Source organism: Schistocerca nitens, chromosome 2 (genome assembly GCF_023898315.1).
Source record: "Schistocerca nitens isolate TAMUIC-IGC-003100 chromosome 2, iqSchNite1.1, whole genome shotgun sequence".
NCBI lineage: Eukaryota > Metazoa > Arthropoda > Insecta > Orthoptera > Acrididae > Schistocerca > Schistocerca nitens.
The window spans coordinates 284654814-284798992 of record NC_064615.1 but is presented as its reverse complement, the minus strand read 5'-3'; the positions used below and the strand labels follow the sequence as shown (position 1 = coordinate 284798992).

Below are 144179 nucleotides of genomic sequence, written 5' to 3'. Positions count from 1 at the left end.
AGTTGTGCCATAAATTTCTCTTCTCCCCAATTCTGTCCAATACCTCAGCATTAGTTATGTGATCTACCCATCTAATCTTCACCATTCTTCTGTAGCACCACATTTCGAAAGCTTCTATTCTCTTCTTGACTAAACTTTTTATCGTCAATGTTTCACTTCCATACATGGCTACACTTCATACAAATACTTTCAGAAACGACTTCCTGACAAATCTTTACCCGATGTTAACAAATTTCTCTTCTTCAGAAACACTGTCCTTCCCATTGCCAGTCTACATTTTATATCCTCTCTACTTCGACCATCATCAGTTATTTTGCTCCCCAAATAGCAAAACTCCTTTACTACTTTAAGTGTCTCTATTCCTAATCTAATTCCCTCACCATCACCCGACTTAATTCGACTACATTCCATTACCCTCGTTTTGCTTTTGTTGATGTTCATCTTATACCCTCCTTTCAAGACACTGTCCATTCCGTTCAGCTGCTCTTCCAGGTCCTTTGCTGTCTCTGACAGAATTACAATGTCATCAGCGAACCTCAAAGTTTTTATTTCTTCTCCATGAATTTTAATTCCTACTCCGAATTTTTCTTTTGTTTCCTTTACTGCTTGCTCAATATACGGATTGAATAACATCGGGGATAGGCTTCAACCCTGTCTCACTTCCTTCCTAACCACTGCTTCCCTTTCATGTCCCTCGACTATTATAACTGCCATTTGGTTTCCGTACAAATTGTAAATAGCCTTTCGCTCCCTGTATTTTACTCCTGCCACCTTCAGAATTTGAAAGAGAGTATTCCAATCAACATTGTCAAAAGCTTTCTCTAAGTCTACAAATGCTAGAAACGTAGGTTTGCCTTTCCTTAATCTATTTTCTAAGAGACATCATAGGGTCAGTATTGGCTCACGTGTTCCAACATTTCTACAGAATCCAAACTGATCTTCCCCAAGGTCGGCTTCTACCAGTTTTTCCATTTGTCTGTAAATAATTCGTGTTAGTATTTTGCAGCTGTGGTTTATTAAACTGATAGTTCGGTAATTTTCACATCTGTCAACACCTGCTTTCTTTGGGATTGGAATTATTATATTCTTCTCCAAGTCTGAGGGTATTTAGCCTGTCTCGTACATCTTGCTCACTAGATGGTAGAGTTTTGTTAGGCCTGGTTCTCCGAAGGCCATCAGTAGTTCTAATGGAATGTTGTCTACTCCCGGGGGCCTTGTTTCGATTTAGGTCTTTCAGTGCTTTGTCAAACTCTTCTCGCATCATCATATCTCCCATTTCATCTTCATCTACATTCTCTTCCATTTCCATAAAATTGTCCTCAAGAACATCGCCCTTGTATAGACCCTCTATATACTCCATCCACCATTCTGCTTTCCCTTCTTTGCGTAGAACTGGGTATCCACCTGAACTCTTGATATTCGTGGAAGTGGTTCTCTTTTCTCCAAACGTCTCTTTAATTGTCTTGTAGGCAGTATCTTACCCTAGTGATATGCGCCTCTACATCCTTACATTTGTCCTCTAGCCATCCGTGCTTAGCCATTTTACACTTTCTGTCGATCTCATTTTTGAGGCGTTTGTATTCCTTTTTGCCTGCTTCCATTTACTGCAGTTTTGTATTTTCTCCTTAGCATCAATTAAATTCAGTATCTCTTCTGTTACCCAAGGATTTCTATTAGCCCTCGTCTTTTTACCTGCTTGATCCTCTGCTACCTTCACAATTTCATCCCTCAAAGCTACCCATTCTTCTTCTACTGTATTTCTTTCCCCCATTCCTGTTAATTGTTCCCTAATGCTCTCTCTGAAACTTCCTACAGCCTCTAGTTCTTTCAGTTCATCCAGGTCCCATTTCCTCAAATTCCCATCTTTTTGCAGTTTCTTCAGTTTTAATCTACAGTTCATAACCAATAAATTGTGGTCAGAGTCCACATCTACCCCTGGAAACGTTTTACAGTTTAAAACCTGATTCCTGAATCTCTTTCTTACCATTATATGATCTATGTGAGACCTTCCAGTATCTCCAGTCTTCTTCCATGTAAACAACCTTCTTTCATGATTCTTGAACCAAGTGTTAGCTATGATTAAGTTATGCTCTATGCAAAATTCTACCAGGCAGCTTCCTCTTTCATTCCTTACTACCATTCCATATTCACCTACTACGTTTCCTTCTTTTCCTTTTCCTACTAACGAGTTCCAGTCACCCATGACTATTAAATTTTCGTCTCCCTTCACTGAGTAATTTCTTTTACCTCACCATACATTTCATCAATCTCTTCATCATCTGCAGAGCTAGTCGGCATATAAACTTGTACTACTGTGGTAGGTGTGGGCTTCACATCTACCTTGACCACAATAATGCGTTCACTATGCTGTATGTAGTAGCTTACCCGCATTCCTATTTTCCTATTCATTATTAAACCTACTCCTGCATTACCCCAATCTGATTTTGTATTTATAACCCTGTATTCACCTGACCAGAAGTCTTGTTCCTCCTGCCACTGAACTGCACTAATTCCCACAATATCTAACTTTAATCTATCCATTTCCCTTTTTAAATTTTCTATCCTACCTGCCCGATTAAGTGATCTTACATTGCAGGCTCCGATCCGTAGAACGTCAGTTTTCTTTTTCCTGGTAAGAACGTCCTCCTGAGTAGTCCCCGCCTGGAGATCCAAATGGGGGACTATTTTACCTGTGGAATATTTTACCCAAGAGGACGCCATCGTCATTTAACCATACAGTGAAGCGGCATTCCCTCGGGAAAAATTATGGCTGTAGTTTTCCCTTGCTTTCAGCCGTTTGCAGTACCAGCACAGCAAGGCCGTTTTGGTTAGTGTTACAAAGCCAGATCAGTCAATCATCCAGACTGTTGCCCCTGAAACTACTGAAAAGGCTGCTGCCCCTCTTCAGGAACCATACATTTGTCTGGCCTCTCAACAGATACCCCTCCGTTGTGGTAACACCTACGGTACGGCTATCTGTATCGCTGAGGCACGCAAGCCTCCCCACCATAGGTCCATGGTTGATGGCGGGTGGATGCAAAAGTAATCGTAGCTATTTTGAAGCCAATATTTTCACTGAAGTCGAGCAAAATATTTGTTCAAAAGGTTTTGTGAAACCCAAGTTTTATCTTAATTTGCTGTAAGCCTATTATTCTCAGCGCGCAATATGTGCATGGTACACAAAACCTCGTTCTTGCTACTGCAACGTCCCTGTTGTGTGTTACAGATTTCGTCCATCATTACAGTTTCTTAACTAAAAACCAGTCAAGATGGTGGCGAGTGTAAAAGTAAATCGTGCTTCTCCACGGAAAAAAGTAAATTTCGGTGGAAAAAGAAGACGTGCGTAAATTGTAAGGACGACATTTCAAGGCTTAATGGACGTATTTCCAGTTTACAATTTATAATCGGTGCTTTAAAACCGGACATGAAGAAACTTCTATGCCGAATATGTGAGACGCTGATAAACAAAGAGGGTTCGTCATTAGGAAACAAGTGGAAAACAGAAGAAAACTGTTCCCAGGAAGTGCAATCTTCACACTGAAACTTCCATGTGTAAAAACAGTGAAACCTTAATGCTTAAAAACAGTCTATCACAAGTGCATAAAAACCTTACTGTGTACACTACAGAAGATTCATTGAACACGTCAGTCGGAGCCGAAAAGTTTGGAAATGAATCGCATAAAGTAAACGGACCTTTGCTAATTGATCCCCTGGGTGCGAAAATTGGAAAACGCGAGATTAGGATAGTCACACCCGGGGAATTTCCGCAGTGTTAACGGAAAAATACAACTTCAGGGCATCTGGATTCGCGAAGACTGGGGCCCCATTACGAGAAGTAACAAACCTAACAAATTCTAATAACTAGCTTGACTAAGGAGGATTTTGTTGTTTTGGTCGGAGGAGCTAATGAAGTTTATAGAAATGAATCACACAAGGTTATCACACAACTGAGAAATTGTGTAAATAATTTAACTCATACAAATGTTCTCTTTGTGAATGTCCCCACAGCGTCATGACTTACCGTGTTGGTCATGTGTAAACCGTGAAATTTAGTGTTGCTAACAAGAGTTTCGCGGAGATATGTACTCATTTCCAGTATGTTGATGTTATACACACAAACATTTTAGAGCGAAGTTTCTATAGAGCTCACGGTCTTCATTTAAACGCATCAGGAAAAAGAGGTTCTTGCAGATAAAATATTTACTATTATCTCGCCTGACAATAAAGAAACCAGGACAAGTAGCAATCTATTGGTTTCAACCCAGTGGGCCAGAAACGGACAATAAAATCGTAAAACAGCCTCAAATTACGAAATGGTTCAAGCCTAGAAGTACGACGACGACGACGACCACCACCACCACCACCACCACCACCACCGACATCATCAACAAAAACAATGACAACAACAGAAGAAAGAGCAATAACAACTAAACCTAAACCAACAGCAGAAGAACCATCAGTAGCTGAGGGAAAACCAACACCAGTTACAGCAGCAGCCCCACCTCCAGCAGAAACAGTGTGAGTAAAAAAAGCAAACACAGTCACTATAAGAGAAAGCATGTCACCGACATCACCAACAGCAGCGGCCACTGAATTTCCAACAACAGTAGCAGCTGATCAACACTGCCTGAGGAGGAGCCAAAGGCTAGGTACAGCTGCTTCACTTAGTGATGATCTTTTATGGCACCAAACGAAGAAAAGGAAGAGATTGTGACATATCCGCCTGAAAAATTGCAGGTAAGTGGCAAAAATCAGCAACAAAGCAGCACTTCATCAGGTATTGACAAAATAACAAATACTTGCCAAACTTCCAAGATAATGAGTCAAAACATTCAGTGTCTCAAGAATAAAGTGTTAGAATTAGAAGTCGCTATAAACAACTTTGTAGATATATCTTGTATTTGTCTATCAAAACATTGGTGCAGGGTCAGTAAATTAAGTCTTATTAATATAAGCAATTTTGAGTTGACATCTCATTATTGCCTCAGTGTTTGTAAAAATGGTGGAGTATGCATAAATACTAGGGCTGGACTGCAGCATAAAGTAAGATCTGAAACATACCATCTAAATATCGAGAAAGATTTTGAATTATGTGCCATAGAGCTAAAATCTGAGAGAAGCGTAAAAATCTAATTGTCATATCAATATACAGGTCACCACTAGATGACAAAAACATATTTTTTAAAAATTTGGAAGCAATGCTAAACATTTTGTATAACAATGAAGTGAACTTATTATTATGTGGGGATTTTAACATCAACCTGGGATTAGAAAATGAAGAAAAAAAGACAGCTTTTGAGTATCCTATACAGCTTTCACATGAAACCACTCTTTACAGACCCCACAGAATAACATAGTCATCTTCGTCCCTATTAGATAATATCTTTACAAATAACGAAAATGATGTTAGTGAGGCACAAAACGTAAACTCAGTTCTTTCAGACCACAACACACTACTAACATGCATAAATTCTTCTGTAGCTGAGGTGGTTAAATACAAGTGGGAATATAAAAGGCACTTCTAGCCAGTAAAGGTTAATGTTTTTACCCAATCTTTATAGCAAAAGAAACCTGGGAAGATGTGTACTCAAAATCATCAACTGATGAATCATTCAATGCATTTTATAACACTTTTAACTCCATATATGAGATACGTTTTCCAAAACACTGACAAGAATTAATGTCATGCCAAGAAACAGCAGCCAGTGGATAACACCTGCTGTCAGAGTATCCAGTTAAAAGATAAAACTTCTCAATCAACTGAGAAAAGACAACCAAGAAGATCACTTTGCAGAATATGTTAAGACATATAAGAAAATTTATAAGAAATTAATTAAAACAGCCAAGACAATACACAATGGCAAATTAATCGCAGGGACAGCAAACAAGTCGAAAGCAATATGGAATATAGTAAAAAAGGAAACAAAAAAAAGTGTTAAAATGCAAGATGACATTGTATTAAAAGACGATCGTGGTGTGTTACTCAGAAATGGTACTCTAGCAAATTACATAAATGACTATTTCAGAAACACTCCAGTCAATCTGAGTAACAATTTTGCTAGTAATAGTAGTTCCACAGTTCAAAGAGAGCAAAGTGATAATTCAATATTGCTATGTCCCACAAATAAATTAGAAGTTCTTAAGATAATAAAAACAATGAGGAATAAAATGTCCTCTGGAATTGACGAGGCACCAGGTAAAGTCATAATTAAATGAGCTAGTGTCATAGCAGAACCACTCACACAGATCATAAACATATTATTAACAGAAGTAGCATTCCCACAAAGATTAAAAATTTCAAAAATAAAACCATTGTATAAAAAGGGTAATATATATGAAGTAGGAAACTATAGACCTATAGCTTTGTTATCTGTATTTTAAAAAATAGTAGAGACTGTCATGAAAAATATAATTACAAACTACCTCAAAAAATTCAATCTCTTGTCTGTAAACTAACATGATGTTCGCAAGGGCATGAGCACAGAAACAGCAATTACCCAATTCATCGAAAACATTGTAATAGGACTTGACAGAAATAACAGTACAGTAGGAATAAACTTGGACTTATCAACGGCATTCGCTACTGTTGACAATGTTATCTTGCTAGACAAACCAGAAGCTATAGGTATAGGAGGAGTTGCAGTAAAATGGTTTCAGTCATATCTCCACAACAGAAAACAGGTAGTGGAAATTAGCTCAGCAAACAATAAAAACCAAGGCACTGTGTACAGATCAGACATGCAGACTGAACCAATTGGAGTACCTCAGGGCAGCGTCCTAGGACCTCTCTTATCTCTTTTATATATATATATATATATATATATATATATATATATATATATATATATATATAATGATATCAAGATCTCAATCAGTGGTATGCACATAACTTTGTTTGCTGATAACACAAATATTGTTGTAACAGACATAAATATGGTATTGCCAACATCTGCAACCAGGGTTTTGGAATACATACAGAACTGGTTTGAGCAGAACAGGCTAACCTTAAATATTTCAAAAACTAAAAAACTAATTATATATATTACAGGAAAACAAAGTCTCATCATGATGTGAACCTCAAAATCCAAAATAAACAAATTGAATGGGTAGCTTCCACATAATTCTTACATGTGCAAATTGATGAAAATTTAGACTGGAAAGCTCACATTCTCTACCTCATAACAAGTTAAGCTGTGCTTGCTCTGCATTACACATGATTAGTACTGTGTGTAGTAGAGACTCTAGCATAACTGTCTACTTTGGTTACATCCATTCTGCTATCACCTATGGCCTAACCCTCTGGGGTCATAATAAGGCAAACATGAAAACCATCTTCAGCTTCCAAAAACGAGCTGATAGAATAATTTCAAACAGTGAAAGGCTAACACCTTCCAAACAGTTATTTCAACACCTAAATATTCGACCCTTACCATGCCTCTATATAAAGAAAATGTTAATATACAAATGCACATTGACAATTACAAAACCAATTTAGATCTTCCTCAATGTTAATTTTTCTGAACAAAAGTGTTAAAACAATTATTTACGTGTAATGTATTTCATGTAAAAGATCCTTCTCATACTTTTATATTATTACAGTAAACAAAGCTGTATTGCCCAAAAATATTGTGATGGATACAATGAACTGTTGTATTATGTAGGAAATTGTACACCCTTATCTTATTTTTGTTATACTATGTTCTTTGACAAAATCCATACAATGTACAATGTCGCTGGATGAATAAACAACAACAACAACTACTACTACTACTACTACTACTACTACTACTAAAGGGCATTGAAGTGATTGTCCACAATAATCTCAGATATTACCCTGTATTTCTCTAGCCATCATATACTATCCTCTGTCATACTAAAGTAATACAATTCTACGTTTTAGCTGTTTGTAAAAGTCGTCAAATATCATAGGTTTCTATGCTCTTCTCGGAGAATCAGAACAGGTGCTTGGACTGTTTTGATGTTACTGCACTGTTTATATATACAGTGGATACAGAATCACCACAACGTTTTGTGATTTTATGAACTGCATTACCCTTACTACGAAACAGCCAGTAAATCCTCCTATGAAAAAAAGAGTTAAATTTCGAATGTACAAGTAAACAGAATGCAGTAAGATTATATCCGAATGTAAGACATTCGATGCAGTTTTTTTGGAAAAACTGTTGTTAATTAATATAATCTTATTTTAATTGACAGTTACTGTCGAGTAATCTAATCGCCACCACTTGCGGTAAATTTATCAGACGTCTACTGTAAGGGAAAAACATTCGCAGTATGTCCTCTATAACTGAAATGACTAGACAAACATTTAAAACACGTCAGCTTTTGACATAGACGGCACTTACCTAAACTAAAGGATCTTCTGGCTCTGTGTCTTCAGATTCACAGTCGCTTGTTTCAGCCAGGTGTATAACAGTTTCTACTTTATTATTTCTTAAACCCTGATTCAAGAAATCAATTTCTTGCAATGCTTCTGCGTGTTTTATGCGCCTCTTTCAATCCTGTTGAGTAACATTGTCAAGAGATTTGTGTGTTAGCTTCTCGACATCAACAAGTTTGAAAGGAGTATTTCTTTTCGCTACTTCTCGCTTTACTTGGGCCCATATCAATTCAATGGGATTATACTGGCAGTGATACGGTGGTAGACGTACCACTTTGTGTCCCATTTCGTTTGCCAGTTGCTCCAATTTGTAAGTCTTTTTGGCACCTACGATTTCTTCCTTAGACAGGAGTTCAGCCTTCGTTTCATCGACTGAAAATGAAACATTCTTTCTCTTTAACAATTCCATAATATCTGCCTTGCGCAAATTTGAACGTGACAGCTTTTCTATCTGAATGGAGTGGTAGCTGGCGTTATCCGTCACGATAATTGATCCTTCTTTCAGCGCAGACAACAGTCGAATAAACCAATTCTTAAAAACTTCTCCATTCATTTCTGAATAGTAATCGGATTGGCAAGAACTTTTCCCACCACGAAAAACAAGTTTGGCCTCTGGTATGAAGCCTGTGGTTGATGAACCAGAGTGGGCGATGATTAATCGGCCACCTCTACCAGTAGATACTTTCAAACCGTTGTTTCCTTTGCACTCGTGCCATATATACTTATTGGCATGGTTCTGTGAAACCAAGTTTCATCGAAGTACACTACAGGCCTGGTGTCTTCAGCAAGCAAGTAGTGCATTGTACGCAAAAACTTCGCTCTTGCTGCTGCAGTGTCTCTGCGTTCAATTAAGAATCTCTGTCTGTCATTGCACTTCTTGAATCGGAAACCAAGGGAGCGGAGAAGACGAAGAACGGAGGTCTCTGAGCCCGAGTAATTTTTTTTTTTTTTCACGGAGGTCAGCCTGTAGTTTTTTAGCTGTTGGATACTCTCCTCTGTCATAATATCCAAATACAGTTCTATGCACAAGCTCTTTGCTAAAATAATCAAAGTTGGTTGATTTCCGCTCACGTTCGTACCCCTTTCTTGGAGAATCGAAACACTCATTCATGTCTGGAGATTCTGCCAATGACACAGATTTGCTAATATGGCCTACAGTTGGCTTGGAGACACCACTCGCTTTAGCAGTAAATTTAAGTTATTCCTCGGTTTTTCATTGTCGGCCAGATCAGCAAAAACTTTAGTACATTCGACATAATAATTTTCGATTGTTTACAAATGTCTTTCCACTTTTTACGCACACCGACTGGAGGAGTACTACAAGTAGGCCGTTGCTCTTGCATTGTTGTTCACCACCAAACACACGTCAAAGACCCTTCTAGACAGTAAGACACGGAGATCAGACGTGAACACTCGATATAGCATGGTAACACTGAGCTTTCAGCTGCTCTGACCTACCGCACCGCTAACAATACCTACATAGCAACAAAGCCGATAGGTGGGTGAATCACAGCCTGCAGCCCCTGCTGGAAGCAGGCAGCGGCCGTGACCTTGAGGACTCTACTTCCGTCCCGGCCACTATAGCAGGGGGAGAGGTCTACTGCACTGGCGACTGCAACATCACCTAAGAGGCAGAACAACTGACAGCCAAGCCAAATACGACAAATCAATCGTGGTTGTAAAGACAGACAGAGGATACAGTGATGCATACAAGAGCAGGTTGACAAGTATGACGTAAGTTCATGCACATTCCTGGAGCTCCACTCTACACCGGGAAGGAGTAGGGCTGAGTGGGAGATGCCAGTTAAGGATACAGGGTACTTTTCCAGCTCAATATTATGTAAAAATCAACAACAATTTCTTTCAGGCACTGTTTATAATGTATATGTTTTACAGATGATTTTGTTGATATCAGGTAATGCAGCATACTTTCTTACCAAATTAGAAGTATTTTGAATGTTTCTGAACCTGCTTAGGGTTATTAAATAATTACAAAGAAATTGGTGCAGATTTTTTTCCAAAATTCCTCAAATTGACGTACTATTTAATCCAATGTTATACATTTGAAGGAGACCAAATTTTTAGCAGATATGCATGACATGATGGCTAGATCTATTTAATTCTAATTATTGTGTATATTACAAGGATAAAAAATATCACATCTTACATTTTAATTTTTATAATTTTTTTCCTAATAAAATGTTATTTTTCTATAATTTTGTTGATTGTGCAATAAAGCTTAGGTCTACTGCATAAGTATAGACTATTGCAAACTACAGAAAAAATAGAGTAATGCTTTATAAACTTTAGGAAATATTTGTACCTGAATTCTGAAAGATACAACTTGCTGGAAATTGCGAATGAAGATATGAGTCCGATTAAACTGTGCATCAGAACAGTCCTGAAGCATAGTCTTCATTCTGCAGCTTTTCTTCATCTCCAAGCTTCCTCTTGGCATTCCTTTTAGCACTTCTTGCTTCTTTGCTAACTTGAAGAGCGAATGTTTCAGCTTCATGCACCCATTGTCTGTCACATGCAAGCGCTGATCTTTCATATTAGAACCACAGTTTATGCCTAAATTTCTTAGGACTTCCAACCTCCCTATCACTCCATCACTGAAACATATCACTGCATCTAGTACACCAACTTTTAATGTATTTAGTCCTACAAAGACGTTCTTGGGTAATCTTTCCCATATGCAATGGTTGAAACTTTCATTTGTATCCTGTGTGCCCCCATGAAGACATTTACTAAGCAAGACAGGGTTACTCAGGTCTCTAAAATTGGTTTTATTTCACTCATAACGGGCTCAGGAAGAGAATGCTTATGATGGTATATTTGACCACTTCCTTTTGCTTTTTGGTAACCACACCAAGAATCTGCTCCTTTAGGGCAAAGTCTGAACAGGGTGGCCATCTGTGGACAACTGATGAAAGCTGGTGCCCCATACAGCTTTTCTCATTGTTGTAACATCATTCAGAGTTGCAGTTCGTCTAATGGCCAGTCCGTAATAACTCTGAAGAAGGTCTACTTCAGTTTCTGTCAATCTGCCTCAGCCAGACAGAGATTTTCCATCAGGTAGCAACTTTCCTTTCATTTCTCTTCGTAGCTTTCTCAATCTAGCATCCGTCCTCTTTTGCACATGTCCCCAACACACTAATTTTGTTACCAAGGTATCACCATAAATATTGAACTCATTAACTTTATTGATAGATTTGAAGTCCCCATCGCCTAGGTACTTCGTATATGCAACGTTATAAATGGGCACCGACCTCTGAAATATTTGTAGAGCTCCATCATACTTCATACCTCCACTGCAACCATTATAATTCTTAGAACACTGATGTTCAATATGTCCTTCAGTGTAACCATGGCAGGTGTGGCAGTAATTAGATAAGAACACAACATCAACAACTTTTCCATTCTCCAGAGAAGTAGCACTTACAACACCACTCAAGGAATGATGTCCTCAAAGTTCCCATATCCCATCAAGTGCAACAGTAATGTTCTTGGTTCCACTAATATTTACAGTTTCTTCTACTGTAGGTTTCATAGATGCTTTAGACACAACCATCAAGGCACCTAAAAGTATTTTTATTTACTTGCTGAAACTACTGGGAGGAGTAGGAAGGCCCATCAAACCACGCACTGCATACAATAACTTCAAATTCACGTCATATGAATGTCCGAAGTCATTTTCGAGGTAGATTTATTGCAGGATCTATTGTACACATAACTAATTTTGACGCTAAACCCTTCCCGCTACTTTGTTGTTCAGTTATTTCCAGACAGCCTACACCATCACATTGTTTGCATTTCGCCACTTCCTTCATCAAAGAAGATAAGATGCCCATATCAACAACGACAAATCCACTACAAACAGCGTCATTGTTGACGCAAAAATTTGAATCACCAGGAGGTGTGTCATGTGGGAGTTTCTTCCCTGAACAGCTGTAGGTTACTTTCAATAGTGTGGCTTGCTTGCTTTGTGAACTGGTTACCATGGAATTTCCTTTTAATGAATTTCTTGATGTGTGGCATAGTTCATATTTTTTGCAGACTAAAGGATATGTACACTACTGGCCATTAAAATTGCTACACCAGGAAGAAATGCACATGATAAATGGGTATTCATTGGACAAGTATATTATACTAGAACTGACATATGATTACATTTTCATGTAATTTGGGTGCATAGATCCTGAGACATCAGTACGTAGAACAACCACCCCTGGCCGTAATAACGGACTAGATACGCCTGGGCATTGAGTCAAACAGAGCTTGGATGGCGTGTACAGGTACAGCTGCCCAAGCAGCTTCAACACGATACCACAGTTCATCAAGAGTAGTGACTGGCTTGTCGCGACGAGCCAGTTACTCGACCACCGTTGACCAGACGTTTTCAATTGGTGAGAAATCTGGAGAATGTGCTAGCCAGGGCAGCAGTCGAACATTTTCTGTATCCAGAAAGGCCCGTATAGGGCCTACAACATGCGGTCGTTCATTATCCTGCTGAAATGTAGGGTTTCGCAGGGATCGATGAAGGGTAGAGCCACGCGTCGTAAAACATCCGAAATGTTACGTCCACTGTTCAAAGTGTTGTCAATGCGAACAAGAGGTGACCGAGACATGTAACCAATGGCACCCCATACCATCACGCCGGGTGATACACCAGTATGGCGATGACGAATACACGCTTCACCACGATGTCGCCAAACATGGATGCGACCATCATGATGCTGTTAACAGAACTTGGATTCATCCAAAAAATGACGTTTTGCCATTCGTGCACCCACGTTCGTCGTTGAGTACACCATTGCAGGCGCTCCTGTCTGTGATGCAGCGTCAAGGGTAACCGCTGCCATGGTCTCCGAGTTGATAGTTCATGCTGCTGCAAACGTCGTCGAACTGTTCGTGCAGATGGTTGTTGTCTTGCAAACGTCCCCATCTGTTGACTCAGGGATCGAGACGTGGCTGCACGATCCGTTACAGCCATGCGGATAAGAAGCCTGTCGTCTCGACTGCTAGTGATACGAGGCCTTTGGGATCCAGCACGGCGTTCCGTATTACCCTCCTGAACATGTTGTTGTTGTTGTTGTTGTTGTTGTTGTTGTGGTCTTCAGTCCTGAGACTGGTTTGATGCATCTCTCCATGCTACTCTATCCTGTGCAAGCTTCTTCATCTCAAAGTACCTACTGCAACCAACATCCTTCTGAATCTGTTTAGTGTATTCATCTCTTGGTCTCCCTTTTACCCTCCACGCTGCCCTCCAATACTAAATTGGTGATCCCTTGATGCCTCAGAATATGCCCTACCAACTGACCCCTTCTTCTTATCAAGTTGTGCCATAAATTTCTCTTCTCCCCAATTCTGTCCAATACCTCAGCATTAGTTATGTGATCTACCCATCTAATCTTCACCATTCTTCTGTAGCACCACATTTCGAAAGCTTCTATTCTCTTCTTGACTAAACTTTTTATCGTCAATGTTTCACTTCCATACATGGCTACACTTCATACAAATATTTTCAGAAACGACTTCCTGACACTTAAATCTTTACCCGATGTAAACAAATTTCTCTTCTTCAGAAACGCTTTCCTTTCAATTGCCAGTCTACATTTTATATCCTCTCTACTTCGACCATCATCAGTTATTTTACTCCCCAAATAGCAAAACGAACCTACCGATTCCATATTCTGCTAACAGTCATTGGATCTCGACCAACGCGAGCAGCAATGTCGCGATACGATAAACCGCAATCGCGATAGGCTACAATCCGACCCTTATCAACGTCGGATACGTGATGTTACGCATTTCTTCTCCTCACACGAGGCATCACAACAACGTTTCACCAGGCAACGCCGGTCAACTGCTGTTTGTGTATGAGAAATCGGTTGGAAACTTTCCTGATGTCAGCACGTTGTAGGTGTCGCCACAGGCGCCAACCTTGTGTGAATGCTCTGAAAAACTAATAATTTGCATATCACAGCATCTTCTTTCTGCCGGTTAAATTTCACGTCTGTAGCACATCATCAGCGTGGTGTAGCAATTTTAATGTCCAGTAGTGTACTTCCACAAATGTATGTTGAGCAACAAACATTCAGTAACACGCGAACAAACTGCTTCAGCGAAACAAAAGTAAATACTAGTAAAGCTAATCATTTACAGACACTATAAACCTGCACTGTTATCAACATATACAATGTACCATATGTATAATCGCTGGAAACAGAAAGTTCACAGTTCTTTTCGAAATACTGGTTTCTGTAACAGAATTAAAGGGGGTGTGGTGGCATACATGACCGCAACTTTAAACTTTGGTGTATACAGGTCATTTTTCATTAGAAACCCTGTATTCAATGTAATGATGAAAGATGATGGAATTTAATAAAATAATTAAAAAATCTATTTTTCCACCATTTATAAGTGCCCTATATCCCTAAGGACAGAAAATGAAATGTTGATTATTCTTTGGCCAAAAGGCTGAGATGTTTGCACTTATTCTTTGACAATAATGTCCTACACAGAGGTATTTATCGGTTGTCAGGTAGAATTTGGCTTGTGAGCAAATGTAATAAAGGTAGTTACCATTTGGCATTGGATAGCGTTTCGATTCATAGGCTTTGTTATGAGTAACACTTATAAATCTAATACACAAAAGTCAGCGACCTTAATCGAGAAACAGCAGTACGCAATGAAAACAAGATTAATTAGTAAGCAAACAAGCTGTAAGAAATATTACTTCAATAATAACTCAGTCTTTTGCATATTAACTCTTAATACTGTAGTTACTAAGCCATTGCATTATCAGAAATGCATCACACTGAATCTAACGAGCGAATGGTCCAATCTGGCATGTCAAAACCTAACCTGAAATGTTTCTCACAGGATCAATACACAGAGTTATCTCATCAAGTTTTAGCTGCTAAGGTGAACTGTAGGTACCTTTCAGAAATTGGCGAAGCCACTTTCTTTTCCATAAAAAGAAGTTCTTGTGCTAGTGGTTTGTTCAGCCCTTCCTGTCTAGCAAGTCATCTGATGAATAAGCAGATTTAGCCAGGATGAGGATGTAGTGCTGCACATGCACACACAAGTGCATTTTAAGCACTTAAACCAAGCATGGGCTGGGCTACCTTGGGTGACATGCGAGCCTGATTCACATTCTTTTTTAAGCTTGTGGGTCATCTCTTCATTTGAAGTGACAGCAGCATTCCTACTGCCAGAAGCCAATGCTATAATATCAGTGACATTAACATTTGTGGGGTAAAGCTGGTCTCATATGGAGCATTGTTAGCTGGTAGATGGCACACTAGACTGTCAGCTAGTAGGGAGGGGTGATGGCTACTTCAAATGCTGAAACACTGTCACTGTGTGTGAGATTTCACATGGAAGCCAGCAGGCTCGCTTGATTGAGAGAAGAAGAAAGCGGACAAGCCAGTCGATCTGCATGTATCCTCAAACGATTGTAAAGAAACTGTTTGGTGAAAAAACTGGGTCTCGCATGTCTCATGGCTTAATTTGTCAGCTTCATGATGTACTTCCTATCATTTCGTTAATGGTTGTAGTAGTTGTGATATTTCGAGAGTTAGTAAACTATTGCAAGAATTTTGGAAAGTTTGTGCTCTTCCTGCCCAAGAGCCCACCAACCACCCTGCACTCAATGAGACTGCGATGGGCTGCAGCCCCTCGTGCTGCTCTACACCTCCTCCATACCTGTTGCTCTACCCTGCAGCATTTTCTTTTGCGAGTTGCAGCCCCAGCCGCATCACACCTTACCCAGCACGCTCTCAGATGTGCCATCTAGTGTAACGTCCTGCCAATCATCTGTTGCATGTTCTAGACAGCTGCCATGCATGCTGCTGTCGCCTTTGCACCACCCTGGCTGCCAGAAGCAGTGACTTGCTGTTTTCCCCTACCACACTCTGCAGCGCCACCCCTCCCTCCTCTCTCTGCTTCAACATGCTGGCTGTCACATGGCGGCCACTGCCAATGATGCTCACCTACATTAGCATTTGGAACCCCAGAACTGCATTTGTCATTGTTACCCAATGTCCACCTTAAATTTTAAAATTCTGCAATGTGCTCAGCCTGCCCTAGTCGATGACTCCCCCGTCGCAGATGCACCTTGTTGCTGTCCAAGCACTCACGCCATAGTGGACACCTACTAACCGGAATGTCTTTCCCCCACTACTGCAATCTGCCTGTGTGTTTCCACCTGGAATTCCCATCCTCGTGCAGGGCAGTCATTCTTTCTCATCGTTTCCCGCCTTCACCTTCTTTTCCCCTTAATTTCACTACCCCAACAGCTGTGACGTACACTGTGCAGTGAATATTTTCGGTGCAGCCAGCATTACAACAGCACCATGAGCAGGCTTCCGAACTATCTTTTTTAGGTAGTTGTCTGAGAAGACATTTAGTAACTGTATCAACCTTCTGTTGTTAGCGGCCACTGCCAAACTACAGTTTGTAAACTTCCCAGCCTACTGGAGAGGCAAAATGAACACAGCGTTGATATTTAAATTAACGACCTGCTCAGTCCCAACAGTGGGAAGCACTGACTTCATAACTACTTGCAGGGGATTCCTGATTAATTAGGAGACAAGAGTGAGGCGGAAACGGGTTACAATTCGAATTTAAAAACAGGTTAAAAATTAGCAGTGAGGTATATTCTGTTGATTCACAAATTTTAGTCAAGAGCAGACTTCACCTACGTTTTAGCAATACAGGGAGGCACAGTGTACTTTGACAGAGACGTTAACCAGATAGTATTACTAGTACTGTGCTTGGGAGATAATTCATGAATAGATCATTTTGTGCTAGAGAAAGAGTATGGAAGCTATGAGATCACGAACGAGGTGACAAAGAGGGTGGTTCAGGTGACATCTTACCAGGTGGCTGGTGCTTTTTAGGTATTCGACTGAAGTGCCGAGTAAGAACATTGACGTTCGTATGTGAGCGAAACTACGATATACTGATCGAAATCATGCACAGGTAATCTGGCTAGCTGCATGTCAGCACATGCCAGGAGCAAAGTACGTTCGCGATAGTATCATCTTGTAGCAGCTGTTAGCTCAAATGCAAGCAAACAGCATGGGGCTGGGGCTGGCTCAGCTCAAGGGTTTTTGAGCTTGATGTCACTGCACTTAAGTAAGCTTCTGTTCCTAAAAGAATATAGGACGATCGCTAGTTATGGGGAAGAGCAGAGGACAATGGCAATGACTACCTGCTGTAATAGTACAGGGATAACAGAGGCTTTACTTTCTGCCTCAGTTTCAACGGTCAAAAAACAGCCCTCAACGTATCCCCCTGTGCCCCCACGAGAAAGAAGAAGCTATTTGAATCTTTATGTCATTTTTTAGAGTTTCTTGTCATTTTTGAGGAAGTTAACAATCCTCCTCAGAAAGACCACAATGGAAATCCGATTCAAGATTCCATTTCCTCAGTTCTTCAGGAGTCCGTTGTGGTCTCTTTTTGTTTGGAATTTTTATTAAGGGGTTAATTCACAACTGAAATTTAAGCAATCTCAATATAAAATTGACAGCCACGAAATGAATTCGCCCTCTGGTTTGATCATTAAGAAAAGGTCCACGTTTTGTAGCTAGATGGATGGGCTATTAATTATTAAGTGTGTCTCTCTCTTTGTTAAAAGCCTTCCATAGCAGCAAGCGTGATGAAGTTGGGAAGAGTTATTGTTACTACATAATGTTTCGCAGGATGTCGTATCGCGCTCATAATTTACAAAACTTTAATTTTCCTGATCAATTGTGGGATGGTTAAAGTCTGTGGATCATAAGTAGCAATGAACTAAGGTTTTCTCTAAAGTTTTCAGTTAGATATGGGAGTGAGTGTGATCGTCGATAAATAGCATCAGTTGTATGTTTATGCTGACTCTTGTTACTGAGACTTGCCCAAACAACCTTGCTTGAAGTTTCAATTTCTATATTGGCAGATATGAATTTATGGTCTGCTGCAACATATACACCACCTCCATTTCCAATTAGGGTGCCCTTTCGATATACACTATCTCATCAGAAGTACCCAGGCACCCATATGTAAGACAGAATTTACCACTGGATGTCACAAGAGGGGACCTGCCAGTATAAAAGGAGACAGGGAGCATTGTGCTGTCAGTGAGAAACAATCACAGCAGAATGGATCCGTCAAAAGAGCTCAGTGACTTTCATTGTGGACTAGTCACTGGATGTCACCTGACAAGGGAAACTTCCCATCCCCTCACATTTAGTGGTAAGTTGGCCCATTCAATAACCCTTCAAAAACTGAAGGCAGATCAAACATGAAAACAGGAAGAAGGTATACTGAACTGTAGAAAAAAGAAACAAAATAGAAACAGTGAACGGTCCACATTTAATGTCGAACTACGTTTATGGCAGTCGCGCCGTGGTTGTGTGGTTACGGTGTTAGACTGCAAAGGAGATATCCAGGTTCAAGTCTCCATCATGCTCCATTTTTTTTTCCAGAATTACGAACTGTCCGTCTGGTCATTGGCGTATCTGTTCGCTGTATTCAAATTTGTGTATGTGTCGTGGCGTAATGTCCGTTTGCAACAGCAGCATGTAATGAAGGGACCTCCAGACGTACATACTTCCTATTTGTTCTACACAGGTGCCATAAGTTATGCTTCTTGTGTTCCGTTTTGGAAGTTTTGACTCTTGAATTCCTTCATTGTAACACTGTTCCACACATTTATTTGCTGTTTTAATTTCTGTGAGAGGTCTATGTGGCATCTCGCCTACTCTCACCTTTCATCACAGAATATGAGTCTTGTGGTAGGAATATATTACCATTTCAAGTAAATGTGATGGCCAGCGAGAGCATACGAGACGCTGCACAGGCCTCTCACGGAAATGAAAACAACGAATAAACGGTTGTCAACTAAGTTACAACCAGGCCCCCACAACCGCACGAGTGGTCGACTGTGAAGAGCGGACAAATTGAATAGCTGGCCGGCGGCCATTAGAGTGGTAAACTGACGCGCCAAGTTCGAATGTTTACACATCGCCTTTGGTTATAAAATGCCTTCCCTTGAGTTAGGTCACAAACATAATGCCTCATTTAAATACGTTACTACAATATACTTTTTAATTTATGAACAAACAGCAACTAGTCACTGTTTATGAATTTATCTTACGTACTACATGGAATCTGCCGTAGCTAAAAGTTACGTACTGGACCCCTAGCATTTTTCGTAGTTCATTTACGATAGATGTACGCAAAATGCATCAAAATACTCGAAGATTTGCCCACTATATTAATAGATATTTTCTGACTCTACCTTGCTTTAGATTTTTCGACGAGAAGTGCGTTATATATGGCATAGTGCTTTGGCAACTCACGACCAAATTATCAAGTTTCAACCTAACCTAGACCATGAAAACACTACAGATCAGCCAACTTTCTTCAAAATGATCAGAACATATAAAATGGTGTTCTGTCGGTCGGAAATGTTGCCTCCTGACAGCGTGTAACCATTTTTGTAACAGCTGTGGTTGTGAGAAAGGAAACCTGCAAATAGATGCACGGACATTATGCTAATACCGTGTTACAAAAACACTTTTCAAGCAAGTGCACTGACATACAAAACAACTTAAAATATCCACATACCCGTGAAATGTAATATTCGTTCCTTTCTCGAATTTATTTGTACAATTAATCGCTGCACGACTCTTCACCATTGCACTTCTTTTGATTGGAACGTACAGACAGTAGAATTACGAGTAACAAATACTGTATGTACGTCCCAACAAATATACAACGTTGAATCAGGGTCTTCATAAACAACAGTACTACACAACACATCAGATTACAACCACTATAATGGCGTCCAGCCGAAGGTTCAAATTATCCCGCGACTGCAGCGCCATCAGTGAGTCTAGTTATTTTTTACAAGGTCTTTGGTTACAACAAAGAAAGTCAAGAGTCGAAACTTCCAAAACGGAACGCAACAAGCATAACATGTGGTACCTGTGTAGAGCAAATAGGAGGTACGTACGTCAGGAAGCCCCTCCGTTACACGTCGCTGTTGCAAGCAGACATTACATCACGACACGTACACAAATTTGATTACAATGAACAGACATATCAATGACCAGACGGACAGTCGATAACTTGTGAAAAAAAAAGGTAGTCGAGGGAGATTTGAACCTGGGTCTCCCCTGTCGCAGTCTAACACCGTATGTAACGCCAGAAATGCATATCCTCCTATTTCTATCTATTGTATTATAAATTTTTTTCCTTATTTTGTTACCTGAAGAGATGACATTTCTGTGCCTTTATATATTGTGTGTGTATATATATATATATATATATATATATATATATATATATATATATATATATATATATATATATGTCGATGTATAATTGGTTTGTTTTGTAAATACTATTTGTATTTTTATGCTGGGTCTTGCCTAGGGAAAACTATGCTGTCGAACGATTACATCGATAGGTCGTGTGGAGAACTAAAGTGTTTAGGATCTTTGGTAGTGTTAACTCTGCTGCGTGGAGCGTGGGCAGAGCAGAGTCTGGCTGGAGTAGGGCGATGGAGCAGGTGTGTGTTGTGACGCTCCCGCGAGCTACCGCGCTTTCGGGGTTTGGCAGCATGTAACTGCGCTCGACTTGCTATGGTAGTTCCTGACACGGTGTAGCGGACGGGAAGCATTAGCTGGCGCACATCAAGAGCCCGTTTCGCCTGGTGACCATGTCGAGAAGAAGGCGCGCCAACATCCAGCTTGTGCAACAGCGATGGCCGTCAATGAGTGACTGTCGCCACCTCCTCGATCGACGACTTCAAACCTTCAATCAGCTAACAAGGAAGACTAAAAGCACGTAAAGTTTTAGAACTGTACGGCAGACCTCAGCTTTTCAAACTGTTGCACCACAAAAACACAGCAACTTAGCATGAACCTTTGTTGCTCATTGTCCCAATTGCATTACCAAGCAGGGTCCCTTCCTTTTCTGGAACGAACCCGAGTGTCGTTGAAATTCATACGCCAGCATTAAAGTAATATCATTCGATTTCACTGCTTTAATTTCAAAATTCAGTTAAAGTATTCATAGCTGGCTACAATATTTAGATTACACAAGCACAAATTAAGAGTGCGAGTTTTGCTACCGCATTTTAGCTTACCTGTGACTGCAGCTCAGCTTGGTACGTACTAAATTTTACTATTGTTAATTGTTCAGAATCATTTAATTCAAGTTCAAAGTTAAATCTCTTATTTCTAAATTGCGTAGATTCAAGTAGCTTTTGAAATGATTGTTGAGGTAGCCCAAGACTAACCTTATTTTATTGAATTTTGTAGTGCTTCAGAAACAAAGTTCACTACTAATTTCAGTCACTAAATTAACTTTTCAATTTTCCGGTTTTATTAATTCTTTTGCTAAAGTAAGTCAGAGTGTAGCGAAATTTATTACTTCTGACAAGCATTCAGTTTTCAAACAATACATGTCAACCTTCAGTTGCCACACTTTTAGTGCTAATTATATGTGCATTAATCTTTCATTTTCAGTTATTATAGTAGTTGTCCATAGGACTGGTGACCGTAATTTCCCCCAAATCTCAAATATCTAATTAATGCCAGTTAATTGTTAATGTAACGACTACACATTTACTTTCTTTATTAATTTTACCCTTTTCTCAAAATTAATTTCGACCAATTTCATTTCCATTTTTCCTTTCATTTAGATATAGCCCTTTCCTCCCTCTTTACCGACAAATTAACTTCGGTGACGATTGCTTCTCCCAAATTTCCATTAGGTGCACGCGGTTTAATTTTTCACTGTCATTAAGGTCGATAAGCGAGGGGGAGGTTACACGTATACACACAATGACGACACAACCACAGCCTAACACAACAGTCGAGACACTCATTGCTGTAATAGGTGTTACTGTTTGACAGCTGGAGCGACACTAGTGCTTCAAGCTGCGAGAAAGGAGAACTTCAGATGCGTCGTAAGTATAATGTTTGTTTTGCATTATTTACCTACGTGATTTACGAAATATTTAAATTAATTTTTTTGCCTCCAAGAGTTTGTGTGATATCAGAAGATAATAGATATTTCTAAAAACGAATCTAAAATACGCGCAAGTAGGGATAAAAATCATGAATCCAGTGGCAAGTTAAAACACACTCGTGAAGAAACACTTGTGACATTGGACAGAACTGCAGATTACCACACTGATACCAACAGAATATAACCACATAAATTCACGTATAAGAAGCACAGACATGTACCTCCACATGCAAAAGTGATCGACGCCCCATTTGTCGTTCCGTAGGCCTATTGTGTTTTAGTCATTGTCGCCTGTTGCCACTACGACCTTCATCTTTATATTATTCTAAGTGATACAAGCAACTGCCAAATAGTGGGAGAAATTTACAACGAGTGTAAACCTCAAGCCCTCAAAGCCAATAAGACTGTCAGAAGTTGCCATTATGTTAAATTTGCCATTAGAGACCTTTCATCCAATGACATATGTATTAGAACATCAGTATCAGAGAAATACTGAACCTTCTGCTTTAAAAGGTGGAGCTTATTATCACGTATCCCACATTTTATTTGTATGCCTTCCACATACAGTACCCCTAATGTACGCACTGATGGAGACATAAAACTTTCTAACAAAACCTGGATGCCAAAGTGCTGTAATACAATAAATATAGAGCAAACCGCTTATTTTTGTCTTTCCATCTTGCAGATGGCATGCTAATCTGGCTTAAGAAGAAGTCGAGGGCATCTTTATTTAACTTTTGACATGCTAATCTGGCTTAACAACAAGTCGAGGGCATCTTTATTTAATTTTCGACATCCTATAGTCTTCAAAATTTGTTTGCCCTTCTTCACTTGATCCTTCTTATACAGCTTCTGTTACTGTCTATACTTAAAATAATGGGCACTTTCCTTGTCCCATAACACTTTTGCACGAAGTCTAGCGATCTGCACATTCTGACAATCCACAAGCTTTTTCTAGACCCAAATAGCTGCACTTAATTTTACCACTTCATCGTCAAACCAGATCGGTGTTGACGATTCAGATGAATCTGGCACTGATGTATGGAGAGTTGAATTGGCAGCTTCTGTGCCATAGGAGTGTTTTACGGCTATAGACGGATTGTAGAACCTTTGTGGCAGTTTCCTCTTCATCGTCAGTTGAGGCGGCTTATTTGGAATGTCAAACAATGTGGTTAACTGCGTTCCAAAGGAGTTTATTATTGTCTGCATTCATGAACTGGTTTTGTTTGACGTGTAGTGGACAAAACTTAACATTATTATAAAGGTAAAAAGTGTCTTTTTCGTAAGATTTTCTCAACTGCTATTCATCAATTATTTTCTGCTCCTAAAACGAAACATTAATAATGAATATACTTATAGTTTGCAAGCGAACCCTGACGATACAGTTTAGTAACATGATGGTATATACCTCACAGGTTCCTTAGGAAACCTAAAAAAAGAAAGATGCGGTATCTTCTTCTTCTTGTTGCTGCTATCTACTGCGCTATACTACGCTCCCATTTTTAAAAGCCGTTGTACAAACCAAAATAAACAACTACTATTCGCTTTCGTTTTCACGATCGCATCGATCTCAACAGTTTAACTTACTGTCCGCTTGGCGCGCTGCTGGCGCAGTAGGCAACAAAATCGAGGCGAAGTGTCGTGACTGTTATGGTAGACTGTGACAACTGTCTTAAACGACTGTCGATACTGCACATATTAAATTTGGGCCGTTCACTGTTTCTATTTTGCTTCTTTTTTCTACGGCCCAGTATACCTTCTTCTTGTTTTCACGTTTGATCTGTGTTCAGTTTTTGACAGGCTATCCAATGGGCCAACTTACCACTAAATCTGAGGGGTGGGGGCGACGGGGAGTTTCCCTTGTGAGTAACAAATCCGTTACGGCCATTTAAACCCTTCTCAAGCTGCCCAGCTCGACTGTTGGTGATGGAAATATGAAATGGAAACATGAAAGAACAGCCACAGCTAAAACAAGACCATGCGACCCTTATGTACTGACAGACAGCGACTGTCGAGCATTGTGCAGGGCAGTCGTAAAAATATCTCATGAAGTCAATAGAAGGAATGACTCATGAATTCCAAAGTGCTACCAGCAGGCCAACTAGCACAATGACTGTGCACAGAGAGCTAAAAACAATGGGGTGCAATAGTTGGCTGGTTGATTGATTGGGGTTTAAGGGATCAAACAGCAAGGTCATCAGTCACTTGTGTCAGAGGTGGTCCATTCAGACCGATAAAAGGTAAAAGGCTAAAAAATGTAAACGCACAGTCGTGTTATCAATGGTGAAAACAAAAGGAGGGAAGTCAGCAAGTGGGCAACCCCAAGGCTATGCTACAGGCAGGACATATCCCACTTCTGATGCAGTACAGGCAAGACCACCTGCTATTCAAAAGTGCTCAACCGCTAGAATGCAAAAGTGCGTATTGTAAAAGGAGACTAACCAAATCTAAAAAGCGATAAAAACAGAGTAAAAGGGAGAGACAAGAGGATCTTGGCCATGGAGGGGAGTCAGGAATCTCCAAACACAGCTCACAGTGCGAGACACCCTAACCCTCACCGCCCTGCCACTACTCCAGAGGGAGATTAAAAAACTTAGAACTGAAAATAAAAACCACTTTCACGGAGGAAACTGAAAACCAGTTCAACAATCTGGGAATCGTCTGCAAAATGTAAAGTGCGGGGAAGTCTGTACTTAGTACGCAGAGCCAAAAGAAGGGGGCATTCCACCTAAATGTGGGTTACTGACTGAAATGCTCCACAACCACAAAGTGGGGGTGGCTCATTACACAAGAGAAAACCATAGGTCAGCCTGGTATGGCCGATGCGGAGACGACACTGAGTGGTCGAGTCCTTTCAGGAGAGGTGGAAGGAAGAAAGCCAGGGGACAGGTGTCACCTTAATCGCACGAAGACAGGGAGGTAGCCTCCCAAGAGTTGGTCCATGATTGTGCGAAGTGGGATTTGATATGAAGCCGTAAATCCGCCGCAGGAGGGGTTACAGAGAAGGGGGTAAGTGATTGCTCTCCCAGCCAAACGATCACCAAACTCATTACCTGGGATACCCACATGGCCAGGGACCCAAAAGAAGTCAACGGACCAAGCAGCATGGTGAAAATCAGTGAGACGGTCATGGATGGCTGAGACCAAGGGATGGCGGGAAAAATATTGGTCAATAGCCTGAAGGCCACTCATTGAGTCCGTACATAACAAAATGTGTCTAATAAAGGTAAGGGCCTGGGAAATTTCCATCTATTCCACAGTAAACACCCCACATGCAGTTGGCAGGAGATGATTTTCCACGCCAACAGAGGACGAGAAGGCATATCCCACACAATCAGCAGATTTAGAGCCATTGGTGTAAAACACAACAGCAACACGAAACTCCCATAAAATTCGGCGGAAGAAACAATGGAACACCATTGGGGGAATGGAATCTTTCAGATTTCGGCGGAGATCCATCCGAAATTGGGACCAAGGAACTAACCAAGGGCAGGGGTGTTGGGGAGGGAACATGGGAGACAGGATAAAGGAGGAAGCTGAAAATCACAGTAAAGATATGCAAGGTGGAGCCGAGGGGGGGGTATCAGGTGGGGCACGTCCTTGGTTTGGGAACAGCATAGAATAGGAAGGATGAGTGGGAGAGGAACAGACAGCGATTGCATAAGACGCCAGAAGCTGGGACCGCCAAACAGAAAGGGGTCGGGGATCCCAGCTTCAACCAGGAGACTATCAACAGGGCTAGTAGGGAAGGCACCAGTGGCCAAACGGATACCACGATGGTGGACCGGATCCAGGAGATACAGTGTGGAAGGAGCAGCTGAACCATAATCTTGACAACCATAGTACAAGCAAGACAGCACTAAAGCCCAATAAAGGCGAGGAAGAGCGGAACGATCGGCACCCCAAGAGGTATGGGCGAGGAAGCGAAGGACATTGAGTTTATGGAAACATCCTTTCTTCAGAAGTCTGATATGAGGCAGCCAAGTGAGCTTGTTGTCGAAAAGAAGACCCAGGAAACGAAACTGTGGGACCACAGGTAATTGTTCATCGAGGTAGAATCTGGATCGGGGTGGACTGTAGTAAGGCGACAGAAGTGGACCGTCAGCGATTTTAAAGGAGAGAATTGAAACCCGTGTGGGGGGGTCCATGGAGAGGCACGCCGTATAGGACCCTGGAGCTGCCGCTCTGTAGAGGACGTAGAAGAGGAACTAACCCAAAAGCAGAAGTCATCCACATACAGAGCAGGGGTGACCAAAGGACCGACGAAGGCCGCAAGTCCATCGATGGCAATGAGGAAAAGAAGTACACTCAATACGGAACCCTGTGGGCTGCCATTCTCTTGGGTCCATGGAGAACTAACAACAGTACCAACCAAAATCCTGAACGACCAGTGGAACAGGAACTGGCGGATAAAAATCGGGAGTGGGCCCCGAAGACCCCCCTTACGAAGTGTAAGTAAGATATGATGGCGCCAAGCTGTATCACAGACCTTGCGAATGTTGCAAAATACTGCAACCAAATGGCGGCGCTGGGAAAAAGCCTGCTTAACTTACTTCCAATCGAAGTAAATGATCGATCGGAGACTGTCACTCTCGGAAGCCACACTTTTAAGGGGACAATAGATCCCGAGATTCGAGGACCCAAGTGAGCCGACAGGCTACCATCCATTCAAGTAACTTGCAAACAATGTTTGTCAGACTAATTGGCCGATAGCTTTCGACAAACAGGGTTTTTTTACCAGGCTTAAGGACGGGAACCATGATGCTATCCCTCCATTGAGAAGGGAAGTCACCCTGGAGCCAAATATGGTTAAGCACCCAGAGAAGATGTCGTCATTGTGGAGCACGGAGAGATTGAAGCAGTTGGTTATGAACGGAGTCTGGGCCAGGGGCCGTATCATGAGAAGAAGATAGTGTGGAAAGAAGTTCCCATTCAGTAAAAGGTTTGTTGTAATATTCTGACTGACAAGAGGTAAAACACAACGCGGAAGCTTTGGCCCGCTGTTTCTGACGAAGGAAAGCAGCTGGATAGGAGGTTGATGCTGATGCAAAATGGGTCGCAAGATGTTCCGCGAGAATCAACAGGTCTGTGCAAAGGCTACCTGGGAGGGTAAGGCCTGGGAGGGTAGACTGCCGATGGCAACCTTGGAGACAGCAAAGTGTAGCCCATAACCGTGAAATAGAGACAGTAGAACCGAAGGAAGAAACAAAGCGTTCCCAACACACCCGTTTGCTCCGTTTGAATAAGTAACAGGCTTTAGCACGAAGGTGTTTAAAGGTAATAAAATTGGCAGCTGATGGGTGCCTCAAAAGGTGTTGCAAAGCTCAACGGCAATAACGGATGGCAATGGCAATGGCCTTACTCCACCATGGGACTTGCCGGCGGCGAAATGGTCCAGATGAGCTTGGGATAGCAAGGCTAGCAGCGCGGACAATCACATCAGACACGTCACGTAGGACGTCATCAATGCAACCCGACAAAGAGGGAGAAAAAACGACCTGTGCAGTATATAGAGACCAATCAGCTCGTTGTAAAGACCAAAGAGGTAACCTGTCCATCAGGGAGTGGGAAGGGAGTGATAGAATCAACGGGAAGTGGTAACTATCGCAAAGGTCGTCGTGTGGCGACCAGTGTAATGAAAGGAGGAGGGAGGGAGGGAGAAGAAAGCGAAAGATAAATAGCAGAAAAGGTACCATGAGCGCCACTGAAATGGGTAGGGGAGCCATCATTAAGAAGTCACAAGTCGGGGACTGCAAGAAACTGGTAATTGAGAAAACCCCGACTAGATGGAAATGCACTGCCCCACAAAGGATGATGAGCATCAAAATCCCTGAGGAGGAGGAAGGGAGGAGGAGGTTGCTGAAGAAGGGCACTTAAGGCAACTGGTGTAAGAGTTTTGTCAGGAGGGAGATAAAGATTGCAAACTGTGACCCCAGAGTCCAGGAGGACCCTAACAGCAACTGCCTCCAATGTAGTTTGAAGAGGAATCCACGTGCTAGCAACGTCCGTACGGACCAACGTAAAAACGCCGCCAGAGGCTCACTGGGAGCCGACTCAATTTCGACGGAAAGCACGGAACCCATGGAGGGTTAGTGAGTGATCATCAGTAAAATGAGATACCTGTAGAATCACACAAGGGTAAACCGAAATAAGGGATTTCAACTCCGTTAGGTGATGGTAATGAACAGCAGGTCAGAGTCAGGTTGCGAGGGTGGGGATGGGACCCCTGGTGACACCAGAGGCTCCTTGTCCCAGGACTTATGTTTCTTCTTCTTTTCTGTTTGAGATCGAGGGGGGCTGTGCTGCAAAAAGGAGCCACCTGCAGTAAGATCTGGAACAGAAATAGAGTGGGCGACCTCGGGCCCAAAGACCATGGTTCTCATTGTCGCCATGTTTGCATCATATCTGTGGCCTGGTAGGTGCTGGGAAGGGGATTCCTGGGAGGGGAGCCCTTGACCAGCAGACGCTGAAGAAGTGGGACACTTCTGCGGCTAGGGAGGGGGAGTGGGTCTCAGAGGGGAGGGTGTGGGAACCGCAGGGGAGTGGGAGAGGAGAGGGTTTCGGGACTGTGGTAAGGAAGGGGGAGGAAGGGGTGAAGATATAACTAAAGCATAGCTAGACGTCATTGACACAGGCTGAAGACTTGCATACTTCTTAAGAGGATCAAGGGACTTATACTTCTGTATCTTCTTTTCCTTCTTATAAGCTGGGCAATCCGGTGAAAGTGGAGAATGATTGCCATGACAATTAATACACACAGGAGGGGAACTCAGGAACTCCCCTCATGGAGTGGACGTCCACAGTCACCACAAAAAGGGATCTGTGAACAGTGGGAAGATGTGTCCAAAAAACACAAGCACTTAAAACATCTCATAGGTAGTGGGATGTATGGCTTTATGTCACACCGATAAACCATAATCTTGATCTTCTCAGGGAGGGTATCCCCTTCAAAAGCCAGGATAAAGGCACCAGTATCTACGCAATTGTCCTTTGGGCCCTTCTGAATATGCCGAACAAAGTGAACACCCTGCCATCCTAGATTGTCCTTAAGTTCCTCATCAGTTTGAAGGATGTGGTCCCTGTGAAAAATTACAATTTGAACCATATTCAAAGACTAGCGGGGGGTAATGGACATAAGAATTGTGCCAAGATGGTCACAGGCATGAAGGGGCGTAGGCTGGGCAGCTGAAGCAATTTTGATCAACAACGAACCTGACTGCATCTTGCTCAGTCCACTTTGTCAAACTTGTCTTCAATGTGTTCCACAAAAAATAACGGTTTGGTATTGGTGAAAGTATCCCATCAGTCCTGGTGCAAACCAGATAGCAAGGGAAAGGTTTCGCCCCTAGTTGACAAGCCTGACCCTCCTCCCAGAGGGTAGCCATGGAAGGGAAGGCAGAAGGGGCAGAAGAAGCAGCACTAAAAGAATCATTTCCATTCAGAGAGACAGCCACAGAAGAACAGCCAGAGTTCTGGGCCCATATGCGTTTCATTTGCATAGCGTCCGCCCTGATATCAAGCACTCTGATTAGGGGCTCTCCCCATGGGCACCAACCAGCCACAGCAAGAATCGTCTGGGACGGCGCCCATTGCCGGGAGTTCCAATGCTCCAAGATGACAAGCAACAACTCCTAGGATTACATGAGGTGGTCACAGCTCAGCTACCAGAATTGTGATCCCTGTGTTTTCAGGGGAATCAACCAAAAGGGTACATAGCTACCCCACCATACGGGCTGGCTATCGTGCTGGCTATGTACCCTCGCATCAGACAACGCCATGAAGGAAAAGAGGGAGGGAACTAGGAGGCACACGCTGGAGACACTAGTTAAGGTACTTTTCCCCAAATGGATCACACTACGGAATAGAAATTTAGTAATGGAGGTCAAACCCCAGATGGCGAACAGAGAATGCCAAAAGGATGAGGTAATTACTCAACAAAACCAAATCACAAAACCAACATATCCAGGAGGACAGTGCAACCAACATAAACAAGGACACCAAGAGAGGGAGAGGAGAGGGCGGAGGGGAAGGAGCAAGGACAGGAAAGGAGGGGAAGGGAAAGGAAATACAACCTGGGAAAGAAGGAAGGCTGCAATAGTTCGGGGCCCTATGCTCGCCACACATGTACTCATGAAAGGACCTTGAGCCCCATGGGGCGCCGGGGGGAGCCAGTAGGCCACATGACCCAGGACCCAACCCAACCTCTGACACACCATACGTTCGAGGAGCTTACAAAGAAGGTTGGTGAGGCTGATGGGCTGATAGCTATTCACATCAAGTGGGTTTTTACAAGGTTTGAGCACTGGAATGATGATGCTCTCCCGCCATTGCGATGGAAAGACGCCATCGTACCAGATCCAATTGAAAATGATGGGGAGATGTTGCTTGTAGTCAGATGAGAGATGTTTAATCATATGACTGTGGATCCGATCTAGTCCAGGAGCTGTGTCAGGGCAATGTGCAAGGGCACTGAAGAGCTCCCACTCTGTAAATGGGGCGTTATAGGATTCATTGTGGCGTGTAGTAAACGAGAGGAATTTCCCTTCCAGCCACTGTTTGAGAGTGCGAAAGGCTGGGGGGGGGGGGGGGGAGGGGGTAATTCTCGATGCAGAGGCTCGAGCATGGTGCTCAGCAAACTGCTCGGCAATCACGTTTGCGTCGGAAGATAACACGCCATTTATGTTAACACCGGCAACACCTGTTGCGTTCTGGTACCCGAAAAGACGTTTGATCTTTGCCCAGATTTGAGAAGGTGATGTATGGCACCCAATGGTCGCGACATATCTCTCCCCACACTCCTGCTTCCATCATGTGATAAGTTGGCAAACGCGAGCACGAAGCCATTAAGACTGTCAGGTGCTCCAGGGAAGGGTGCCGCTTATGCCGCTGTACAGCTCGCTGATGCTCCTTAATTGCTTCAGCGACTTCCGGCGACCACCAATGGACTGTCTTTCGCCGGGGCTCCCTAAAGAATCAGGGATTGTGTTTTCTGCCACGAAACGATTGTTGTAGTCACCTGCTCAACCATCACATCAATGTTACCATGCGGAGGAGATTCAGCAGTGACAGCAGAGGTGAAAGTTTCCTAGTCCGCCTTGTTTAATACCCATCTGGGCAGGCGTCAGTGGGCTTGATGCTGGGGGAGCGACAAGAAGATGGTGAAGTGGTCACTACCACACAGGTCGTCATGTGCTCTCCAGTGGATAGATAGGAGAAAATCAATTGTCGAATAACTACCTCGAGCCACACTGAAATGTGTGGCGACCGCAATGTTTAAGAGGCAGAGGTCGAACTGAGACAGTAAAGTTTCTACATCTCTCCCTCTGCCAGTAAGCACGGTGCCACTGCACATGGGATTATGGGCGTTAAAATCTCCCAAGAGTAGGAAAGGTTTAGGAAGCTGATCAATCAGTGCAGTGAATACATTCAGGGATACTAGACCATCTGGAGGAAGATATACATTGCAGACAGTTATTTACTGCGTCGTTCTTATTCTGACAGCCACAGCTTGATAAGGGGTTTGAAGGGCCACATGTTCACTACAGACTGAGTTTAGGGCATAAACGCAAACTCCAGCTGACACTCGATTACAGTCGCTACGGTTCTTGTAGTATCCCTTGTAGCTGCGGAGGGCAGGGGTCTGCATTGCTGGGAACCAGGCTTCCTGGAGGGCAATGCAGAAAGCAGGTGTAATGCTTAACAGTTGCCATAGCTCAGCCAGGCGGTGGAAAAAACCGCCGCAATTCCACTGGAGGATGGCGTCATCGTGAGATGATGAAGATTATTATTAGTGTTTTAGGGCGCACAACAGCGAGGTTATCAGCGCCCGGTCATCGTGAGACTGGGAAGGCATGGAGTATTCAATGAGGCAGTTTACGCCTCAGAGTCACCTGCTGCCACCAACGATTTGCCTGAGTAGTCTATATCCATTGTTTCTGAGGGTCTGGGGAGATCTAGGTCCTCAGCAGACGCCAGAATCTCCACCTTACCCTCAGACACAGAGCTTGTAGGTAGGGGTGTTGTGGGTGCCACCGCTATACCCTTGGTCTTGGGGATCTTCTTTTTGGGTTTCTCTCGCTATTCCTTGGATTTCCCTGGCTGGGAGGACTTCACTGATTCAGTTCTCGGGACTGAGGATGAGCGTAAAGCCCTGCGACCAGCTGTTTTTGGGCTCTTCAGCCACTGGTGGGCGTCATCTTTCCCACTAGAAGAAACCTGGGAAGTAAGTCTATATCTACATTTATACTCCGCAAGCCACCCAACGGTGTGTCGCGTAGGGTACTTTACGTGGCACTGTCATTACTTCCCTTTCCTGTTCCAGTCGCGTATGGTTCGCGGGAATACCGACTGCCGGAAAGCGTCTGTGCACGCTCGAATCACTCTAATTTTACAATGGTGATCTCCTCGGGAGGTATAAGTAGGGGGAAGCAATATATTCGATAACTCATCCAGAAACGCACCCTCTCGAAACCTGGACAGCAAGCTACACCGCGATGCAGAGCACCGCTCTTGCAGAGTCTGCCACTTGAGTTTGCTAAACATCTCCGTAATGCTATCACGCTTACCAAATAACGCTGTGACGAAACGCGCCGCTCTTCTTTGGATTTTCTCTCTCTTCTGTCAACCCTACCTGGTACGGATCCCACACTGATGAGCAATACTCAAGTATAGGTCGAACGAGCGTTTTGTAAGCCACGTCCTTTGTTGATGGACTACATTTTCTAAGGACTCTCCCAATGAATCTCAACCTGGCACCCGCCTTACCAACAATTAATTTTATATGATCATTCCACTTCAAATCGTTCCGTACGCACACTCCCAGATATTTTACAGAAGTAACTGCTACCAGTGTTTGTTCCGCTATCATATAATCATACAATAAAGGATCCTTCGTTCTATGTATTCGCAACACATTACATTTGTCTGTGTTAAGGGTCAGTTGCCACTCCATGCACCAAGTGCCCATCCGCTGCAGAACTTCCTGCATTTCGCTGCAATTTTCTAATGCTGTAACTTCTCTGTATACTACAGCATCATCCGCAAAAAGCCGCATGGAACTTCCGACTCTATCTACTAGGTCATTTATACAGGGTGTTACAAAAAGGTACGGCCAAACTTTCAGGAAACATTCCTCACACACAAATAAAGAAAATATGTTATGTGGACATGTGTCCGGAAACGCTTACTTTCCATGTTAGAGCTCATTTTAGTTTCGTCAGTATGTACTGTAGTTCCTCAATTGTACAATGTTTACAAATACGGAGTTGGCAGATGCCCATTTGATGTATGGATTAGCACGGGGCAATAGCCATGGCGCGGTACGTTTGTATCGTGACAGATTTCCAGAACGAAGGTGTCCCGACAGGACGACGTTCGAAGCAATTGATCGGCGTCTTAGGGAGCACGGAACATTCCAGCCTATGACTCGTGACTGTGGAAGACCTACAACGACGAGGACACCTGCAATGGACGAGGCGATTCTTCGTGCAGTTGACGATAACCCTAATGTCAGCGTCAGAGAAGTTGCTGCTGTACAAGGTAACGTTGGCCACGTCACTGTATGGAGAGTGCTACGGGAGAACCAGCTGTTTCCGTACCATGTACAGCGTGTGCAGGCACTATTAGCAGCTCATTGGCCTCCACGGGTACACTTCTGCGAATGGTTCATCCAACAATGTGTCAATCCTCATTTCAGTGCAAATGTTCTCTTTATGGATGAGGCTTCATTCCAACGTGGTCAAATTGTAAATTTTCACAATCAACATGTATGGGCTGACGAGAATCCGCACGCAATTGTGCAATCACGTCATCAACACAGATTTTCTGTGAACGTTTGGGCAGGCATTGTTGGTGATGTCTTGATTGGGCCCCATGTTCTTCCACCTACGTTCAATGGAGCACGTTATCATGATTTCATACGGGATACTCTACCTATGCTACAGAACATGTGCCTTTACAAGTACGACACAACATGTGGTTCATGCACGATGGAGCTCCTGCACATTTCAGTCAAAGTGTTCGTACGCTTCTCAACAACAGATTCGGAGACCGATGGATTGGTAGAGGCGGACCAATTCCATGGCCTCCACGCTCTCCTGACTTCAACCCTCTTGACTTTCATTTATAGCGGCATTTGAAAGCTCTTGTCCACGCAACCCCGGTACCAAATGTAGAGACTCTTCGTGCTCGTATTGTGGACGGCTGTGATACAATACGCCATTATCCAGGGCTGCATCAGCGTATCAGGGATTCCATGCGACGGAGGGTGGATGCATGTATCCTCGCTAACGGAGGACATTTTGAACATTTCTTGTAACAAAGTGTTTGAAGTCACGCTGGTACGTTCTGTTGCTGTGTGTTTCCATTCCATGATTAATGTGATTTGAAGAGAAGTAATAAAATGAGCTCTAACATGAAAAGTAAGCGTTTCCGGACACATGTCCACATATATTTTCTTTCTTTGTGTGTGAGGAATGTTTCCTGAAAGTTTGGCCGTACCTTTTTGTAACACCCTGTGTATATTGTGAAAAGCAATGGTCCCATAACAGTCCCCTGTGGCACGCCAGAGGTTACTTTAACGTCTGTAGACGTCTCTCCATTGAGAACAACATTCTGTGTTCTGTTTGCTAAAAACGTTTCAGTCCAGCCACACAGCTGGTCTGGTATTCCGTATGCTCTTACTTTGTTTATCAGGCGACAGTGCGGAACTGTATCGAACGCCTTCCGGAAATCAAGGAAAATGGCATCTACCTGGGAGCTTGTATCTAATACTTTGTGGGTCTCATGAACAAATAGAGAGAGTTGGGTCTCACACGATCGCTGTTTCCGGAATCCATGTCGATTCCTACAGAGTTGATTCTGGGTTTCCAGAAATGACATGATGCGCTAGTGAAAAACATGTTCTAAAATTCTACAACAAATCGATGTCAGAGATATAGGCCTATAGTTTTGCGCATCTGCTCGATGACCCTTCTTGAAAACTGGGACTACCTGTGCTCTTTTCCAATCATTTGGAACCTTCCGATCCTCTAGAGACTTGCAGTACAGGGCTGTTAGAAGGGGGGCAAGTTCTTTCGCGTACTCTGTGTAGAATCGAATTGGTATCCCGTCAGGTCCAGTGGACTTTCCTCTGTTGAGTGATTTCAGTTGCTTTTCTAATCCTTGGACACTTATTTCGATGTCAGCCATTTTTTTCGATCGTGCGAGGATTTAGAGAAGGAACTGCAGTGCGGTCTTCCTCTGTGAAACAGCTTTGGAAAAAAGTGTTTAGTATTTCAGCTTTACGGGTGTCATCATCTGTTTCAATGCCATTATCATCTCAGAGTGTCTGGATATGCTGTTTCGATCCACTTACTGATTTAACCTAAGCCCAGCACTTCCTAGGATTTTCTGTCAAGTCGGTACATAGAATTTTACTTTCGAATTCATTGAACGCTTCAAGCATAGCCCTCCTTACGCTAACTTTGACATCGTTTAGCTTCTGTTTGTCTGAGAGGTTTTGGCTGTGTTTAAATTTGCAGTGAATCTCTCTCTGCTTTCGCAGTAGTTTCCTAGCTTTGTTGTAGAACCAGGGTGGGTTTTTACCGTCCCTCGCAGTTTTACTCGGCACGTACCTGTCTAAAACGCATTTTACAATTGCCTTGAACTTTTTCCACAAACACTCAACATTGTCAGTGTCGGAACAGAAATTTTCGTTTTGATCTGTTAGGTAGTCTGAAATCTGCCTCCTATTACTCTTGAAGAATTCTGGTCGTATGTAAAGTACACAAGCGACAAGACGCAGTCAATACCTTCGCTGCGCAGTGCCGATGGTACTGTTACGACGTCTGTGTTGCTAAAGCGGAGTTATTGAACGCAGTTTTCCGACATTCCTTCACCAGGGAAGACGAATGGAATATTCCAGAATTTGGAACACGAACAGCTGCTAGTATGAGTTTCTTAGAAGTAGATACCTTAGGGGTTGTGAAGCAACTCAAATCGCTTGATACTGGCAAGTCTTCAGGTCCAGATTGTATACCGATTAGGTTCCTTTCAGATTACGCTGATACAATAGCTCCCTACTTAGCAATCATATACAACCGCTCGCTCACCGATAGATCTGTACCTACAGATTGGAAAATTGCGCAGGTCGCACCAGTGTTTAAGAAGGGTAGTAGGAGTAATCCATCGAACTACAGACCTATATCATTGACGTCGGTTTGCAGTAGGGTTTTGGAGCATATACTGTATTCAAACATTATGAATCACCTCGAAGGGAACGATCTATTGATACGTAATCAGCATGGTTTCAGAAAACATCGTTCTTGTGCAACGCAGCTAGCTCTTTATTCGCACGAAGTAATGGCCGCTATCGACAGGGGATCTCAGGTTGATTCCGTATTTCTAGATTTCCGGAAAGCTTTTGACACCGTTCCTCACAAGCGACTTCTAATCAAGCTGCGGGCCTATGGGGTATCGTCTCAGTTGTGCGACTGGATTCGTGATTTTCTGTCAGGAAGGTCGCAGTTCGTAGTAATAGACGGCAAATCATCGAGTAAAACTGAAGTGATATCAGGTGCTCCCCAGGGAAGCGTCCTGGGACCTCTGCTGTTCCTGATCTATATAAATGACCTGGGTGACAATCTGAGCAGTTCTCTTAGGTTGTTCGCAGATGATGCTGTAATTTACAGTCTAGTAAGGTCATCCGAAGACCAGTATCAGTTCGAAGCGATTTAAAAAAGATTGCTGTATGGTGTGGCAGCTGGCAGTTGACGCTAAATAACGAAAAGTGTGAGGTGATCCACATGAGTTCCAAAAGAAATCCGTTGGAATTCGATTACTCGATAAATAGTACAATTCTCAAAGCTGTCAATTCAATTAAGTACCTGGGTGCAAAAATCACGAACAACTTCAGTTGGAAAGACCACATAGACAATATTGTGGGGAAGGCGAGCCAAAGGTTGCGTTTCATTGGCAGGACACTTAGAGGATGCAACAAGTCCACTAAAGAGACAGCTTACACTACACTCGTTCGTCCTCTGTTAGAATATTGCTGCGCGGTGTGGGATCCTTACCAGGTGGGTTGACGGAGGACATCGAAAGGGTGCAAAAAAGGGCAGCTCGTTTTCTATTATCACGTAATAGGGGAGAGAGTGTGACAGATATGATACGGGAGTTGGGATGAAAGTCATTAAAGCAAAGACGTTTTTCGTCGCGGCGAGATCTATTTACGAAATTTCAGTCACCAACTTTCTCTTCCGAATGCGAAAATATTTTGTTGAGCCCAACCTACATAGGTAGGAATGATCATCAAAATAAAATAAGAGAAATCAGAGCTCGAACAGAAAGGTTTAGGTGTTCGTTTTTCCTGCGCGCTGTTCGGTAGTGGAATGCTAGAGAGATAGTATGATTGTGGTTCGATGAACCCTCTGCCAAGTACTTAAATGTGAATTGCAGAGTAATCATGTAGATGTAGATGCTAAACGGAAACCTACCTCCTTTTTTTTTATATTCCTGTTTACTTCCATATTCAGGGATGCTACAATGGCCTTATGATCACTGATTCCCTGTTCTGCGCTTACAGAGTCGAAAAGTTCGGGTCTGTTTGTTATCAGTAGATCCAAGATGTTATCTCCATGAGTCAGTTCTCTGTTTAATTGCTCGAGGTAATTTTCGGATAGTGCACTCAGTATAATGTCACTCGATGCTCTGTCCCTACCACCTGTCCTAAACAACTGAGTGTCCCAGTCTATATCTGGTAAATTGAAATCTCCACCCAAGACTATAACATGCTTAGGAAATTTACGTGAAATTTATTCCAGATTTTGTCTCAGTTGTTCTGCCACTAATGCTGTTGAGTCGGGAGGTCGGTAAAAGGAGCCAATTATTAACTTAGCTCGGTTGTTGAGTATAACCTCCACCCATAATAATTCACAGGAAGTATCCACTTATATTTCTCTACAGGATAAACTACTACTAACAGCGACAAACACGCCACCACCGGTTGCATGCAACCTAGGACCCCATCCTAGCTAGAGTATCCGGAGAAGATGTACGCTTCTCCAGCTTAGAAGTGGGGACAGACGTCCCTGATGGTTTGGGGTGTTCTCCTGAAGTTGGTAGTTGCGGAACCAACAGGGAGGGAAGTGCCCCCCACCATCAAGGGAGCAGGTGTAGTCTTCTGGCTCTGAGATGTGACTGGGGTTGGCAGAGCTGATGGGGATAGAGCTGTTGTAGCAGTGGCATAAGACGATGTCATGCGTGCAGAATGGCATTCAAATTTCCTCTTAGCCTCAGTGTAGATCAGTCGGTCCAGGGTCTTGTACTCCATGATTTTACTTTCTTTCTGGAGAATACTGCAATCTGGTGAGCAAAGCGAATGCTGCTCTCCATAGTTGACACAGATGGGAGGCGAGGTGCGTGGAGTATTGTGATGTGATGGGCGTCCACAATCTCGACATGTGATGCTGGAAGTACAGCAGGAAGACATATGACCGAACTTCCAACATTTAAAGCACTGCATAGGGGGGGGGGGGGGGGGGGGAGGGGGGGGGAGATATAGGGTTTTACATCACAGCAGTAGACCATCACCTTCACCTTCTTGGGTAATGTATCACCCTCGAAGCTCAAGATGAAGGCTCTGATGGCAACCTGATTATCAGTCGGACCCTGGTGGATATGCTGGACGATATGTACAACTCGCCGTTCTAAATTGGCGCGCAGCTCACCAATTGACTGCAAAAGAAGGTCCCTGTGAAATATGATACCCTGGACCATATTTAAGCTCTTATGGGGCGTGATGGTTACAGAAACTTCCCCCAGCTTGTCACAAGCGAGTAACGCCCACGGCTGGGCAGAGGATGCTGTTTTGATGAAGCCTGACCCAGATCTCATTTTGGACAAGCCCTCCACCTCCCCAAATTTTTCCTCTAAATGCTTGACAAAAAACTTTGGCTTCATTGTCACGAAAGATTTCCCATCAGCTCTTGAACATACAAGGTACTGGGGCGAATAGCTTAACCTGACGTTCCTCCCATGGTGTGGCCAGGGAGGTAAACGACTTTGGGTCATACTTCTGTGCATTGAATTGAGCCCATGAACGCTTAGAGACTGCTGGGGTATGACCACCAGCAAGAGATGTGCTATGCTTCATGGCTTGTCATCCACCCTGATGCCACCCACTCTTACCAGGGGCCCTCCCCACGGGCGCCACTTAGCCGCAGCAAAGGCCACAAAGGCCACCTGGCAGGATGTCCATTGCTGGGATTCCTGATACTTCAGGGTGATGGACATCTACTCCTTGGCATACGTGGGTAGTTAACGGCGCAGACATCAGCAGAATGATCTCTGTGTGGTCAGGGGGCTACAACCAACAGGCACATGGCAGCCCCACCACAACGGACTGGCTACTGTGCTGGATATCACGTGCAAGCAAGGAAACAAGTCCATTATTATCATCGGCATAGAAAACGATACTGCACAGATGATGGAAAAATAAGCACCCAGGAGGGTGACCTCGCCCAACAGTTGGAGAATGAGCGGAAGTGCAGATCCACGTCGACGAAAGATGCCTTCCCCAATTGGCTCGTTCTTTGGGAAAATTTTGAAAAATCGAGGTCAAACCCTGCAGGGGACCATCACAAAGGCTGAAACGTGTGAGACTCCTTTTAGTCGCCTCTTACGACAGGCAGGAATACCTTGGGCCTATTCTAACCTCCAGACCCACAGGGGGAGAACATAGTGACAAACATGTTCAGTCAAAAAATGAGGGGCACAAGATTGTGCCTTGTGCCAGTTCCTGCCGTACATCAGCAACAAATAAATAAAAGGCACTTATTTAAAAAAAAAACATCGTGACCACCCTTAAAACACATACCACGTCCCGCCACTGGTAAGCACCCACAGAAATTTTGGGAAGTCGGCGCCCACATCTACATCTACAGCCATACTCTGCAAACCGCCGCGAAGTGCATGGCAGTGGGTACGTCCCATTGTGCCAGCTTTTAGTGTTTCTTCCTGGTCCATTCACGTATAGAGCGCGGAAAGGAAGATTGTGTGAATGCCTCTGTGGGTGCAAAAGTTATTCTAATCTTATCCTCACGATCCCCATGTGAGCGAAACACCACTGACACTAATACCTGTTTCATTCATCTTTTCAGTGGTACGAGGGTTAAATTGGGCTCCTTCTCCTGCGTTTTCCTTTGTAAAGGAACGTTTCAAAATGGAGTTATTCATTTCTACTTTTGTTTTTCTTTCCTCAGTTTCAGCTCCTATCTCATTGACTAGGGACTGGAAATTGGAAAATTGTGGTAAGTTCCCATGGGACGAAACTCTTGAGGTCATCAGTTCCTAAGGGGAACCATCATTCGCCGTGCGTTTGAACTGCCGACGATTAATAGACCACTAACCTTTTGCGTTTGCTTCCTGAACACCAGACAAAACAGGCTTCCCCAAAACAGGTGAAGCGAGTCCCACTGGCTCAGTTTCAGTTTCAGGCAAAGACAGCACCTCAAACTTGTTGGTGAGGGGGTATCAGTGCAACACTCCAGTCCTTCCTGGTGCCTCTCCACCCTGTACAGGACATCTGGATCTACCACTGACATGCCACTCACAGTGAAGTGCATGAATAATGGCAGATACTGTACTTTCTGCGGAGGAGACATGATCCACTGGAAGGGCTAGTACTTGCGGTACCTCTGGTACAGCTATCACACGTACACGACTTTCGGAGCTCTTCCAGCACGATTCGCCACAGCTGCCAATAGTTTGACAGCAGTCAGGGCGATTTTCAGCTGCTTATGTACGTCAACGAACTCATTCCCTGTTTGAGAACAGCATTCAAAGCTGGCCTGCATTTTGGCTGGTGCAGTGTAGTACAGGACAGGACAGGACAGAGAAAAATAATTTTAAAGTAAGCCCGCTGATTATCTTTTAATCCGTTAAGCTAAAAGTTGCTGTTCCGTATTTGAACTGAAGCAAATGCACAAAACGCGATTTCTGTTAAGGGAACATAAGAACCTTCGTTAAAAATTACTGGTTTCCTAAATCGTTTTGGGGTTAATTATAGATATTAGCAAACTCGAAAACAGGGTCAATTTACGATAAATGTAGATAGTATATAGGGTTACTCCTCTTTAAGGGAAAACTAGATTTAACACAATATGTTAGATTATGTGCTAAAGTAACGAAACAATGAACGCCGATTTACTACAAATTATTCAGAGTATGCAAAGGACAATGGTAGCTTCCCAGAATTCTCAAAAAAAGGACGTTTGTTTGCGTTGATATACAATGAACTTCAGGGTTGATATATTCTTTGGCAGGAACTGTAAACCACAAACGTTGATTTGCTACGAAAGAGGTTACATATTCAAGATTTTTTAAGCGTCCAAAAATTCTCAAAAATAACCTATTTCTCGCGTAATTATATAAAGAAATCAAAGAACGATTGTGTTTAACGACGAAAGCCATACTGCTCTCCAAAATTTTAAAAGTGCACAATTAAGTTTAAGCCTACAATTGACGCTAACAGCAAGACTTCATTGCAACCCTCCCAAATTTTCGAATTTTCACAATTCATCACAATACATACAGGTACTGATACAATCAATGACACATTACGCAGAAGTGACGCGAACAATAAAATATGCGAATCTAGAACTTCAAACATAAATACATTTGGTATTGCACAAAGGAAGATTGCGAAATCGGCTTGTATGTAAAACTAAATGGGCCTATTGCCCGTATTTTTCACTGTCTGTGCACGCATCTACACTGGCGTGCCGGAGACGAACACAGCAACGTGAGTTTATCTCCATCAAAGTAGCTAAAATGTGCAGCACCAACAAAGTACGTCTTCTGCTTGTTGCATCTAACAATGGATCCATGTTTATGAATTATATGGCATCCGTCCAGCCTCGAAGGATGACGGTGGAGCATAGATGGTTCAGACTCTCCAACATCTGCTGTGGCTGAGAAGTCCCAGAGTGGTAGTCTCTACTGCAGTTTGGGCACTTCAAATGCGAAGGCCTTCAGGTCGGCTCTCCATCCTCTTGCACCCTTCCTGATGTCTTATTGCATGCGTTCGTTCTCTGCAAGCTCAACCCCACTGCGCACAGCTTGTCGCCACTTGACACGCTCACCAGCTGTATTTTCCCACTGACTTGGACTGACCAAGGCCACTTTGTGAATAGTCATTTACTTAATAGTGAACTTTGTGTCCGGATCAAAATGCCGTGGGAATGGAAGCACGCATATGACTATAAAAAGTGATCCTCAAGATCCATTCAATGCGTTATACAATATCTGTAAGAACTATTCATATTCTGAAACTTAATTAAAGAAATTTGAAGAAAATTAACGAACGATGAGAAATATTCGCCACGAAAAAAATACTTCCGACAAACGACAATGTATGTTTAAAAAGCAAAGTCGTCAAACAAAAAATGAACTTAACGCCTTCCGATGGCGTTGTGTCTGCATTTACCGAAAGAGAGTTACTGGTGAGAGGTGCAAACCAGCGGGAAGAGAAAGACAGAGCTACTATAAATTTAAATAAAAAAGTAATTGTTCATTTATTTGAACAGTAACTTGGCGCCCGCTGCTTCGTTCGCGCAGACTGCATGGTCTGCCCTCTGCAGGGATTTTTTTTTTGTTTTTCTTTAATCGAATTTTTATGTTGTTCACAAATTTCAACTCCTAAAGTATTCATGCTAACTGAGGACATGGAAGCATGGTCCGAACGCACTTCTGAGCAAAACACAAGTCAAGTTTTTAGTTACTCATGCTTTTCCGTTCTTGCGGTGATATTTCCGCAGAAACTTTCATCCCCTAACACATATTTCTTTGCATCTAACCGAGAAGTGAAATACCAATTTTCATATATTTAGATTTAAAACTTTTTTAATATAACGAAATGTTTTCTTAAAAGTTTTAATCCCCTATTTCACCCCTTACGGGTTGAATTTCCTATAACAGTGAAATCCATATTCTTTTATTTCTAACCGAGAAGTCAAATACCAATTTTCTTAGACGTACCATTAAAAATGCTTCAGTAGTTCTTCAATAATGATTTATTTTCAAAATAACTTTCACCCGCTATTTTACTTCCTTAGTGGTATTTCTTTATTTTTGACTTGGAAACCAAATTCTCGTAAGTTTCAGAACTGCCTCAATAGCGACATATTTTTCAAAAAACTTTCATTCCCTATTTCACTCCGTTTGGGTGGAATATCGGAAAATCCCTTCTTAAACGAGACCTACAGTATAATATCAACACCCTCTGCAAATTTCAAGTTCCTTTTCTTAGTGGTTTGGGCAGGGCGATGATGGATCAGCGACTGAGTCAGTCAGTCGGGATATTGCGTTTTATGTATAGAGCTAAATTTACGATGTAGCACTACTTATTAACTTTTTAAAACCAACGATAAATCCATTTTAAATGCCGGAAGTACGAAAAATTCGTATTTAAATAACTAAACATGTAATTTTTGAAAATATTCATTATTTGGAAATACACTTTTCATTCATATCTCCTTGAAATAAGACACCTTACTCGTCTCTAAAAAGTTGGCAACTCTAGTCATGGTTCACGTGTAACGAAGAAGGCTGGAAAAGTACAAGTGAAATCATTCAAACCCGGAGACTGGGTGAAAACATTCATATTCGTAACGTAACCGCCACACACTTGTGTCAGTCGTTTGCCTCACTTTAAGTGAAATCACGCAAACCTGGAGACTGAATGAAAAACATTCATATAGCCGACGTGGTCATAGAGACGAGCGCATTTGATTGTTTCATTCGACTGAAAAAACAGAACGAAAAAAAATCGACTGGCCAATTGGTTGCTAAAACTAGTTGGTTATCCCATCACTAGTACGAGAAGTAACCTCCGTCACACACCGTCAGATGGCATGTCTATGCAGATGTAGACCATTGTATTAGACGATCGAAGAAGAGTTAATGTTGAAACGGCTTATAAAGTTTTGTTTGCCGCAAGTCATAAATGAATTCAGGCAAAACAACCGAAAATTTATATTATTCATCCTGAGAATGTCAACTGTTCCACAAAAAGTCAAACGGTTCATTATTTGACAGACAAGGAATTAACTTTCCATTTCCCGTATTCACTTTATGCGTCACATAATGACGACTTCCTGTGGTCCCTTAAAAAAGATAAAGCTTTCAATAACTCGAAGGTTGGTTTGAACATCAGAGTGCTTTATGAGGCATGAGATGCGTTGCTTTCCACCGACCGTTGAACTGACTTACAGTTTAACTCCGAAGCACGATGTAATTCGGCAGTTTTCACACTCACAAACATTGCCAGAGGTGAAAGAAGTGAAAGTGACAGATGAAACCCGCGAGACAGCATGGGGATCGAAACCGGCTCAGTTAGCTCTGAGGCTTGGCACTGTACAGCTGAGCCACATTCCCCTTATTTCAAGAAAAATTAATAAAAAAAGTTTGGGCAGCGCTTTCCATCATCTCAAGAGGCTGTTGCATGCTTTAAAAACCGAGTTATTGGAGGCACCAATATCAGGTAATGTTTCTAGAACTTTTTCAAACGCCTGCAGAAAAGTTTACAGATTTTAAAGGTGAATATTTTGAGAAATAATAAAACGATTTTTATAATAAAATGCTTTTCTTTCACTGTTTTTATAAAAACTTCAAAGGTGGCCCAGACTTAAAAAGAAAAAGCTTGCAACGTGCCGTCTTCCTTGGACCACTCGCTTCATTTGAATACCCTCGCATATGGGAGCATCCACCGACGAAGTCACTGATGATCTAGAAAAGGTGGCAGTTTCAGGAAGAATCAACATAAATCAAGGGCTTTAGTTTTAGGCGCAGGTAAAGATAAAAGCGGTAGGTACTCCTAGAAGCAAAAACTAACTCTACAAACGCTTCAACAGCAGACATTACGCCCTCATCCTCCCATATGCCAAACCAGCCTTCAACGAAGCAGAAGTTTCATCACAATTATTAAACGTGTGATTCAAATACAACAATCATTCCTTCCTTTCAACTGCACGAAATAGAGGACACCTCTTACTGCGCGAGTGATAACTTTCCTTTTGCGGATACGTCACATGTTTGCGTACAGGGAATAGAAAGTCTCATCAGTTTTTCGTTTCATTCCCTACTTCGATAGCAATTCTGATGGACTTCCTAACGAGAAACGATATTCCATGTAACGACCTTAACACTTGTTTCTGTGATATTATTAGTGGTGGATCCAGAAGGCGCTAGGAGTTTTAGTAGCAACAAAAGGGTTCTTTTTTGTGTGTTTTGCTCCTGTTGAGGGCTATATCATGATTCATCCCCCCCCCCCCCTCCCTCTCGCTTGTTCTCTATCAGACTCGTCTGAGGTGCAGTCCGAGGTCTAGGTTAGGTTGTTAATACTGTCGTATGGCTTAACAGCCTTGTGCAAGTCTTTCAACTGGACGCCGCTTCGGTCGACGCGTGTATAGGTTGAAATAGGAAACTTTGGTTGTGAGTTGGCTAAATCAACGGGTGTGAATGCGAAATAAAGATTGTCGTAACGGACTGATCAGTAAAGTAGCCCATTGTCTACGTTCGCGCCATATTTAAGGCACTTGTTAGTGAATTTAGGAAAGAGCTAATACATAACAGCCATGACACCGATTATTTTATTGTGTTACATATGGTGATTCCATTCTAATGTTACAAACTTTCAGGGATGATGGAGAAGCGAAAATGTATCAATTTGAATTAAGGGACCCTGGTCCGAAAACCACCGACTCGAAAGTTATAAGGGAACATTGTTGCATCTCTGACAGTGGAATACATGTACCGGTACCGTTGTTGCCAAGACTGCAGGGTGGGCAACTTTTGGAGGTGGTAGTATGGACCAAGACAAGAAAAAATTTCTAGTAAACATTGGCTCTAAAATGCATGCCTTAAGAGCTGTGAGCATTTATTCATGTTCGATACTGTGTAGCAAATCTCTTCTACTGCAAGCTCTTTGGTTTCTACATCTTTGCAGGAGATAGTATGGACCAAATAAGTTTAAAAAAGGTGCATTAGATGTGGTTTCTAAAATGCATACCTTAACAGCTATGGGCATTTGTTCAGTAGAAAAGCTGTGTTTCGCAGTAGAGAAAATGAAAATGTGCTTATAGCTCTTAGGGCATGCATTTTGGAGCTCATATTTACTACACTTTTTTTCTTATTTTGGTACATACTACCTTCTCCAAAATTGCCTGCCCTACAGTAGTAGCAACAACAGTACCGGTACGTGTATTCCACTGTCAGAGGTATCAGAACGATTTTCGCTTTTAAATTTCGACTCTGTCGTTCCCCATTCAGGATCCCTTACCTCTAAGTGATACATTTACCCTTCTCTGTCATCCCTGAAAGTTTGTAATATCATCGTTGAATCCTCCTGTGTAACACTTCAACTATGGAAAACTGTCACTCCTGCAATGATATTCTATGTTGTTGCAACAACCCCAAACATTTTTACACTATTCTAATGAAACTATAGGCCTACCTGCGAGTATGGCAGCATTATCGGAAGAGTTTCGTTTACGCAGTCCGCAAGGGCTATCAACATATGACAAGTGTACCTTTGCTGGTGTTTTCCTTGCGTTGGCTGCTTCGGCGCAGCGTGAAGGCATTGGAGGTGTGTCAGGCATTAGAGCTAATCACGAAGCGCATCTGCTGAGACAACAGAAGAAGAGTCTGCCAGTGTTTTCCGATTGGCCGCCCTCCTATGTTGACACACAGTATGTACGGTGCGTTACGTTAAGCGCGCTCTACAGCTGACAACAGCATAGTGTCCCAGCTCCGTCGACGGATTCACTCGACAGCTAGAGATCTGGCATTGTCTGTCAGCTCCCACTATGTCTCAGCCGACCGACGCTACCGCCCCTGAGTTCGACTTGTTGAGCTGCTTGCCTCTGGACATCGCCATTAACATCCTGAGGTCAGTACTCATTCGAAATCATAGCTAGACGCAAGAATGTTAATCTGTTAATTATCGAAATTAACTTTTCGAATAAGGGATTAACTTTCAATCTTAAAACGTCAACGGACTCTTAAACTTTCGCTAACCTCGAGCCCGTTTGCCGTTAGTTAGGTACCTACTATTTATGACAAATGACGCCGCGCCGCTCGCGAAAATCATGTTCTGCCAAGGCGCACGCGACTGACGTAAACAATCGAGTGGGAGCGGAAATAGCTACGTTTTGACTGTTTATTGTTGTTTAGAGTGTCTTTTATTGGCTTGACTGTGCAAAGTAAATCATGAAATTTGACTCTAGGTCCACAACTGATGAAAATCTGTTCCCGCCTTTAAATGATTACTTAAATTTCGTATGCAGATCAGGAGAACAAATACTTTCACATTGTAAAATATGCTTGCATAGCAGTTAAATTACGGTTCACACTTCGAGCCTAACTGTATGAAAACGACACATACGGAGAGCGTATGAATCACGGTATGTATAGTTTGAAGAAACAGTGAAGGGACGGTCCCGTCGAGGAATTCCAAAAAGTAAAATCAGTCTTGAGCATTCAGGTATCGACAACGTAGCAGGTAGCAGTAAGCGGTTAAAAGAAAATCAGAAGCATTGGAGAGTCCATTGGCATTGCAGCATTGGGAGCGGTTTCTCTATCTGGTTTGGACCAAGGCTTAGTAATCTTTGTTGCAAACATGGTACCTTTACGTGTCGTCGAATTGAAGTAGTCTGAGAAGCTGGTAAAGACTTTAAGCTCCAGCAAATGTTCAATTTAGAGAAGAGCATTGCTCAGACGCCTCGTTGACGGGAGTATTGGATTAAAGGAATATCTTACAAAGGGAAATTCGCACCGAGAATCAGACGCTACCGCATTCTCCTGTATTTTAATCCTCCCGTGATTAAACGTTCATTACTAAATAACTGCCTGTATATTTCAACTAGTTCTTAAACTTGTTTTAGAGTACACAATTTAGTATCATTGTTTAAATTGCAATCTCTGCTCTCTGTCCAACCATGGCTGGTGAATAACACACAACTAGTAAGTTATGGTAATTATGAAATTAACGGATTAAATGATAAAACTGTTTAAGTATCTTCGATGCCCTACCTAAACTCCCCGTAGCAAAACAATTTTATTCAAGCAACTAAATGCATTTGATTCATTCGCTCATTTCACTACATCCACAAGGTAAAGTTTCCGATTAACTTTAACTTCCAATAAATATCCTGTAAAGTAACGCTTTAACGTTTAATGAAGTTCACTATTTTGGCAACTGTTTAACGATTAATGAAGTGAACTAACTGATTAACGTCTCCCAGGAAACCATACTTATTCTAACAAGTAGGGCTGTTGGTTTTGTAAGGCTAGTGCATTAATCCATTGTTAGTTTTTGGAGCCACACATGAAAACGCCTTGAAATACTGTCTTGTAGTAGGACCCACGGAGGTTATTGGAAGGGAAAACCGTCGATAATCAGAAATGAATAGCAAAGAAATCCTTACTTCAGAATGGATTGGCGAAGATGTTCCACTACAGATGCACCCGAATACGCTCGTATGGCAAACAGCTGGAGGCGTCATAGTGACGATTTTTTTCGCCCTGGCTCCGTTCTGCGTATCAAATGGGTTTATTGAAGTTCACGATGCGGATCTAGTGAGTGGTGCGAGCCATTCGTGTATTCTTTCCAGTACGTTTCTTGTAACGTAGCTGGCATGTTTGTGTATTTCAGTTTTAGTATCGTTAGTTTAACAAAATGTTTAATTAGTGAGAGAGGTAGCTTAGTCTTGTAAATAGTACTTACTTGGGTCCAGTGGAGGTGGCGAGTGTATTGAAGACTGCGCTTTTTAATGGCTTGAAAGAGGTGTTAAGCTTTATAGTTATTTTGTTTTATTCGTCGCTTTAAGGATTTCATAAATTCAATTTATTTAGTGATTTTTTTAAGAGTCATAAAGTTTCTCGTCTGTCTGGGAGTTTTTCATGTTCCATGGATCATTTGCACGATAAATAGTAATGTCTTGTAAAAAGTCATTCTACATTCATTCGTAAATATGGCTACATGCTGAACACTTACAAGTTTATTTTTAAAATATACAGATGTGACTGATTTCTACCAACCACTTTTTACAATTCACAATAATAAATTCTTCTACAGAGTAGGAGATGTCAAAAACTTTTTCAGTTTGTTTTCAAATTTTACTCTGAAGTATGTGAACCATTTTATATCACTGGGTAAGTTATCAAAAATTTTAGTTGCAGCATTGTGCAATGCCTTTTTGTGCTAAAGACAACATTAACGTTCAGTAATGAATATCATTCGTACTGTGGGTCTCGTTGTAGGTTCATTTTAGAAGAGCCACGGGGATTGTCAGTTAACTTCGGAGGTAGACTCAAGAGGTGTTGTGCATTACAGTGTGGTTTACTATTAAAATTCTGTGAGCTTACGTTCTTAGAAGAGACAACTAAAATGCCACTGTCGCCTACGCATATCTCGGGAAAAGACCGTGAAGACAAGATAGTTGTAGGCACTGAAAGCTGCCAGAGATAAGCTCAGCGGAAATTTTTGCGAAGAACCTTACGGTGTTCCGAAAGGATAGGCTAAACACGGTTGGCAGTGGCGTGTTTGTTGCTGTTAGTAGTTTTACCGAGCTAGGTGCCGCAGTGGTTAGCACACTGGAGTCGCATGCGGGAGGACGACGGTTCAAACCCGCGTCCGGCCATCCTGATTTAAGTTTTCCGTGATTTCCCTAAGTCACTTCAGGCAAATGCCGAGATGGTTCCTTTGAAAGGGCACGGCCGACTTCCTTCCCCATTCTTTCCTAATCCGATGAGACCGATGACCTGGCGGTTTGGCCCACTCCCCCAAATTAACCAACCAAGTAGTTTCTCTTGTCGCGAAATTGAAGTAGATGATTCCTGTGAGTTAGTATGAGCAGGGGTCATTGTTGGCAACCAGAATAAAATAATAATTGGAGCCTTTTACCGACCTCCCAATTCAGATGATACAATTGCTGAAAGGTTTAAAGAAAACTTCAGTTTGATTTCAAACACGTACCCTACTCATACAATTATAGCTGGTGCCGAAATTAATTTATCCTTGATATGTTGGCGAAAATACGTGTTTAATTCCGGCGTTACACATAAATCATCCAGAATTGTGCTAATCGCATTCTCTGAAAATTATTTCTAGCGGTTGTGAAAACACACTTGACCCCTTAGCAACAAATAATCGTGAGTTAATAACAAGCATCAACACGGATACAGGGATTAGTCATCAAAGGCAGTCGTTGGGAGATTGAATACTGAATCATCCAAAAATAAACGAAAAATTTATCTATTCAAATAGCAGATAAAAATTCACTTGACGCCTTCCTGAGAGACAAGCTCCACTCCTTCCAAATTGACAATATAAGTATAGATCAGATGCCGCTTGAATTCAAAGAAATAGTATCGGCAGCAGTTGAGAGATTTATACTAAATAAACAAACGACGGAGCTGGTCCTCGGTGCATAAAACGGGTCAGAACACTGCAGAAACAATGAAACAAACACGCCAAATTTAAACAGACGCAAAATCCCCAAGATGAGCTGTCTTTTACAAAAGCTCGAAATTAAGCGCGGACTTGAATGCAAGATGCTTATAATAGTTTCCACAACGAAACTTTGTCTCGAAACATGGCAGATAATACAGAGAGATTCTGGTCGTATTTGAAGTATGCTAGCGACAAGACACAATCAATGCCTTCTCTGCGCGATAGCAATGGTGAAACCATACAGGGTGGTCCATTGATAGTGACCGGGCCAAATGTCTCACGAAATAAGCATCAAACGAAAAAACTACAAAGAACGAAACTCGTCTAGCTTGAAGGGGGAAACTAGATGGCGCTATGGTTGGCCCACTAGGCTATAGGTCAAACGGATATCAACTGCGTTTTTTAAAATAGGAACCCCATTTTTTATTACATATTCGTGTAGTACGTAAAGAAATATGAATGTTTTAGTTGGACACTTTTTTCGCTTTGTGGTAGATGGCCTTGTAATAGTCGCAAACGTATAAGTACGTAGTATCACCTAACATTCCGCCAGTGCGGACGGTATTTGCTTCGTGATACATTACCCCTGTTAAAATGGACCGTTTACCAACTGTGGAAAAGGTCGATATCGTGTTGATGTATGGCTATTGTGATCAAAATACCCAACGGGCGTGTGCTGTGTATGCTGCTAGGTATCCTGGACGACGACATCAAAGTGTCCGGACCGTTCGCCGGATAGTTACGTTATTTAAGGAAACAGGAAGTGTTCAGCCACAGGTGAAACGTCAACCACGACCTGCAACAAATGATGCCCAAGCAGGTGTTTTAGCTGCTGTCGCGGCTGATCCGCACATCAGTAGCAGACAAATTGCGCGAGAATCGGGAATCTCAAAAACGTCGGTGTTGAGAATGCTACATCAACATGGATTGCACCAGGAATTGCATGGCGACGACTTTGAACGTCGTGTACAGTTCTGCCACTGGGCACGAGAAATTATAGGGACGATGACGGATTTTTTGCACGCGTTCTATTTAGCGACGAAGCGTCATTTACCAACAGCGGTAACGTAAACCGGCATAATATGCACTATTGGGCAACGGAAAATCCACGATGGCTGCAACAAGTAGAACATCAGCGACCTTGGCGGGTTAATGTATGGTACGGCATTATGGGAGGAAGGATAATTGGCCCCCATTTTATCGATGGCAATCTAAGTGGTGCAATGTATGCTAATTTCCTACGTAATGTTCTACCGATGTTACAAAAAGATGTTTCACTGCATGACAGAATGGCGATGCACTTCCAACATGATGGATGTCCGGCACATAGCTCGCGTGCGGTTGAAGCGGTATTGAACAGCATATTTCATGACAGGTGGATTGGTCGTCGAAGCACCTTACCATGGTCCGCACGTTCACCGGATCTGACGTCCTCGGACTTCTTTCTGTGGGGAAAGTTAAAGGATATTTGCTATCGTGATCCACCGACAACGCCTGACAACATGCGTCAGCGCATTGTCAATGCATATGCGAACATTACGGAAGGCGAACTACTCACCGTTGAAAGGAATAGCGCTACACGTATTGCCAAATGCATTGTGGTTGACGGACATCATTTTGAGCATTTATTGCATTAGTGTGGTATTTATAGGTAATCACGCTGTAACTGCATGCCTTCTCAGAAACGATAAGTTCAGAGAGGTAAATGTATCACAATGGAATAACCGAAATAAAATGTTCAAACGTACCTACTTTCTGTATTTTAATTTACAAAAACGTACCTGTTACCAACTGTTCTTCTAAAATTGTGAGCTATGTGTTCGTGAATATAGCAGCGCCATCTATCACAGAGAGAAAAAAGTGGTCCAACTAAAACATTCATATTTCTCTACGTACTACACGAATATGTAATAAAAAATGGGGTTTCCTATTGAAAAAAAGCGCAGTTGATATCCGTTTGACCTATGGCAGCGCCATCTGGCGGGCCAACCATAGCGCCATCTGGTTTCCCACTTCAAGCTAGCAAAGTTTCGTTCTATGTAGGTTTTTCGTTTGACGCTTATTTCGTGAGATATTTGGCCTGGTCACGATCATCAATGGACCACCCTGTATAAGGCAGTGCTGCTAGAACAGAGTTGCTAAACACAGCCTTCCGACCCCCCCCCCCCCCCCCCGGGGTGCACAACTCTTTTGTGGATACGTGCGTAGCGAGCACAGGACCCCGAGCTAATGTGGCCCTCCTTCCTTTCCGGGCTGCATACCTTCCCTTTCTGCAGCCTTCCCCATCCCCCATCTTCGCCCCCCCCACCTCCGCCTCTTTCCTTCCCTTTCTCCCCCTCTGGGAGTATGGTTTGTGCCTATGTCAGGAGACGGACGCTCGAAAATATAACACATTCTTTGCTTTCTCTGCTTGCAAGTCTTCGTCCTTCCTTTGTCCTCTTTTCCTTACCTCTTCTCTTTGCCCTTTTCTCCGCTGCGGCGTTTGAGACCTCTCTTCTTTCCTTTCCCTTTGTTTTTCCCTTTCTCTTTTTTCCTCCCCGTGCGTGTCTGAAGGCCGACGCACGCATTTCCATGCGTAGCCGGTGATGGGGTAAAGCGTAATTCCCCACCCTGGGTAGACAGGTAGGACACGTACGTACCCCCTGGTAACGGCCAGGCCCAGGGAGGGGTGATTACCCGAGCTGATACCTTCCGAAAGTGCCGATTGGTCCCTCCGTCCGTTTGTCGGGAGGTGTGACCTAAGGTGTGAACAATCACCTAAGGCGGGAGTTCCTTCAGAGAGGGCCCCCACAAGGAAGGAGCGCGCCATCGGAGACGCCGGTGATCATGGGGGATACTTTAGCAAAGGTTTCCTCATCTTTTACTATGTCTGCTCACAAGCGTAAGTTCAATGAGTCTCTGCCACAGACAGTCCTTCCATCGTTGCCACAGTTCCTTGTTGTTCCTCGGTCTGACGAAGGTCACGACTTCTCCACGGTCAACCCTTTCATTATTCAGAAAGGTGTCGACGCAATTGCAGGTCCTGTAAAGTCTTGTTCCCGATTACGGAATGGCACCTTGGTGTTAGAAAGTCAGTGCCCTCCAGGCACAAAAATTACTGCGTACTTCACTGCTACACACCTTCCCTGTCTGGGTAGAATTGCACCGCACCTTAAATTCCTCACATGGGGTCGTTTATACATGCTCCCTCATTGGATTGTCCGACAAAGAAATTCAGCACTACCTGTCTCACCAGGGCATAACGGCTGTTCATAGAGTTATGAAAAGGGTTGACATGAACATCATTCCAACGCGTACTGTCTTCTTGACATTTGACAAAGTTCAACTCCCATCGAACATAAAAGTGGGCTATGAGAATTTTCGTTCGCCCTTACATCCCAAACCCTACGCGTTGCTATCGGTGTCAGCAGTTCAATCACACCAGCCAGTCCTGTTACAATCTGGCCAAATGTGTTACGTGTGGGAAGGGTGCCCACGAGGGTGCTTGTCCACCTCCATCCCCTTGTTGCATCAACTGTATGGGTGACTACCCTGCTTCCTCTAGAGATTGCCCCACTTTTAAAGACGAAAAGCTCATTCAGGAAATCGGTGAATGAAAAGGCGTCGACCTTTGCTGCTCGAAAATGATTCGCCAGTCGAAAGCCCACTGTGCCTCAGACAGGAAAATACAGCACTGTCCTTGCCTCTCATCGGCCAACAAAGGGGGCGGCCACGCAGACTTGTGATCTCACCTTTAGTGCCACGGTCGTCAGATCGGCCAGCGCAAAGATCGCCTGTTCGACCTCACCACTTTCGCCTGCTCAATCTATGGCTCACCCTTCATTGGGTTCTGCTAAATCTCAAACCCAAAAGTCAGACACCAAGACCTCCAAAAAAGACCATACTAGTGAAGACTTTTTATGTACCCCAACTTCACAACCATCGGTTCCTCCTTCATATGAACAACCTGTTTCCAAGAAGGCTAATAAGAAACCCAGTTCATCTCCTTCTCTGCCAAGGCGTGTCTCATCTACAGCGCCACCTGGCGGAAATCGCCCTCGGCTGTCTTCTGTGTTGCTGGCGGCCGATCGACTGGCCGATCGCTGGTGGCAGGAGCTGCTCCTGAACAACCTATGGATCAGGATCTTCTGCCTTCAGCTGAATGCCACTCCATGCTGTCGGTCGCAAGCTCTGAGCAGTCTTTGAGTTGACGGCAACCTTGATCACATTCCTCCATTTTCTGTCCACCCTATGTCCATTGTCCACTGGAATATCCACGGCATTCGAGCCAATCGGGATGAATTGTCGATCCTCTTACGATCCTACTCGCTAGTCATCTTCTGTCTTCAGGAAACAAAGCTGTGTCCCCATGACCGCATTTGTTCTCCCCCTTTTCAGTCCATCCAATTTGATCTTCCCTCTGTTGAAGGCACTCCAGCCCATGGAAGACTCATGATTCTTTTCCATGATACTCTCCATTATCACCCAATCCCCTTAAACACTTCCTTCCAAGCTGTCGCTGTCCATTTGTTCCTTTCTGGATATACCTTTTCTCTTTGTACTGTATACATTCCATCGTCCACACCAATGGCACGAGCTGATCTCCAACTTCTTGGTCAGCTTCCACCCCCCTATTTGCTGGTTGGGGACTTCAATGCCCACCACCCACTTTGGGGATCTCTACATCCTTGTCCGCGTGGCTCACTATTGATAGATGTCTTCCACCAAGTGGATCTTGTTTGCCTCAACACTGGGGACCCTGCATTTTTGTCTGCCTCCACGACAAATTTCTCTCATTTGGACCTTTCGGTCGGTACTGGTTCGCCCTTGATACACACTCTAGTGACCACTTTCCATGTGTCCTTAGACGGCAGCCTCAACTGCCATATATGCGCCCGTGACGCTGGAAGTTTCCCCCAGCCGATTGGACACTTTTTTCGTCTCTAGCGACATTCGATGACCGTCACTTCCCTAGCGTCGACGATGAGGTCACACATATTAGACGTTATTCTTACAGCTGTGGAACGTTCAATACCACGCACCTCCGAATTGCCCCGGCGCCCCCCCCCCCCCCCCCCCCCCAGTTCCCCTTGGTGGAACGAGGCATGCCGTGACGCAATACGTGAGTGGCGACGTGCTCTTCGCGTTTTCCGCCACCATCCTACTTTGGCCAACTGTATCCGCTATAAGCAGTTCCGTGCGCGATGCCGTCGCGTCATCCGCGATAGCAAGAAGGCAAGCTGGAAATTCTTTATAAGCTCATTTAACACCTTCACTCCCTCCTTGGAAGTTTGGAGTCAGCTTCGACGGTTATCAGGCGCGCCTAGTTTCTCCCCGGTCTATGGGCTCACTGTCGCACATGATACATTAGTGGACCCCGTCGCAATTTCTAACTCATTGGGTCAGCACTTTGCTGGGATTTCGAACTCTTCAAATTACCCGCCAGCGTTTCTCCCGAAGAAACATGCAGCGGAAGTGCGACATCTTGCTTTCTCCTCTGAAAATCGCGAAAGCTACCATACTGTTTTCTCCATGTGGGAACTCCAACATGCACTCTTCTCCTCGCTCCTCCGCCCCAGTACCGGATGGTATCCACATCCAAATGTTGCTGCATTTATCACCCCATAGTTTGCATTACCTCCTTCGCCTTTATAATCGAATTTTGGACCGACAGTATTTTTCCCAGACGATGGCGGGAAGCTATCGTCGTTCCTGTTCCGAAACCTGGAAAGGACAAACATCTCCCCTCTAGCTATCGCCCCATTTCTCTCACGAGTAGTGTATGTAAGGTTTTGGAGCGTATGGTGAATTGCCGTTTAGCTTGGAGGCTGGAGTCCCGCAGTCTTTTAACACCTGCCCATTGCGGATTCCGAAATCATCGTTCTGCAGTTGACCATCTTGTTGCTCTCTCCACTTATATCATGAACAATTTTCTCCGGAAACGCCAAACGGTAGCAATATTTTTTGATCTGGAGAGAGCATACGATACCTGTTGGAGGACATGCATCCTCCACACACTGTTCTCTTGGGGCTTTCGAGGTCGGCTGCCCCTTTTTCTTCGCGAATTCATGGCAGAGCGCACATTTAGAGTGTGGGTGAACACTACTCTCTCCCGTACTTTCTCCCAAGAAAACGGGGTACCCCAGGGCTCCGTGCTAAGTGTTGTACTGTTTGCCATTGCCATAAATCCAATTATGGATTGTCTCCTTCCTGATGTCTCGGGCTCCCTCTTTGTGGACGATTTTGCGATCTACTACAGCTCTCAACGGACCAGCCTTCTTGAACGACGTCTTAAAGGATGCCTCGATCGCCTCCACTCTTGGAACATCGAAACCGGCTTCCGTTTTTCTTCCAGTAAGACCGTTTGTGTTAATTTTTGGCGATGTAAGGAGTTTCTTCCACCCTCCTTACATCTAGGACCTGTCAACCTTCCGTTTTCGGACGTCGCTAAATTCTTGGGTCTTATGTTTGACAGAAAACTGTGCTGGTCCTCCCACGTTTCCTATCTTTCGGCTCGCTGTCTGCGATCCCTCAATACCCTCCGTGTCCTGAATGGTACCTCCTGGGGAGCGGACAGTGGTCCTTCTCCGCCTCTATCGCGCCTTAGTGCGCTCGAAATTGGACTATAGAAGCATAGTCTACTCCTCTGCTCGTCCGTCTATTCTTCGGCGTCTCTACTCTATCCACCACCGTGGATTACGTTCAGTGTCTGGAGCTTTTTACACCAGTCCTGTGGAAACCTTTATGCTGAGACTGCTGAACCTCCGCTGCCCAATGGGCGCGCAGTCCTTCTGAGTCGTTATGCTAGCCATCTGTCTTCCATGCCTGCTAATCCAGCCCATAACATTTTTTTCGACGCCTCTTTGGATTTAGGGTATGCAGGCCGCCCTTCCTGCCTACTACCACTGGGAGTCCGCTTCCTTCAACTGCTCCATTCTCTTTCCTTCCGCTTTCCTAAAACCTTCTTGACAACTTGGGGTACAGCACCGCCTTGGCTCCGTCCCCGGATCTGCCTGCTCTGTGACCTTTGTCAATTTCCCAAGGATGGTACCCCTTCACTTGTTTATCGTCGGGCATTTGCTGCTCTATGTGCACAAATGAAGGAAGCCACATTTATTTACACTGATGGCTCGAAAAAATCGTTAGGTGTAGAGAGTGCCTATTTTGTTGGCGACACCCCAAATCGATTTCGGCTTCCTGACCAGTGTTCAGTTTATACTGCGGAGCTTTACGCTGTTCTCCAGGCTGTCCACTACATCTGCCGCCATCAGTGGAAACAGTATGTTATCTGTTCAGACTCTCTCAGCTCTCTCCTCAGTCTCCAAGCTCTGTACCCTGTCCACCCTCTGGTCCACCGGATTCAGGACTGCCTGCGCTTGCTCCACCTGGGGAGTGTCGCGGTGGTGTTCCTCTGGCTCCTAGGACACGTTGGTATCTGTGGAAATGAGGCGGCCGATATAGCGGCCAAGGCTGCAGTCTCTCTTCTTCGGCCAGCTATTCAATCGATTCCCTTCGCCGATCTACGGAGCGTTTTATGTCGTCGTGTTACTCTTTTATGGCACTCACAATGGTCGACACTTCCCAATAATAAATTGCGGGACGTGAAAGCTCTTCCCTGTGCTTGGACCTCTTCCTCCCGAACGCGTCGTCGGGAGGAGGTAATTTTAACTAGACTCCAGATAGGGCACTGTCTTTTTAGCCATCGACATCTTTTAAGCGGCGATCCTCCCCCACTCTGTCCCCACTGCTCTCAGCTGTGGACGGTAAGACACCTTTTAATGAGTGCTCTTATTTTACTCCGTTACGAGCCCGTCACAACTGTCGCCTGATATATCGTCCATTTTAGCAGATGACACGCGCTCGGCCGATCGCGTTCTCGAGTTTATTAGTGCTAGTGAAATGACGTCAGTCATTTGAAGCTTCTTTTGGGGACAACCAACCTCTTTCTGTTGTTGATTTTTAAGCCTTACTTCTGCTTTTAGTTTCTCCAATTTTTTGAGTTTCGTTCCCATTGCTGCTGGTTTCCATTTTCGTTTCTTACTGTTTCCTAAGTCACGGACCGGGTGCTAATGACCATAGCAGTGTTGCGCCCTAAAACCAAACCAAAAAAAAGCACATGCTGTACGAGGTGCATTCAAGTTCTAAGGCCTCAGATTTTTTTTCCTAACTACTCACCCGAAATCGATGAAACTGGCATTACTTCTCGACGTAATCGCCCTGCAGACGTACACATTTTTCACAACGCTGACGCCATGATTCCATAGCAGCGGCGAAGGCTTCTTTAAGAGTCTGTTTTGGCCACTGGAAAATCGCTGAGGCAATAGCAGCAAGGCTGGTGAATGTGCGGCCACAGAGAGTGTCTTTCATTGTTGGAAAAAGCCAAGTCACTAGGAGCCAGGTCAGGTGAGTAGGGAGCATGAGGAATCACTTCAAAGTTATCACGAAGAAACTGTTGCGTAACGTTAGCTCGATGTGCGGGTGCGTTTTCTTGGTGAAACAGCACACGCGCAGCCCTTCCCGGACGTTTTTGTTGCAGTGCAGGAAGGAATTTGTTCTTCAAAACATTTTCGTAGGATGCACCTGTTACCGTAGTGCCCTTTGGAACGCAATGGGTAAGGATTACGCTCTCGCTGTCCCAGAACATGAACACCATCATTTTTCCAGCACTGGCGGTTACCCGAAATTTTTTTGGTGGCGGTGAATCTGTGTGCTTCCATTGAGCTGACTGGCGCTTTGTTTCTGGATTGAAAAATGGCATCCACGTCTCATCCATTGTCACAACCGACGAATAGAAAGTCCCATTCATGCTGTCGTTGCGCGTCAACATTGCTTGGCAACATGCCACACCGGCAGCCATGTGGTCATCCGTCAGCATTCGTGGCACCCACCTGGATGACACTTTTCGCATTTTCAGGTAGTCATGCAGGATTGTGTGTGCAGAACCCACAGAAATGCCAACTCTGGAGGCGATCTGTTCAGTTATTTGGCGATCCCCCAAAACAATTCTTTCCACTTTCTTGATCATGTCGTCAGACCAGCTTGTGCGAGCCCGAGGTTGTTTCGGTTTGTTGTCACACGATGTTCTGCCTTCATTAAACTATCGCACCCACGAACACACTTTAGACACATCCATAACTCCATCACCACATGTCTCCTTCAACTTTCGATGAATTTCAGTTGGTTTCACACCACGCAAATTCAGAAAACGAATGATTGCACGCTGTTCAAGTAAGGAAAACGTCGCCATTTTAAGTATTTAAAACAGTTCTCATTGTAGCCGCTGGCGGTAAAATTCCATCTGCCGTATGGTGCTGCCATCTCTGGGACGTATTTACAATGAACGCGGCCTCATTTTAAAACAATGCACATGTTTCTCTCTCTTTCCAGTCCGGAGAAAAAAAATCGGAGGCCTTAGTACTTGAATGCACCTCGTACTGTAGAGGTGGGGCGGAGAGCGCGTCTGATCTGCCATTCGGAGTACCCGTTTTTCCGGAATACAGTTTTGAGGTGTTCGAGCTCTTGGGGCAGACTCTCTGCGTCAGAGATGGTGCGCACACTGTGCACCAGTGTTTTTAGCACCCCATTCCTCTGCGCAGGGTGGTGGCAGCTATCCGCTTGCAAATACAGGTTGGTGTGCGTTTTCTTCCTGTATACCCCGTGGCTCAGGGTGCCATCCGCTCTTCTTTTGACCATGACGTCCAAGAATAGTAATCTTCCTTCTGCTTCGGTCTTCATACTGAATTTGATGTTGGGGATGTATGGAGTTCAGGTGTGTAAGGAAGTCGAGGAGCTTGTCCCTTCCATGGGGCCAGATCACGAGCGTGTCATCCACATAACGTAGAAAACAAGTAGGTTTCCATTTCGACGACGCCAAAGCTTCCTCCTCGAAGTACTCCATATAGAAATTCGCGACCACAGTAGAGAGTGGGCTCCCCTGTTTGTTCATAGTATTCTCCATTAAAGAGAGAATAAATGGAGGTCAAAGTGCTTGAAAAGGTCGGTCGTCTTCTCGTCAAATTTCTGTGCAATAAACTCAACTGGCTCTCGAAAAGGCACCCTGATGAATAATGAAACGTCATAACTCACAAAGATATCAGATTATTTCAGCTTGAAGTTGTCGAGACGTCTCATGAAATTCACAGAATTACGAACGTGATGAGGGAATTGACCCACATAAGGGCTTAGTAATTCTGCCAGGTGTTTGGCCAGCAAATATGTAGGTGTCCTAATGTTGCTGACAATTGGGCATAACGGCACCCCTTCTTCAGCAGGGCATGGGAACCAGCAGTGAGTCCAATTAAAATGACGCTCAACAAAGGAAACGAACGGGCGACTAGGGAGGTCGAGGCAATTACTCCGACGGCACCATAGACGCCGACGCCAGCGTCTCACCGTCCGCTGACGCGCGGGCGCTGACAACGGAGAGAATGCCTCGCGAGGGGAGGGGATTTAAGACGGCTGGCCGCCCCCAGGAGCTCAGTTCGTCTGTGCACCTGACGATGGCGACATGTCTGATTGCCGAAATTTTGTGCTCGTTGGACACTATGGACCAGCAGTACACCCGTGGACTGTTCGAGCAAGAAATACGTCGGGAAAAACTGAAGAATCATATTTGGTTTGTATTTTTTTTTACCTCAAAAAAGCATGACAATACTTGTAGGTATAACATCCTTCACCAACTTCATCAATGGGGACAATGTGGACGCCTGCCGCTTCTGATCCAATCCTTTTTTGAGGACTGGCGTTTTCGTTATAAAATTGGCGATGCAAAGGTGGCAGGGGTAAAATACAGGGAGCGAAAGGCTATTTACAATTTGTACAGAAAACAGATAGCAGTTATAAGAGTCGAGGGGCACGAAAGGGAAGCAGTGGTTGGGAAGGGAGTGAGACAGGGTTGTAGCCTATCCCTGATGTTATTCAATCCGTATATTGAGCAAGCAGTAAAGGAAACAAAAGAAAAATTCGGAGTAGGTATTAAAATACATGGAGAAGAAATAAAAACTTTGAGGTTCACCGATGACATTGTAATTCTGTAAGAGACAGCAAAGGACTTGGAAGAGCAGTTGAACGGAATGGACAGTGTCTTGAAAGGAGGGTATAAGATGAACATAAACAAAAGCAGAACGAGGATAATGGAATGTAGTCGAATTAAATTGGGTGATGCTGAGGGAATTAGATTAGGAAATGAGACACTTAAAGTAGTAAAGGAGTTTTGCTATTTGGGGAGCAAAATAACAGATGATGGTCGAAGTAGAGAGGATATAAAATGTAGACTGGCAATGGCAAGGAAAGCGTTTCTGAAGAAAAATTTAACATAGAGTATAGATTTAAATGTCAGGAAGTCGTTTCTGAAAGTATTTGTATGGAGTGTAGCCATGTATGGAAGTGAAACATGAATGATAATTAGTTTGGACAAGAAGAGAATAGAAGCTTTCGAAATGTGGTGCTACAGAAGAATGCTGAAGATTGATGGGTAGATCACATAACTAATTAGGAGGTATTGGATAGAATTGGGGAGAAGAGAAGTTTGTGGCCCAACTTGACCAGAAGAAGGGATCGGTTGGTAGGACATGTTCTGAGGCATCAAGGGATCACCAATTTAGTATTGGAGTGCAGCGTGGAGGGTAAAAATCGTAGAGGGAGACCAAGAGATGAATACACTAAGCAAATTCAGAAGGATGTAGGTTGCAGTAGGTACTGGGAGATGAAGAAGCTTGCACAGGATAGAGTAGCATGGAGAGGTGCATCAAACCAGTCTCAGGACTGAAGACCACAACACGAGTTACAGAAACATCCCCCAAACTGTCATGAGCGAATAACGCCCGTGACTGAGCAGAGGATACTGTCTTGATCAAGACTGATCCAGATCTCATTTTGGACAAGGCCTCCACCTCCCCAAACTTGTCCTCCAAATGCTAAACAAAAAACTGAGTCTTCTTTTCCGTGAAAGATTACCTATCGGCTCTCTAACATACAAGGTACTGGGGCGAATAAGAGCCACTGACATACTTAGCCTGACGTTCTTCCCATGGTGTGGCCACGGAGGGAAACGATTTGGAGTCATATTTCTGTGCGTTGAATTGAGCCTGTGAACGCTCACTGCTCGTGTTTGACCACCAGCAAGAGATGATGTACTGTGCTTTATGGTGTGTCATCCACTGTGATGCCACCCACTCCAACCAGGGGCCCTCTGTATGGGCGCCACCTAGCCACAGCAAAGGGCACGTGGCAGGATGGACGTTTCTGGGAGTCCAAATGCCTCAGGGTGATTGGCATCTGCCCCTTGGCGTACATGGGAGTTAACTGTCCAGGCATCAGCAGAGTGATCCCTATGTGGTCAGGGGGCTACAAACAACAGGGTACATGGCGGCTCCACCACAATGGACAGGCTACTGTGCTGGATATCAGGCGTAAAGGAGCTAAGAAGTCCGTTATGGTCTACAGTGCAGAAAGTGATACTGCACAATGGATGGAGGAAAACGCATAAAGGCCGAAACTTGTGTGACTCCTTTTAGTCGCCTTTTATGACAGGGAGGAATACCTCAGGCCTATCCTAACTCCCAGACCCACGGGGAGGAGGGGGGGAGGGGGGGGTGTGAGCTGCTTCAAATCACGTTGAGAATAGCTCACAAGCCGTAATCAACCATGCAATTAATTGGATATCATATCCATTACAATCGTCTAACGAAAACGTCATTTAATCGTAGTAGCTCAAAAAATACTATCAGGGAAAACAGCAGAACAACAGAGCATTCTCCTGCTGGGATCCATTTGTATAAATAATGCTATAACTGTGGTACGTCCTTAAAATAGACGAAAAGAGTTGTAAAAAAAAACTGGAGTAAAAATTTCTTGTACTGTGTGAAGCTTAAAATCACTTTGGGCCTCTGAAGATGCCAAGGCGGTAGTGCGTTCCATCCCTGTGTGTTTTTTGATGCTTGAGAGATACAGATCCTTGAGACAGTCTGTAGCACATATACCAAATGGCTTGGTCGTTTGGGACCGATTCCTGAACAGTCGTTCACAGGTGGGTTAGACCACTGAACTAAATGATAATGACTGCGGTGACAGATTTTCAGCGCCTGTCGAGCCAAAAGGATACCTCGTCGAATCCAGAGCGGTGGTTCACCAGTCTCTGCACACACTCTGAACTGAGCTGGTCCAAAAGGCTCCTGTCGATATGTGAATGACCTTATGGTGGACAGCATTTAAGATCCTGAGGTTGGAAAGACAGGCTGATCTGTAGACCACACTGCCATAATATAAGCGTGATCGACCAGATGCCCTATAAAACTGCAGGAGGCGATATCTGTCAGCTCCCCTTGTTTTTCCAGTAAGGCATTTCAAAATATTCCACGACTAAGTCCTTTGTCGCAGGTCTTTCAGGTGTGGGAGGCTAATTTCGAGTCAAATAATAAAACCAAAAAGCGCACAGTGTCTTACAAATGTAAAATATTGTCCCACCCCCTCCCCATTGAGAGCACTGCTTGGTTAAAACTCTGACGAGCACAAATGCCGTCTTTTCTGGTTGTCTGTTTTGTTTTAGAGCAAACAAACAACTGGGGTCATACGAGCCCAATTCAAAACTGTAGAACACAGAGACGAGGGAAACGACTAGGTGTCAGTAGCAATGGACAGAATAGGAGACAGCTAAAGAAAGCATGTGGAAAAAGGGCTAAAAAACACCATACAAAAATTGAGGCCCAAAACTAAAAATTAAATGGCCTTCGCCATATTGCTGTGGCGAATAAAATGTAAAACGCTGTCGGCAGCCGGTGTGTCATTCGCTAAAACGGCTGATAAATCAGATGGCAAACCCAAGCTGGAACGTAAAAAAAAGGCATTCCAGCAGGAAGAGGCAGACAGTTAAAATTTGTGAGCAATGCGTACAAAGTGGTGGGGCAGCGCCACTGAGCAAATGACGATGGATGAAAAGGCAGTGCCCAAAACGCAGCTGAGTTAAAATAATCTTCTCCCAGCGGGAGGCCCGAGAGGAGGTTGTCAAAGGCGCCAGGAGAGGCTTAATAAGCCGAAGCTTATTCCCGTGAAGGACCATTGGCGATGCCAAAGGGACACTACCTCCTGACATAGGTACTCGTGGGTTGAGGTACGAGTACTGCAGCCTTGGCAATGGCGTCAGCAGCCTCATTTCCTGTTAGAACGACATGACGAGGGACCCCACAGAAACATCACACTGGCTCGACCAAGAGTGAGCAAGTTAAAAGTTTTCCAGGACCCACTGCACTAAGGGATGGGCACTGTACAGCGCACAGGGACTTTGGAGGGCGCTAAGCGAGTCGGAGCAGAGGACACAATTGGGAAGGCTTTGTCACCGGCTGTACTCTGTGGCCTGATACAAGGCTAAAAGCCCAGCTGTAAATATTGAGGAGTGTGCTGGAAGCCGATATCAAAACATACGGGTGTCAATGATGAAGGCACACCCAACCCCACAGTCAGTCCGAGAACCATCAGTGTATACAAAGGTACTATCGCTACGTTCCATGCAAAGGTCGTGAAACTGAAGGCGACAGACCGAGGCTGGAGTAGTGTCCTTGGGAACCGAATGAAGGCCAAAGTTAACATGGGCCACTTCACGAAGCCAAGGTGGTGAAGGGTTCACATCCACTGGAAAAGTTGCAGGTAGAGTGAAGTTAAGCTGCTGTAGCAAGTGGCGAAAGCGGACTCCAGTAGGTAACAGAAGAGACAGGCTCCATACTGACGATCTAAGGAATCATCGATGAAGGAGGCATAGGAGGGGTGGCCATCCATGGCAGATAAAGGGCATGCATACCTGCTGTCGAGAAAGTCACGGTGGTACGACAGTTCAGCAGCTTCAGCATACAGACTCAACTGAGCTGGTGCAAAAGGCGCCTGTGGCCAAACAGATGCTATGATGATGAGACAGCGTAAAAGGGATGGGCATGCAGATACATAAACAAAGCACCCACAGTCGAGTTTTGAACGGACAAGGGACAAGTACAAACGAAGGAGGGTTGTTCGATCGGCGTCCCAAGAAGTAAGATTGAGGATACGTAGGACATTGAGGGACTACATACAGCGGGCTGGCAGCTAAGAGACATGGGAGGACCAAGAGTGTTTCCGATCGACCATGATCCCCAGTAATTTCATAATGTCAACCAACGGAAGGGCAACGAGATGTAAAGATGGTGGGAGAAACGATTTGCGCCCCTAGAAATTCACACTGCCTGTTTAGTCAGTGGAAAAGCGAAATCCATTGGCGATGCTCCAGGAGTGAAGATGATCAAGACAGCGCTGAAGACGCCGCTCAGTGAGACAGGTCCGTGAAGAACTGAAACAGATGGCAAAATCATCGATAAAAACGGAGCCAGAGATGTCTGGCAGGAGACTGGTCATTATAGGGTTAATGGCGATAGCAAAGAGGACGACGCTCAGGGCAGAACCCTGGGGCACACCATTTTTCTGAATAAAGGTGGCTGACAAGACAGTACCCACACGCACCTTGAAAAGTCGGTCTTGTAAAAATACCCTAAGAAAAGAGGACAGGCGCCCTCGGAAACCCCATGTGTAAAGAGTGGGAAGGATACCAGTTCCGCAGCATGTGTTGTAGGGCTTCTACAAATTGAAAAAGGCCACAGCCTGGGATTTCCGCAGAAAACCATTCATGACATACGTATACAAAGTAACGAGATGGTCAACTGCAGAACGCCGTGCTCTAAATCCAAACTGTGATTCGTGAGGAAATGGCGAGGCTAGAGTCACCACACCAGACGGGCATGAATCATATGTTCCATCACTTTGCAAACGCAGCTGGTAAGAGAGAGAGGGCGGTGGCTAGAATGAAGGCTTTTGTCCTTACTGGGCTTAAGTATCAGTATGATGGTGGCTTCACCCCAGCATCCGGGAAATGTGCCCTCTGCACTGATGGGGTTGTACGTGTTTAGCAGAAAGTGCTTGCCCGCAAGAGAGAGGTGGTGCAACATCCGAATGTGGATAGCGTCTGGCCCCGGGGCGGAGGGCTGGGATGAACTGAGAGCAAGATCTAGCTCCCTCAGAGTGAAGGCGGCATTGTACTCGTAGCACTCACGATTCAGAGAAGAGAAGGGTGTCACCCTAGCCTCTTCCACTCGTTTCCGATGGAGGAAGGCAGGGTGACAATGGGAGGGGCTCGAAACTTCCTCAAAATGGTGGCCCAAGGTGTTGGAGATAGCAATAGGGTCCACGATAACATTGTCTCCTATTGTGAGGCCGGAAATGTGGGAATGGATCTTGGTCCCAGAGAGTCGTCGGAAGTTGGCCTACACGACTGAGGAAGGGGTGGAACTGTTAAAAGAACTAATGAATGAAATCCAGCTAGATCTTTTGCTACCCCAAAGAACGCGACGACATTTTTCACACAACTATTTATAATGAATGCAGTTTGCCTTCATAGGATGATGGTTAAAAACGCGGAGAGCATGTGTCCATGCACAAATTTCGTCACGGCATGCCTCAGTCCACCAAGGGACTGGGACACTACGTGGTAAAAAGGAAGTGTTAGGAATGGAACGTTCTGCAGCAGAAAGGATAACGTTGGTAAGATAAGTCCACTTGGTCATCACAACTGGGGAAATATTGTTCTTTGAAGGTCGCCAGGGAGGAGTAAAGCTGCCAGTCAGCCTTAGTAAGCTGGCATTTGGGTGTGCACACTGATGTGAGGGAAGTCAGCAAACAAATAGCACATGGGAAATGTTCGCTAAAGTGGGTGTCAGGAAGAACGGACCACTCGAGACGATGGGCAAGCTGGGCAGTGCAGAATGATAGGTCCAAATGGGAATAGGTGTGCTAGGAGTTGGAAAGTGGGCGTGCCAGAATTAAGGCAGAAGTTGGTTATGAAGGTCAGCCAAGAGGGCACCTCTGACAGGTCGTGGAGGAACTGCAAAGGGGATGATGCACATTAAAGTCAGCGAGTAGCAGAAATGGGGGTGGTAACTGCACAATAAGCTGAAGGAAGTCCGTCCTGCTGACATCGAATGACAGAGGTACATGAATGGTACAGTGGGAATACATCAGGTGAGGAACGATAAGGTGAACTGAAAAAGTTTGAAGGTTTGTAGTCAGGGAGATGGGTTAGTTACGAATGTCATCCCATATGAGCAGCATGCCGCCCCCATGAGATGGAATGCTGACCTCTGGGGGAAGGTCAAAACCAATCGGTAAGTAATGTGAAAGCTCAAAGCGGTCTTGAGGGCGCAATTTCGTTACCTGAAGGCACAGTAAAAGGGGATGCTGCGATACTAGAAGCAGCCATAAATCCCTTTTGTGGGACCGAAGGCTGCGAATGTTCCATTGGAGGACAGTCATGAGGAGGAAGAGATGTAGGGCTGTCAACTCGGCGGCCGCCGAGTAACAGCCAGTGGAGAGTCGCTACTACAGGTTACAGGAGGAGGATCATGCTCCATGGGGTCCACAGAAGCATCGGCGTGCTTATGCGGTCGATCCGTGGAGTCCAACCCTGAAAAACAGTTGGTGGTGCACACCGTGAGAAGAGGCCGGTCGGGCTAAGTGACCACATGGCGACACCAACGAGCAGGATCTTAGTTTGTGAAAGAGAAGACCGTTTGTCTTTAGTGGACTTCTTCAAGCCCTTCTGGTTAGAGGAAGACTTCGGGGTTGTTTGGCTGGAGGGATGGAGGATGTCTCCTCGGGAGTACTCCTCCTGTCCTGTCCTTTCCTACCTGCCGGTTGTGCAGTGATTAGCTTCGCCCCTTGAGGCGAGAGTTTGACTGTTGCACAGTGGGACGGGGGGATGGAGATGCTACCTTGACACTGGGTGACTTCACAACGTCAGCGCCAAATTTGAGATGGCATGTCTGCATGACCATGCCCTTCATGGAGCGAGGGGTAACAAGAACTGAACTATAGGTGCCAGATGGGAGAACACAGGGTTTGCGACTAGCCAGTAACTTACGAGCTACTGGGTAAGGCACCTTTTTCTTTACCCAAATCTCTTTAACAGCCCGATCATCTAGATACTTGGGACAATCCCGGGAGGAGGTGGTATGGCCACCATTGCAGTTGATACAGTGGGGAAAAGGAGGCGGACACTCGCCCATGTGTGCATCCCATCCACAGGTTACGAATTTGGCTGAGTGTCGACAAGACGTTCTAGTGTGACTGAACCGATGACACTAGTAGCAGCGCATCCGATTCGGAATATACGGCCGGACTGTGATTATTTCATAGCCTGCTTTAATCTTGGATGGCAGCACCACCCTATTAAAGGTGAGGAAAAGAGTGCAGGTGGGCACGAAGGAGGAATAGACCTTTTTCATTACACGATGGATGGCAATGACATTCTGATCAGCCCCCTGCGGGTCTGGGATAAGAATAGGCCCGAGGTATTCCTGCCTGTCGTAAGAGGCGACTAAAAAGAGTTTCAACCGTTTCGGCCTTCCATGTGATGGTCCCCCTTGGGGTTTGACCTCCATTTTTCAAAATTCTACAGAAGTAAGAGACTTCTGGGGAAGGACGCCTTACGTGGTGTATCACTGGTCCTCAGTGCACTAAGACCTTGGCACTCAGCATTGTAACGGCGTTGTAACCACACCCACTATTCCTCAAATTGGGCCTAAACGCCTGATGGGTTGCACAAGTTACGCCCATGGTGCGTCCCCATCTGCACCTACGATCATGATGGACTTTCCAAGGCACCCGACATCCAGCACGGTAGCCAGCCCGTTGTGGTGGGGTCGTCATGTACCCTCTAGGTTGTAGCCCCATGACAACACAGGGATCGTACTGCCGATACCTGAGCTGCACCCTCCCCACGTCGGCCAAGGAGTAGATGCCCGTCTCCTTGGGGCATCAGGACTCCCGGCAACGGTCATCCTGCCAGGTGGCCCTCGCTGAGTCTGGGTGGCGCCCATGGGGGGAGCCATTGGTCGGAGTGGGTGGTATCGGGGCAGACGTTTCGCAGATGAAACGTCAACATGTATCAGGTCGCTCTGCGGCCGAGTCTTTTGAAAAGTAAGGTACTGTCTCTGGTTCTCCTGCCCTTTCCCCCTTGGCCACTCCCTGGGAGGAAGGACAGGCCCGCCGGCTTGGGGTGAAGTACTTCCCCCGCTATTTAGTCTGTTCTCGGACCGATGGGGGGACGTTCGCCACCTCCAAGCCCATGTTCTTTGTCCAGCACATAGAGGACATCTTCGGGGAAATCGAGGCTCTCAGTAAAATGCATTCGGGGTCTGTTCTTATAAAGACCACCTCCGCCACACAGTCGGCGGCGCTCCAGGCATGCGACCGACTAGGGGACATCCCAGTGTCCGTTGTTCCACATCTGGCACTGAATAGGACGCAGGGGGTTATTTTTCATCGGGACCTCCTGCTGCAATCTGATGAGCTCAGGGCCAACCTGGAGTGCCAAGGCGTGCATTTCGTCCGGCGAGTCCAGCGCGGCCCCAAAGACCGTCGCATCGACATCGGGGCCTTTATCCTCACCTTCGAGGGGGACGTTCTCCCGGAGAAGGTAAAGGTGATGTGCTACCGGTGCGACGTGCGACCTTACGTCCCGCCTCCTATGCACTGCTTTCGGTGTTTGCGCTTTGGGCACATGTCGTCACGGTGTGAGGCTGAGCCCCTTTGTGGCGATTGTGGACGTCCTCTTCGTGAGGAACAGACATGCACCCCACCACCTCGGTGCGTCAATTGTCCTGGCATCCATTCACCTAGATCTTTAGACTGCCCTGCGTATCAGATGGAGAAGAAGATTCAAGAATTAAAAACTTTGGATCACCTTTCTTATTCTGAGGCCAGGAAGAAGTATGACTGCCTCCACCCTGTGACGTTGACAACTTCGTTTGACTCAGTCGTGTCCACTCCTTCCACAGTATCCTCACTCCTATCCTGACCCCCCTCCACCTCCTCACCCCATCCGGGGTCTATGCCTCCGCCTCCCAAATACCTCCCTTCCAAATCCTCCTCCCTCGCGGCCCCTGCCCCCTCTGCCCCAGGGGCCACCCTTCCTCCTCCTCCCCCTCCGCCACGTAAGAAGCGATCCTCTTCTCAGGCGTCCATCGGGGAAACGTTCCGGACCCCAGCTTCTGAGGTCCGGCGTTCCAAAACGGACCCCGCGCGTGAGGACCTTCTTCGGGTCCAGCCCACCATCCCCGTGCCTCATCGGACTTCCAAGAAGGCCTCCAAGAAGTCCTTATCCCTCTCTCCACCCCGGCGCGTTTCGACTGACGCTCCATCTGTGAGTCGCTGCTCCCGGCCGTCTTCAGTTTCCCTGGGACGCTCTGCTGCTAGGCGCTCAGCTGGCCTCTCGTCGGCGAATGATGCTGCCCCTCCTATGCAACCTGGGAAAGCGGCCGCAGCTGGCGACGACTCGATGGAACAGGATCCGCCTCCCGCCGGTTGTAGCGTTGTTCCCTCGAAGCCTGGCCCTCCGCGGCCATCGAGGTGACCAGCTCTTCACCCGTTTCGTTCCCCCTTTTTTCTGACTAGCGATGGCTTTGTTACATTGGAACATAAGAGGTATTCAATCTAATCGGGAGGAATTAAAACTGCTCCTCCGCCTGCACTGTCAGCTCATCCTTGGTCTCCAGGAAACCAAGCTGTGCCCAACCGACTGTATTGCTTTTACCCACTATACCTCAGAGCGGTCTGACCTCACCCCTGTGGACGGTATTCCAGCTCATGGTGGGGTCATGTTGCTCGTTTGGGACGATGTCTATTACCATCCCATCCCATTGACCACCGTTTGTACCGTCTATACTCCATCGTCATCCGCAGTTAGTCGGGCTGACATGATGCACCTGATGGTTCAGCTTCCTCCGCCGTTTTTATTGTTTGGCGACTTCAATGCCCATCATCCCCTTTGGGGCTCTCCTGCATCCTGTCAGAGAGGCTCCCTCTTGGTGGATGTCTTCAACCATCTCAATCTTGTCTGCCTCAATACTGGCGCCCTGACTTTCCTCTCGGACTCTACTCATACCTACTCCCACTTGGACCTCTTGATCTGTTCTACTACTCTTGCCTGTCGGTTTGAGTGGTATGTCCTTTCTGAAACCTATTCGAGCGACCACTTCCCCTGTGTCGTTCGTCTCCTGCACCACACCCCATCCACACGTCCTTCGAGCTGGAACGTACCGAAAGCTGACTGGGGACTTTACTCCTCCCTGGTGACCTTTCCGGACCACGATTTTCTCAGTTGTGACAGTCAGGTCGAATACCTCATGGCTGTAATCATCAATGCTGCCGAACGTTCCATTCCTCGTACTACCTCTTCTTCACGTCGCGTTTCCGTCCCCTGGTGGAATGAGGCTTGTAGAGACGCTAGCCGTGCTCGACGTGCTTTACGCACCTTTCGCCGCCATTCTACGTTGGCGAATTGTATTGGATACAAACGTCTCAGAGCGCAATGCCGTAGAGTCATCAAAGACAGCAAAAAAGCTTGTTGGGCCTCTTTCACCAGCTCCTTTAACAGTTTTACTCCCTCTTCTGTCGTCTGAGGTGGCCTGCGCCGGCTGTCGGGCATTAAGGCCCACTCCTCGGTACCTGGCCTGACTTCAGGTAATGAGGTCCTTGTTGATCCTGTGGATGTCTCCAACGCCTTCGCCCGCTTCTTTGCGGAGGTTTCAAGCTCCGCCCATTACCACCCTGCCTTCCTTCCCAGGAAAGAGGCAGAAGAGGCCCGGCGACCTTCCTTCAACTCGCTGAATCTGGAAAATTATAATGCCCCCTTTACTATGCGGGAACTCGAACATGCACTGTCCCGGTCCTCTGCTCCGGGGCCAGATGCCATTCACGTTCAGATGCTGGCACACCTTTCTCCGACAGGCAAAAGCTTCCTTCTTCGTACCTACAATCGCGTCTGGACCGAAGGTAAAGTCCCTATGCGTTGGCGTGACGCCGTCGTTGTTCCTATACCCAAACCCGGGAAGGATAGACACCTTCCTACTAGTTACCGCCCCATTTCTCTTACAAGCTGTGTCTTGCATGGTTAACGCTCGGTTAGTTTGGATTCTTGAATCTCGACGGCTACTTACCAATGTTCAATGCGGCTTTCGTCGCCGCCGCTCTGCTGTTGACCACCTTGTGACCTTGTCGACATTCATCATGAACAACTTTTTGCGAAAGCGCCAAACGGTAACCGTGTTCTTCGATTTGGAGAAGGCTTATGATACCTGTTGGAGAGGAGGTATCCTCCGCACTATGCACAGGTGCAGTCTACGCGGTCGCCTGCCCCTTTTTATCGATTCCTTTAACAGATCGAAAGTTTAGGGTACGTGTGGGTTCCGTATTGTCCGTCTTCCTCCAGGATAACGGAGTGCCTCAGGGCTCCATCTTGAGCGTAGCCCTTTTTGCCATAGCGATCAATCCAATTATGGATTGCATTCCACCTAATGTCTCGGGCTCTCTTTTTGTCGATGACTTCGCCATCTACTGCAGTGCCCAGAGAACATGCCTCCTGGAGAGCTGCCTTCAGCGTTGTCTAGACAGCCTATACTCATGGAGTGTGGCAAATGGCTTCCGGTTCTCTGAAGAGAAGACGGTTTGCATCAACTTTTGGCGATATAAAGCGTTCCTTCCGACATCCTTACATCTCGGTCACGTTGTTCTCCCATTCGTGGAAACAACTAAGTTTCTAGGGCTCACACTGGACAGGAAACTTTGTTGGTCTCCGCACGTCTCTTATTTGGCTGCCCGTTGTACACGTTCCCTTAATGTCCTCAGAGTTCTTAGTAGTTCATTTTGGGGAGCGGATCGCACTGTCCTGCTTCGCTTGTATCGGTCCATAGTCCGATCAAAGCTGGATTATGGGAGCCTCGTCTACTCGTCTGCTCGGCCATCGCTCTTACGCCGTCTCAACTCCATCCACCATAGGGGGTTAAGTCTTGCGACCGGAGCATTCTACACTAGTCCCGTCGAGAGTCTTTATGCTGAAGCTGCCGAATTACCATTGACCTACCGGCGCGACGTACTGCTTTGTCGGTATGCCTGCCGGCTGTTGTCAATGCCTGACCACCCCTCTTATCAGTCCTTCTTCGCCGATTCTCTCGACCGTCAGTACGGGTTGTATGTGCTGCCCTGCTGCCCCCTGGAGTCCGCTTCCGTCGCCTGCTTCGACAATTGGATTTTGCCCTCCCTACCACCTTCAGAGAGGGTGAGAGCCCGACACCACCTTGGCTCCAGGCTCCGGTGCATATTTATCTCGACCTCAGCTCGCTCCCGAAGGAGGGTACTCCGGCTGCAGTGTATTGCTCACGGTTTGTTGAACTTCGTGCGCGACTTGCCAGTCACACCTTTATTTACACTGATGGCTCCAAAACTGACGATGGTGTCGGCTGTGCCTTTGTCGTCGGGGCCGGCAGCTTTAAATACCGGCTCCTTGACCTGTGTTCCAGCTTTACGGCCGAGCTTTTTGCTCTCCATCAGGCCGTTCAGTATGCCCGCCGCCACCACCGCCATTCATCGTATGTACTCTGCTCTGATTCACTCAGTGCTCTTCAGAGCCTTGGAGTTCCATATCCGGTCCATCCCTTGGTGCAACGGATCCAGCAGTCCCTCCATTCTTTTGCTGATGGTGGCTCTCCTGTCAGCTTTCTGTGGGTTCCTGGCCATGTAAGAGTGCCTGGGAATGAGGCCGCTGATGCTGCAGCCAAGGCTGCAGTCCTCCTGCCTCGGCCAGCCTCCCATTGTGTCCAGTCATCTGACGTTAGTGGGGTTGTTTGTAAGAGGCTTGTGTCGTTGTGGTGGGATACTTGGTCATCACTTCAAGGAAACAAGCTCCAGGCAGTAAAACCGTTCCCAACCGCTTGGACAACCTCCTACCGACCATCTCAGCGAGAAGAGGTCCTTCTGACCAGGTTGCGGATTGGGCATTGCCGACTTAGCCACCGCTACCTGCTGTCCAGTGACCCAGCCCCGCAGTGCCCTTGTGGTCATGCATTAACAGTGCGCCATGTTTTATTGTCGTGTCCCCTTTTTAGTCAATTTCGTGTTGTCCTGTCTCTGCCATCTACTTTACAGGATATTTTAGCTGACGACGCTCGAGCAGCTGCTCCTGTTCTTCGTTTCATTACTTTGACTGGCTTGTCCGAAGACATCTAACTCCTTCACTTACTTTATCTGCATCTTTGTAAGAACTTTCTGGTGTCCCCCCCCCCCTTGAGTTTTACTGGATTCTATGTGCTCTAACAATTGTGACTGGGCGCTGATGACCCTAGTAGTTGAGCGCCCTTAAACCCCAAACAAAAAAACATCCTGATTAGAGAGGTAAGATTGGATTTTGGCCTCTGTTAGACGGTTGAGCAGCCTGGTGTAAATTACACCACAGGAAGAATTCGAAGTTCTATGTGCCTCGACATGAACAGGGTAACCGTGGAGAAGCGGGACAGCAAGTAGTAGTCGTGCTTGAGAATCAGAATATGTCTCTTTGGAGAGCAAAGTGCCATTCTGTTAAAGGGCTGTGCACAATGCGCAGTCTGGTAAGCAATACCTCCTTCCAGCGGCGAGGCTGACACGAATTTCGCCAAGCCTGTGTGGTCGATTTGAGCGATCTGTTTGTCACCTGCAACCATTCAGTCTCCCATTGATGAATGATGCATCTGACAGAAAATGAGATGATAGCGTGCAACGGGATGGGACACTAATGGACAGCGGTGTCCTAACATGCTTCCTTGGCGCCTTTGTCGGCCATGTCGTTTTCTTGCATACAAATGTGGCCAGGTACCCAGCAGAAAATCATCTCCTTGACACGGTGTTGGAACCGCTGTAAGGAGTCGTGGATGAGCTGAATCAGTGGGTCTACCAGATACATTTGGTGAAGTTCGTGCCGTGTACTAAGAGAGTCGGAACAGGCAAGAAACCTTGTACTCCAGGAGGCCATGCCAATACAATGTATTTGCAATGATTGATTAAAATCCATGCGAATATAAGTTGGCTGTCGGCGAAGTCTGGACTGATACGACTTTGGTGCAACCACAGTTAGCGTATTTATCTTCAGTTGATCAAAATGACTAATTCTCTGATTTCTCGCGAACTCTTAGGATACGAGACCAATATGTATAATTAAAATTTCCTAGTTTGTATGTTTCCTAGAATGTCCCCTCTGCAAGCACAAAAAGTTGGTTTACATCGTTACATAGACAAATAACCACAATCTTACACGTTGCAGTGGCCAACAATATCTTCATACCCAGTTTTAGTTTTGGGATCCTTGCCTGATCGAATTTCAAACAGGCTGCAGCTGATCTTTGCATCTCTTCACAGATCGCCCAATATTTCTCTTGAAGTGTATATTGTATATTAATTTAGGTATTCGTTCAGCTGGCATCCTTTGAATGTGTTCATGCCATTTTCTTCTGTAATCGTCTGTTTTGCGAAGAATGCTTTTTACGACCAGAGTATTTGTAAGTGCACTATTTTTCCTCCGATCTAAGAGTTTGTATCCAGCTAGCAATATTAAGGATCATCACTGCTGCTTAAATTCTCCTCCGTCTGTCAGAAGCTTTGACTCGTGCATTGGAACTGGTACTCCCATCATATAAAATTTCATAACTTCGTCGAGGATAGTGCCATTTGTATTAACTATCAACCACTGAAATTTTTTCAGTTTGAATTCTTGATCGTTGGATGTAATAGATCTGCCACTACAGGCGTTTAAAAGAATTTTATTTGTTCTAACAGCTTGTTTTCTTTTAAATGCTTCTTACCATGGAATATCATTCTTTTATCCTTAGATGCTGTAATATCAATTTGCTACTTTGTAAAAGGACGAAATTACTCTGTAATCTATCACCAGAGTCCGCTAACATTATGTGATCATCTGTGAACAAAAGCGTATTTGCAGTTTTACTATCAAGCTTTTAATGATGTACCACTTCATTGTGCCAGGTCTTGACGGCATCTAGTGTGCCGATTTTAACATTATTATTATTATTATTATTATTATTATATAACACAAATAATAATAAATAATACAAATTATGGATACAATATTGCTGGAACATACCATCACAAAATCACACATTTGCTATACATGGATGATCTAAAACTACTGGCAGCAACAAATCAACAACTCAACCAATTACTAAAGATAACAGAAGTATTCAGCAATTATATAAATATGGCTTTTGGAACAGACAAATGTAGTAAAAATAGCATAGTCAAAGGAAAACACACTAAACAAGAAGACTACATATTGGATAACCACAGCGACTGCATAGAAGCGATGGAAAAAACAGATGCCTATAAATATCTAGGATACAGACAAAAAATAGGAATAGATATCTAACACAGCCACACATCGATCAAGATGCATCCAACACATCTACATCTACATGACTACTCTGCAATTCACATTTAAGTGCTTAGCAGAGGGATCGTCGAACCACCATCATACTATCTCTCTAGCATTCCACTCCCGAACAGCGCGCGGGAAAAAAGAACACCTAAAGCTTTCTGTTCGAGCTCTGATTTCTCTTATTTTATTTTGATGATCATTCCTACCTATGTAGGTTATGCTCAACAAAATATTTTCGCATTCGGAAGAGAAAGTTGGTGACTGAAATTTCGTAAATAGATCTCGCCGCGACGAAAAACGTCTTTGCTGTAATGACTTCCATCCCAATTCGCGTATCATATCTGCCACACTCTCTCCCCTACTACGTGATAATAGAAAACGAGCTGCCCTTTTTTGCACCCTTTCGATGTCCTCCGTCAATCCCACCTGGTAAGGATCTCTCAACGCGCAGCAATATTCTAACAGAGGACGAACGAGTGTAGTGTAAGGTGTCTCTTTAGTGGACTAGTTGCATCTTCTAAGTGTCGTGCCAATGAAACGCAACCTTTGGCTCGCCTTCCCCACAATATTATCTGTGTGCTCTTTCCAACTGAAGTTGTTCGTAATTTTAACACCTACGTACTTAGTTGAATTGACAGCCTTGAGAATTGTACTATTTATCGAGTAATCGAATTCCAACGGATTTCTTTTGGAACTCATGTGGATCACCTCACACTTTTCGTTATTTAGTGTCAACTGCCAGCTGCCACACCATACAGCAATCTTTTTCTAAATCGCTTTGCAACTGATACTGGTCTTCGGATGACCTTACTAGACGGTAAATTACAGCATCATCTGCGAAAAACCTAAGAGAACTGCTCAGATTGTCATCCAGGTCATTTATATAGATCAGGAACAGCAGAGGTCCCAGGACGCTTCCCTGGGGAACACCTGATATCACTTCAGTTTTACTCGATGATTTGCCGTCTATTACTACGAACTGCGACCTTCCTGACAGAAAATCACGAATCCAGTCGCACAACTGAGACGATACCCCATAGGCCCGCAGCTTGATTAGAAGTCGCTTGTGAGGAACGGTGTCAAAAGCTTTCCGGAAATCTAGAAATACGGAATCAACTTGAGATCCTCTGTCGATAGTGGCCATTACTTCGTGCGAATAAAGAGCTAGCTGCGTTGCACAAGAACGATGTTTTCTGAAACCATGCTGATTACGTATCAATAGATCGTTCTCTTAGAGGTGATTCATAATGCTTGAATACAGTATATGCTCCAAAACCCTACTGCAAACCGACGTCAATGATATAGGTCTGTAGTTCGATGGATTACTCCTACTACCCTTCTTAAACACTGGTGCGACCTGCGCAATTTTCCAATCTGTAGGTACAGATCTATCGGTGAGCGAGCGGTTGTATATGAGAGCTACACTGCTGGCCACCGTAAATGCAACACCCTGAAGGAAGCATCCGAATCAAGTGAAATTTACACCATGAGTTTGCAGCGATGAGATATGCAACTGATAAGAATTTCAGCGCAGACGCACATCACGCGCGCATGTGGCGCCACCTCATAGCGCCATTTAAGGCTTGGCGATTTCGACGAGTGTACGTTCGGCACGTGTGTTTACCTTGTGGTTGTTTCACAAGACGATCAGTTATGCCTCACAGACAACAGCGAACATCTTTTGATCAAGTATCCGAGTTCGACAGAGGAAGGATAGTGGCTTACCAAGATTGTGGATTATCATACAGAGAAATCGCTAGTCGTGTTGGACGAAACCAAACAACTGTAATGCGGATATGTGACCGTTGGATGCAGGAGGGTACGACGGACAGACGTGGACGATCGCATTCACCTCGGTGCACCACTGCACGTCCTGATAGGCAAATTGTGCGCATGGCAGTGACGGATCGCTCAGTGACATCCCGAACCACAGCACATTGCGTCTGTAACGCAACATCCAGTGTCTGCGCGTACCATTCGACGCCGTTTACAGCAGAGTGGTCTGTCCGCAAGACGTCCATTGCTTCGCCTACCATTGACGCAGAACCACAGACGTCTCCGTCGCCAATGGTGTGATGAGAGACGGATGTGGACGGCAGAATGGAATGACGTTGTCTTTACTGACGAGGCACGCTTCTGTCTGCAGCACCACGATGGTCGGATTCGAGTGTGGAGACACCGTGGAGAGAGGATGCTGGACAGCTGCATTATGCACCGCCACACTGGTCTTGCACCGGGTATTATGGTATGGGGCGGTATTGGATATTACTCTCGCACGCCTCTAGTACGCATTGCCGGTACTTTAAATAGCCGGCGCTACATATCCGAGGTGCTGGAGCCAGTTGTCCTTCCTTACATTCAGGGCTCGGCCACAGCCATATTTCAACAGGATAATGCGCGACCACACGTGGCACGCATTGTCCAAAGGTTCTTCGTCAATAACCAGATTGAATTGCTTCCCTGGCCGGCTCGCTCTCCGGATCTTTCGCCGATAGAAAACATGTGGTCCATGGTTGCTCAACGAGTGACCCAGATTACATCCCCAGCTGCCACACCAGATGATCTTTGGGAACGTGTGGAAGCTGCTTGGGCTGCTGTACCCCAGGAACACATCCCACGTCTCTTTGACTCAATGCCGAGACGTGTGGCAGCGGTGATCTCCAATAATGGCGGCTACTCTGGCTACTGATTCTGGCAGGAACCACATGTCACTGACGTCTGTAAACGTAATCATTTGATACTTGGTCAACATATCTACAAAATAAATTTTGTTGTGCTACCTCTTGTCTTTCTTGGTGTTGCATTTACGGTGGCCAGCAGTGTAAGTAGGGAGCTATTGTATCAGCGTAATCTGAAAGGAACCTAATCGGTATACAATCTGAACCTGAAGACTTGCCCGTATCAAGCAATTTGAGTTGCTTCGCAACCCCTAGGGTATCTACTTCTAAGAAACTCGTGCTAGCAGCTGTTCGTGCTTCAAATTCTGGAATATTTCATTCCATGGTGAAGGAATTTCGGAAAACTACGTTAAATAACTCCGCTTTACCAGCACAGACGTCGGTAACAGTACCATCGGCACTGCGCAGCGAAGGTATTGACTGCGTCTTGCCGCTTGTGTACTTCACATACGACCAGAATTTCTTCGGATTTTCTACCAAATTTCAAGACAATGTTTCGTCGTGGAACCTATTAAAGGCATCTCACATTGAAGTGCGTGCCAAATTTCGTGCGTCTGTAAATTTTAGCCTATCTTCGGGATTTCGCATTCTTCTGAACTTCTCATGCTTTTTCCGTTGCCTCTGCAACAGAGTTCGGACCTGTTTTGTGTACCACGGGGGATCAGTTCCATCTCTTACCAATTTATGAGGTATGAATTTCTCAATTGCTGTTGCTACTATATCTTTGAATTCGAGCCACATCTCGTCTACATTTGCATAGTCAGTTCGGAAGGAATGGAGATTGTCTCTTAGGAAGGCTTCTAGTGACACTTTATCTGCTTTTTTAAATAAAATTATTTTGCGTTTGTTTCTGGTGGATTTGGAAGAAACGGTATTGAGCCTAGCTACAACGACCTTGTGATCACTAATCCCTGTATCAATCATGATGCTCTCTATCAGCTCTGGATTGTTTGTGGCTAAGAGGTCAAGTGTGTTTTCACACCAATTAAAATTCGCGTGGGTTCGTGGACTAACTGCTCGAAATAATTTTCAGAGAAAACATTTAGGACAATCTCGGAAGATGTTTTCTGCCTACCACCGGTTTTGAACAAGTATTTTTGCCAACATATCGGGGGAAGGTTGAAGTCCCCACCAACTATAACCGTATGAGTGGGGTATTTATTTGTTAAGAGACTCAAATTTTCTCTGAACTGTTCCGCAACTATATCATCGGAGTCTGGGGGTCGGTAGGAGCCAGTTATTAACTTATTTCGGCTGTTCAGTATAACCTCCACCCATACCAATTCGCACGGTGTATCTACTTCGACTTCACTACAAGATAAACCACTACTGACAGACACAAACACTCCACCATCAATTCTGCCTACTCTATCTTTCCTGAACACCGTCTGAGACTTCGTAAAAATTTCTGCAGAACATATTTCAGGCTTTAGCCAGCTTTCTGTACCTATAACGATTTCAGCTTCTGTGCTTTCTATTAGCGCTTGAAACTCAGGGACTTTCCCAGCACAACTACAACAATTTACAACTACAATTCCGACTGTTGCTTGATCCAAGCACGTCCTGTATTTGCCATTCACCCTTTGAGATTGCAGCCCACCCCGTACTTTCCCGAGGCCTTCGAACCTAAAAAACCGCCCAGTCCACGCCACACAGCCTCCGCTACGCGTGTAGCCGCCAGCTGAGTGTAGTGAACTCCTGACCTATTCAGCGGAACCCGAAACCCCACCACCTTATGGCGCAAGTCAAGGAATCTGCAGCCAACACAGTCGTAAAACCGTCTGAGCCTCTGATTCAGACCCTCCACCCGGCTCTGCACCAAAGGTACGCAGTCGGTTCTGTCAACGATGCTGCAGATGGTGAGCTCTGCCTTCATCTCGTAAGCAAGACCGGCAGCCTTCACCAAATAACATAGCCGCTGGAATCCAGAGAGAATTTCCTCAGATCCAAAGCGACACACGTCATTAGTGCCGACATCTGCCATCACCTGCAGCTGGCTGCAACCTGTGGTCTTCATGGCATCCGGAAGGACCCTTTCCACATTAGGAATGACTCCACCCGGAATGCACACGGAGTGCACACTGGATTTCTTCCCCTCCTTAGCCGCCATATCCCTAAGGGGCCCCATTACATGCCTAACATTGGAGCTCCCAACTACCAATAAGCCCACCCTCTGTGATTGCCCGGACCTTGAAGACTGAGAATCATCCTCTGAAACAGGGCAGGCAGCTGCATCTGGTTCAGCCAGAAACAGTGCCTGAAACCTGTTTGTCCCCCCCCCCCCCCTGCGGGTTCGGGGGTTAGAATAGGCCTGCGGTATTCCTGCCTGTCGTAAGAGGCGACTAAAAGGGGTCTCAACCTTTTCGGCCTTATGTGATGGTCCCCTGTTATGTTTGACCTCCATCTCTCAAAATTTTCCGAAGAGCGAGCTGATTGGGGAAGGGCGCCTTACTTGGTGCATTGTGTCCATCTTGCAGTCAGACCGACCTTTCGCCAGCTTATTCGCCATTGACTTGCAGTCCTGCCTACTCTCCATCTCTTGGGCATGACTACGTTTCTGCATGTAGATTACACCTTGCACTGTGCAGTGCCTCTTTCTGCACTGATGGCGACCATGGACCACATGTTACCGAACATCCAGCACGGTAGCCAGTCCGTTGTGGTGGGGCCGCCATATACTCTGTTGGTTGTAGCCCCCTGACAACTCAGGGATCGCTCTACTGGCGCCTGCGCCGTTAACTCCCCACATATGCCAAGGAGTAGATGCCTATCCTCCTGGGGTATCGGGACTCCAGGCAACGGCCATCCTGCCAGGTGGCTCTTGCTGCGGCTGGGTGGCGCCCGTGGGGAGGGCCCTTGGTCGGAGTGGGTGGCATCAGTGCGGATGACCCGCAATGAAGCGTGGTACATCATCTCTCGCTGGTGGCCAGCCGCCAGCAGTCTCTAAGCGTTCTCGGGCTCAATTTAATGCTCAGAAGTACTGATGGGGAGTCTTTTCTCTCCACAAAGCCTCAGTTCTTCGTCGAGCATTTAGAGGACAAGTTTGGGGAGGTGGAGGGCTTGTCCAAAATGCGCTCTGGGTCAGTCCTGATACAAACGGCATCCTCTGCCCAGTCACGCAGGTTACTTGCTTGTGACAAGTTGGGGGATGTTAACGATACCATCACCCCACATAAGAGTTTAAATATGGTCCAGGGTATTATTTTCCATCGGGACCTACTTTTGCAGTCCGATGACGAGCTGCGCGCCAATTTAGAGCGCCGAGGTGTACATTTCGTCCGGCGCGTTCATCGGGGTCCGAGGGACAATCAGGTAGCTACTGGTGCCTTCATCTTGGCCTTCGAAGGTGATACATTACCAGAGAAGGTCAAGGTGATGGTCTACCGGTGTGACGTCAAACCCTATATCCCTCCCCCGATGTGGTGCTTTAAGTGCTGGAAGTTCGGTCACATGTCCTCTCGCTGTACTTCTAGCCTCACATGTCGAGATTGTGGACGCCCATCTCATCCCGATACTCCATGTGCTTCGCCTCCCGTCTGTGTCAACTGTGGAGAGCCTCATTCCCCTTGCTCGCCAGACTGCAGTATCTTACAGAAAGAACGCAAAATCATGGAATATAAGACCCTGGACCGACTGACTTACACTGAGGCTAAGCGGAAATTTGAACGGCTACATCCCGTGCGCATGATGTCATCTTATGCCTCTACTGTCACTCCTGCTCCAGCTCCTCAGCTGCAAGACATACAGTCTGCTCTCTGTCAGAGGACCTCACCTGCCCCCTTGACGATGGGGGCCCCTTCTCTCGCTGTTGCTCTCACACCATCTACCTCGGGAGCAGCACCCACTAAACCACTGGGGACACCAGTCCCCACTTCTAAGCCGGAGAAGCATAAGTCTTCTTTGGCTTCTCTCGCTCGGAAGGGATCCCTTGGGTCACTCCCTTCCCAGGTTCCTACCAGCGGCACAGCAGACACCAACCAGTGGCTGAAGAAGCCACAGGTCGCTGGTAGACAGGCTTCGCGATCCTCTTCGGTCCCGGAGACTGACTCCAATAAGCCCTCTCAACAACGGCAACCAAAGGAACAGCGAGAGAAAACGACTTTGAAGACCCGTAAGACCAAGACACCTGCGGTGGCACCTACTCCACCGCTACCTAAAAGCTCTGTGTCTGTGGATGAGGTGGAGATCCTTGCGTCCGCTGAGGACCTCGATCTCGCCGGTCCCTTAGACGCAATGGATAGCACTTGCACGGGTGCTCCATCGGAGGCAGCAGGTGACCCAGCGGCGTAATCTGCCTTCCCAGTCCCGTCACGCCTTTCTCCGCCATGGACAATACCATCCTCCAGTGGAACTGCAGCGATTTCTTCCACCATCTAGCTGAGCTCCGCCAACTTACCAGCCTTCACCCTTTCTTCTGCATTGCTCTTCAGGAAACTTGGTTTCCAGCAATGCGAACCCCCGCCCTCCGTGGCTATCGGGGTTATTATAAGAACCGGGCAGCATATGAAAGTGTGTCTGGTGGCGTCTGCCTCTATGTCCTTCACACTCTGCACAGCGAGTCGGTCCCTCTCCAAACACCTTTAGAGGCTGTCGCTGTTCAGGTGTGGACGCCACAGGCTGTTACCATCTGCAGTCTTCACCTTCCACCGGATGGTGATGCCTCGCAGCATGTCCTGGCTGCGCTGATAGCCCAATTGCCGCCACCTTTCTTGCTATTGGGAGACTTCAACGCCCATAACCCTCTGTGGGGTGGGTCAGTGGCAACAGGTCGAGGCGCCACCGTTGAGCATTTATTGTCGCAGCTCGATCTCTCGATTTTAAATGATGGTGCCTTCACACACTTCAGTGTGGTGCATGGCACATACTCCGCCATTGACCTTTCAATCTCTAGCCCTAGCCTCTTACCGTCTGTCCAATGGAGTGTGCATGACGACCTGTGTGGTAGTGACCACTTTCTGATCTTTGTCACTACCACAGCGTCACTCTTCTGGGCGCCCTAGCAGATGGGCTATGAATAAGGCTGACTGGGGCTTGTTCTCTTCCACTGCCGCTATTGAGCCTTTCTCTAATGATGACATTGATGCGGTGGTTCAATCGGTCACCACCAGCATCGTTACTGCCGCCGAATCTGCCATTCCCGTTCCTCTGGATCCCCTCGGCGGCGGACTGTGACTTGGTGGTCGCCTGAGATCGCTGCAGCGATTAAAGATCGCCGGCGGGCGCCACAGCGTCACAAGCGACATCCCTACATTGAACACCTCATCACCTTCAAACGGCTGCGTGCGCGGGCCAGCCGCCTTATCCGCCAAAGCAAGCAGGAGTGCTGGGAGCGGTATGTGTCCACCATTGGCCTCCATGTCTCCATCGCAGGTCTGGACCAAGATCCGACGCCTCTATGGCTATCGGACCCCTGTCAGCGTCCTTGCGCTCTCACTGAGTGGAGCAGTTGATACAGACTCCGACGAAATTGCCAACAGCTTGGCAGAGCATTTTGCTCTTAGTTACACTTCTTCCAATTACCCACTGGCCTTCCGCTCCATTAAAGAGCGGATGGAACGTCGGAGCCTTTCGTTTCACACCCACCACCCAGAATCTTACAATGCTCCATTCAGTGAGTGGGAATTTCGCAGTGCCCTAGCCGCTTGCCCTGATACCGCTCCTGGGCCAGACGTCATCCACTGTCAGATGCTGAAACACCTTTCAGTGGACTGCCAGCGGCGCCTCCTCGATCTTTGCAACCGTCTTTGGGTCGAGGGGGAGTTTCCGTCGCAATGGCGGGAAAGCATTGTCATCCCCGTTTTGAAACCTGGAAAGAGCCCTCTGGAGGTGGACAGCTACCGTCCCATTAGCCTCACCAACGTTCTTTGCAAGTTGCTTGAACGGATGGTGAACCGGCGCTTGAATTGGGTATTGGAGTCTCGGGGCCTTCTGGCTCTGTCTCAGGGTGGGTTCCGTAAAGGCCGCTCCGCCACCGACAATCTGGTGAGCCTGGAGTCGGCCATCTGTACTGCCTTTGCCCGCCGTCAGCACCTGGTCGCTGTCTTTCCGACATGCGGGAGGCGTACGATACGACATGGCGTCATCACATCCTTTCTACGCTTCATGTATGGGGTATTCAGGGTCCTTTGCCGCTTTTTATCCGCAATTTTCTGTCGTATCGTACCTTCCGCGTGCAAGTCGTGGCCTCCCATAGTTCCTCCCGAGTCCAGGAGAACGGTGTGCCACAGGGATCTGTTTTAAGTGTCTGCCTGTTTTTAACAGCCATTAACGGGCTCGCTGCGGCGGTGGGGACGTCTCTCAGCGTCCCTGTATGCTGACGACTTCTGCCTTTACTACAGCTCTATTGGCATTGCAGCTGCTGAACGTCAGCTACAGGGCGCTATCTGTAAGGCGCAGTCTTGGGCTGTAGCGCATGGCTTTCAGTTTTCGGCTGCCAAGACCTGCGTTACGCATTTCTGCCGGCGACACACTGTCCACCCGGAGCCGCGGCTTTATCTTGATGGCGAACTCCTTGCAGTGGTGGAGTCACTTAGGTTTTTGGGAGTGGTCTTTGATGCCCGGTTGACTTGGCTGCCTCATATTCGGCAGCTTGAACAGATGTGTTGGCGGCATCTAAACGCTCTGTGATGCCTTAGCCACACCCGCTTTGGCGCCGACCGATCTACCCTGTTACGGTTCTACCAGGCGTTAATCCAGTCCTGTTTGGATTATGGGAGCCTGGCTTATGGCTCAGCATCCCCATCCATGTCGCAGGTGCTGGACCCAATCCTCCACAGCGGGATACACCTTGCCACTGGTGCTTTCTGTACCAGCCCTGTGGACAGCACACTAGTGGAGGCAGGTGTCCCTCCACTGTGGTTACGGCGCCAACGTTTGCTGGCCGCTTATGCTGCCCATGTTTTCAGCTTGCCCGAGCATCCTAACTATCGGCTACTATTCCCAGAGTCGCACGTCCATCTTCGAGAACGTCGACCCAGGGCTGGCAGTACGATCGCGGTGCGCGTCCGAGAGCCTCTCTCCGGGCTTGGGGCTTTACCTCTTCCGCCTCCTTTCAGGGCACCTCTGCGTACACCCCCATGGTGTGTGCCTCGCCCTCACCTTCAGCTAGAATTGGCACAGGGCCTGAAGGACTCAGTCCCTCCGGAGGCCTTCCGCCGCCGCTTTCTTTCCCTCCTTGCAATGTATCAGGGATCTGGCATTGCGTATACTGACGGCTCGATGGTTGCTGGTCGTGTCGGTTATGCGTTTACTCTCGGGGACCATTCCGAACAACGTTCATTGCCGGCTGGCTGCAGCGTTTACGCTGGTGAGCTGGTCGCCATCTTCCGTACGCTAGAGTGTATCCGCTCCTTCTCAGGTGAGTCCTTCGTGATCTGTAGCGATTCCCTGAGCGGTTTACGAGCTCTCGACCAGTCTTTCCCTCGTTCGCGTCTGGTGATGGCTATCCAAGAGTCCCTGCATACTCTTGCCCGTTGCGGCCGCTCTGTGGTCTTTGTGTGGACCCCCGGTCATGTCGGTATCCTGGGCAATGGATATGTTGACCGGCTGGCGAAAGAGGCCATCGGTAAACCATCTATGGACATTGGCCTCCCAGAGACTGATTTGCGAGCAGTCCTCCGCCGAAAAATTTTTGCGCTTTGGGAGGCTGAATGGCGCGATCGGATCACGCCCAATAAACTCCGTGTCATTACGGAGACGACGACTGTGTGGCGGTCATCCATGCGAGCCAACCGCAGGGACTCAGTCGTCCTTTTTTGGCTCCACATTGGCCACTCCCGGCTGACACAGTTACTTACTGCGTCGGGAGGACCCTCCTCTGTGTCGCTGTGGGGCGGCTTTGACAGTGGCCCACATTTTGTTGGCCTGCCCCCTTTTAGCTGTGGTCAGGCAGACATTTGCGCTGCCTGATACGCTCCCTGCCCTTTTAACTGATGACCCTGCTATGGCTGGCTTAGTTTTACGTTTTATTCGGGCAGGGGGTTTTCTAATTAAGTATGAGTGTTTGTTTTATTTTATTGTTTTGTGTTGATTCTGGCCTTAGGCCTACGGTTTTAAACTTAGTTTTAAATGTGTTCTTGGTGGTTGGCTTTTCCTTTTTTATTCTATGGTCGCCAACCACCGCCACATTTTAATTTGTTATGTCTGTTCTTTGAGTTTTTCTTGTCCTGTGTTGTCTGTTGTCTCTGTTTTTTACTCTGTGTGGTAGTTTTTAAGTTTTGGAACAAGGGACCAAAGACCGTTGCAGTCTGGTCCCTTTAATCCCACAAACCAACCTGAAACCTGTTTGTCAGACGCACCGGGGAGGCTTTCTGATCAGCCTCTGGGGACGTATTTCGCTGCCTGCCACGCCTTGGAACGACTTCACAATCAACCACAGGCGAGGGCTCAGCCCCACTGCGGGCAGCAACCGGGGCAACCACAGCGGCAGACCGATCTGGGGACGGACGGGACGAGGTTGATATCCCCATGATACCCAAGTCTGGCTCCCCACAGTGGTGCCCATTGGCAACAGCCTCAAGCTGCACGACCGAAGTCAGCGCCGCTTGCAGCTGTGAGTAAAGGGATGCCAACTCGGCACTCATCCGAACACAGCAATCACATGGCTAAGAAAAGGCAATATATACAGTGAGATGGAAGGATTCATGATTGCAATACAGGATCAAACAATAAACACCAGATATTACAGCAAGCATATTATTAAAGATCCCAATACCACAACAGATAAATGCAGACTTTGTAAACAACAAATAGAAACAGTAGATCACATCACAAGCGGAGGTACAAAACAAGCAAATACAGAATACACCAGAAGACATGACAATGCAGCAAAAATAATACATCAACAACTTGCCATACAACATAAACTAATAAAACACGTTCCCACATAAAAGTATGCACCACAAAATGTACTGGAGAATGATGAATACAAATTATACTGGAACAGAACCATTATAACAGATAAAACACCACCACATGACAAACCTGACATCATACTCACCAATAAAAAGAAGAAATTAACACAACTAATCAAAATATCCATACCCAATACAACAAATATACACAAGAAAACAGGAGAAAAAATTGAAAAATACATCCAACTGGCTGAGGAAGTCAAGGACATGTGGCATCAGGATAAAGTTGGCATTGTACCAATTATACTATCAACTACAGGTGTCATACCACACAATATCCACCAGTACATCAACGCAATACAGCTACATCCAAATGTACATATGTAAAACTACAGAAATCTGTAATTATTGATACATGTTCAACTACCCGAAAGTTCCTAAATGCAATGTAACATATACTGTACAGTTAAAAGGAAGTCACCCTTGATCAAGGTCCGCGTCACTTTCCATTTCTAACCAGACATAACGTCTGAGAAAGGAAGAAATAATATTCTGTTCCACTCCTTGTAGTCAGTCATGTGCAATTGGCACCCTATTTACGAGAAAGATAAGTTTCTCAAAGTTTTATAATTGTCTGTACCATGACGCTCTACCTCAATTGTTGTGTAAACATTTTTCGATGAGATTTGATAGATCCGATATCGGCCATGACACCAGACCGTTCTTGGAAGACAGAATGAAACAGAGTTACGACAATGATCACTTGAAATCTTTCCAAGTAGATAAGACGTTACACTTCTGGTAGATTGTACATTTTTATGGGTGTTATGCTTCATAAATATAACTTACATTAGGACGACGACTGCACAAGAGCACAGACTGACCGAGCGTCACCATACTGTTCAAACGGGCGTGAGTAGTACTGTTAAGTGTGTACCCTGCATCCTTCTTAGTTAATGTTCTTTATCCGCTTCTTTACGAAAACCTTTAAAGATGTGTCGTCTAAAACTTTGCCTTTTAACAGAATTCCATGACATTATGCTGTTCGATAAATATTCTGGAGCTGGTGTACTGTAATGATTGTTTCAGTAAGGGTTTAACTCCCTGCCTGGCTAGCCGCGCTGTTTCCCAGGCAGGAAGGTGTGCCAGTCCCTGACACGAATCCGCCTGGTGGATCAGCGTCGAGGTCCGGTGTGCATGCTAGCCTGGTGGCCGAACAACACAACCACCCTGGGTTCAGTGTGTGGCGGCCATGGGGTGGGTGGGCTGCTGTGGCCTGTTGTTGGGTGGTGAACCACTGAGGGCTATGGTGGGACAAAGCCTCTCCCTCGTTTCTAGATCCCCAATTTCATACATACATACATACATACATACATGGGTTTAACTGACCTTTTTCTGTAGAACTCTTGGCAAGCTATTCAGTGATCGTAATTTTTTACAAAATGTCAAATAATTTTTTAAAAGATAATTTCTGTGAATACTATTTTCTTCACATAATTTTGCAGAATTTTTTAAATTTTGTACAGACAATTCTAGAATTACTGAATATCAATCAGGAGCTCTGGAAAAGATAAATTTCTCGAATGCAGTGTGCCAACTTCACCAGATACTGGTTTGTGTTTGTCTCTATTTGCTCCATTGCAAACCAGGCTTAAGAGTAGCTGTAGTGTGTGGGAGTAGTGGTAGTGGAGTACACGTGATGAGACCGATGTGTGGTGATGTTGGCAGCATGCTGGATGCACAGAGCCTCCTGATGGCGAGCCGCGTCAACAGAGCCTGGTTGAGTCTGAGCCGCGAGGCACTGCTGCGGGCGCATGACTACAGAGACACCTGGTGGCTGGACGCCCCCAACTGGAAGCACATCTCCCAGCTGTCGGCGATCCTCGCTGGTAAAGTATCGCAGTCACACCCATAGAGTAGAAATAACTCTGGAGTGAGCATTCAGATATGCAGAAGAGATCCCATACTTTCTTCCAAGAAAACTGATTGCCCCAGGGCTCTGTGCTAAGTGTTGCACTGTTTGCCATTGCCATAAATCCAGTTTTGGATTCTCCTTTCCGGTGTCTTGGGATCCCTCTTTGTCAACGATTTTGCGATCTACTACAGCTCTAAACGGACCAGCTTTCTTGAACGACTTCAAGGATGTCTCGATCGCCTCCACTCACGGAGCATCGAAACCGGCTTCTGCTTTTCTCCCAGTAAGACCATCTGTGTAAATTTACAGCCTCGTATGGAGTTCTATCCTCCCTGGCTACATCTGTTCCCTGCTGACCGTCTGTTCATGGACGTCCCCAAATTCTTGGGACTTACATTAGACAGAAAACTGTTCTGGTCTTCCCACATTTCAAATCTTTCGGCTCGCTGTCTGAGGTCCCTCAACACCCTCCAAGTTCTGAGTGGTACCTCCTGGGGAGTGGACAGTGGTCCTCCTCCGCCTATATCGCGCGTTACTGCGCTCGAAATTGGGCTGCAGAAGCGTAGTTTAATCCTCTGCACGGCCATCTATTCTTCGGTGTCTAGATTCTGTCCACCACTGTGGATTGCATTTAGCGTCTAGAGCTATTTACATTACCCCCGTGGAGAGCCTTTACACTGATACTGCTGAACCTCTGCTGTCCAATCGGCACGCTTTCCTTCAGAGTCATTATGCTAGCCATCTGTCTTCCATGCCTGCTCATCTGACCTATGCCCCTTTTTTTCGACTCCTACTTGGATTTAGGGTATGCAGGTGGTCCTTCCTCTCTACTACCTCTGCGAGTCCACTTCAGTCAAATGCTACACTCACTTTCCTTCCAATTTCCTAAAACTTTATTGACAAATGGGGGTATGACGCCACCTTGGCTTCGCCCCTGGACCTACCTTCTCTGTGACCTTTGTCAGCTTCCCAAGGATAGTACCCCCCCCCCCCCCATCCCCATAGTTTATGAACAGGCATATGGGGGCCATATGGGGAGGGACGCCTTATGTGGCGCATGAGTGCCCTTAGAGACGATCTTTTGAATCTCTTGTCATAGCTTTGCATCTCCACCTGAGATTAAACTTTTTGGGCGAGGACGCTTTCTGGGGTATGGCATCTTCTTCTGTTGTCCCCTGTCCTCTATCGCCACATGACAATATTTGATTTCTCTGCACCCAGTTTCCACAACTGTAGCCAGTCTGTTGTGGTGGGGCCATCATGTACCCATTTGGTGGTAGCCCCCTGACAACACAGGGATCGCACTGCTGATGCCCGAGCTGTAAACTCCCCATGTATGCCAAGGAGTAGATGCTTGTCTTCCTGGGGCATCATGCCAGGTGGCGTTTGCTGGGGATGGGTGGCGTCCGAGGGGAGAGCCCCTGATTGGAGTGGGTGGCATCAAGGCGGATGACCCGTGATGAAGCAGTCAGTCATCTCCGCTGGGGACTGTATGGCACCAGCAGTCTATAAGAAGGGGAAGACAGAGTGCAATGCTGACAGACATGACCCTAAATCGTTTCCCACCATTGCTACACCATGGGAGGAACGTAGGGCTACAGAAAGGAGAGAGCTGTATTCGCCTCAGTATTTATTCTGTAGCAGAGTGGATGGGGACTCTTTTCTACTTAAGGAGCCTCAACTTTTTGTTGAACATATTGAGGATACGTTTGGGAAAGTGACACCACTGTCAAAGATGAGAAGTGGTGCAGTCTTGATTCAGACAGCATCCCCAGCCCAATCCTGGGCATTACTCGTTTTTGACTGGCTGGGTGATATTCCTGTTTCTGTCACTCCCCATAAAAGCCTCAACATGGTCCAGGGGATTATTTTCCATCGCAATCTCCTCTTGCAGTCTGACGACGAGCTCTGCGACACTCTTGAACAGTGGATGTTCATTTCATCCAGCGTGTTTACAAGGGACCCAAAGGCAACAGGGTTGCTACTGGTGCCTTCATCTTGGCCTTTGAGGATGATTCATTGCCTGAAAAGGTCAAGGCGACGTTTCACCACTGTGACGTTAAACCATACGTCCCTCCCCCTATGTGGTGCTTTAAGTGCTGGAAATTCGGGCTCATGCCTTTCTGCTGCAGTTCCAGTGCCACACGTAGAGACTGTGGATATCCACTGCATCCAGATACTCCATGTGCGCCTCCTCCCACTTGTATCAACTGTGGAGAGCAGCACTCCCCCTGCTTGTCAGACTGCACAATACTCCAAAAGGAGCAGAAAATCGTGGAGTAAAAGACCCTGGACTAGTTGACTGACCAAGAGGCTAAATGTAAATTTCAACTATTGCTCCCTGTTTGGTTGACATCCACATATGCTGCAGCTACATTACCATCGCCATCACAAGTACCATTCATACCATTCTCTGTGGCATGAACAGTGGGCCCTCTGGGCCTCCAGAATACATCTACCCCCTTTATGGTAGGGGAAAATCTCCTTCTGTTGTTCTCAAAGCACCTACTTTGGGAGCAAAGGTCCCCCAAATGCAGGGGACATCAGTCCCCTCCCCCATGCCGGAGAAGTAACAGCCTCCTCCGGTTTCTCGTGTGGAAGGGGTCCCTTGGGTACCTCTCTCCCAAGGTCTCCACTAAAGCCACAGCAGACACTCGCAAGTGGCTAAAATAGCCAAAAGCTGCTGGACAAAGAGCTTCAAGATCTTCCTTCATGCCTAAACAGCCCCTAAACAGAAGCGAGAGGGCAAGCAAGCAAACAAAGAAGTCTGCTAAGAAAAAGGACCCTTTGGTGGCCCCAACGCCACCACTTCCTACAATTCTGCACCTGCAGATGAGGTAGAGATCTCAGTGTCCCCTTAGGACCTGGATCTCACTGATGCCTCATCCACAATAGGAATGAATACAAATAATTGGTGGCAGCAGGTGACCCTGAGGCGTAACCTGCCTCCTTGCATGCTTCATGCCTTTCCAGATTCATGACAACGTCATCCTCCAGTGGAATTGCGGTGGTTTTGTCCACAACTTGGCTGAGTTATGGTAAAAGTTAAGCTTTAACCTGCTTTCTGCATTGCCCTCCAGGAAACCTGGTTCCCAGTAATGTGGACCTCCTGCCCTCCACGGCACTATAGTGACTATAATAGTGTTTCTGGTGGAGTTAGCGTTTATATCCTAAACGCAGTCTGTAGTAAACCTGTGCCCATTCAAACCCCTCTTTAAGCTGTAGCTGTCAGGATAAGGACGACACACGAAATAACTCTTTGCAATGTATATCTTTCTCCAGATGGTGCAGTACCCATAAACGTATTGGCTGCACTGATTGATCAACCCCCTAAACCTTTCCTACTTTCGGGAGATTTTAGTGTATATAACCCCTTGTGTGGTGGTGCCATGCTTACTGGCTGAGGTAGGGAGGCGAAAATTGGCTGTCACAACTCGACCTCTGCGATTTTGGTGTGGCTCATTGCACTTACTCGGCCATTGATTTATCCCTCTGCAGCCCAGGACTTATCCGATCTGTCCACTGAAGAGCCCACAATGACTTGTGTGCTAGTGACTACTTTCCCATCTTCCTGTCACTTCCCCAGCGCCATTCCCCTGGACGTCTACCAAGGTGGGCTTTAAACAAGGGAGACTGGGAAGCTTTCACCTATACTGTCACCGTTGAAACTCCCCCACATGGTACCATCGATGCAGTAGTTGAGCGGGTCACTAGAACGATCGTTTCTGCGGCGGGAAACACGATCCCTTGTTCTTTAGGGTGCCCCTGGCGAAAGTCGGTACCTAGGTGGACGCCGGAAAACGCTGAGGCCATTAGAGCGTCGGCGAGCCCTACAGCGACCTAAGTGGCTCACTTCCCTAGAGCGTCTAATAAATTTTAAATGGCTCCATGCCCGCGTTTGCCAGCTTATAAAATGACGGAAAAGAGAATGTTAGGAGAGGTATGTCTCGACCATTGGGTGACATACGCCACCTTCCAAAGTCTGGGCGAAGATTAGAGGTGTTTGTGTGTACCAGACCCAGACAGGTGTCACTGACATTAACATCAATGGCTTGTTATCTGCCGACGCAAAAGTGTTTGCCGGGCGCTTTGCCCAAGTTTCTGCATCAGAGAATTACCCCCCCCCCCCCCCCCAGCATTTCGCACCTTCAAACAGCGGATGGAAAGGAAAGCCCTCTGTTTCACTGAACGTCACAGTGAACCCTATAATGCTCCATTTACAGAGTGGGAGCTCCTCAGCACCCTTTCACATTGCCCTGACACAGCTCTTGGGTCAGATCGATCGACAGGCAGATGTTTCAACATCTCTCGTCTGACTAGAAGAGACATCTCCTCATCATCTTCAACCGGATCGGATGCGATGGCGTTTTTCCGTCGCAATGGCGAGAGAGTACCATCCTTCCAGTGCTCAAACACGGCAAACATCCATCAGCCTCACCACTGTTCTTCGTAAGCTGTAAGAATGTATGTTAAGTCAGCAGTTGGGTTGGGTCCTGGAGTCACGTTGCTTGCTGGCTCCATGTCAGAGCGGCATCCGCCAGGGTCGCTCTACCACTGATAATCTAGTTTACCTCGAGTCTGCCAACCAAACAGCCTTTTCCAGATGCCAACACCTGGTTGCCGTCTTTTTTGATTTACGAAAAGCTTACGACACGACCTGGTGAAATCATATTCTTGCCACTTTATATGAGTGGGGTCTCCAGGGTCTGCTCCCGATTTTTATCCAAAAATTTCCTATCGCTCCATACTTTCCATGCCCAAGTTGGTGCCTCCCATAGTTCCCCACCATATCCAGGAGAATGGGGTCCCATACCTCTATTTTTAGTGGCCATTAACGGTCTAGCAACAGATGTTGGGCCGTCAGTCTCACATTCTCTGTGTGCCAACGACTTCTGCATTTTGTACTGCTCCTCCAGTAGTGGTGTTGCAGCCATCCACAAGGCTCTAGCCCATGGCTTCCTGTTTTCAGCTGCGAAGTCATGTGTCATGCATTTGTGTTGGCGTCATACGGTTCATCTGGAACCAGAACTTTACCTTAATGACTATCCACTCACTGTTGTGCAGACATACCGATTCTTAGGACTGATTTTAGCCGCCTGATTGACTTGGCTACCTCACCTTCGTCAGCTTAAGCGGAAGTGCCAGCAGCACCTCAATGCCCTCTGCTGCCTGAGCAACATCAACTGGGGTGCAGATCGATCTACGCTGCTGCAGCCCTGTGGAGCCCTTGTTCAATCCCACTTTGACTATGGGAGTCTGGTTTATGGTTCGGCGGCGCCCTTAGCGTTGTTTACTCGACCAATGTACCACTGTGGCGATAGTGGCAATGGAAGCTTTTAGGACGAGTCCGGTGACCAGTGTCCTGGTGGAGGCTGGAGCCCCTCCATTGAAGGTCTGGCGTGTGCAACTGCTCGCCAGTTATTTTGCACACATTCGTAGTTCTCCTGAGCATTCAAATTATGATCTCCTTTTCCCACCCATGGTGGTTCATCTTCCGCATCAGAGGCCAACGTCAGGCCTTAAGATTGTGGTTCGCATCTGTTCTCCCGTCTGGAGTCGTTGTCTTTACCACCTATACTCGAGGTCCATTCATGTACACCTCCACGGTGTACACCTAGGCTGAAAAGCTTCACCTGGACCTCTCACATGGTCCTAAGGACTCAGTTAACCCTGTGGCTCTTCGCTACCACTTCCTCTCGATTATTCACATGTACTGGAGCCATGAAGTGGTTTACACTGACGGCACGATGGCTGCTGGTCACGTAGGCTTTGCATATGTTCATGGAAGACATATTAAACAGCACTCCATGCCAGATGGCTGCAGCGCTGGTGGTCATTTCTCGTGCTCTTAAGTGCATCCGCTCGTGTCCTGGCAGGTCGTTTATTCTCGTACTGACACCTTGAGCAACCTACAAATTGTCAACTAGTGCTGCCCCTCCATCCTTTGGTAGCGACCATCCAGGAGTCCATCTATGCCCTGGAATGGTCCAGTCATTCCGTGGTGTTTGTGTGGACCCCAGGCCATGTCTGAATCCCAGGAAATGAACTTGCCAACAGGCTGGTCAATCAGGCTACACGAAAACTGCGTCTGGAGATCGGCATGCCCGTAACTGACCTGCGATCATTATTATGCCACAAGGGTTTCAGGTTTGGGAGGCGGGATGGCATGATCTCAGTACGCACAACAAAGTGTGTGCCATTAAGGAGACTACGAAAGTGTGGAAGACCTCCATGTGGGCCTCTTGTAGGGACTCTGGTTCTCTGCCGGCTCTGCATTGGCCATATGTGATTAACACATGGCTACCTCTGTCGCATCACTGTGGCTCACATATGATTGTCGTCCACATCTTACTGGACTGCTCACTTTGAGCCGCTCTGCAGCGGACTTACAAACTCCCCAGCACCCTACCTTCGGTGCCTCAAAATCAGATTTAGTTTTAAGTTTTATTTGTGAGGGCATTTTTATTGTACCATTTAAGGGTGGGCATTTAGCCTTCGCTCAGAGGCCACCACCCTCCCTCCATTTTAACTCTGTCGCACTTTCTTTGCATTTGCTTGTCTTAGTGGTCTTTTCACTATGTTTCCACCACGCCTTGTTTTTGGGGGGTGTACATTTTAATGTTGCTGAGTGGCTAGATGATGATCTTTTATTATCGTGATCATCCAGCTCAGACCATCTGCTCTATGATTTTCATACCTTCTACTTTCCCTTGTGGTGTATGTTTTCCCGTTTTTTGTTCATTCCATTCGTTTTCTTTTTGGGCGTGGTTCCCCATTCATTTTCCCCCCTTTTACTTTCTCAAAGGCAGCCTTGCTTGCATGAGGAAAAAGGGACTGATGACCATGTAGTATGGTACCTTTATACCCCAAACCAACCAACCCACTGCTCTGTCATGGACGGTGAGACACCTTTTACTTCAGTGCCCCTATTTTAATCCACTGCGCGCCCGTTTACAACTGTCGCCTGGTATGTCTTCCCTTTTAGCAGATGACGCGCACTCATCCGATCGCGTCCTTGAGTTTATAAGTGTTAGTGAGATGACATCGTTCATTTGAAGCTCTTTTTTTGGGGGGGGGGGGGGGAAACAACCCCCCTTCAATAGCACTTTTCTAAGATTTCCTTCTGTTTTTAGTTTCCCTCCTCCTTGAGTTTAGCTCCCGTTGCTGCTATTTAAATTCCTATTTTTACCCTTCACTAAGCCACGGAATGGGCGCTAATGACCACAGCTGTTTTGTGAAGCTTCGTTTGACGCTGGCCTTGCAAATTGTACACGGTTGGTGGAGCTATGACAACATTTTCTCCTTGCCACCGAGTGGTCAAAACAGGATCCTGTTGCATTAACTCAGCTCATCCTGTCTCTGAACAGGACGCAGGAGGTCTTAGAAATAGCATTCAGTTCCAACTTAAACTGGTACGGTCACATGGACAAACAGGTGGGACGGGGCAGAGGCTGATGAACAGTTAAAAGATGCAGATAGCTGTCTAAAACCACACTGGAGCTTTTCTGTATGACGTCCTTAGCAGGCAGGTTCGAAACAGGTGAATCATGTCGAGGGTTGAGTGATACGAATATGATGCACCACTGTTTGTAACCATTATACATCTCCATACGATCCAACGCAAGTATGTGTTTAAATGGAGAGACTTGATTCCTAATTACAGACAGCATTTCTAGCAGAAAGCATAACACTATGGTCGGAAGAGACAGTGTGTTGGTCATAGGATTTTGTACACTACTTACGACCTCAATCTAGCGTTGCATTTGTAAGTGGTTCTCACATAACACACCATCTACTGTATGTGATCATTCTCAGTCAACCGTCATCCTCGTTTATAAGCCTGTGGTTCTATGACAGAAACCCTGTTACACTGTCTGCATGGTATTGAGATAGAATGCGTTACAAACAGCGTTTGTTAGCTAGAAAATATCTAGTTGCAGCAAGGAGGAGTTGCATATATTTGCTTAATATCACACTCCTTAGCCGAATCATTCCAAATTCGATGATAAGGATGTTTTTATTAAGAGCTCACACTGGCAGTGACGTGCACCAGCACTTTCGGTCTGTTAAAACATACCGCGCAATCCCAGACTACGTGTATTCAATGTCGCGGTATTTCTGTGGAAGACCACTTTATTCGGAAATAATATATCTAGATTTATAAAGCATGAATAGTATCTAACATGGATATCAGCGACGACTCTTGTGTATGCCCATAGAACCAACACCGCTTTTATGTTGGGTGACAGTAACAGTCGTTGTGATAATGTTTTTAATATGCGGTGCTTATGCGAAATGTATGTTGCCAGTGGTCAGCTTCAAATGTCTGTTCTCAATAGTGTTTCTCGAAAAGAATGTCGTCTTCCGTCTAGGGATTTCCATTTCAGCAATCTGGTGAGTGTACTCAGACCGCCAGGAAAAAAAAGTGCCATGCAGAGTGACTCTCTTGATCAATTTAATTAGCTTGTCAATGTGATAGCAATGATGTACCACCTGGCGGATGCAAGCGATGGCTAGGGTACCACGGGTATCATCAGGGAGTGGGGGTGGTAATCAGGTGTTTCTTCGTTGTGGCAATATCTTTCAACGAAATTTCTGTCTTCCACCTAGACAGGGAGAGACGACCATTGTAATAAAATCAGATGTAGTACCGGATTTACAAAGTGATAAGTAATATAAACCTGATACTTACAACTTTTTTGTGCTGTTACCTTAAGAGACATTGTATGTGGGCGAGGCATATGGTTACTCTGAGTTCGAAAGTGAGGCGGCATCTTGTGTCAAATAGGTAGATCCTAGCACGCTCCGAAATGAGCCAAAAATGAGTTCAATATTCTAGTCTACATCTACATTTATACTCCGTAAGCCACCCAATGGTGTGTGGCGAAGGGCACTTTACGTGCCACTGTCATTACCTCCCTTTACTGTTCCAGTCGCATATGCCTCGCGGGAAGAACGACTGCCGGAAAGCCTCCGTGCGCGCTCGAATCTATAATTTTACATTCGTGATCTCCTCGGGAGGTATAAGTAGGGGGAAGCAATATATTCGATACCTCATCCAGAAACGCACCCTCTCGAAACCTGGACAGCAAGCTACACCGCGATGCAGAGCGCCTCTCCTGCAGAGTCTGCCACTTGAGTTTGCTAAACATCTCCGTAACCCTATAACGCTTACCAAATAACCCTGTGACGAAACGCGCCGCTCTTCTTTGGATCTTCTCTCTCTCCTTTGTCAGCCCGACCTGGTACGAGTCCCACACTGTGGTGCAATACTCAAGTATAGGTCGAACGAGTGTTTTGTAAGCCACATCCTTTGTCGATGGACTAAATTTTCTAGGGACTCTCCCAATGAATCTCAACCTGGCACCCACCTTACCAACAATTAATTTTATATGATCATTCCACTTCAAATCGTTCCGTACGCATAGTCCCAGATATTTTACAGAAGTAACTGCTACCAATGTTTGTTCCGCTGTCATATAATCATACAATAAAGGATCCTTCTTTCTATGTATTCGCAATACATTACATTTGTCTATGTTAAGGATCAGTTGCCACTCCCTGCACCAAGTGCCTATCCGCTGATCTTCCTGCATTTCGCTGCAATTTGTTTAGTGGAAATGTTGGGGTGGAGGGTGTTTGTATTCTCAAACGTCAGTGCATACAAGACCTGATATATTTAGCACTACGACTGGGAACACTGTAACAAATCTGACAATCGCCACTGCCACGAGCGGCACTCTTCAAAAACGTGCTCTAAACTGGGCTCTAGTAGCCCATACCTCGTGTCAAATTCCAGTAACACTGCCTCTAACCAGTAAGATAACTGTCCTAAATTAGATGATCATCCACAGATAGATATAATGGCCATTATTAGCCTAGTTGTCGATCTCACAATAGTAACAAAAATCGGGATCACTACCAATCAAGCGACTGGAATCGGAGCATAACAATAGAGGGCAAAACTCACAACATAAAACCAGACCAGAAAACTAAATACGACCAGATTTAGCCTTCCCAGCCCAGACAGAGAATGATAGTGGCATGACTAACGCAATAGCAAATTTATGACATGGTTCAAATATGTGGAATGAATTGTGCATTGAAGAAAATTGTGCAAAGAACCCTGAGCCTGAAGTACAGTCTACAGTACATGCAATGGTTAGCAAATATTCTGTAGTTCCAATCCTGGACACAGGCATTAAAGCTGTCAGCTGGCTTCTTTCACAAAATTTGACCATACAAAGAAACCAACATTACCAGTGAATGGATGTTGGATCTTGGGTGCAGATAGTGCTGATCCAAACCAGTGAAGGGCACGTCGTGTTACAAATTAAAATATAGGTAATGAAATTAGAGCACTCGTTCGTGATAGTCGACGGTTTAACAACCAGTTGTATGGTAGGAATGGATTTTTGAGGCCAGAGGTGTGCTGGAATCGACCTTCGTGCTGGCCACCTACATTTAAGAATACGTTGTGATGACATTAAGAATTCTGTCATGTGGACCATGGGTGCTTTCGCCAAACAGTAAAATTGTAACACATTGGCAAACTCACTGATAATACACATTTGTAATGGAACCACTTGATGTGTGCCAGGCCATTGCTAATGAATCTGATTATTGCAGTGACATTCAGAGAAGTCAGTTCACACGTGTTTTGCAAGAATTTGAAGTAATATTTGTAGAAGGACCTGGAGGCATTCATGGGTATGAATGTAAACTGGATGTCCATCCTCACAACGGTCATACTTCCTACAGCATCCCCCTGGCCAAGTGGTCAGCCATTGCTAAGGAGACCAGGAAAATACTATCTTGGAAAATTTTGGAACCCTCACGGAGGCCATATTCTAGCCCGTTATTAATAGTTCGTAAATCTGACTGAGGAGTCAGACTTGTTGTAGACGCCAGAGCAATGAATAAAATTCTTGTTCCTGTATGGACCTGGTCGGAAAACATCAAAGAAAAATGAGTTTCTGCAATATGAAACTCTTAACCGGCACTGACCTACTACGTCCATATTTGCAGATTTGGAAAAAAAAGTAATGCAGGTACACTTTAACACTTGTCAGTCAATCACCAACTAAATAAAGTTGCCGACACTTAGTCTAAATGTTCACTGGTGGTTTTTATAGCCGCTTTGGACACTGTTTTTGGTTGCTTGATCAAATCAGTTTTCATAGAAGATTGCTTATTGCAACCTCTGTGGGGTGAGAATACCTTGCATTATTTCATGTTCTACTTCGATTCAAGGACTCTGGCTACCTTCAGAAGTCACAGCATCAACTCTCTGGGTCGTATTTCACCAGGGGATACACAGCATGACCAAAGTAAATTGTGCTGTTAAGAACTTTCCTGTTCTCAAGACTCAAAAACAGTTATTTCGCAGCCTGATAGCCTTTTACCAGTGGTTTCTGCGGAATCAACTGCCCAACAGTGGAGATTTGCGAGGTTTTCAAGCTTTATGTAATACAAACATTCTTTGTCTTCCTGATATTACTGAAGACTTCAGTCTTGCGACAAATACATACAGTCTCGGCCTTGGCACATGTTCGTTTTGATTCGTAACATTGAAGGTAAACCAGTGGTACATAATATAGGTTTTGCCAGCTGTGAGAGGTCACATTGCAGCACTGAGCTAGAAGTGCTTGCCATTGTGTGGGCCTTTAGGTGGTTCCGGCGTTACCTATATGGGCATTATACAAATCTGTTAAACTGTTAACTGCTCCACATGTTTAGCACGTTGGTTGTGTTACAGGAATAAGACTTAGAAATTCACGTTCCATGCAAATTCACTGTTGTAGCTAATGCAATTTTACATCTGTCTGAGAACTTTCATAAAGTGCCCTTGCGTACTGATCGTGAAGTTTGCGTCAAAATACACCTTATGAAAGATGACCTTAACCGGCAATATTTCCTGAACTTGGGGAAGGACAACGCAGCTATGAAAGGCACTAACAAATATTGGCAGGAAATAAAAGATAAATACCTATGTAGACCTACGGAGTCCCTGACAGTGAATCGTCAAATAAGACACCCCCCCAGGGGGCTCGCCACTCTTTGGTGTGTTCATGCTTGGCTACCATGATGCCCCAGCATTTGCAGCGTTTTTTCCCTTCTGTGCTGCATGTCTATCCTCTTCCTTGGGAACATGTCCATGATGTAATTGGGAATGTTCTGGGTTGTCCATGACTGACAAAGGACAATCTCACCTTCGTTTTTCGCTCCCTTTTCCTTTCGTCGTCTCCCTTCTCCTCTAGTTTCTCCGCTTCAGTGTTGGAGGTTCATCTTTTTCTTCTTTCTCCCTGTGCGCTCTTGAAGGCCAGCCCACGCGTTTGCCACATAAGATGTGAATGGGTAATGCATGAGTCTCAGCCCTGGGTCGACAGGTAGGGTTCGCACGTACTCCCTGGTACAGGTCAGGCCCAGGAAGGGTTGATTGGCCGAGCTGCAACCTTCCCAAATTCCCGACTGGTCCCTCTGTCACGTGTTCAGGAGGTGTGATCTGAGGTGTGAACAATCACCTAAGGCGGGTGCGACCCCTTGTGAAGGAGCCCCCAGTTTGAAGGAGCTCGCCATTGGAAACGCTGGCTATCGTGGGGGATTTTCTCGCAACGAGTCAATCACCTTCCCGGTCAACGTCTACGATACGTAAACGTAATGAGGCTAGTGATTCGAAGACCCTTCCCATTGCACCATGGTTCATCGTGGTCTCTCGTACTGAAGACACAGTCCATTGCTGCAGTAAATCTGTTTATTATTCAGAAAGGCGTTGACGCAATTGCTGGCCCTGCGAAGTCCTGCTCGCGTTTTTGGGAGGGCACTTTGCTTTTGGAGACTGATTCTGATTCTCAAGCACAAAAACTGCTTGCTGCGTCGCTTCTCCATGACTACCCTGTTCGTGTCGAGGACCAGAGAACTTTGACTTCTTCCCTTTGTGTGATTTACACCAGCCTGTTCGACGGTCTAACGGAGGCCAAAATCCAACCTTACCTCTCTGATCAGGGTGTCATTGCCGTACATCGTGTAATGGAAAAGGTAGATTCCTCCTTAGTGCCCACCCACACTCTTTTCCTCACCTTTGTTCGAGTGGTGCTGCCGTCCAAGATCAAAGCAGGCTATGAAATTGATACTCCGGCTGTAGATTCCGAACCCAATGCACTGCTACTGGTGTCATAATTTCAATCATACTAGAACATCTTGTCGACACCCAGTCAAATGTGTAACCTGTGGTAGGGATTTCCACGAGGGCGATTGTCCACCACCTTCTCCCTGCTGTATCAACTGCAATGGCGGCCATGCCTCCTCCTCCCGGGATTGTTCCTTGCATCTTCGTTAGCGGACTGTCTAAAAGATTCGGACAAAGAGGAAAAAGTGCCCCACCCGGTAGCTCACAAGTTACTGGCTAGTCGCAAACCCTGTGTTCTCCCATCTGGCACCTATAGTTCTGTTTTTGTTATCCCTCGCTCCATGAAGGACATGACCACGCAGACATGCGACATCAAATTCAGTCTGAGGTTATGAAATCGTCCAATGGCAAGGTAGCATCGCCATCCCTCTGTCCCACTGTGCAACAAACTGTGAAACTCTCGGCTCACGGGGTGAAGCCACCAGCTACACAACCAGTAGGCAGGAAAGGACAAGAGTAGTACACCTGAGAAGACTTCCTCTGTTCCTACAGCCAAACAACTCTAGAGTCTTCCTCTAACTGGAAAGGCTCGAAGAAGTCTACCAAAGGCAAACGGTATTATCCTTCGCAAAGTCGTAGATCCTGTTCGACAGCGTCGCCACATGGCGCTCTAGCCTGGCCAGACTCTGTCTCGCTGGTGCACACCACCAACCGTTTTTCAGCATTGGACTCCACAGACAGACCACACAAGCAAGCTGATGGTTATGTGGACCACATGGAACAGGATCCTCTTGCTTCTGTGCCCTTTAGTAGTGACGCTACACTGGCTGTCACTCGGCGCTTGCTGAGGTGACACTCCATGTCTTTCTCCTCATGACTGTCCTCCAATGGAATGTTGGCGGCCTTCGGTCCCACAAAGAGGTATAATGGCTGCTTTTAGCATCGCATATTCCCTTTGTACTCTGCCTTCAGGAACGAAATTGCGCCCTCAAGACCGCTTTGAGCTTTCACATTACTTACCGATTGGTTTTGACCTTCCCCCTGAGGTCGGCATTCCATATCATGGTGGCGTCATGCTGCTCATATGGGATGATGTTCATAGCCAACACATCTCCCTGTCTGCCCATCTTCAAGCTGTTGCAGTTCCCTTTTTCCATCCCCACCTGATGTTTTCCCTATGTACCGTTTATGTACCTCCGTCCTTCGATGTCACCAAGGCAGACTTCTTCAGCTTATTGGGCAACTACCTCCCCCATTTTTGCTACGTGCTGACTTTAATGTGAATCATCCCCTTTGGGTTTCCTCCAGGACCTGTAAGAGAGGTGCCCTCTTGGCTGACCTTCTTAACCAACTTAACCTCGTCTTCCTTAACACTGCCACATCCACTTTTCTTTCTGACTCCTCGCACATCTGTTCCCGTTTGGACCTATTCTTCCGCACTGCCCAGTTTGCCCATCGTCTTGAGTGGTCTGTTCTTTCATTTCCCATGTGCTATCCGTTTGCTGACTCGCCCCCCCCCCCCCCCCCACACACACACACACAATCTGTGGGCACACCCAAATGGCAGCTTACTAAGGCTGACTGGCAGCTTTACTCCTTCCTGGCGACCTTCGAAGAACAAAATTTCCCCAGTTTTGGTGACCAGGTGGAATGTCTCACAAACGTTATCCTCACTTCTGCTGAGCGTTCCATTCCTCACACTTACTCTTTACTACATCGTGTCCCAGTCCCTTGGTGGACTGAGGCAAGCCGTGACTCAATTCGTGCACAGACACGTGCTCTCCACGTTTTTAACAGTCATCCTATGATGGCTAATTGCATTTTCTACACTCCTGGAAATTGAAATAAGAACACCGTGAATTCATTGTCCCAGGAAGGGGAAACTTTATTGACACATTCCTGGGGTCAGATACATCACATGATCACACTGACAGAACCACAGGCACATAGACACAGGCAACAGAGCATGCACAATGTCGGCACTAGTACAGTGTATATCCACCTTTCGCAGCAATGCAGGCTGCTGTTCTCCCATGGAGACGATCGTAGAGATGCTGGATGTAGTCCTGTGGAACGGCTTGCCATGCCATTTCCACCTGGCGCCTCAGTTGGACCAGCGTTCGTGCTGGACGTGCAGACCGCGTGAGACGACGCTTCATCCAGTCCCAAACATGCTCAATGGGGGACAGATCCGGAGATCTTGCTGGCCAGGGTAGTTGACTTACACCTTCTAGAGCACGTTGGGTGGCACGGGATACATGCGGACGTGCATTGTCCTGTTGGAACAGCAAGTTCCCTTGCCGGTCTAGGAATGGTAGAACGATGGGTTCGATGACGGTTTGGATGTACCGTGCACTATTCAGTGTCCCCTCGACGATCACCAGTGGTGTACGGCCAGTGTAGGAGATCGCTCCCCACACCATGATGCCGGGTGTTGGCCCTGTGTGCCTCGGTCGTATGCAGTCCTGATTGTGGCGCTCACCTGCACGGCGCCAAACACGCATACGACCATCATTGGCACCAAGGCAGAAGCGACTCTCATCGCTGAAGACGACACGTCTCCATTCGTCCCTCCATTCACGCCTGTCGCGACACCACTGGAGGCGGGCTGCAAGATGTTGGGGCGTGAGCGGAAGACGGCCTAACGGTGTGCGGGACCGTAGCCCAGCTTCATGGAGACGGTTGCGAATGGTCCTCGCCGATACCCCAGGAGCAACAGTGTCCCTAATTTGCTGGGAAGTGGCGGTGCGGTCCCCTACGGCACTGCGTAGGATCCCACGGTCTTGGCGTGCATCCGTGCGTCGCTGCGGTCCGGTCCCAGGTCGACGGGCACGCGCACCTTCCGCCGACCACTGGCGACAACATCGATGTACTGTGGAGACCTCACGCCCCACGTGTTGAGCAATTCGGCGGTACGTCCACCCGGCCTCCCGCATGCCCACTATACGCTCTCGCTCAAAGTCCGTCAACTGCACATACGGTTCACGTCCACGCTGTCGCGGCATGCTACCAGTGTTAAAGACTGCGATGGAGCTCCGTATGCCACGGCAAACTGGCTGACACTGACGGCGGCGGTGCACAAATGCTGCGCAGCTAGCGCCATTCGACGGCCAACACCGCGGTTCCTGGTGTGTCCGCTGTGCCGTGCGTGTGATCATTGCTTGTACAGCCCTCTCGCAGTGTCCGGAGCAAGTATGGTGGGTCTGACACACCGGTGTCAATGTGTTCTTTTTTCCATTTCCAGGAGTGTATAAACAGTTGGGTGCAAAGTGTCGTCGCGTTCTTCAGGGTAGCAAAAGCGCTAGCTGGATTTTATTCACTAGTTCTATTAACAGTTCCACCCCTTCCTCTGTTATGTGGGCCATCCCCCAACGACTCTCTGGGACCTATATCCATTGCCCCATTTCCGGACTCAATAGCAGACGATGTTGTTATGGACCCTATTGCTATCTCCAACACCTTGGGCCACCTTCGAGCCCCTCCACTATCACCCAGCCTTCCTCCATCGGAAACGAGCTGAGGAGGCTCGGATGATATTCTTCTCTTCTCCGACTCGTGAGTGCTACAATGTCACCTTTACTATGAGGGCGTTAGATTATCCTCTCAGTTCATCCCAATCCTCTGCCCAAGGACCGCACGCCATCCACATTCAGATGTTGCAGCACATTTCTCTTGAGGCCAAGCACTTTCTGCTTAACACACACAACCGCATCAGTGCAGAGGGCAAATTTCTCGGGTGCTGGCGTGAAGCCACCGTCATACCCATACCTAAGCCCAGTAGGACAGAAGCCTGACTGCCTTCTGGCTACCGCCCATCCCTATTACCAGCTGCGTTTGCAAGGTGATCGAACGTATGATTCATGCCCGGCAGGTGTGGTGGCTCCAGTCTCGCAATTTACTAACGAATGCACAGTGTGGATTTATAGCGCGGCGTTCTGCAGTTGACCATCTCGTTACTTTTTCCACCCATGTTATGAATGGTTTTCTGCGGAAATCTGACTGTGGTCATGTTTCTCGATTTGAAGAAGGCCTAAGACACCTGCTGGAAAACTCGTACCCTCTGTACTCTTCAGGCACGAGGCTTCCGTGGCTGCCTGCCCTGTTTCCTTCAGGCATTTTTACAAGATCGTGTTTTCAAGGTTCGTGTGGGTTCCGCAATGACACCAGGAAACGGTGTGCCTCAGGGTTCTGTCCAGAGCGTCGTTCTCTTTGTTATCGCCACTGACCCTATAATGGGCTGTCTCCTGATGGGAATCTCCTGATCCTTCTTTGTTGACGATTTTGCCATCTATTGCATTTCTCCATGGAACTGTGTCACTGAGCGGTGTCTTCAGTGACGTCTTGATCGTTTTTACTCTTGGAGCATCGACAATGCCTTTCACTGAAAAAACCGTCTGTGTGAATTACTGGCGACGCAAGTGGTTTCTCCCACCACCTTTACATCTTAGGCCTGTTGGCCTTCTGTTAAATGAAACTACGAAATTCTTGGGGCTCATGCTCGATCGAAAACTTTTCGTTCTCCCATGTATCTTACCTGGCAGCCCACTGTACGTGGTTGCTCAATGTCGTACATGTCCTCAAAGGTACTTCCTGGGATGCTGATCGAACAACCTTCCTCCGTTTGTACCAGTCCCTTGACCATTCGAAACTCGACTATGGGTGGTTTGCTTATGCTCCTGCGCACCCATCCCTCTTACGCTCTCTCAACACTATCCACCCTTTTTACACCAGCCTGGTTGAGAGTCTATGCTGAAGCTGCTGAACTACCCCCGTCCTACTGCCTTGACTTTCTCCTCAGCAGGTATGCATGCCGTTTGTCTGCCATGTGTGGCCACCAATCCTATGCCTCCTTCTTTGGTGATTCCTTTGTCAGTATGGGGATCGTCCTTCTTCTGTTACCTACTGGAGTCCACTTTCAGCAATTGATACGGTGGCTTAACTCCACACTTTCGCGCTGGATGTGAACCCTTCACCACCATGGCCTCCATTCGCTTCCCAAGGACACCACTCCCGCCTCGTTCTATCGCCTTCAGTTTTATGACCTTCGTATGGAACTTCACAATAGTACTTTTGTATACACTGATGGCTCTCGGACTGACCGTGGGGTCGGGTGTGCCTTCGTCAGTGGCACCTTGTCTTTCGATATCGGCATCTGGCACGCTCTTTTAAGTATTTACAACAGAGTTCTTCACCATGTATCAGGCCACTGAGTATATTCGGCGACACAGTCTTTTCCATTGTGTCCTCTGCTCTGACTCACTCAGTGCCCATCACTGCCTTTTTAGCCATCGTCATTTAAGTGGCGCTACCCCACCACTTTATAAACATCGCACACAAGTTTTAACTGTCCGCCACTTCCTGATGGAATGTCCATTTTTTTAACCTTTTACGTTGCCGGGTGGGTTTTCCGTCTGAGTTATCGGCTGTTTTAGCAAATGACGCGCCGTTTGTCGACGGCGTTTTACCTTTTATACGCCAAAGCAATAAGGCGAAGGCCATTTAATTTTTAGTGTTGGTCCTCCGTTTCTGATGGTGTCTTTTTTAGCCCGTTTTCCACGTGCCTGTTTTTAGCTGTCTATTATGTCAATTGTAACTGACTCATAGTCGTTTTTAACTCCTCTGTCTTCGTATTATATAGTTTTGACTTGGGTGCGTATGGCCCCATTTGATTTTGCGCCCTAAAGCAAAACAAAGCATCAAATACAAAAGGCTGTATCCATATTTGCATTTCGTTATGCAATTTTAAGTGTGCGCATGTACATATGCACATAGTGTTCAGCTGCAATAATACGGGTTCCCGGGTTCGATTCCCGGCGGGGTCAGGGATTTTCTCTGCCTCGTGATGACTGGGTGTTGCGTGATGTCCTTAGGTTAGTTAGGTTTAAGTAGTTCTACGTTCTAGGGGACTGATGACCATAGCTGTTAAGTCCCATAGTGCTCAGACATTTGAACCATTTAGCTACAATAATATCGCTTAATGTCTTTACTTGTTAGTCTGTTAAGCTAGTATTGCCTTTCCTTCAGATACACTGTTAACATATTTTAATAAAACAATATTTTAGTGACTAATGAACAGAGTACTGTTTCATAGTGCATGTTTGTCATGTGTTGGAACTGTCATAAACAGTCAACACTTTAGAGACTTTTAGATAGTGAGGTATGTAATGTAAACTAAGTAGACAGTAATCCGTCATTCAGATACCTATATTAATGCACGAAGAGACCATGTATCTTGAACGAAGACACAGTAGACAGATTCTGCGCTGAGAAGCTAAAAAATATCAAGTTTCAGGGCAAATGGACGCTACTAACTGAACAAAATCTGGTGAGCACCTTTTTGACTCGGAGCTGTACAGCAAGTGAGCTGCCAGGTACATGACACCAGTGGTCTCTGGGCCCTATCCTTGGTGAATTCCACTGATGCCGCAAGAGGGCTCTGGAACATGTAAGCATCACTACGTGAACATCTGAGTGGGCTTTACCCGAACTGCCTGGTGGGCTGGTCATTCTGTCCCCGTGGTGTGGGAACAGTGGCCGTCTTTAGACATCTCACGTGAACTACTTTCGGTTCGCTTTGCTGCCTCCGGGTGTTTTCTCTCCTCTGTGTACATGCTGTCATTGGTCTTGTGCTGATGGCAAATGAAAGATTCAATCGTGTCGCAACCACACCTTCCAAAGCTGCACCTGCGTACTGCTGCTGATTTTGAAATGTTAACTGATAGCTGCACGATCTGAATGATAATTTCAAAATAGCGTGTGCGCGACGACTGGAAAACGCCAAACTGAGCCTCTGGCAATGTGAATGCTAGTAATTAAACTACGAGCTTGAACTAAAGAACTTTAAGTGTCCTGACCGAATGTCGCAAGGACATGATTGTATTGGCTTGAGTTGTATTACTTCTTTTCATGTATTTTGTTCCTTTAGATTCCTCTGTCCAGACCAGATGATCAGTTATAATCTTGTGCTCATTCCAGTCTCTTCCAGGAAGAGCAGTGCGACTTCTTTACTAATGGCGGTCGTACGACATGTTTCTGAAACCTTTTATGTTCATCTTCCTGAGCCCACCTAGTTTTTTGGGAGTTCACTCGCCCTCACCCAGCTGCATGCGGACTGCGTCTTTGAAACCAAATATCCAACTGGCTTGCTGACGCATTCTGTGTTCTGCCATATTGTCCTCCGTAACATATCAGCAATGCAGGTATGAAAAACATCTTGCTCGGAGTTAGTTTGTTTAGTGGCCTCAGACGAATGCCGGTATGCGTCAGTCTCATGCATAAATGGTGGTGGTGGTGGTGGTGGTGGTGGTGGTGGTGGTGGTGGTGGTGGTGGTGGTGGTGGTATTCAGTCCAGAGACTGGTTTGATGCAGCTCTCCATGCTACTCTATCCTGTGCAAGCTTCTTCATCTAAAAAAACGGTTCAAATGGCTCTGAGCGCTATGGAACTTAACATCTGAGGTCATCAGTCCCCTAGAACTTAGAACTACTTAAACCTAACTAAGCTAAGCACAGCACATCACACACATCCATACCCGAGGCAGGATTCGAACCTGCGACCGTAGCAGTCACGCGGGTCCGGACTGAAGCGCCTCGAAACGCACGGCCACCGTGGCCGGCTTTTCCATCTCCCACTACCTACTGCAACCTACATCCTTCTGAATCTGCTTAGTGTATTCATCTCTTGGTCTCCCTCTACGATTTTTACCCTTTACGCTGCCCTCCAATACCAAATTGGTGATCCCTTGATGCCTCAGAATATGCCCTACCAACCGATCCATTCTCCTAGTCAAGTTGTGCCACGAATTTCTCTTCTCTCCATTTCTATTCAGTACCTCATTAGTTATGAGATCTACCCACTACTCTTCAGCATTCTTCTGTAGCATCACATTTCGAAAGCTTCTAATCTCTTCTTGTCCAAACTATTTATCGTCCACATTTCACTTCCACACATGGCTACACTCCATACAAATACTTTCAGAAACGCCTTCCTGACACTTAAATCCATACTCGATGTTAACAAATTTTGCTTCTTCAGAAACGCTTTCCTTGCCATTGTCAGTCTACATTTTATATCCTCTCTACTTCGACCATCATCTGTTATTTTGCTCCCCACATAGCAAAACTCATTTACTACTTTAAGCGTCTCATTTCCTAATCTAATTCCCGCAGCATCACCCGATTTAATTCGACTACATTCCATTATCCTCGTTTTGCTTTTGTTGATGTTCATCTTACATCTTCCTTTCAAGACACTGTCCATTCCGTTCAGATGCTCTTCCAAGTCCTTTGCTGTCTCTGACAGAATTACAATGTCATCGGCGAACCTCAAAGTTTTTATTTCTCCTCCATGAATTTTAATACCTACTCCGAATTTTTCTTTTGTTTCCATTACTGCTTGCTCAATATACAGATCGAATAGCATCGGGGAGAGGCTACAACCCTGTCTCACTCCCTTCCTAACCACTGCTTCCCTTTCATGCCCCTCGACTCTTATAACTGCCATCTGGTTTCTGTACAAATTGTAAATAGCCTTTCGCTCCCTGTATTTTACCCCTGCCACCTTCAGAATTTGAAAGAGAGTATTCCAATCAACATTGTCAAAAGCTTTCTCTAAAACTGCACGTGCTAGAAACGTAGGTATGCCTTTCCTTAATTTATTTTCAAAGATACGTCGTAGGGTCAGTATTGCCTCACGTGTTCCAACCTTTCTACGGAATCCAAACTGATCTTCCCCGAGGTGGCTTCTACCAGTTTTTCCATTCGTTTGTAAAGAATTCCTGTCAATATTTTGCAGCCGTGGCTTATTAAACTGATAGTTCGATAATGAACTGTGATGAACACAGATGTTGGCTGGACAAACAGTTGGCAATCACTGTGTAAAGCTCAAAGCATTTCACAGAGCAGGTAATCTTTGTAATGTTGTATAAAAATGTTCAAACAATTGTGTAAAGAGTTCTTTTATCGTTAGTGTCCAACCTGCTGCCATAGCCAGGAATTATATGAAATATTGCCATTGATTTTTACTGGTTGAACTACTAGATTAATTACTTTTTCTGAATATTTCCCTTTGAAAAAGCTTTTGGTCTCGGTGATAGCGTTGTGTTGTGAAGTGACTCGATGAGACAGATTTAACCACATAACTAATGATCAGTGAAGTTTGTGCAGCTAGTAGTTGTAAATTTTTTAATGTTTCTATGAAAAAATAAAGTTTGAGGCAATGTAGCATCCACTCCACCATGAACTTTGGTATGAATGTAATGTATCTAGCGGCAGCTAGATACAATAAATAATAGGCCGCAGATAGTGATAAGGATTCAGTTTTTATTGTTACCAGCTTTCAGATGTTTCTGATGATCTAAGTTTTTCAGTTCTATAGAGCACAGAGTTCATGTAATCTCTCTCCTGTTTTTGCCGTCATAGAATACAGATGTGCCTACATGGTAGTCCATGCGTATATGCAGTAATATTTTCATAGTATTGTATAATCGGCCGCGGATAATGGCTTCTGTATTATAACTCTTTTCACTATGGAAGAGAAATCTTTGATTAAAATGAAAAGGTAAATCTCAACGCCATGGTCTGTCCATTGCAACCTCTATTGAGCGTCCTTCACAAGACAGTTTCGTATTTTGTGTTGCACATTCCTACAAAGAATAAATAATAAACAGGTAACCTGCATTTGTGGTAAGTCTGTGCAGAGTCTAGGCACACGCCCAAAATATTTAATTATATATGTGTGTCTGTGAATTCCTAAGGGACCAAACTGCTGAGGTCTTCGGTCTCTCGACTTAAACTCTTACACTCTACTTAAACTAACTTATGCTAAGAACAACACGCACGCACCCATGCCCGAGGGAGGACTCGAACCTCCGGCGGGGAGGGGCCGCGCAATCCGTGACATGGCCCCTCAAACCGCCGGGCCACTCTGCGCGTCTATATACAGGGTGAGTCACCTAACGTTACCGCTGGATATATTTCGTAAACCACATCAAATACTGACGAACCGATTCCACAGACCGAACGTGAGGAGAGGGGCTAGTGTAATTGGTTAATACAAATCATAAAACAAAATGCACGGAAGTAGGTTTTTAACACAAACCTAAGTTTTTTTTAAATGGAACCACGTTAGTTTTGTTAGCACATCTGAACATATAAACAAATACGTAATCAGTGCAGTTTGTTGCATTGTAAAATGTTAATTACATCCGGAGATATTGTAACCTAAAGTTGACGCTTGAAACCTCCGACGTTCAGTTGCGTGTTGTAACAAACATGGGCCACGGTCGGCGAGCACAATCTGCAGGGACATGTTTACGATGACGACCGTGTTTACGAGTGTGGCTGTAGTGCACTGTTGTGGTTTGGTCTAGCTGTCGCAGTGTCCGCATGTAGCGCTTGCTGCTATTGTTATTCTGCATTCGTCTCCGCATGCAGACCAACTGTAGTACACCGTGTTACCAGACGTCTGTGATAGTGTAGTGTTGTAGGAACTGTGAGCATGGTGTATTCGAACTCTGAAAAGGCGGAGATGATACTCATTTATGTGAGTGTCGACGAAATTCAACTAAAGCCTGCCGGGTGTATGCAGAACGGTACCCGGACAGAGAGCATCCAACGTGCCGCACATTGCAAAATATCTACCGCCAACTGTATGCAACAGATATGGTCGTAGCACGCAAACGGGTCCGTAACAGGCCCGTCACAGGAGAAGCGGGTGCAGTTGGTGTGTTAGCTGCTGTTGCCATGAACCCACACATGAGTACACGGGACATTGCGAGAGCCGGTGGACTGAGTCAAAGTAGTGTCATACGCATACTGCATCGTCACCGCTTTCACCCGTTTCATGTGTCGCTACATCAGCAATTACATGGTGATGACTTTAATCATAGAGTGCAATTCTGTCAATGGGCATTAACAGAGAATGCGTTGCAGTTCTACCTGTTTACCGATGAAGCGGGTTTCACAAACCACTGGGCAGTGAATCTACGGAACATGCATTACTGGTCCATGGACAATTCTCGCTGGCTCAGACAGGTAGAGCGACAGCGACCGTGGACTGTAAATGTATGGTGCGGAATCATTGGCGACCACCTCATTGGTCCTCACTTCATTGCAGGGCCCAGACAGCTGCAACATACATCGCGTTTCTACAGAATGATCTGCCAACGTTGCTCGAAAATGTCCCACTGGAAACGCGTCGACGTATGTGGTATCAGCATGATGGTGCACCTGCACATTCCGCAATTAACACTAGGCTGACCCTTGACAGGATGTTTGACGGGCGTTTCATAGGACGTGGAGGATGCATAAATTGGCCAGCCCGTTCTCCTGATCTTACACCTCTGGACTTCTTTCTGTGGGGTACGTTAAAGGAGAACGTATACCGTGATGTGCCTACAACCCCAGAGGATATGAAACAATGTATTGTGGCAGCCTGCGGCGACATTACACCAGATGTACTGCGGCGTGTAAGACATTAATTACGCCAGAGATTGCAATTGTGTGCAGCAAATGATGGCCACCACATTGAACATCTATTGGCCTGACATGTCGGGACACACTCTATTCCACTCCGTAATTGAAAACGGAAACCACGTGTGTACGTGTACCTCACCCCTCATGGTAATGTACATGTGCGTCAGTGAAAAAGACCAATAAAAAGGTGTGGACGTAATGTGCTGTTCCAGTCTCTTCTGAACCTAAGGTCCGTCACCGTTCGCTTTGGATCCCTACGTAATTCGGTGCTCTCCGATACACACGATCGAACAGCGGAGGAGTGGTACTCAAGCGTCAACTTTAGGTTACAATATCTCCGGATGTAATTAACATTTTACAATGCAACAAACGGCACTGATTTCGTATTTGTTTATATGTTCAGATGTGCTAACAAAACTAACGGGGTTCCATTTAAAAAAACGTAGGTTTGTGTTAAAAAACATACTTCCGTACATTTTTTATAGTTTGTATTAACCAATTACACTAGCCCCTCTCCTCACGTTCGGTCTGTGGAATCGATTCGTCAGTATTTGATGTAGTTTACGAAATATATCCAGCGGTAATGTTAGGTGACTCACCCTGTATAAGTATCCAGGTAAATAAGGTACTAGAGCCGTTTCCACACACTCGTCTAGGCGAATGCTGGGCTGCTTAACCATTCAAAGAATATTAACGCATGATGATAAAATATTTTTAGCGAAGGTAACACATCCAAAAAGTGGCAGTATTTGCTTAATACGCAAGTGATAAAGTTGCTGATCAATTAAAAGAAATATTATCCCATATGCTACCTGTTCACATCACCTCAGCATTTACCAAAAGAGAATTACGGGTAAGGGGTGAAAATTGGCAGGAAGAAAGAGCTTCAATAAACTTAAATTATAAACGTAGTTCGTTCATTTTAATGATGAAATTCTGTTAGCAATCGTAATTTTTGATGTAAGCTATAAACAATCATGCTTGTTAAGACAATTTGCCCTTTGCACCCTAACACTGCCAAGCAGACTCTTCCATTGTATTATTTTCGACTGTTCAAAAAACTGCTATGCACTTTTCTTAGAAGATTGTAAAGTGATTTCCAGGAAATGTTGTCAGATGAAATTGATGGCCTGGTCACACTGTGTCTTATCTCCACCAGTTTTGGCGGGGTCAAGGTGGTTAGATTAGAATGTATATGTGAAGAACGTTAGATTTTAACCGCAAAGTGTCCGATGGCTCCCATGACGCCTCTGCGTGGCGACTTGTGCTGCACTGAGGCGTTCGCTATTGCAAAGATAACGAATTTATGTAAATGAGCTATAATTGTTTCTCGAAAGCAGCATGGCGAGTGCTGTACAGTCCCTTCATTTTTTGGAATTATTTGGCAAGTTTTACGATATGAGTTCAAAAACGCTTTAACTTTGTGAGGCCACTTTCCTTCTCTCACCGTAGATCAGAGTCAAAATGGGCCGCCATCTTTCATGCTAACATGCTGTAAATGGTGTTTCACATGTTTATGCACTGATGCGCCGAAGAAACTTGTAGAGACATCTGTATTCAAACAGAGATATGTCAACAGGCAGAATATGGCGACGTGGTAGGCAACGCCTATAGAAGACAAGTGTCTGGCGCAGTTGTTAGATCGGTTACTGCTACAACAGTGGCAGGTTATCGAGATTAAAGTGAGTTTGAACGTGGTGTTATAGTCGGCGCACGAGCGATGGGACACAGTATCTCCAAGGTAACGATGAAGCGGCGATTTTCCCGTACGACCATTTAACAAGTGTACAATGAATATCAGAAATCTGGTAAAACATCCAATCTCCATCGCTGCAGCCAGAAAAATCCTGCAAAACGGGACCAAGTGTCAGCGTGCGAACCATTCAACGAAACATCGATATGGGCTTTCGGAGCCAAGGCCCTCTCGTGTACTCTTGATGACTGCACGACACAGAGCTTTACGCCTCGCCTAGAACCATCAATACGGGACTGTTGATGATTGGAAACATGTTGCCTGGTCGGACGAGGCTCGTTTAAAATTGTATCGAAATGGACGTGTACGGGTATGAATCCATGGACCCAGCTTGTCAGCAGGGGACTGTTGAAGCTGCTGGAGGCTCTGTAATGGTGTGGGACGTGTGCAGTTGGAGTGATATGGGACCCCTGATACATCTAGATGCTACTCAGACAGGTTACACATACGTAAGCATCCTGTCTGATCACTTGCATCCATTCATGTGTATTGTGCATTCAGACAGACTTGGGCAATTTCAGCAGAACAATGCGAAACCCCCGTGTCCACATTTGCTACAGACTGGCTCCAGGAACACTCTTCTGAGTTTGAACACTTCCGCTGCCCACCAAACTCCCCAGACACGAAAAAGATTGAGCATATCTGGGATGCCTTGCAACGTGCTGTTCAGAAGAGATCTCCGCTGCCTCTCACTCTTACAGATTTGTGTACAACCCTGCAGAATTCATGGTGACAATTCCCTTCAGCACTACTTGAGACATTAGTCTAGTCGATGCCACGTCGTGTTGCGGCACTTCTGCGTGTTAGCGGGGCCCCTACACGATTTTCGGTATGTGTACCAGTTTCTTTGGCTCTTCAGTGTATATGTCTTACGAAAATGCGTAGTTTCAATTATACATATAGCAATAAAGATATATCCAATGCATGTTGTTTTGAGTATGGGTTGTAATGATACAGAGGTAAGATGTACCACTGAGGTTATGAGCACATAATGGTTAATGTACATGGTGAAAGTAGATGTTTCTGTATGATGCATTGATGAAATTTGTGTGAATAAACAAGTATTATTTAATTAATGAAAGGCAGATTTGTGATTTCACAGCAGGTCGTTTAGAATAAATACGATGAAAATAATTGCAGTACTGGCATCACATTCAGATAATCAGACTATATTACAGGAAACTTAGGTGCTCTTTAAATACATACCGAGCGGATTTGACAAAGCAACAAGAATTGTTGGCAGTATTATCCCAGATTGAGTGCTGCTTGTAGTAAAGGGGCCGGCTGGGTGACCGAGCGGTTCTAGGCGCTACAATCTGAAACCGCGCGACCGCTACGGTCGCAGGTTCGAATCCTGCCTCGGGCATGGACATTTGTGATGTCCTTAGGTTAGTTAGGTTTAAGTAGTTCTAAGTTCTAGGGGACTGATGACCTCAGAAGTCCCATAGTGCTCATAGCCATTTGAACCATTTTTTGTAGTAAAGGAAAAAAACCAACTACAGTGTCCTTTAGTGCACGTGTGTATAGTATAGCTCCCAAATTGGCATGGAATAAATTTAGTATTTCCTAGTATTTGGGGTGCAAGAGGAAAAATATTAGTTTTTATATTAGTCTTTAGGGCATTGTAAGTAACATCCAAAACATCACACAAACTTTGAAACTTTGTTTTTCAGATAGTGGTATGGACTATTTATTGGAAAGAGGTCAAATAGCGTAATTTTACTTCCTTTTACTTGAGTCAGAACTGCATCTTCGATGTATCCAATTTCTTTAACAGAACGAGAATCAAATCTCTGAAGGTACTTGAAATTAGCTTTCGTTAACTCAGTGTATCACGTATTGGGCTTCAGTTTTATTTTACATATTAGCGATGACTAGTGATGACTTTGAAAAGCAAGATTATGAACACTCCGTTTTTTTAATTTATTTGAAGTTTTGCAGACAACACTAAAGCCTCAATGACGTTCATTCAGCACACGCATGAAAGATAAAGTTCAGAATAAGATACTCTGAACACCTAAAGCACTGAAAAGTGTAAACACGTGCATACACCCCATTTGTAAACCATTTCATGTAACAGAATTACCATCTTACTGACATAGGTGGACATTAGTTGTCTACAAATTATTATTACATCTTACCGCCGTTTCTACCACAATCCAAACTGGTCCACTGTAATAGCTTCAAGCACAAGATACGTCGTTCTTGTCACCTAAACAACTTATTTTTATATTTTATATGCAGTGACAGCAGCAGCTACCACCACCTGATGATGTCGAGCAGTTGCATCGAGGAAATATTGTGCAAGTTACACAATACGATCCGGCGGCAAACCCGAGAAGCGTATTTGCAACGGATCCGTCGGGAAAGCATGAAAAACATGAAAAACATGATATGACCAAACAAAAATAATTTTAATTTCACTTATTGTAATCCTAAATCTGTACGTTTGGACGATAATATCGGCTGCAGCGCGCACGTAGAGGCGTACTGATTTGAAAATATCGGCCGATGTCGTTCGGCGGCGGAGTCCACCAATAACAGTACCACTGCGACCGCAGCTTTAGTCTGACGTCTCATGTTGTTACTCAGGCATCCGTCCACAGTGCTTTAATGAGCACCGACTCAATGAGCGGTCTGCACACCGATGCTACTCTCATCACCCTTTGGTCTCTATCAATGACCTTCTCTCTGTTCTTGGCTGTGCCGTCTGCTCAGTTGTCTTTCTCTGGGCCCCAAATCATTTGGGCATCCCAGGGAATGAACTGGCTGTCCGTTTGGCTAGGGAGGCAGTTACTTTACCCCCCCCCCCCAAAAAAATCCCCTTTCGTGATTCCAGGTGCAGATATGAGGGTTCACATCATATCGCTTTTTGTTCAAAAATGAAATAACTGGTGCGCCACTGCTCTGAGTAATAAACACCGCAAAATCAAGGAGATTACTAAAGTTTGGCGCTATTCCTTTCGCTCCTCTTGAAAGGAGTCCATTGTCTTACGCTGTCGTTGCATCGGTCAAACTAGGCTCATCCATTTTTTTCTCTTGCGTAACGAGCCACCCCCAAAATGTTGTTGTGGAGCTAGACTGATAGTTTCCCATATATTGGAGTGTCCCCTTCTTTTGGCCCTTCATACTATGTCCTTCCGAATTCCTTGTCTTTAATATTAGTGGACAATTCTGATGGCTGACCCGCTCCTCACTTTCCTTCGTGAAAGTGGTTATTTTCAGTTATAAGGTATTGCTTTACTCCTGGAGCAGGGTCAAGGTGGTTGTGCTTGGGAACTCATCTTTTGTGCGTCCGGGACCCATGACCGCTCTTTTATCTCGTTGTTCCAGTTTTTAGATTTGACATACCCTTTTATGCCTTCTACTGTGTTTTTAGCTTCCCTACATTATAGTTTGACCCCTCTGACTGGATTCGCCCACTTTTTCGTTGAAGCCTCTATCTTACTCACGTAACTGCTGAATTGTGGGACTGATGACCACGCTGTTTAGTTCCATAACCCAGTCAGTTAGTTAATCTAGTCTGTTGTCTGACATGAAATAAAACCACTCAAATCCCGAGGGTAAGAGAAACGTCCATATAGCTCATGTGGGGCCCAGGACTAGTTTCATTCCGTTGTTTCATTTGACTGGAGGGGAAAAAAAAAGCTGGCTAGTCGATTGTGAGAACTACAGTTGTCCTGGTTGGTGGAAGCCATTGTTGAATGCCAGCGCCGGTTTCCCAGGACGGGTACTGTCGATAATAGGCCAGTCTTCAATTAATTCTGCTAGAATTGTGGTGTCTTGGCCCAACCTCGCTGTTTCCAAACGTGAGTGATTTCAATACGATGGCTGGTTTTCCGTAACAGTTTTTGGAAAAGAAACTTCTTATAGGTTCGGCAGGAAGCAGCACCTTATAGAAAGTACTGAGTGTTTGCAAGAAATAGCCTCTGAATGGACTTCATTATGTCGTAGAGGCTGATTGGCTGAAAGGTCTGAATAGTAAAATAATTTCCTGGAGCGTGTATGGAGCTCACCCAATCGGGAGTCAGCAGGTAGCCCTCGCGAGGGTAGGACGGGAATCGTCGGCCTGTGCGGCAGAGCTGATATTCTAAAAGCAAAAGCATTGAGCGTATGAAGTCAGGAGTGAGTGATCTTTGGTGAGTGACAAAGTTGTTCCCAGTTTAGTGAGAAAGGAAGTGACGTAATGAGCGAGCATTTGCTAGGTAAAGATAGTATTTGATGACAATGAGTATGATTTGGCGAGGTCTCGTACAAGACAAATTACATTTGTTCCAGTGGAAAAACTTCCCATGTTAGTGTGCGTGTTATTTTCGATGCTAATTTTCCAATCCAGTGGTCAGATTTTGGGAGTCTTCACAGTAGTGGAGTTGATACTATTATAGCTACTTATTTCGTGTGGCTCTATGGTCTGATGACGTCTTTCAGTTTGACACCACTTTCGTAAACATCAACGTGACTGCTGAATTCTTGCAACAAATGTCGGTTATAGTGAAACAAAAAATAATTATACAGTTGATATACTTGGTGTGACAAAACTTAAGTACCCTTGGTGTTGTTTGCGGATTACAGATGTAGATGTGTTTGATAGAAGTACTGAATCTGTGTAACTTGGACTGTTTTGGGTGCATCTGTACAGATGGAGGGAATGAAGTGGGCAGGGATGCAGTTCAGCAGCGGAACACACCAGCGAGCGACACTGCCAGAGAGGAGATGCTGTTGGAAGTTGGGAGGCAGTTAGAGGAGATGCGGCTCAAAGTGCGGGGCGAGTGGAAGCGTCTGGAGGTGGACATCTCGGCGCAGCTGGAGCTGGACCCGTGGTGCCCGCTGCAGCCGGATGTGTTCATAGGCCTGCTCAAGAACCAGAACAAAGGGCCTGCAGGGGCAGTACGCCCGCGGGACGCCTAACGCCTCAGCCAGCCAGAGCCAAGGACGTCATGTGCCGCCACTGCACTGCGGGAGGCATGCGGTTATTTTAGGTTTCTCCACTGGTTTCGCCAAAGAAACAAAAATAGTGTAACTGGTATAAAAGGCACTCGATAAAATAATGTTCATAAAATTGATTGTGGTGGTTCGATTAAAACTTGCTTAAGAGTTGATACTTCACTTCTTGGAAGTCATTTCCTACAACCAGTACTAGAAATGTCACAACATACCGTCTCTTCACATTGTTTTCAAGTAGAGCACTGTACACGGATACTCCATTGTTGGGCAACGTCGGTAGCAAATGTAAATTGTCGCCGATGAAACTCGATTCTTCCAGTATTAGCAGCCTGCTGACAGCCTCCAAGATAAAGCCATGAAAGATGTCAACTATTGTTTCTCATTAGAGTACTGTGTTGCCACGTGTTAAGTTTCCAGTGATAAACAAAACTGCAAAGAAAGGTGGTGTTCCGGTAAATAACATAGATAAATCGCACACTCAAAATTTTCAGGTAATGAACTATAGCTGACACAGACCTTAGCGTTCCTAATGCCAGCTCATATCTCTGGACACCTCAGAATAAAACTTAAGGGGCGGGAGAAAGGTGCAGTCTGAGTTTACAGAAGACCATTTGTTACTTCACAATAGTTGGTAAACGTTTATTTAGTCAGATATACGGTTACTTAAAAACTATGACATAGAAGTCTATACTGATGGTCAGATTCCAGGATGGCGAACCAAAAGGACCAAACTTACAATAATATTTTTTCTTCTTCAGAGAAAAAGCCGGCCGCTGGTGGCCGAGCGGTTCTAGGCGCTTCAGTCTGGAACCGCGCGACCGCTACGGTCGAAGGTTCGAATCCTGCCTCGGGCATGGATGTGTGTGATGTCCTTAGGTTAGTTAGGTTTAAGTAGTTCTAAGTTCTAGGGGACTGATGACCTGAGATGTTATGTCCCATAGTGCTCAGAGCCATTTGAACCATCAGAGAAAAAATAAAAAGTTTAACATTCATGAAAATACAGCTCTAAAGCCCTTTAGGCATACATAATATTTCAACCAAGCGAATATGACTTCACTACTTTTGCAGAAAGAGCATTACCATAACAATTTTAAAACCACTCATTAGATAGTAAACTTCAAACAATGAAGGTGGCCCTTATTTAAAAAAAAAAAATTGTACACGTTCAGGATTACCATCGTATTGTATTGAACTGGAGACCTAGAAACGACAGAGAGGCTTTGTCTCGGCCATAGCCCTTAGTGGTACACAACCCTCACAACGGGCTACAGCAGTCCACTCACCCCACCACCGCCAAACACCGAACCCCCCCCTGTGAACCCAAGAACCCAATGTTTGCGTGGTAGAGTAATTATGGTGTACGCATACAGGGAGACGGTGTTTGCGCAGCAATCGCTGACATAGGTTAACTGAGGCGGAATAAGGAGAACCAGAACGAATTCGCTGAGGCAGATGGAAAATCGCCTTGAAAACTATCCACACACTGGCTGGAACACCGGACCTCGACACTAACCCGCCAGGTGGATTCGTGGCGGGGACTGGCACACTTTCCTGTCTGGAAAGCAGTGCGTTGGACCGCATCATTAATATAACTGGAGGGCGCTTGTGGCACTAGCAATTTAGCAAAATTTCCAACAGGAAAGTAACAGTATTCAAAATTTTACAAGTTCAGCATTTGAAAATATTTTAAAATTTACAAGTCCAGTATTTGCAAGAAAGATTTGGAACGCCCTTTGGGCACCAACAATTTTGGAACAGAAGGTAACAACGATTTTAAAATTTACGGCAATGTTCAATTAAGAATTGAAAGATCTTGAAATCAAGCAGCAACACAAGACAAAGCCGGATTAGCATAGGCAAGGCTTGGCTAGGACGGCTTAGGGCAGCAGAGACATTGATTTAAATTTAAGTCCGAATGCCATAAGATTAAGAACTTAACTTACAGAGATGCCGTGTTAAGTGGGGAGGCCGCGTCGCCTCATTGGCTACCGCAAAATGGGAGGCGGAACTCCACGCCGCAAACACACACACAGCCGATGTGGACTAGCCACGCCCGCTGAATCGGCGGGTATTGGATCACACACCTGGGCAGACGGCTCCAACTTTAAGAATAACTCGGGAAACTGAGCGCAAACACACAGAGATACAATTCATGCAAGACTGAGCATCAAATACGTAAATTTCGAAGCCCCGATACAAGAATACCAAATGCAAGCCCTAAAGCAGACACCGACCAAAATCAAAGTGTTTACAATGACTGCATGATTAAAACAAAGATTAATCACTTAATCGTTAAACAGTAATGACCAAACAGGGATTAATTTCATTAAACAGCCAACTCTTAACAAGAGCTAAAAATATTAACGTAAGCAAGCTTAAAAGTAAGTAGAAATGCTTGAGCGCTAACATCGAAGCACGACATCACAGTAGTAATAAAATATACATCAGTAAACAATAAATTCCTTCAAGACAAGTTCTAGATCTCACAAAGACCTTTCAATGTGAGCACAGAAAACGAACCAACAATTCATACTCTAGAACTTGCCACCCTAAATGTCAGGCTCGATATTCGAACTCAGTGGTCACTAACATAACCTAAAACATATTACAACGAAATTAATTTCACACTCCAGCAACAATGACAAGATCACCGAAATCACTGAACAAATTGCAATAAAAGGAAAACACAGTTTAAATGGACTCAAATACAGTATATCATGCATAAGGAGAGTTCGCACAGAGGGGAGGACGAATTTCATAGCTTGAGCAAGGAGTGACGGAGAACTGCCTGACGGGGGCAAGTCCAGCACCAGAGCACAGGTGCCGAAATCCACAAACAGAAGTACCTTAACCAAAAATGAGGTAGGAGGGGCGGTTACCAGGGAAAAACGTGATCACGACGCCCACATTTACTCACAAACCCAGATAGTCAATCAGGTGCACCAGTGTAGACCCCAATTCTTCAGATCAACATGGCCCCCACATAAGTAGCCGCCCACTTCGACGAGCGACCACCGATCAAGCCCCGTAATCGAACGCCCACAGTTTGTCACCCATTCCTTTCTGCCACTGCCCCACCATCCTTCAACAACCTGCCTCCAACCAAAGAGTCAACTAAAAGACTACTGAAGCGCCACCCATTGGCGTGACAGGGAAGCGGATCTCGCCAGTAAGCAATGATATAGCAGCTCGGAAAACGAGCAGACTCGGCTCAGGCATCATAGAGAGAATACAGCATTAATATACGTGAGTATAATCTGCACTTTCATAAGACAAAAGTTGGCCCTCAGTTTTAAAGAATATAACACCAGATCTAATTTTATACTTAGTTTTATGTATGTAATCAATTTTCTAATTTATTTTGACTATTCCTAGTTAATACTTTCATCATAGGGCGAAATAAGTAATTGTTTCGAAAATTAAATTCTATTGTTGACAAACAAATACAAATTCTGTGCAAAGTATAAACATTAGGAGGAACAGCCAATAGTATTGTTAAAGAATTTATTAGGCTCTATTCGAAAACGTGTTAGCGAATCCAGCCCTTAAGTAATTTTCAGTTTTGTCAAAAGTACTGTTTGCGTAACGTTATTTGTTAATTTCTCGATTTAAACAAATAATTCGGCCTAACCCTTATAGTAGAAGACACTGTTAAAAAGAACCAATTTTTCGATGAATTCAGTTAATTTAGTGAGTTCAGTTTTAATTGTAATTTCTGTAAATTAAACTTTGAACAACGTGTAGTTTCAGCACCCATTATTGTGATGATATACAGGGTGTTACAAAAAGGTACGGCCAAACTTTCAGGAAACATTCCTCACACACAAAGAAAGAAAATATGTTATGTGGACATGTGTCCGGAAACGCTTACTTTCCATGTTAGAGCTCATTTTATTACTTCTCTTCAAATCACATTAATCATGGAATGGAAACACACAGCAACAGAACGTACCAGCGTGACTTCAAACACTTTGTTACAGGAAATGTTAAAAACGTCCTCCGTTAGCGAGGATACATGCATCCACCCTCCGTCGCATGGAATCCCTGATGCGCTGATGCAGCCCTGGAGAATTTCGTATTGTATCACAGCCGTCCACAATACGAGCACGAAGAGTCTCTACATTTGGTACCGGGGTTGCGTAGACAAGAGCTTTCAAATGCCCCCATAAATGAAAGTCAAGAGGGTTGAGGTCAGGAGAGCGTGGAAGCCATGGAATTGGTCCGCCTGTACCAATCCATCGGTCACCGAATCTGTTGTTGAGAAGCGTACGAACACTTCGACTGAAATGTGCAGGAGCTCCATCGTGCATGAACCACATGTTGTGTCGTACTTGTAAAGGCACATGTTCTAGCAGCACAGGTAGAGTATCCCGTTTGAAATCATAACAACGTGCTCCATTGAGCGTAGGTGGAAGAACATGGGGCCCAATCAAGACATCACCAACAATGCCTGCCCAAACGTTCACAGAAAATCTGTGTTGATGACGTGATTGCACAATTGCGTGCGGATTCTCGTCAGCCCACACATGTTGATTGTGAAAATTTACAATTTGATCACGTTGGAATGAAGCCTCATCCGTAAAGAGAACATTTGCACTGAAATGAGGATCGACACATTGTTGGATGAACCATTCGCAGAAGTGTGTTCGTGGAGGCCAATCAGCTGCTGATAGTGCCTGCACACGCTGTACATGGTACGGAAACAGCTGGTTCTCCCGTAGCACTCTCCATACAGTGACGTGGTCAACGTTACCTTGTACAGCAGCAACTTCTCTGACGCTGACATTAAGGTTATCGTCAACTGCACGAAGAATCGCCTCGTCCATTGCAGGTGTCATCGTCGTTCTAGGTCTTTCCCAGTCGCGAGTCATAGGCTGGAATGTTCCGTGCTCCCTAAGACGCCGATCAATTGCTTCGAACGTCGTCCTGTCGGGACACCTTCGTTCTGGAAATCTGTCTCGATACAAACGTACCGCGCCACGGCTATTGCCCCGAGCTAATCCATACATCAAATGGACATCTGCCAACTCCGCATTTGTTAACATCGCACTGAGTGCAAAACCACGTTAGTGATGAACACTAACCTGTTGATGCTACGTACTGATGTGCTTGATGCTAGTACTGTAGAGCAATGAGTCGCATGTCAACACAAGCACCGAAGTCGACATTACCTTCCTTCAATTAGGCCAACTGGCGGTGAATCGAGGAAGTACAGTACATACTGACGAAACTAAAATGAGCTCTAACATGGAAATTGTTTCCGGACACATGTCCACATAACATCTTTTCTTTGTTTGTGTGTGTGAGGAATGTTTCCTGAAAGTTTGGCCGTACCTTTTTGTAACACCCTGTATAAGGGCCCGATTTTTGGCCACGAGACAGTCAGTCGATGGCAGAGTTTGACGAGAAACCTGTGTTGGCTAGAACAACAATGCTTCAACTTAACTGTGGAGTAAGGTTTAAACAATTAGGCCGCGCGTAAAAAATAGTGTATTCCACACGTACCTGATTATTCCGAATGAACGGTGAGTTATGTGGTTATGTTTTTACTGCTCGTAGATTTTCAATAGTAAACTATTGTAGCAGTAAGTGGTGGTTCGGGTTCGCCTGCTAAATATTAATGAGGCTTATGGAAAGTTTAAACAATAGTGCATTGGCCACATATTATATTGTATATGGCGAGGTTGTGAAAAGCGAAAGAAAGACTGTGAAAGGTAACTGTGCATTTGTCGGCTACATTATTTACCGTAGTCAGTGACGGAATCCACAACCCATATTTCAGCCAGTGTAGCAACCAAGTACGTCGACACCGAGGACAAGAAAAGAAGAAAATGAAGCGGGAGGAACCGCTACAAGGTTCACTAGCTGCAGGGCAGATAGGGACGAAAATAGAGGTGATGCCGTCACTCGCGATTTTGACCGGTATGTGGTCCTGGTCGGCGTCTGGAGGGAGCTCGGAGTTTTATAGCTGCATATGAGTTGCTGAAGCGTTTTGCTGCGTTGCCAGAGAGACGGCGAAGACAGAACCGCCTCGAATCTCGGTGGAAAAGTCGTATAGATTAATATGTGACGTCGGCAGTAAACACTGTATGTGGCGGGGGTGGGTGAAAGAGTAGAAGGCGTGTCACATAGAGCGGCAAAATCATGGCACACTTCATGCATTCTGTGTCGTAGGGAGGCGTCATTGATGTCGTTGGGGAGAGATGTCGTTGATCATGGCTGGTGAATCTGTAGAAACAGGCAGATAGACATCGTCGGCTAAGGACGAGGCTGGCTTAATCTATTCACAGAGACTGTTTGACGTTTGCTGTTTAGTAGTGTATCTGTGTTCCACAGTTCAGGGCCTGAGTATACGGGCTGGAGAGATTTACGGATGGAGTCTTATGAAGCAGAACATAATCACAGAGCGACAGGTGTTTGTGAATGAGGACTAAAAGTAGTGAGCACGGTTTCGACACCTCACCAGGAGGCTCGCCACTCTTTAGTGGGTTTGTGCTTGGCTACCACGGCTGGGAGCCTTCACAGCATTTCTCCCTTCCGTACTGCATGTCTATCCTCTTGATATTTTTTCCCTCCCTTGGAGAACATGTCTGGGGTCTTATTGGTAATGTTCTACATTGTTTCTGACTTAAGAACAGTCTCACCATTGTTTTTCGCTCCCTTTTCCTTTCTTTGTTTCCCTTCTCCTCTCGTTCCTCCGCTTTGGCGTTTGAGGTTCCTCTTTCCTTCCTCTTCCTTGTGCGCTCCTGAAGGCTGGCCCACTCGTCTGACGTGTAACAGCTCACTTGGTAACGCGTAATTTCCAGCCCCGGGTCTAATGGTAGGGTTTGCACGTACCCTCTGGTACAGACCAGGCCCAGGGAGGAGTGATTGCCTGAGCTGCAACCGTCCCAAATTTCCGATTGGTGCCTCTGTCAGATGTTCGGGAGGTGTGACCTGAGGTGTGAAGTCACGTAAGGCGGGTACACCCGTTGTGAAGTGTGCCCCCAGTTGGAAGGAGCGCGTCATCAGAGACGCTGGTAATCATGGGGGATTTTCCCGCAATGAGCCAATCATCTTCACAATCGATATCTACAAAACGTAAACGTAATAATGCTAATGATTCAAAGACACTTCCTGTTGCACTACAGTTACTCATGGTTTCACGTACTGAAGACAGTCTGTCCTTTGCCATGGTAAATCTGTTTATTATTCAGAAAGGTGTTAATGCAATTGCCGGCCCTGTGAAATCCTGCTCTAATTTACGGAATGGCACTTTGTGTTTAGAGACTACTTCTGATTCTCAAGAACAACTGCTTGCGCCTTGCTTCTTCACGGCTACACTGATCATGCAGAGGCCCATAGAACTTTGAATTCTTCCTGTGCTGTCATTTACACCAGGCTGCTCGACGGCCTAACAGAGGCCAAAATCCAATCTTACCTCCCTGATCTGGGTGTCATTGCCATCCATCGTGTAATGAAACAGGTAGATACCTCCTTAGTGCCCACCCACACTCTTTTTCTCACCTTTGATCGAGTGCTGCTTCTGTCCAAGCTCAAAGCTGGCTATGAAATTATCACAGTCCAAGATTTTAAACATGGCTGCAGCAGCAACTGTTAAAATTCTTCAGAATAAAGGATGACAGCCAGAAACAGTTGCAGGATAGAATTTTTTTATTAAAACTCTTGACCACGGTTTCGGTACATATAAACATACCTTCATCAGAAGTAAAACTTCTAAAATTACATCATGCCATGGAGAATAATAAAATAATTATGCCAAAGGCGTCGTCAGTAATTTAAAACATCATCTCCATTTATACGACATGTGTGCCCATTACACATGTCGTATAAATGGAGATGATGTTTTAAATTACTGACGACGCCTTTGGCATAATTATTTTATTATTCTCCATGGCATGATGTAATTTTAGAAGTTTTACTTCTGATGAAGGTATGTTTATATGTACCGAAACCGTGGTCAAGAGTTTTAATAAAAAAATTCTATCCTGCAACTGTTTCTGGCTGTCATCCTTTATTCTGAAGGATTATCACAGTCCATCTTTACATTCCGAATCCGATGCGCTGCTACCAGTGCCATCGTTTCAACCACACTAGAACGTCTTGTCGACACTCAGTCAAATGTGTAACCTGAGGTAGGGATGCGCCCAAGGCTGATTGTGCGCCTCCTTCTCCCCACTGTATTAACTGCAATGGCAGCCATGCCGCCTCCTCTCGGGATTTTCCCTTGTATCTTCATGAATGGGTTGTCAGTGATCCAGGTAAAGGAAAAATTGCCTTACCCAGTCACTGGCAAGTTACTGGCTACCTAGAAAGGCTGAGTTCCCTGTCTGGCACCTACAGTTCTGTTCTTGTCATCCCTCGCTCCATTAAGGACATGACCACGCAGGTCACCTCCAGTGCAGCTCCGAGGTTTGTGAAATCGCCCAGTGTCAAGGTAACATTGCTATCCAATCGTCCAGCTGTGCATCAAGCCATCAAACTTTTACCTCAAGGGGCGAATCCACCAGCCACACAACCAGTAGGCCAGAAAGGACAGGAGTACTCCTGTGAAGACTCCTTCTGTCCCTGCAACTAAACAACACCGGAGTCTTCCTCTAACCAGAAAGGCTTGAAGCAGTCCACAAAAGGCAAATGGGCTTATCTTTCACTGACTCAAAGATCCTCTTCAATGGTGTCACCGCGTGATAGCTTAGCCTAGCAGGCCTCCATGTCGCCGGTGCGCACCACCAACCGTTTTTCAGTGTTGGACTCCACAAACCGACGGCACAAGCAAACTGATGCTTCTGTGGACCCCATGGAGCAGGGGGGTGTTGATCGAACCACCCTCCTCCGTTTGTACCGGTCCATTGTCCATTCGAAACTCGGTGCTTTGTTTTTGCGTCTGCACACCCATCCCTCTTACGCTGTCTCCACACTATCCATCATTGTAACATCTGTTTGGCCATTGGTGCCTTTTACACTAGCCCACTTGAGTGTCTGTATGCTGAAGGTGCTGAACTACCACTGTCCTACCGCTGTGACTTTCTCCTCAGCAGGTGTGCATCCCATTTGTTTGCCATGCATGACCACCCATCCTATGGTTCCTTCTTTGATGATTCCTTTGATCGCCAGTATGAGGCGCGTCCCTCTTCTGTTACCTCCTGGAGACCACTTTTGGCACTTGCTCCAGTGGGTTAACTTGACACTACCTGCAACTTTCCCAGTGGCTGTGAAGCCTTCACTGCCTTGGCTTCCTGAAGCAGCCCTTGTTAACCTTGGCCTCCATTCGCTTCCCAATGACACTACTCCAGCCTCGCTCTATCGTCTTCAGTTTTATGACTTTCGTATGGAACTTCACGATAGTACATTTGTATACACTGATGGCTCTCGGACTGACTGTGGGGTAGGGTATGCCTTCGTCATTGGCACCCATGCCTTTTGATACCAGCTTCTGGCACACTGCTCATTATTTACACCCAAGCTCTTCACCCTATATCAGTCCACTGAGTACATCCGGCGACACAGACTTTTCAATTGTATCCTCTGCTCAGACTCCCTCACCACCCTTCAAAGTCTATGTGCGCAGAACACCGCCCAACCCTTAGTGCAGTAGGTCCAGGAAAACAGTCACTTGCTCACTCTTGGTGGAGCCAGTGTGGTGTTTCTGTGGGTTTCTGGTCATGTCGGTCTGCTAGGAAACGAGGTTGCTGGCAAGACTGGAGTCCTTGTATCTCAGCCTGCTAGTTCCTACATTCCCCCCTCCTCCCCCCGGTGATCACTATGTTGGTGTCGGGTGGTGTCCCTTTGGTATCGCCAATGGTCCTCGATTCACGGGAGTAAGCTCAGGCTTATTGAGCCTCACCCAGCAGCTTGGACGACCTCCTCTCGGCCCTCCCGGCGGGAGGAGGCCATTTTAACTAGGCTGCTTATTGTGCACTGCCTTTGTAGCTATCGTCATTTGATAAGTGGGCTACCCCACCACTTTGTACACATTGCTCCCAAGTTTTAACTGTCTGCCACTTCCTGAAGGAATGCATATTTTTTAGCCGTTTACGTTCCTGCTTGGGTTTGCCGTCTGAGTTATCGGCTGTTTTAGGAAATGACGCGTGGGTTGTCGACCGCGTTTTACTTTTTATCCGCCAAAGCAATATGGCGAAGGCCATTTAATTTTTAGTTTTGGACCACAGTTCCTGTATGGTCTCATTTTTAGCCCTTTCTCCATGTGCCTATTTGTAGCTGTCTTCTATTATGTTAATTGGGACTGACGTATAGTCGTTTTTAACTCCTCTCCGTCTTCGTGTTCTATAGTTTTGACTTGGGAGCGTGTGAGCCCGGTTGTTTTTCGCCCTAAAGCAAAACTAAACCCAACCAAACGGTTTCGACAGAGGAGTGCGAATATGTTCATGTAATCGATTAACTATAGCAGGCAGCTCGTCATCACTCGGACGCTGAGTGTTCGACAAACTCAACAGGAAGGACGAGCGGTTCGCCATAGAGGATGTTGTAAAGCAACATTTGTACGTCCTCTTTTTATCTAGCATATGTTCCCAGAAGAATCCATGATGGCGCCTCCGTCCAGGAACTGCCATGGTATTAATCCCACTTTAAGGTTTAGGTGCCAGTGCTCCGTGAGGCCGTTGCTCTGTGCATTGTAGGCAGTGTTGTGCAACTTGTCAACATCCCACAGTTTACACAGTTTGGCAAATAGAGAGGATTCAAATTGGTACTCCTGATTCGTGGTTACTGATGAGGGGCAGTGAGAAATCCAGGAGTTGACAAAGGCATAGGTGACCAAATTAGCCATATCAGATAGAGGGATGGCATCGACCCACCTCGTGACTTGGTCACTGATTGAGGGTATACAGGGCGATTATAATTAAACTTTAAAAACACTTTAGAAATAACACCACTGGTCAGAATGACGTCAAAACGGAATATTAACGGAGAAGGGAGTGAACGTATGGCAGAAGAAAAAAAGTGTGGAAATTGATCAATAGACGGTGCTGTATGTGCAGAATACGTAAATGAAAACACGTGTCAAAATAATGGTTCAAATGGCTCTGAGCACTATGGGACTTAACATCTGAGGTCATCAGTCCCTTAGAACTTAGAACTACTTAAACCTAACTAACCTAAGGACATCACACACATCCATGTCCGAGGCAGGATTCGAACCTACGACCGTAGCGGTCGCGCGGCTCCAGACTGTAGCGCCTAGAACCGCTCGGCCACTCCGACCGGCGAAAACACGTCATGCACCGACCCATTGAAGTTGGTATAAACAAGCCGGGTACACGGCTTTTCCTCCTTTCACGTCTGCGACCTACGCCATGTCTGTCTCGACGCAGGATCACGCTCTGCTTGTAAAGCTGTATTACAAGAATGAAGACTGTGCGCACGTCGCTCTGCAGAAGTTCCGGACACTGAACGGTTTGAAAAAAGGCGTTGGTCCGATGACTGCTGTGATTCTGGAGAACCTGGAAGAGGGAGGAAACGACTTGGTTCGGCGTCAGTGGAAGCTGTGGCCACAGCAATGCAGGAGGAGACGAGTGGTGGTGTGGAAACGCGTAGTGTACGGGGAATTGCCCGAACATTGGATGTTCCCGTGAGTACGGTGCGTAAAATCCTACGAAACATCCTTCTTTGCTATCCATTCAAATTACCCATGTGCACGAGTTGGTTCCTGTTGACCTGCCAGGAAGAGAGACCTTTGCTTTAGAACTTCTTGCTCGCATAGAAGTGAACAATGATTTGCCATGAAAGATTTTGTGGACAGACGAAGCCCACTTCCATCTGACAGGATATTTCAATACATAGAACTGTCGAATATGGGCAACGGAAAATCCACACACGAATCGACCAGTAAGACTTCATCCGGAAAAGGTTATTATGTGGTGAGGGTTTACGGCATCATTGATCATAGGGCCATTTTTTTCGAAGAGACAGGTGCTTACAGGCCTGTTACCTGTACTGTCACTGGTAAGCGCTAGGAGTGTCTTTTGCGCAACCACGTCATTGCAGCTCTCCAACAGCGTGGATGTGTGGATGGGATCGTTTTTATGCAAGATGGCGCACCTCCGCACATTGCAAATCCAGTTAAGCAGATGCTGAAGCGCCATTTTGGAAATGCTAAAATTATCAGCCGCCACTTCTCTACAACGTGGCCTTCCCGATCACCTTATCTTAATCCGTGTGACTTTTGGCTGTGTGGCTATCTGAAAGATGTTGTGTTCACTGTTCCGATTGCAGACTAAGCTGCACTGAAGGCACGCATTGCGCAACACATTCTGAAAGTGACCCCGGACACACTTCGACCAGCTGTGGGACATGCTGTTTCTCGATTTCAGCTTGTAGCAGAAAACTGTGGACAGCATACTGAATGTTTTGCGCCAGTCACACGGAAATTAATGATCCGATTTGATTTTGATTGATGCTTTTTATGCAGTTTTTGCCCTCAGGGCAATTAAAAATTTTTCCCATCCGATGAGATATGACCTTGCCGTGGTGGATGGGCTTACGTAACTAACAGTATCACACCTGTAGACCCATGCACACTGAGTAGTACAGTTTGTTTAAAGTCAAACATACACATTAGATATTGTTGTATGATTCATTTGTCATTTGTAGTCGATCACTATTAAACTATGATGCTTACAACACCACCTACTGCTACGTTTTGTAACTATATATTTTTCTTCTGCCATACGTTTTCCCCCTTGTCCGATAATATTTCATTGCAATTTGACGCCATTCTGACCGGTGGTGGTGTTTCTACAGCGGGTTGAAAGTTAATTATAATCACCCTGTACACCTAAATGCCAATATGCGCATTATGTACACGCTCGTTGGGGTGCTAAATTGCCACTGGGGCGGCTATGCACGATGTCGGACTGTATTCTTCTAGCAGTGGATACAGGCATGCCTCCAATTGCGACAGTCATTCTTAATTCTTGGCCAGATCAATCGTTGGGTAACCAGTTTCGTAGTGGCTTTCATGCTTGGGTGACAAAATCGTTCAGGGATGCGAACACCGCTCATTGGAGGAGGAAATTGCAACTGATCAGTGTACCTGGCGAGGTGTCGACCGTGATGGGAGTGGATGAGCCTGGTGGTAGGTACAGCTCGAGAGTCTGTGAACATTTTGTGTCCTTTAGCATGTCTACATGCTGTGTCTTCGGTTTGCTGGTGGGCCAAATCATATATGTCCTCGATTTGTATTGCCCCCAATTTTTGTTGCACCGATCTGTGTTCCTCGACGGTGGAGGAAAAGATCAGGCTGTCATCCAGATAGGCATATGCGAATCGGAGGTTGACCAATAAATGATCAATGAACCCTACCAAGTCTGGGCCGCATTTTTGAGGCCGTATGGCATGAAACAGTATTCAAAAACTGCAAAAGGGGTAGTTAGAGCAGTCTGGGGAATATCGTCGTTGAATTTGGAAATTTGGTGGTAAGCTTTGTGATAATCAAGTACACTCAACACTAATACACCACTGAGCAGGGGTCAACACAAACGATACGAAATAGGCTCCATGAGCAGGGATTGCGTGCCAGAAGACCCCAAGACCTCCCAAGGCGACTCCTCTAAACTAGGTTTGGAAGGGGCCTCATGTTACATGGACATGAAGCCACTCTTCGTGGACTAGGCGGCAGAGGGACACAACGCTTATAACACTATTTGTTTGATACATTTAAATTTTTATAATTTTTTGCTTTAAAATTTTCGCATATTGCTTCTATATTTTCTGTATATGTAAAGTGTGCTATATTGGACGTTGAAGTTCTTTGCATTATACGTGAGTAATGTATGTAAAATACTACATAAACTGTTTATTACGTTAAATAACTTTCTGATGACAGATTGTATTTAAAAATATTTGTGTGTATAAACTATTCATGTTGATGAAAATTTAATAATTGTAAGAAATGGTCATGCGTAGGAACAATCTAAGAAATAGGTGTTGCGTAAAAGCCAGTGTGCTTTTGTTTGAAACGAAAGTGGCTCTGGGTAGTGGAAAAGGTGGTAAACGCGAATTGGCGCGCTACATAGAGCTAGTGCGGGAAGTAAGTCACACAGTCTGTAGGCAGCAATGATTGAGGCAGCACCTTTGTGGACCAGGAGAAGCTTTGCCTGCAAATTTGCACAAAATTGCTTCAGATGAAGACTGTAAGCGGCTTACAGCATACCTGCGAGTTGTTGGGCTACTGCATGTAAAACTGAATGACGCCAAGAAGAGAAATTGAGCCCATACAGCAAGGTACTTGCAGGCTGTAGTGTGGGTAGTGTGGGTGTCTTAACTGTTCGCCATATCCAAGCCTACAGCCACCAGATAAGATTTTTTTTTTTTGTATTTTACTGTTGTACAGCGCGAACCATTCATTTAAACTGTGTTTTAATAGTCATTCCTCAACTTTAAAGGAACTGGTTCACCCTGTTATTTAATCTTAATCATCCACTTATACAGGGTTCCTTCCTGGTGTTTCATTAATCCGAGTATAATGTTTTAAAGCCTTATGAAATGCTAAGTTAATATAAAGAGACACCATTTAAATTGTTGTGTAAATAATGAGAAAATTTTCTTAACTACTGCAAAGTGTTGCAATAAAAGTTTGCTTATGCAAAATTCAATCAGAGTGAAGCCAAGGTACTAGAATCTGTTAAATGACTATACAGAGTTAGTTCAAAGAGTAATAGCTTTTGAAAGTAAATTCCAGTAAGAAAGAGGTTTTCTTGAAGTGAAATGTTCAATATAAAAAGTGTGTGCTTAAGTATCTAAGTATTTTAGTGTTTAAGTTTGTTGATCATGGAAAGTGTTTTCTAAAGGTCCCTCTGGCCAAATTCTTTTTTTAGCTTCCTTGAAGTTATCTACTGGGCTTTTTCTCATTTAAAAATGTAATATATAAGGGTGTAGTGCAACATTGTTTACGTGGAGTTATATTTATTTGAAGAAGTAACTTAAACAGTAGCAAAGAAATAGGTAAAATTCATACTTCTGTTTTTCCAATACTTCACTGTTTCATTGCCTGGATAGGATGGCGACCGTTAGTACATAATTTAAACCACTAAATGAACTTGGAACTGAGCTGTCCTAGCTTCAACATAATGCTATTCATACTGCATTTCTTTCTAACCACTGGGTAAAATCTCAGGAAAAGAATTGAGTAGTCTGATTTATTTACCCATCAGACAGAACGCATGGTCAAATCCTGTAAAAAGGGTAACACTGTTGATTAGCTTTTCCTATTAACAGGACTATCCTCACATAGTGTACTTTACTTGGAAACTGAATTTAATTTAGTAAGAGGGTTATACATGGCAACATAGACAGGGTTTTCTGTTATTTAGGTAAAAGTATGCTAAGTTACAATAGTAGTGGTAGGGTTGTACACTCTTCTCTGATGAGACTCGTATCAGTCTTCAGCCTGACAATAGCGATATTCGTCTGTGGAGGCAACAAGGACAACGTTTACAGCCCGACTGTGTCGTAGACTGCCTCCCTTATCTAGGTGGTTCTGTCATGTTTTGGGGTGGAATCATGTGTGATCGCAGGACACCAATTGCGGCGAAACGTGGTAAGATGACCGGTGTGTGGTATAGGGTTTACATCCTTGCACGCGTTATGGCTCCATTTAGTGAACACATTGAAGTGAGATTCGTGCTGATGGATGAAATGTGCACGCCTCCACCGCCACAATCATGTGTACACCTTCATAATGGAGCACAGAATGAATTGGATGGTGTGGCATCCGCATTCTCCAGACCTCAACTGCATTGAGCGGTTTGCAATTACCCTGTCACAGTGAGACCTTACAGGACATCATAGAGACCACTGTGGAAGAATGGGAGAATATTAAAAGGCTTAGCTGTACAATTTGATAAGGAGTATGCACAAGCAAATTTAAAAGTGTCAGCAATTATGAGGGTGACCAATTGGTTCAACAAAAATGTCTTACGCAAAACGGCAGTGAAATGAAACTTTGCAGTGGAACGTTTTGTAAGGTTCTGTTTTTATTACTTTTTTGTGTGTTCATTAAGTGCAAATGTGTTTCTTTATTTGTGTATTATTATGACTGTGCCTGACTGAACAAAATAAGTTTTGTATCCTATTACGTCCAGTATTGACAATAAAACAGTATCCAACAAATATTTTCCCAATGTACATGTTATGACGTTACTGTCGCATGTCACTAAGCGATACTGATTCATTTTTGTCAGAGTTTCGTGATTAATTCTACTTAGTGTACTGGGCACATTCGCTAGGAGGAAAGTTATGCATTTTTCTCACTGGGAAGGTAGTTTCCTGGTGTGGTCTCTTTGTCCTTTTTGTCGACAGGAGACGGTCAGTGAATCTCCTGAAGTTAACAATGCCTGACTTTTTGCCACCTTATTAGGTCTTCCTGTAGCAACCTTTACATTCATCCCTATTACTGGCGTTCAGCAAAATCTTTTCCATTCATAGTTTTGTCTCCAAGTTTTTCAGTTGTTCCTGAAATTGAGTTTCCCATATCGCTTAAACATTTCCCCTCCCAACCACAAGTTTTAACTGTAACTTATGGACGACCTAGCTCATTACCTTCTTCTTTTTCTTCAGAATCTTCATGTAAGAAATCATTTTTGATTTCCTTGAAATTCTTTTCTTTTGTCTCTTTCTCCTTTTTTCTTTCTCAGTTTTTAACAAATTAATACACATGCCAGACCTTCATTACTTGCACCATCCTTTAACCTATGTTGGTTAAAAACAATTAGTTACACATTTTTGTTTAGTCCATTTCTAATTTTTTCCTGTCGATTTAGATATAATGCTTTACTGATTCTTCAAAGTTTTTTCAGAATTCTTCCCTAACATCATTCCCATAGTAAATCTACAATACTCTTTAAAGTCTTTTTTCCTATGGCTTCTAAGCCTATATGGGCACTGCTTATAGTGTAGTCAACAGATAAAGAAACTCAGAATATTGGTTAATTTAAAGGCAGTTCAAAACGTTTTGCACAGTCGTCTCTAATTTTTTTTTATTTTTTACAGGAGGAGAATGAAATTTTTTGTGAACACACTTGGAAAATTTAGCTATAAGTTTGTGTATAAATGTATTTTATTTACAGGTGACCCATAATAGATGTTAGGTTGCGACAACGGTCGATGATGGAGTTCTTCTTAAAGACCGGCAATGATTCTGCCACATCGATTCACTGGAATTTGCTCCCTGTTTATGGGGAGGACACAGTGGATCGCAGCAGTATCCAGCGGTGGTTGCAGAGGTTTGAAGAAGGTGATTTCTCGCTACTGCTCAATCCACAATGCAGTAGACCATTGACGGCAGTGAGTGATGTGAACAAGGAGACAGTGATCAAATCATTAAAAATGACAGATGTGTGACGACACGACATATTGCTGAAATGACTCGTTTGTCATTGGGTAGTGTAGTATCACTGGTACAGTCACTAGGGTGCAGAATAATCTGTGTACGTTGGGTGCCTAGATTATTGACAAGAGAAATGGAAACGATGAGGAAAAATGTATGTGAGGGTCTCATGAAGACCTTTACTGAAGAGTGGAAACAGTGTTTTGACAGCGTCATTACCCAGGATGAAACATGGTTGTTTTTGTCCAAACTTGAGAACAAACCCAATCCATGGAGTGGCATCATCTGGGTTCCCCTCTGAAGAAGAAACCAAGACTTTCACGAGCAGCAGGCCGAAAGTTGATGGCCTCCTTCTTCTGGGATCTCTGTGGTGTCATTTTCATTGACGTTTTGGAACCTGGCTCAACAATTAACCAGGACTGTTACTGTTTGTTGTTGGACAAGCTGCGACGTTCCATCAAGACCCACAGACCACAGTTTCAGGGTCAGCTCATCAGACTACACCATGACAATGCCAAACGCCTTACAGCCCTTATGAAGCAGGAGAAAATCAGGAATGGGTTGGAAAATTGTTCCTCATCCTTCCTACAGTCCAGACTTGGCTCCGTCTGATTTTTACCTCTATGGTCGTCTGAAGGCCCACCTGTGAGGTACAATAGACCTTATTTCCTGTGTCAAGCGATGGTGTAAAAGTCAATCCCCAGAATTTTATCGAAGTGCGTTTACGTCATGGAAAGAACGTTGAGCCAGATGTGTCACAGCTGATTGAGGCTATATTGAGTAGGCTCAATGTATAGCTAAATGTTCAAAGTATGTTCACAAGCTGGCCGGAGTGGCCGTGTGGTTCTAGATGCTTCAGTCTGGAGCCGCGTGACCGCTATGGTCGCAGGTTCGAATCCTGCATCGGGCATGGTTGTGTGTGATGTCCTTAGGTTAGTTAGGTTTAAGTAGTTCCAAGTTCTAGGGGAACTGATGACCACAGATGTTAAGTCCCATAGTGCTCAGAGCCATTTGAACCATTTTTATGTTCACAAAAAATTTCATTCTCCTACTGCAAAAAATAAAAAAAATAGACGAATGTGCAAAACATTTTGAACGCCCTTTGTAATTGATTATTTTCTTGATCGCTTGAAAATACCCACTTAATATATAAACAGAAAACTGTCAAAAACATTAAAGGATAAATGGGGAAACACCACTCACTATTTGTAGCTCATGCTTCCCATATCTACACATACTTTCACTTCTCTCAAATCTGCATAATTCTCATTTCCATATCCTTTATTAATTAGTGATAGGCCAACACTGGTACATAACTGATTTTCAGATATGATTTCCTCAATAATCCTCATTTCCCTAACCTCATCACTACAATCATCAATAGTTACCTTCATTAATTCATCTTCATTTATCTCAACAAAAGCTTAATTATAAATATCAGGTTTCTCATTACTTTTATTACGTTCCTCCCTTTATATCTGATTTTCAGGATCATGTGTTTCATTATTTCCAATGGCTAAATTGAATCTTATCTCATCAAACAGTCCCCCCAATCCAGAAGAAACATATTCTTTATTTTCATTTTTGTTATTTTATACTTCACTCTCGTCCCAGTTACAAAAATTTGGAATAGCATCAATACCAAAATCAGGATTTCTACACTCTTTTGTCATTACTTTTTAATGTACCACTAGCCATCATTGTATTACAAAACATTTCGCCACAATTCAACCTTTTCATATGGTGTTCTGTCCTTGATACCTATGGTTGTAACTCTTTTGTAGATTCTAGGAAAAGGCATTGGCGCTTTGGTTATTTATGTGTCCCAGATCTGTGGACCCTCAGTGGAGCTCACTAAAGTTTCCCCCATTATCCTGTCTTTCATTTATTGGCTTCCTATTTTCTCATTCCATCCTCTATATCTATTATCATACCTCTTTCCTAATTTCTTTCTCTTCCATTTCCATTAAAGTATTTTCTTATTTCACCAGTCTGATAATAATTTCCATGATTTCCATAGTATCTTCTCCCAGAATTTACCTGATTAAAACCTAAATTCCATTTCCAACGCAGAAAACTTCCCCCATTGAAATGTTGACTATTTGCTCTTCCAAAACCCCGTGTAGCATAACATACTTCAAAAACTTATCTGTGGAATCATTCTTCAAACATTTCTCAAAGTGATAAAATGTTACCCATTGGCCAAAGTTTAGGTTTGTATATGGCACAGCTTCTACTTCAAGAAACTTTTCAACAAATTTGTTAAATTTTCTATCATGCCAAAGTTATCTTTACAATGTTGCAAAAAATCAACAGGATGTAAGTTATAACGGGGACAACTTTTAACTGGTAACTGGGACCACATAATACCACTGCTTGCACATGAATTTCTAGACACAATGTTTTCCGAATTTGTTATATTTTTATCTAACATATCATTAGCTACAGTCCCATCTACCACCTTCAGTTTTCTATTTAATTGAATAACTTTTACCTTTGTTTTGGTGCTTGTATTAGACAGTTTTTCTTCTGAACTTTTTGTACAGCCCACATTTTATCAAAAGTTTTCCCTTGCTTACAACTTTCTTTAATAAATTCATTCTAAAACACAATAACTCTATCTGAAATCCATACAATTTAAGCCAGCCTAAAACTGAATTTTTACTTGTGAAGGGTATCTGTTAAGCTGCTAACTGATTTCATCTTTAAAAATTTTTAGTTGATTACTGTTTACCACTAATTTAGTTTCTACCTCTTCACTATTCTTTTTTATTTGATTTCAGTTCAGAGTTAAAGATATCATTACTAGTGTTCAGCTGTTTACCTGTTTGAATCAAATCTTTTTCCAATAAACTTGCCCAGTTTGAATTCTTCACCTCGTCGTGTGTGTGTGTGTGTGTGTGTGTGTGTGTGTGTGTGTGTGTGTGTGTGTGTGTGTGTGTGTGTGTGTGTGTGTAATCTGCTTCACTAAATGAATATTCACTTTTCGTCATTTTTAGCGATTTAATTATCCAATGGCTGCAAAATAAAGCGATTTTATAGTTATTGTACTTATCTCTGTTTTCATAGCAGACTTGAGCTTGGAGTTGTTTTTTCACTTTCATTTTCCAGCAGTATTTCTCAGACAATTTAATCCACAAAGTATCTTGTCCTCCACAGTTGTGTCCAGTACCTTATTATCTTCATGGTCCTCAAAAAAATTGTTTTTACAGGCTAATTTACTTCTGAAAAACAGTCAACATAAGTATTCCAATCTATTGTTTCTAATTTCCCAGCTAGAAATCACACTTAGAATATACCCCTTGGATGTACTATTAAGATTTCAGTCGTGCATTTCTAGTGGACGTCACCATTTTTGCAACATGCATTTTAATGTTCCAAGGGAAGAGGTTAGACAAGTTTTTAACTTGCTTATGGCATCAGCATCTAGTGGTTTGTGTCAGATAAAAAATCTCAATTACATTACATATTTATCTTTTTTAGTTGATTATAAAAAAGTGTTGACTTTTAATTTTAATATATTTTATTTTTGTTTTCTCATCTCAAGTTTGTCATGAAGCATCATAGACCACATCACAAAAGAAACAATTTTAATATGGAACAAAAAAAATTACATGCACAATTTTCCATAGTAACAAAATGTGGCAAAGTAACAAAATATGCAATATACACTGAGTGTGCAAAAAAGTTCTTGAACTGAAGTATCAAAATAAAGTGCACGTTTTGGTGTGAATCTCATGGTATGTAAAAAAAAGTGTTACTTTCAAAAGCATGTAGAAACTTCAGTGCGTTAAATTAGTAAGTCACATAATTTTTGCTTTGTGGAACAGCTACAAGCTTAAGTGTAATTTCATTTTTTTACTGCAAAATTCTCAGAAAAACGATAGAAACAATTTGCTTATACAGTTAATAAGATCAATTCGATGATTCTCAAAATATGTTGTCACAAGTTCTGTTCTTATTTAGCTTTTGCATCAAGATAATTATTTCTGAAGATGTTAACTATGATTCTGGAATACAAAAATAAGCCTTTGTTTAGCGAGCAATAACATTTTGCTAGGCATTACATAAATTAAATTTGGAAAACAATCAAATTCAAGTGCCATTTATTGTGGTTCATATGAGGTGAAACCTGCAGGATAATTATGTTTTATAAACAAAAACCTTTACACTGAATGATATAACAAATTTCAATATATTGTGTAATTTTTTGGAAAATTATAGAATTTTTGTATATACTTTACTATAATTGGTTGATCCAATAGACATGAATCCTGTACTTCATAATTGTAATCAGAAAAAATAACATTGCTGAAAAAAGATATAAGAGCACAATTATCGTTAAACTAAGGATGGTATCAGAAACTGTTAATGGCATAGGAATTCCATCATCTTGGTTTATTACAGAACATACTGAACTATCATCAACCAAATCATCTCTTAGACAGGAACCAAGTTCTCCCTGTAAATAATTGTAAGAAAGATGCCCTACCTATTACTACAAGAGTGCCACAAGTTTTGAAACGTCCCCTTAGAACAATTATACAAGACTGTGCTTAAACTGACACACAATATTTTTTTTTTAGCGCAACGCAGTCTGACTTTCAATAATCCCTACAAAAGAATGGCCCTGACTAACATTAACCTATACCTTTCACAAATCACTTACCTCACAAAAATCTTGGTTACTCGAACTACTGCAATACAGCTAGCGCCACTACTGCCAGCTAAATAAGATTCAAACTACGGAAGGCACTAACTACTGATAGGCACAGTTAGCAAATGAAAGATTTTAATAGAGAACAAACAATGTATTTACCTTAATAGTCATAATATATATAGCAGTTCACGACATCCAGTTTTACAAATTTCAAAACTTTGCCATTTCTCTCCCCACATCCACCACTGCTGGCGGCTCACCT

General features: G+C 45.0%; 1 protein-coding gene across 1 annotated transcript; it reads left to right on the top strand.

Annotated features, from left to right (window-relative positions):
• The first annotated feature begins 47231 nt into the window (after positions 1-47231).
• Positions 47232-121978, top strand: LOC126234371 (uncharacterized). The gene is made up of 3 exons (XM_049943059.1): positions 47232-47360; positions 90428-90588; positions 121609-121978. Exons 1-3 carry the CDS (start codon positions 47278-47280, stop codon positions 121875-121877), a joined length of 513 nt encoding a protein of 170 aa, XP_049799016.1. The 5' UTR covers positions 47232-47277; the 3' UTR covers positions 121878-121978.
• Positions 121979-144179: the final 22201 nt, after the last annotated feature.

What these genes read in the sequence shown, in the direction of transcription:
- LOC126234371 (XM_049943059.1), top strand. Translation starts at nt 47,278, where the DNA reads ATGTCTCAGCCGACCGACGCTACCGCCCCTGAGTTCGACTTGTTGAGC. An exon ending in ATCGCCATTAACATCCTGAG is followed by an intron (nt 47,361 to 90,427) that starts GTCAGTACTCAT and finishes TGATGTTGGCAG; the next exon opens with CATGCTGGATGCACAGAGCC. An exon ending in GCTGTCGGCGATCCTCGCTG is followed by an intron (nt 90,589 to 121,608) that starts GTAAAGTATCGC and finishes GCATCTGTACAG; the next exon opens with ATGGAGGGAATGAAGTGGGC.